General features: G+C 37.5%; 6 protein-coding genes and 1 pseudogene across 6 annotated transcripts; 3 read left to right on the forward strand and 4 right to left on the reverse strand.

Annotated features, from left to right (window-relative positions):
- Nucleotides 1-19,284: 19,284 nt before the first annotated feature.
- LOC129240278 (charged multivesicular body protein 3) lies at nt 19,285-20,843 on the reverse strand. The gene is made up of 3 exons (XM_054875980.1): nt 20,664-20,843; nt 20,282-20,522; nt 19,285-20,212 (listed from the first exon to the last, which is right to left on the reverse strand). Exons 1-3 carry the CDS (start codon nt 20,706-20,708, stop codon nt 19,818-19,820), a joined length of 681 nt encoding a protein of 226 aa, XP_054731955.1. The 5' UTR covers nt 20,709-20,843; the 3' UTR covers nt 19,285-19,817.
- A 2,024-nt stretch (nt 20,844-22,867) lies between these two features.
- LOC129240285 (ATP-dependent RNA helicase SUV3 homolog, mitochondrial) lies at nt 22,868-26,334 on the forward strand. Its single transcript, XM_054875992.1, has 9 exons — nt 22,868-23,361; nt 23,422-23,813; nt 23,869-23,980; nt 24,038-24,347; nt 24,642-24,776; nt 24,839-25,139; nt 25,211-25,390; nt 25,460-25,790; nt 25,854-26,334. The coding sequence occupies exons 1-9, from the start codon at nt 23,025-23,027 to the stop codon at nt 26,063-26,065; spliced, it is 2,310 nt and encodes a 769-aa protein (XP_054731967.1). The 5' UTR covers nt 22,868-23,024; the 3' UTR covers nt 26,066-26,334.
- Nucleotides 26,335-49,927: 23,593 nt separating this feature from the next.
- LOC129253482 (synaptotagmin-14) lies at nt 49,928-77,920 on the reverse strand. Its single transcript, XM_054891877.1, has 9 exons — nt 77,808-77,920; nt 77,130-77,260; nt 62,420-62,581; nt 61,905-62,264; nt 53,631-53,869; nt 53,376-53,570; nt 51,374-51,640; nt 50,964-51,269; nt 49,928-50,887 (listed from the first exon to the last, which is right to left on the reverse strand). The coding sequence occupies exons 2-9, from the start codon at nt 77,167-77,169 to the stop codon at nt 50,687-50,689; spliced, it is 1,770 nt and encodes a 589-aa protein (XP_054747852.1). The 5' UTR covers nt 77,170-77,260; nt 77,808-77,920; the 3' UTR covers nt 49,928-50,686.
- A 2,200-nt stretch (nt 77,921-80,120) lies between these two features.
- LOC129238407 (calcium-binding mitochondrial carrier protein SCaMC-2-like) lies at nt 80,121-94,303 on the forward strand. The gene is made up of 4 exons (XM_054873433.1): nt 80,121-80,237; nt 86,074-86,232; nt 86,308-86,881; nt 94,052-94,303. Exons 1-4 carry the CDS (start codon nt 80,121-80,123, stop codon nt 94,264-94,266), a joined length of 1,065 nt encoding a protein of 354 aa, XP_054729408.1. The 3' UTR covers nt 94,267-94,303.
- Nucleotides 94,304-101,082: 6,779 nt separating this feature from the next.
- On the forward strand, nt 101,083-102,973 carry LOC129240292 (39 kDa FK506-binding nuclear protein). The gene is made up of 5 exons (XM_054876006.1): nt 101,083-101,237; nt 101,389-101,619; nt 101,690-101,929; nt 101,993-102,037; nt 102,097-102,973. The coding sequence occupies exons 1-5, from the start codon at nt 101,228-101,230 to the stop codon at nt 102,690-102,692; spliced, it is 1,122 nt and encodes a 373-aa protein (XP_054731981.1). The 5' UTR covers nt 101,083-101,227; the 3' UTR covers nt 102,693-102,973.
- Nucleotides 102,974-103,480: 507 nt separating this feature from the next.
- LOC129240298 (39S ribosomal protein L9, mitochondrial) lies at nt 103,481-104,608 on the reverse strand. Its single transcript, XM_054876018.1, has 3 exons — nt 104,427-104,608; nt 104,033-104,359; nt 103,481-103,968 (listed from the first exon to the last, which is right to left on the reverse strand). The coding sequence occupies exons 1-3, from the start codon at nt 104,496-104,498 to the stop codon at nt 103,600-103,602; spliced, it is 768 nt and encodes a 255-aa protein (XP_054731993.1). The 5' UTR covers nt 104,499-104,608; the 3' UTR covers nt 103,481-103,599.
- Nucleotides 104,609-115,989: 11,381 nt separating this feature from the next.
- On the reverse strand, nt 115,990-121,236 carry LOC129240314 (serine protease easter-like; annotated as a pseudogene).
- Nucleotides 121,237-121,896: the final 660 nt, after the last annotated feature.

Genomic DNA, 121,896 nt, shown 5'->3' on the forward strand with positions numbered 1-121,896 from the left:
ACCGCATTCAACGGTGATACCCGACACACATTCCAGATAATTGTAAGGCAGTTCGGTGTAGTCGTGAGCAGAATATGTCACTTACTTATTTTGTTCCTTACTTCTTCTCTGCACCCTTTCGTCACCAGTGTGGGCACAGTTGTAAAGGAAGTATTGTAGAACTACTCGTCGATTGAGAAGATTCCAATTTTTGCTTGAGGGATGGTGTATGTTACCATTGTTGCTCCTCATAGCCATAAAATATCTCAGAGAAAACAAACGAATTCTCAGGATAAAGATAAATTTCACTTACGCCCTCAAAGCGTAAATAGCCTGCTATTTTATGTAAGTCCTGCTGCTCCTCAGTCCAGCCGTACATTTTCCACACACTTTGATTTGCAACATGCGTTGGTCCGCTTATTGGTAGTCAATTGTCGTAATGCAAAAGCAATAACAAGTGCAATAACACCAACAGCAATACAAATGTATCGATCACTGCTTAACAGCATATTGAAGTGTCAAGTCCAATTTGACTTAGGCGATGTTATTTGCGACACGAGCAATCATTACAGCTTAGAGCCGGCAGCAGTTTAGCTGGTGATACAGTATCGCCCTTAGCTAGTGACATGTGTTGTTGTAAACGTTGGGCAAGCACTTGCATGCATAAATCAATTATTCAAAAACATCTGGGATTGTTAAAAATAGAATTAATAAATATTATAAAATGAAGAAAGAAGTCTGTAAGAGGTCAAAAAGTTCGCAAAATGAAGGGGCATGAAATTCGATATACTGCTGTGGGCAAAAAGTAAGGTGAATTTGGTTGTAAAATGAAAAGTCTTTATTTATTCTTGTAAATCAGTTTCATCCCCTTCAAAATAATCCCCTCTCGATGAAACACACTTATGCCAACATAGTCCATTTCCGGTATAGCCATCAGCATCTTCTTCGATTCAGCTTTTATCTCCTCAATCGACTCGAAACGCGTTCCCCGGAGTGGTCTCTTGAGTTTTGGGAATAGCCAGAAGTCACACGGAGCCAAATCAGGCGAATACGGTGGTTGCGGGAATTTTTGGCGAAATGGTCTCGAAGAACGAGTGCAGTGTGAGACGGTGCATTATCGTGATGCAAAAACCAAGAGTTGTTGGCCCATAATTCTGGTCTTTTTAGACGAATCGCTTCACGTAAACGACGCATAACGCTCAAATAATATTCCTTATTAACAGTTTGGCCAGGTGGAAGTAATTCATAGTGCACCACACCACGAAAATCGAAAAAACTGTCATCATGACCTTTATTTTTGAACGACTTTGACGTGCTCTTTTCGGTCTGGCCTCGCCTTTAGCACGATATTCGCTTGATTGGTCGGTTGTTTCAGGATCGTAAGCATAAATCCATGTCTCATATCCCGTAATGATGGATTTGAGCTTGTCCTGATAGTCTGAAAGCATTGTTTCACACACATCATCGCGACGACTTTTTTCCAAGAAATTGTGAGTTTTCGGTACCAAACGAGATTTGACTTTTCGTAGGCCCAAATGGTCTTTCAAAATGGTTTTCACAGATCCTTCTGATATTCCGATCATATCAGTAAGGTCTTTAACTGTCAACCGACGATTTTTGAGCACTAACTCCTTCACTTTATTGACGTGTTGTTTTTTTTCTCTAATAGCGGTCACCCTTCGACAGTCAATGGCAAACCTCCGAGTGCATTTCTGCCATGAAAAAGCTCCTCAGAAAAACTGTCTGCCGTTCGGAGGCTTGTTTTAGTTGTAGAACTATTTGCATATAAACACAATTGATGCACGTCTAAATCCGACGTGCATACTGCAGGCCGATTTTCCACATTTCTATGGGACTATATTCCTCGCGGATTTAATTATATTTTGTTATAGCTGTAACTCGAAAAACGTGGACTATATCCATAAGTTACAAGCCTAAGGAAGATCTGGTGAAATCCGCGGGTAAGATGACCAGCTACTCAATAACGGAAGGTCGCTTCTAACCTGAAGAGTAGACGCTTTTTACAGCCGCTTGCTCCGAGACAGACGCCGTGAACTTCGGAAGGCCTTTAAATTGTATAAGTTGTCAAAGTGGCTTGCCGAAGCTTCCCCTGATTTGAGCCGTGCCTTCCATGCGGACTGGTTATCTCGTCTTCAGCTGTGGCTGCTTAGGTTACTAGGGCGTCCCTCCACTGAGACATTTTGCAGATTTTCCAGGTGTTCAAAACAATAATCGCCAAGATATTTGGCATGACTTTTTTGAGGTGCAGGACATTCACAGAGAAGGTGTTGTACCGACTCAATTTCGTCTTCAGCTCCAAAATTCTTGCAGAATTCATTGTGAGGTATACCCAGTAAGGGTGCCAATAGTACAGGGACCCCTTATAACACCTGTGAAGACGCTGGTAGTGAATCTGCTGAATCCAAGAAGACATTTTGTCCTTTTAAGACTCAGTTTAGCAACCTTCTATTGGTTTCGGCAATTTCGCTGAAGTCAATCACAGTGTACAGTTCGTTTAGAGAAATGTTTATGTCCTCTATCACTCGCGGAAGTTCAAGCTCAGAGCCTTTCCTTGCACACTCATCCGCTCTTTTATTTCCCTCCACTCCAGAGTACCCGCGGACTCAACAAAGTGTAGTTCTGTGTTGTTGGATAAGCGAGAGCGACATCCTGCATTCTTTAGCACATCTTGAATTGATGCCGCTTGAGACCAATATCTTGATCGTTGCTTCACTATCAACAAAAATGATTGGAAAGTAATGAGCCTTTCCGCGCGGAGCGTCTGCCAAGCGATCAACCGAATCGGCTGGTGGGGGAAAATGATCGTTGGACCTTCCCCTTCCACTAGAAACCGGTCCCAGCTCGCTGGCAACAGCGGTGCAGTCAACATTGCTCCGCGCGTGAAAGCTGTTTTAGGATTTTGCAGTGGCGAAAGTGCAGCTGATCATATTTTTCGACTCTCGAGGCATCGTCCACAAGGAGTTTGTACCTCCAGGAAGCACTGTAAATGCGGCATTTTACAAAGAAGGGCTCCTTCGGCTGAAAAACCACGTCGCCCAGGTTCGGCCCGACCTCGTCAACAATTGGACCCTTCATCACGACAATGCGCCGGCGCACACCGCCTTCCTCTGCACCTCCGCATTGGCCAAGTTGGGGGTTCCGGTGCTTCCCCACCCTGCCTACAGTCCAGACCTGTCCCCTCCGGACTTCTTCTTGTTCCCGCGCCTGAAAAGAAAGCTGAAGGGGAGGCGTTTCGACTCCATCAAGGCGATCCAAAAAACTGTGGCAGCCGAATTGAACGCGATTCCGGCGGATGAGTTTAAAAAATGTTTCCTGCAGTATAAGGACCGCTACCAGCGGTGTATTGACGCTCAAGGGTCCTATTTTGAAGAATGTTAGTTGTATAACCCAAAAGCTTTAATAAAACTGCTTAAAAAAAGATAAGGCTCATTCCTTTTCAATCAAACTCTGTAGTATCAATACACTTGTGAATATTGAAGGAATGTTCCATGCCGATTAATGCAATGGTAACCAAAAGACTTGAATTTTAGTATTGAAAAAAGACTGTTAATATTACGAATACCAGCAGCTTTTGTTGAAGATATTCTGAATTTTTCCCACAAGATTTACAAAAAGAATTTGGCTTTCACCCAATTCCCAGCCTGAGGTTATATCCATAAGTCGATAGAAAATAAAATTTAAGAAGGTACATGGAAGCTGAAGTCGTTACCTATAAAAGAAATATGTTAAATTACGTCCAAAGTTGAAAAAGTCTAGCCAGACCCGGGTGCCCAACGGAGAGGTAATGGAACTAGTGCCAGTCAAATGGACTAGTATTAATTACTTCTAAAACATGTAGTACAAGGCTATGAGGATCGGTTACTCCGACCATAACGAGGTAATGATCGCAGGTCATGCAATGGAACACGCATTAAAAAAGCCGTTTCACAGCATAAGAAAAGTGGCGCTAGAATCGAACCCGCAAGGAAGCAGAAATTACGGCGCAAAAAAAATTGGAAAAAAATCAACTCAACACGACCTGTTATGACACCACAATATAACGTGGGGTACTGTAAAGAAACCTGCCCGGAACTGCTGAGATGGATGAGCCTTTTAGAGCCTCTATGCTCCCAAAAGGAGAGACACAAAGAAGAATATCTCTGCATACTTATTTTTTTTTTAATTTTCACTCAGTTTGAATCTTAATAATTTATATGATGTTTGTCGGAGAATGAAATATGTTTTCATAAAAAAGTTATTAAAATTAAATGAGAAAAAAATAAATTGCCAAAACTTGTAACTGTGCCTCATAATTAGATTCACTTAGTTAATTAGAAGCATTCTATGTAATTTCTGTCAAAACAAATTTTAAACAAATATGTTTACAATACCACCTTTTGAATGATTTGCATTTTTTGCCTCAAAGTGTAGTAAACAAATTTGAATAATCTTCACTTCATTCATACGCCGCTGGTTGTCCCTCGTGGCCTTCAATAGTTTGGGACCAATTTGTTTACTTGAAAGCTAGAAAAATAAGGAACAAAACATTCACCATACCAGTTTACCTATTCCTCGTTCGCCATTTGGTGTTGCTGCCAAATTATGTCAATTAAGTGACACAAAGATGCTCACAGACCTGATATTAATTACACACACACATTGACAAATGTACACAGAGGGTGAGCAGTCGCCTACCAGGCATACCTGGTTTAAAGTTTTAAATTAATGTGATGGTGAAATCATAGAGGCGGAGAGGAATCGTAAAGGGTGACACATTAAGGACGTCTGTTTTCACACTAGACACACGGGTTGAGTTAAGGAGTAAAATTTACGTATAAGTGGAGCTCGTAGAACCACTCCCACAGAAGCACTAAACGTAAGTGGTAAGCAATTAGCTGCCAAGTCAGCCTTGAGGATCAGGGAACTTTTCCTCTTAAAAACATTCAATAAAGTTCATCCGACTGTATTATACAAATTTTTATTCCAACCACTACAAATTTTTATAATAGTGTAGAATTTAATTTTAATAAATTCTTTCCCACAATATTCCCTTCAAAAGATGACTAGGACAGTGGCACGGTAGATGATGAAAATGGAGCCAGTATATTTACTAATGGATCCATGCTTTATGAAAAGGTAGGTGGAGTAGTTTACTCTGAAAAACTAAGCATCAGTACATCCTTTCGCTTGCCTAATCGCTGTTATGTCTTTCAAGCAGAAGTTATCAGCATAAAAGATAGCTTATTGCTCTTTGAGAAGAGACGCCTAACTACGAGGGAAATAGTTGAGTCAGTAATCTAAAACCGTTAGAGTCAGTAAAACACTCGTCAAAAACTGTAGTTGAATGCCACAAATTATTATGCGAAGTATCGCTATGAATTGTGAAATAAACCTGATCCGGGTGCCAGGCCATAGAAATACAGAAGGTAATTGGAAAGCAGATGAGCTTGCAAGGAAAGATACAACACTAAAGATACGCCGAGATAATGCACTAATTCAAGATTCCCTTAGGCACGTGCAAATTATTGATAGATTGGCATTCTATCAATGCTGCTAATGTCCGTTGGAGGCAATCATCCTTTGGACAAATAAGCAGACAAACTTGGCCGGAAATGAACCACAGCTGTGCAAAATCACTACTTAGGAGGCAGGATATGAGAAATAGGATGGGAGTACTAACAGTGCATAGCCTAATTTGGGGTACCACATAATGACTTTTGTCGAAGCCGTCGAAATATTGAAGAAGAGAAAACTGTGGAACACCTCCTGGTACATGCATTGCTCTATACAGAAAAAAACTTTCCACGCTCGGATTCATCTTTCTTGACAGCATTGAAGAGGTCTCAAAAATAGGGTTGCCAAAATTAATAAAATTCATGAAATCCACAGGTTGGTTCAGAGAGACTCAGGAGTGTTAAAGACAAGCTCCAGTGGTATCATAATGGGACTATTCCGGCCTAAGTAACCTAACCTAAGAAGTAAAAAGGAAGTATAGGTACGTATGTGAAATGGTTGAAGTGCCAGTCTGGCACTCCTCAAGTAGCACGCACCATAGCACAGTTTTGGTACCATTATGAGACCTCCAACAGGCAGATATGTACAGCCAGCCAGAGCTGTTCAAATAATGGAGAATATTGATGAGATTTACGGTGGCGCATCGCCCCAGGCTGTCGAATAAAGGAGCACCCAGTAACCTTAATCGTCTAGCTATCATACCCGGATATTTACAGTGAAAATGCTCAACAGTCTCCTTCTCTGAAAGGTCCCCACAGGTTCTGCAATGGGGTCCCCACAGCTTCCGCGTGTGTGCCGATTGTCCAGTGACCGGTAAACACACCTACGAGTTTGGAAATTGAATGGCGAGGAGTCCAAAGGACTTTCTGAGTCCTTCGTATATTGTAGTTGGGCCAAAGGGTTTTCGAAATAGCACATGAACAAATGAAGCTCCATCTTTTCTGCGCTTTCCTGAGAAATAATTTGTGCAGTTCTTCTTTAATAACTGTCAAGGGGATGCCGGTGCCCGGGTAGGAGGTCTCTGAGGTCAATTCAGTCCCTTCCTGGCAAGCTCATAAGCAATTTCATTTCCCTCTATGTTCATATGCCCTGGAACCCAGATCAGAGAAATGTTACCTGCACACCCAAAAGATTTGATCTCTTCCTTACAGCAGTTTATTAGTTTCGTTCTGCACCATGGCGGCGTCGTCAGAGCATTGATCGCAGCTTGATTATCGGAAAGAATGTTAATATCTCCCTCGCTCCTACGTTCCTTAAGCATTTTGCATGCCTGCAGGATCGCTATGACTTCTACTTGAAAAACACCAGCAGTATTCGGCAGTTTAAAGGAGATAGATGAATTGGCTGATTTAGGGAAAACCCCTGCTCTGACTCCCGATTCCCTCTTGAAACCATCAGTGAAGACAGAGGTGCAAGATTCGGTGCAGATTTTTCCCTCGATCCAATCCTGCCTATTTGGAAAGTTTGCCCTAGCACGACTCTCAAACTCTAGTTTGCGAATAGAGAGATCTGTTTGAAGTTCGGAGAAATATGGTGTAAACTGCCCGAAAATGCGACCATGTCTCTTGAAAGATTGCCTCTAGAGGCCAATCTCCTTTAACCTGATTGCACTTTGAGCTGCGGTGGAAATAACGTAAAAGTCGATGGGAAGTAAGTGCAAAACGACATTCAGGGTGATACCAATTCATGCAGTCCTTTGCACCCTCTCCAGTTAAGTGATATTAAAGAGCTTCCCACCATACCAGGCATCCATACGTTAAAATTGGCAAAACCACTGCGTTGTACATCCACAGCATGACCTGTGGCTTGAGTCCCAATTTTTTACCGAACATAGATTTGCAGTTGTTTAATTTGGGAAGTTGAAAGGGTGGAGGTTGATATATTCTGTTAAATAGCACCAACTCCCTTTTGTCAGAGTTGAGCCGGAGGCCGCAACTGGCAACCCAGCGACTAAGCACAGCCATGACTGAGGGAAACGGTTCCGATACCATTAGGGCCAAGTCATCGGCGTATGCTACTACCTTAACCTCACCCTTATTTTGTATTATCAGAACTTCGCACATAGCAACTAGCTAAAGTAGGGGCGAAAGGACACCAACCTGCGGATTATTTAAATTATGCCTGCCACCACACATTAAGTGTTTGGAATCGATGTTCCGTTACTTTAGTGGCACGGATGTAGACATACGCTCCCAAATCAAAAAAGGCAGAGGGGCTTTCGGGGTGTTGTACTCTGTATGTTGTATGGCGAAACAACTACCTGAGTTCCAGTTTAAAGGCTAGGCTATGTGCAGGAGCTCTACCTAAAAAATCGCCACCAGAGAATTATATTCCGAATTTTTGGTTAAAAATAAGGCCAACAAGGAATTGCTTGAAAGAGCAAACATGGAGACGCTAGACATTTGGATTAGAAGACATAAGTGGAAGTGGATTGGTCACACTTTACGCAAAGAAGACGGTAACATAGCGATGAAAACAATGTAATGGAACCCACACACAGCGAGAGAAAGAGCGTCTGGCAGACCAAGGGAAACCTGGAAAAGAACTGTGGATCGCGAGACGTTTGGGTTAAGCTGGAAGCACGTAGAAGGCGTTAGGGATTCATGGAAACAATGATGGTGATAAATATTTGTTTAGCTAAAGAGACATATTAATTTTTAAAATAATTTGCAGAATAGTTTCCATACAAAGTCAATGTACATCTATACTAATATTATAAAGAGGAAAACTTTGTTTGTTTGTTTGTTTGTTTGTTTGTTTATTTGTTTGTTTGTAACGAATAGGCTCAAAAACTACTGGACCGATTTTAAAAATTCTTTCACCATTCGAAAACTACATTATCCAAGAGTAACATGGATTACATTTTATTTTGGAAAAAAATAGGGTTCCGTAAGATATTTGGATTTTTCGGACACAAACTGAAAAAAATCTTATATATAAAATAAAGTCAACTTTTCGTGTGTGTTCGCTAACCGGCCGTGTCTGCACCGAATTAAACCAAACTTACACACATTGCTAAGGAGGTATTGAAGATGGTTTCCGTATAGTTTGGATACCTATTGGTGGATAGGACTCCAGATATAGGTCAAAACGTGGACCCGGGTAACCTTTGGTTGTGTATGTACAATATGGGTATCAAATGAAAGCTGTTGATAAGTGCTTTAATACGGGGTAATTTTCATACCTATTGATGACTAGGGTCTCGAAATATATGCAAAAACGTGGACCCGCCGTGTCTTTGAACCGAATTAAACCAAACTTATCAAATGGAGCTGTTGGTGAATGCTTTAGTTCAGAGTATTTTTCATGCCGCTCCGTGACTAGGGCCTCGAGATAGAGACCAAAACGTGGAGCCTAGAATGTGTTTGTACAATATGGATATCAAATTGAAGCTGTTGGTGAATGCCTTAGTACCGAGTATTTTTCATGCCGCTACGTGACTGGGGTCTAGAGATATAGGTCAAAACGTGGACCCGGGTAATTTTCGGCTGTGTATGTACAATATGGGTATCAAATGAAAGCTGTTGATAAGTGCTTTAATACGGGGTAATTTTCATACCTATTGATGACTAGGGTCTCGAAATATATGCCAAAACGTGGACCCGCCGTGTCTTTGCACCGAATTAAACCAAACTTATGCACATTGTTAAGTAAGTATTGAAAATGGGTTTCGTAAAGTTTGGTTGTAATTCGGAGCACTGGCAACGGGTACAGCGTTCTTTTGAGCCAGCCACAATTTCGCTTACTTTTTTAACGCTTGGGGCGGAACTGAACTGTCATATTGACAGTGTGAGTTACAATGTGTCAATATTTCTTTCTGATTTGGATGCCATAAGGAAAAAACGTAAGTGCAACATGTAAAAATTGTTTGTGAATTTTTTTGGAGTGGATTTTGGAACAGTGAATAATTTCTTACGAAATTTGAGAATTTAATGTGAAATCCGAATGAAATTATGTGTTCGTGGAAAAAACAATTTTTTTGGTTTTTTTTTTTGAAAAATATAAATGGATAATGGTTAAAAAAGCTCCAATGCTTAATAAAACATATAAATTGAAATGAAAAATTCATGGATGATCAGGAAAAAAGACGATTGTTTATTCATATGCGTTGATTTGAAATTTAAAAACAATCTTCTTTTTAATTTTTGCACCATCCCATGAGATGTCGGCATCTGCTAGTTCGACCCTCACCAAGTGTTTTTTGGTCGACCGCGACCTCTGCTCCCCTGTGTGATTGTGTTAGAAACCAGCCATGTATCGCTTCAGTACAACAATACGAACTTCACGCAAGAGACGAATATTCGCAGTTTAGTGCGCCTGGAGATTTGCGAACTCCCTCCTGCCTTTTTTGAGCAGGGTCAGTTGGTGATGATAGGGGGGTGACGATGGTGAAGAGAAGGGGTGACAGGGAACAACCTTGCCTTACGCCTGCGTTTTTAGTGAACGGATCGCTGATATCGCCTTTGTGAAGCACTGCCAGTTCGGAGTTCTCGTAGAGGGCTTTGATGAGGCAGATTAGCTTGGCGGGAACTCCGTTTCTACTCTAGTGTCGAACGCCTTCTTAAAGTCTACGAACAGCATGTAGAGCGGGGAGCGCCACTCAACTGATTGTTCTACTATAAGTCGAAGCTGTGTTGGCTGGTGATTCTTTTAGTTCGGTCCTGGCTCTCCAAAGGGGCCCAAAGAGAGTAGTCCATAAGAACATTGTTTTTTAGCCATTCTTGGTTCACTCGAGCTTTGTGAGACGGTGCTGAGTCGTGTTGATATGAGAAGTCATCAAAGATATCGCGGAAAAAATTCTCCGGTTGAAAAAGTAGGATCTTGACGCAGGCACACAAGCACAGATCTTTTAATGAGGAAGGTGGAACGGCTCTCTGAGGTAATGCGAAAGCGGTTTCAGGTTTGGTGACGGTTCAATTTATTTTTGAGGGGAGTTTTTTAGTATACGAGCATACCATTGCTGCAACGATGATGAGGCATGTTAAACCTCCTCATCTGCTAAAACAAAACAAGTATTTAGAAGAACTTTTCCGTTAACCCTGTGCACATACAACACTAGAATAACAATACTTGCTTTATTTAACTTTAAAATAGGCAACCTTAACCGTACACCCTACACTTATAAAGGGTGGTTAAATTTTTAGGGCCGATGATGAATGGGAACGACACCTAAACGGCAAGTTTTTTTCTACATTTCATTTGACATTTTTCAATTTTAGACTAACTCAATTTGAATTATGGAGCAACGCGTTAAAGTTATTCAAGCTTATTATGAAAACGGGCGTTCAAATCAAAATACATATCGCGCACTTCGTGATTCGTGATGAGGCACTTTTTCACATCAGTGGATTCGTCAATAAGCAGAATTGCCGCATTTGGGTGAATGATAATCCAAGAGTGATTGCCGAAAAACCAATCCACTCACAAAGAGTGACTGTTTGGTGCGGTTTATGGGCCGTCGGCATCGTTGGGCCGTATTTTTGTATTTTTTCCAAAATGAGGCCGGTCAGGCAGTTACTGTAAATAGTTTTCGCTATCATGAGATGATAACGAACTGTTTATGGCCCGAATCGGAAGATATGGATGTGGTTTCAATAGGACGGTGCCACTTGTCACACAGCTAACGAAACAATGGCTCTTTTGCGCGAAAAATTTGATGGCCGAATAATCTCACGTCGCGGCGATGTCAATTGGCCGCCAAGATCATGCGATTTGACACCGTTGGACTTCTTTCTTTGGGGTTATTTGAAAGAAAAGGTGTACGTCGATAAGCCAGAGATAAAGAGCTAAAGCATGAGATAGTTCGGCACATTAGCGGAATAGAACCTCAATTATGCCTCAGCGTCATCGGAAATTTGGACCATCGGATGGAGGTGTGCCGCCGAGGCCACGGCGGCTATTAGGCCGATATTTTTTTCCATACGTAATTGAGCCATACCAATATTATCATAATAAAGCGAAATGGCAATAATTTCTTAAAAACATTGTATTTTATTGAAAATCAACACCGGCCCTTGAAACTTAACCACCCTTTGTTATTTAAAGGCGCTCATAAGAAATTATAATAATAAAGGTGCCACTTTCATGTTATTGTTGAACATCTCTCAGTTGTGTCAAAGACGAAAATAATAAAGAACGAAAAATTGTCTTCAAAAATTTTGTCAGCAGGTTGAATTGTACAAGTAAGGCGGAGGTAGTGGATATCCACAATGGCACAAATATGAGGCGAATTTTGAACAAAAAGCGCAAAATGGGTGTGAATATAATACATATAAACATATTTACTGTTAAATTTATGACAGCGGTTGGTCGCACGCGAAGACAAATGCTGAGTTCTGTGTCGCAGTGTGCAGGAAAGTGAAAAATGAAAGATGAAAAGAGAACTTAGGTAATAGAAAAGCTGGAAAGTATTTACATTAGGCGTGCGGCGCAAGCAGTTTGGAAACGGAGGAAAATACCCCCTCATACCACCAGCGAAGGTTGAGTGGAAAATGAAAATTGGTGAGGCAAAAACGTTCGCTCCCTCCTACCTTTGTTCTGACCAAGTTTATTAGAACATTGGCGACTATTGTATGCGAGCAAAAGCGGGTGACCGGGCACAGTTGAAATGTAAGTAGGCAAAGTTTTAATGACATCTTCGCGCTTTTATGTGTGCGTAGACACATTGAATACAATTACGTTGACTACAGACGCATTTTATTAAATTTATGAACACCAGCAATAAAGTGAGATACTATTGAGTTCACGCTACAAAATGATTCATTCCGTAATTGCATGAGAAATTCTGCCTAAAACAAAAGTTCCAAAAGAGGTGGCTTTGTTCCACTAATTACTTGGTACAATAGCTCTTGCTGCGCCTTCGAGAGCAAGTTGATTTCTTTCATATTTACTCTTATTTTGAAATGCGCCCACAATGCAAGTCGAGCGATGGTTTACAACCATACTTTTGTAATTATCCCTATGCAAACAGTTTTCTGTGATCTTCACTTCCTAGGCAATGATGCCAGGTTTACAATTTCTGTGATTTTATCAACAATTTTGACGATTGGCGTACCAGAATAGAATTGTTTGAATAACCGCTTTGGTATTGCATTCGATACTTTATTCGGTCCATAAACAGAAGAAATTTTTTTGACTGCCTGCTCCGATTTTAACCTTTGCCTTGCATTTTATTTTTATACAATAACTTTATTTATTGAAGCATCTTTAAATCGCCGTACTGTATGGTCAGACGCAAAAATGCTCGTCGGTAAGAAATTTTCTCTCCTTCTTCCCTTCGGCTGGTTGGTTAGAATGGTGATTCATCCAGAATCCAACTAGCGCTTCCGCACCATTTTGTTGCCACATCGTCGTTACTAACTTGTTTGACAGTTGTTTACAGCAAGACTATATCCAGTTTGTGCGGCGTAGGAACCTTATTAGGCTATTGACGTCTAAGCCAGACAGTTGCTCAAGACTCTCGAACAGCAGTTTTCCCAGGGTTAACATTCTGTCCTTCCATTGGGCAGGGCATTCGCGGAGGAAATGGAAGATTGTTTCCTTTTTCTCCGGTTGTTTACAACTGTGACAGTTGTGAGGGATGCCCATTTTGGCGGCTTGTTCTCCGATAGACGAGAAGCCAGTTATGACTGCCGTTAGTCTACAGGCGTCTGGTCGTTTCATGTTTATCAATGTCGACGATTTCTTGAGGTTGTAGGTGAGCCATAACGTCCTGCTGATTTTGCATTTCGTCTGGTCTCTCCATCTACAATCTGCGATTTGGAGGTATTTTAGGGAAATTGCATTCTTGACTACACCTAACGGTTTGAATACCGGTACTGCAAGAACGTTATTCATAGCAGATCCCCCTCTTGCCAGTTTATCGGCTTTTTCGTTACCTTCTATGTTCCGGTGTCCCGGGACCCAAATTAAGTTTACTTTATGGTTTTCACTCAAGGTGGTAAGGCTATTCCTATTTTGCTCCACCACTTTAGAGGTTGTTGTGGCCGAGTCCAGTGCTTTTATTTCAGCTTGGCTATCCGAAAAAATAGCGATAGTGCCCTTAAAAGAAAAATCTGCGATTAGTAGCCTACAGACTTCCTCAATTCCCAGTACGTCCGGCTGGAAGACACTACTGGTATTAGGGAGACGCACAGATTTTTCAATTCCAAGTCTATGAGAATATATACCAGCTCCAACACCATCTGACGTCTGTATAGATTGTGGTGTCGAAGTTGTTTACTGAGAGTCCCTTATTCCATTATTTCCTAAATGGAAAGAGAGTGGCAAAACTCCTATTGAAAGTTACCGTCGGGACGATGTAGTCAGTTCTCACCGAGATTAACTGAGTTTGTCGCAATAAAAGACTAGCGTGACCATAAGTTTTTCCTTTCCAGCGACCCGCCTCATTTAACCTAAATGCACTCATGGTTGCCGTCTTCTTTATATGTAGGTCTATTGGAATAACGTGTGTCAGTGCATTGAGAGCCTCTCTAGGACATGCTCTGATTGCTCCGACCGTTAGTGCACAGACTGATCTTTGTATTCTGCCGAGTAGTTTGGTATTGTACTCTCCCTCTCTAGAGCTTTCCACCAAACTACCGAGGCATACGATAAAATTGGTCGTATAACCTCCTTATGCAGCCATAATGTATGCTTAGGTTGAAGACCCCATCTTCTTCCAAGCATACGTTTGCAGGCATATAAAGCAATTTCTGCTTTCCTTACCCGTTCTTCGACGTTTAACTTCCAGCTAAGTTTGGAGTCCAGAATAACCCCTAAGTACTTTGCACTGGGTGAAAGTGAAGGAGTTCGTCCGTTGATATTTGGTAGGGTAAAAGTTGGTACCATGTATCTGGTGGTAAAAATCATAAGTTCTGTTTTACGTGGGTTAAAACTTAGGTCACATCCTGTGGCCCAAGAGTTAAGCTCGCCTAACGCCCTTTCGATGATTCCACTGATCGTATTGGGGACACAGTCCTGACACCATTAGCACCACATCATCAGCGTACGCCACCACTTTTACCTCACCTCCATTAAGTTTTATTAAGATTTTGCTGATCACACATAGCCAAAGAAGTGGAGATAATATTCCCCCCTGTGAGTCTTCTTGGTTATGTTGAAATTACCCATATTAGCTTTGATGATCCTAGTTTCTAGCATAGAGATGACCCAATTACTAATGCAACTGTCCACCTCAGGTCCAACGCCCGTTGAATAGCGTCTGAACTAACATTGTTAAAGGCGCCTTCTATATCCAAGAATGCCGCCATGGTATAATGTTTGTTCCCTAGAGAGCCCTCTATTGTTCGGATTACCTCGTGAAGCGCTGTCTCCGCAGATTTGCCTTTAAGGTATGCGTGTTGTGCAGTTGATATACCAGAGTCCTCCAAAGAGCTTCTGAGGTGTATATCCAAAAGTCTTTCAAAAGTTTTTAACAGTACAGGAAAGACGAAGGACTTATTGGCCTGAAGTCCTTCGCTGATTCATGTCCCCTCCTACCTACTTTTGGTATGAAGACGACCTTGACTAGATTCCAACTATCTGGAATATGGCAGACAATGGCAAATCTCTGCGTGTTTTCCTAACATGAGAAAGCTCCTCATAAAAAAACCATCTGCCGTTTGCAATAAGCATAAAACTCTAGATCCCGCCATCAGGACGCACACAACACATTGAAGGAGGTCCTCGGCCAAACACCCAAAAAATCATGTTTTTAGCTGCATGAGAATTATCGCTATCGGTAACTATGATTTGACAGCTGAGAATGGCAAACTGTGTTGTTGTTTCTGTTCAGTAAGGTTTGGCAAGTCATTATGAATCGTTTAATCGCCACAACAACGCTTCCAAATTGTGGAAATTTATTTGCGAAAATAAATCTGTTCGCGAAGTTCATAGAGCGAAGTGTGTAGGAAGATGACAAAATATCGATTCGTTGTCATTCTGAGCTTGTCGGACTTTCGACTACGTGGAAAATTTCACATATGTTGAGGAGCTTGGATTACGTGCCTATAGAATACAGCTCGAGCAAGAATTGAAGTCAATAAATATCTTTTGCGTCGCATTTTTACTGATTGGGCGCACTTCGATTTATTAATCAGATTTATTGGAAAAGTAGTCGAAAGTTGGACTGATCATTTCAAGTTCTTAAAAAACACCCGATTATGAGGTGAGCTCAGAAGATTTTATGTGAATTTACGAAAGGTAAGATTCGTTTTGAGGGGAAAATAACACTCGAAAAATAAGTTTTGTTTTTGTTGAGAAATAACATAATTCGATTTTTCGTAGTATTTTCTGAACAATGAAATAAAATTAGAAGTTTATTATTATTACTGATCGCAAATTTTATCATCTCAAAATAATTATTAAATATAAATTGTTTGTTGATTAAATTCATCAGAAAAATACAATGTAGTGTATATCATCGGTCGTCTTCGTCTAACTCATCTAAAGGTAGGCCCAGGCAACTTCCTGTTTCGACAGGTTGGGTCCAGAGGAAGAGGGGTGTTAGATGAGTGGGCTTAGAGGGGCATGTGACAAGGTGGTTAGTGTCGTGCGGTGTGCCTTCACATGCTGAACATATATTGCTGATAACGGCATTCGGGGATCGGGAGCTAAGGAAGTTGGTAAGAGTCTTTAATGTTTGTCTATATACTGTCCGATCCAGTAGTTGTAGTTGTGTTTTGTCCTGAATCTCGTCAGAGTAGTTGAAGAGATGCCTCCTGACATGTCTGGGAGGTGGCTCAAACTCTAGCAAATGTCTAATGGGGTGATAGCTTCGACAGCATCCAGAAAAAATTGCTTACTGAGCATTTTGCTGTGCTCCTTAACAGGTGCATTGATGCCGCATTGTGTAGGTATTATAAGGGGCATTTGGAGGCAATCCGGAGTTATCCTCATTGCAGTATTCTGACATGTCTGGAGCTTTTTCCACTGCGTATCACAAGTTCCAGGTGACCAGACAGGACTGGCCGGCCAATTGCTTCAGACGTCCCGAACAACATTTCTTTGTATTTGCTCCACTCGCTACTGGCAAACGATTTGAGGACTTTGTTGCGGTTGTAAGCCTTAGTAGCAATTGTAGTTGTGTGCGCTAAAAAGCAGAGCAAACTATCAAAGGTGACACCCAAGATTTTGTGGTCGTTAACTGCCGGTATTGGTGCCGTCGACTTTCACCTTAAGCTGTAGTTTTACCAACCTTCGACCTGGTGATTGTTGTTGTTATAGTAGAGGGTCGCTGTATATTTATTAGCGGAAAGTTGGAGATTCTTCGCAGTGAAAAGGTGAAAAAAGCTGGTGAGATAATACAACACGGGTCTCACGAGGCAACTGAAGTTCTTTGATAGAATCCCCTTATTTCAAAACTCCTGACTTTTTTATAATCTAAATTTTTAGTTAAATAGAAGCATAAAAACTTGTCAAGTAAGCACTCGGTTTTTTCTAAATCCCAAACTAAGCTGATTAATGGAACACCCTTTATTTGATTTAACATTCGCTCTTCCCAATACATTCTATTTAGTTCTCAACTTTAAAGCATTGATTGTTCAATATGCTGGATGCCAGACAATCGAAGTGGATACCCAAAAATTCGAAATTTACATATTTTATATTTTATATTATGAAGATAATATTCCCTTGTACAAATCCATTGGTGAACAGTGAAACGTCGAACTAGTAAAAAAAAAATATTCAAGTTCATGATCTTGTATTATATTTGATGGAAGCCGTACTAGTTCGAGAGGGACTCAAAATGGACCAGTTGTAAAATGGCTAATTGGAAGGGTATACAAAACTAATGCTCTTGGTTTAAAAAAAATAATATAATAATAACTACTTCAAGTGTTAAGGAAAACTAGTTAACAAATATTCTAGAAAGCCGGGAATGGACCAGTTGCAAAATGCCTAATTGGGGTGTATACAAAACTAATGCTCTTCGTTTACAAAAAATAATAATAACTACTTCAAATGTTAAGAAAAACTAATCAATAAATATTTTAGCTGTACTAGTTCGAGACGGACTAGTAATGGACTAGTTGCAAAATGTAAAATTGGAGTGTATGCAAATTCAATACTCTTCGTTTAAATGAAGTAATAAATATGTATTTCAAGTGTTAAAGAAAACTAGTTAACAAATATTCTAGCCGTACTAGTTCCAGACGGACTAGAAATAGACCAGTTGCAAAATGGCCAAATGGAAGGGTATACAGAACTAATGTTCTTCGTTTATAAAAAATAATAATAACTACTTCAAATGTTAAGGAAAACTAGTTATCAAATATTCTACGCCCACTAGTTCGAGACGGACTAGTAATGGACTAGTTGCAAAATGTCCAGCTGCAGTGTATGCAAATTTAATACTCTTCGTTTACATGAAGTAATAAATATGTACTTCAAGGGTAAGGAAAACTAGTTAACACATATTCTAGCCGTACTAGTTCCAGACGGACTAGAAATGGACCAGTTGCAAAATGGCTAATTGGAGGGGTATACAAAACTAATGCTCTTGGTTTACAAAAAATAATAATAACTACTTCAAATGTTAAGAAAAACTAATCAACAAATATTCTAGCTGTACTAGTTCGAGACGGACTAGTAATGGACTAGTTGCAAAATGTAAAATTGGAGTGTATGCAAATTCAATACTCTTCGTTTTCAAGATTTAATAAATATATAATTCAAGTGTTAAGGAAAACTAGTCAACAAATACTCTAGTACTTCATCTAGTATGTGATGGAACCGGAAATGGACCAGTTGCCAAATGGTCAATTGGAGGTTTATACAGTTAATTTACAAAAAATAATAATAACTACTTCAAATCTTAAGGAAAACTAGTTAACAAATATTCTAGCCGTACTAGTTCGAGTCGGTCTAGTAATGGACTAGTTGTAAAATATCCACTTGGAGTGTATGCAAATTTAATACTCTTCGTTTACATGAAGTAATAAATATGTACTTATGTAGTATTAAGGAAGACGAATCAACAAATATTCAAGTTTATGATCTAGAAGTAGACCAGTAGCAAAATGGGCAATTGGAGGTATATAGTCATATATGGGCCACTTGAGACACCTCCATAAAGACATACTTAAATACATAAACATAAAGACATACTTGCATACATAAATATATAAATACATAAATCCAAATAAACACACATACGTACATACATATGGAGACACTCTACACGCGAGTTCTAAAGACGTGTCATAAACGTAAACAAAATGCAGGTCTATGTTATTAAAGCTTCAAATTCGGCATGTGAACGGATCACAAAAAGCGTTCTCACGAAATGCCAACAAAAAACATTATTGTATTTTTATATATTTTCTAATGTTAATTTAGCTTAAAAATTGTTTTGAAGCGAAAATAAAGGAGTAAATATTAGCTTTTTTCGTCCATTGGAAACTAATTCATCAACTGGTATAACACATGAGGTATAATCTAATTAACTGATATGTATATGTATTGATTGGCAATTGAAGACCAACTACACAACTATACGTCTGTTCATGAAGCAAATTATCAAATTTTGCACAAGCACCATTTTTCACTGAAGGCATGACTTGTGTGATTAGTAATTGTAAACAATTTAAAAGTTTTTACGAGCATACGTGACGGCAGTGCGTTGCTGAAAATACAATGACGTAATTTTGTTGTTATTCTTCAACTTTGAAACGTTAAGTTGCCAAAATGCTGAAAGACCCGAATTCACATGTACACTCACTTATATTGTGTCTGTATTTGTGCAAGTCTCTGTTAAAACACAAACAGCTTTTGTTAAATTATATTCAACATAGTAAATCTTTAATAATGCAATGCATATATGTACATCTATATGAAAAGTCAGAAAGAACTTTACTTACAAATAAAACTTGTAAAATTTAAGTAAATAAGTTTTCCCTTTCTTATGAATGCATTTAGCTCTTTCATTTACAAAATCGTTAGTATTTCTTTAATACATTTAGCTCAATAAATATTTATGAATGTAATTAAATATCAGATTGAATACTTAAATTTTTAAGTTAGCCTTTACTGTTAGAATCCAACTGAAGTTACAGCGAAAGTACACTTGGTGCGCAAAATATTTGTCTACAGAAAATTGTTTTGACGTAGACTCGCCAAATGCCAATGCAATCACTTGCAAGTTATTTTTTATGTAAACTTACATATAAATTTTTTTTCGTGTGAATTTGGTTTAAGTTATGTGTGTGTAAGGTGAAACACTCTAACAAACGGGGTTTTTTTTTAGCAGCAGTGCGGGCTTAAACACACTAAAGAATATTGCGATTTGACCAGCGCTGAAATCAGCGCTATATTTCATTTATGGATCATTGCGCAGCAGTCGTCTAAGATCGCAGCGAAGCTAAGCGACTTTGCATTTCTTGCAAATCTTCCTCTTCTTCACCAGCCTCATCTTCGGATGCAGTGACAGTGGCTGCGGGCACTTCTTGCTTTTCCGCCGCCGCAATACCTTCGGGTGGTAGCGGCGCTTCGCCTAGTTTGCCATTCGTAATTTCCCACAAAACCTTATCGACTTCCTTGGCGGCTTCCTCCTCCATCTCTTCAGACTCTTCCAGCGAATCCATAGTTTCGTCCAGCATTTCTTCAATTATGCCAGCCTTCATCATTTCCTTCGACATGTCCCGCATTATACCGGCCAATTCGGGATAACGCACCAAGTTTTGCATAGCCTGCATTACTTCAGTGGACTTTTGTAAAGAACCAGCGACACGCAGGGTAGCTAAAAGAAAAATAGCCACGATAAAATTTGTCATCTTCTCTTAATGTTAATAAATTAAAAATTATTTACACAACTGATTCTTCATTTGTAACTGAATGGAGTTGAGGTGTGCCTTTGATGTGTAAATACGATTTATCGCTTTGCGGGCGCGCACAATTTCTTTCGCGAGTATGATGCAAGTGTCACGATCATTTTTTGCTGCTGCTTGCTTTAAGGAACGCTTCACTTTCTCCTCTTCGCGTTGAATGCTGCGTATCTGTCGATCCAGCTGATTACCCTCTTTGCGAATCTTATGCGTCCATTCTTGTACCTACAACAACAAGAAAATTTGCAATTAGCGCTTTTGTTTATTTGTTTTATTCATATAAATTGATGATGTAGTTCACAAAACTGGTTTGCCTTGGCCATGAAAATTTTGGTTACGTCGATATTGGGCTAACGGTGCTATTACCTGCTCTTTCGGATCTTTGGTATGTGTTTTACCGAATAAGCCCATCTTTTTTGGTCCGAATTGTTTTTTAGGTGTTTTATTTATGTTTTCCACAATTAATTTTTAACAAGTTTATCAATATGACTCATTTACGTAGCTTCTGTTCAACCAACAAAATTCGATGGGTTTGTTTGTGTCACCTACATGTCAATTGGTTTGTTTTGATTTCACTCTGCGCAACTGCGCAGTAACTGAGCGCATTGTTGCAATTATACTATTACAGTTTCGGACAAATAAATAGTTGTATGAATTAAAGCGCGAAACATTCAAAATTGTATATAAATTCTCTTAACTCAAAGAAAATCAATTTTATTATAAGTCGATATCTTCCTTTTTAATGCATATACATACATAAGTTCAATTAACAACTGTTTAATTGCCCCTTCTCTTAAAATTACATTTTCTGTCATTCCATCACAACTGTTTGGGACCACAAGTCATATGTTTGGTTGGAATGTTAAGAAATATCAAGAATCAGAGAAATTCGCCTTGATGAAGTAGGCCCTATGTTCCATATAGGAATAAAGGACCAAATATACATAAATATGGGTCTAGTTCTTGGTGAAATTGATAACTAAATAACGTTAGATCAGAAAATAAACAATATCTTTGGGTGCAAGTGCATTAATAATTGAATACAAGATTGCACCCGAATTTGTCGGAAAAATAAGAGAAAAATTGCTTGTTTGCGATGAGGAAGAGCAAGCGAAAGCTTGTGTAAGCTGCCAAATACAAAAAATTATTTATATAAACACTTTCTTGTCACAGCGTCATCAACAAGAAAAATGTAAAAAACTGTTTTGGAGCTATTGTTATAATTCGTTCTTACACAATATAACACGTCACACTTCATTTTTACAATATTGTTTAATTTAAAAATTACATATCTTAAAATTGCAATATTATGAAATCATTCACGGAATATTCACGAACAAATAGCTTCCCTTCCTTTATTTCCCGTTTATATATTCGCAGCACTGACGTCATCGGTTATCAAAGCCACGATAAATAAAATAGCGGTTTTCGGAAAGCGCCACTTTTTGTATTCTGCACACAGTGGATTCAAGCAATAGTTTTAAAGTTTATCTTGGTCATCTACCCGTCGCTTACTCATTAAATGAGTTTGGACAGAATTATGGCAGAAAGGCTTTGCATTAACTGTCGTCACAATCAAGCGATGATTGCATACCTAAAAGGGGAGAAAATTTTATAATGGCACTGAATTTAAGATAAGTGACTGCCATTTGGGAGTGCGTAGGTTGTAATTTTCGTGTGTGAAACAGCAACAAAGAGTTTTCTAATAACGGTCGCTCCTCGGCAGGCAATAGCAAATCTCCGAGTGCATTTCTGCAATGAAAGAGTTCCTCATAAAAAACTATTTGCCGTTCAGAGTCGAATTAAAACTATAGGTCCCTCCATTTGTGGAACAAAATCGAGACACACACCATAAATAAAAGGAGGAGTTCGGCCACACACCCAAAAAAAGTATTAGCGCTAATTATTTTTTTTTTTTTTTTGTTTTTATGTATGAACATAAGTTCTTTGAAGCAACACGTTTTGCTTCGACGTTGATACTATTGTGAAATGTGCGTGAAATGTCAGACAAGCCAAGTTGTAACATGATAATAATTATAGTGGTGTGATAATAATGGAAAGATTATCGCTATTGATTATTCTTCATTTGTGTTTTATTTATTTTTTTATTATGATTATTATTAATTTCTTATTTATTTTTATTATTACTTTTTTTTTTTGAAAGATTTAAACAAAACTTTTTCAACTTCATTTCACTTTTAATTTTTTATTCGTACTGTTCTTTATCCACACGTTTGTTATTTTTACAATTACTATTTATTTATTATGATTATTATTAATTTTTTAATTTTCTTTTGAAAGGTTTAAACAAAACTTCTTCAATTTCATTTCACTTTTATTTCTTATTCGTACTGTGCTTTATCCACACGTTTTTTATTTATACAAGTATTATTTATTTAATATGATTATTATTACTATTATTATTATTATTTTTCTCTTTTTCCTTGAATATTTTAAACAAAACTTTTTCATTTTAATTTCACTTTTCATTTTTTATTCGTACTGTTCTTTATCCGCACGTTTTTGACATTCGTCTTATCATAGTTGAGGTTATGTACACCATCAGCTGTTTTTAAATTTCATTCCCACGCACAAACAATTGCATCACGACTTTCCCGGCACACTAAATCGTGATGACAATTTTTTATTATTTTAATTAATATATCAATCATTTATAACTTAAAGCGGTAGCAATATTTCGTATAAGTGCACAAATTATTGTGAAGCATGCAAAATTCTCGTTATGGTAGTGGTTTACTAAACACGCTCGCGCGAAATCTGAAGCTACGTGCAACACCACCTCAATCGCCGCTGAATGTAATCACTCTATTTGCCAATAAAAATGTGCATCTTAGCAGCTACATACATGCACGCAACAGGAAAACTGGACCGCAACATGTTTCGACACTTTTCAAACCGGTGGCTGTGCCGAGAAATACAGACGAACATGACGTAGGCACCGAAATGGTGGGAAAACTGGACAAGGCTGAACTGTTGAAAATTCTTAACAAGTTCACGCAAAAGCGAGAAATTAAAATTCTGTGTGTTGAAAATGGTCTAGATTGTAAGTGCCTTTCACTAAGTATCTAAATCCACAATATTTAATGGCAATTGTGTCCACCAGCTTACCTCCAGCAACAAGCATTCGCCTCGTTTCGCCGCTATTGCATTGAAGCGGAAAACCTTCCAGTGGATTTGCACATAACCATTAGTGATATACTGCAAAATGCCGGACACGTTGATGATATCTTCCCCTATTTCCTCCGACACGCAAAAACAATTTTCCCTCATTTAGACTGTATGGACGACTTGAAGAAAATCTCGGATTTGCGTACACCCGCCAGCTGGTATCCCAGCGCACGTGCAATTACGCGCAAAATCGTATTTCATGCAGGGCCAACGAATTCGGGAAAAACATATCATGCTATGGAACGATTTCTCACTGCTAAGTCAGGGGTGTATTGCGGGCCTTTAAAACTGTTAGCCACGGAAGTGTTCAACAAAGCCAATGAAAGGGTAAGTATGGGATAGTAAACTATGTAGTTAAATAAACAAGAATTTTTCACTATAGGGTACGCCCTGCGATTTGGTTACGGGTGAGGAGCGTAAATTTGGTATCAATGAAGATACAGCAGCAAGTCATGTTGCTTGTACTGTGGAAATGACATCTGTGAATACGCCATGTGAGTTGAAGGAATTAAATTGAGCTGGCTTTTTGCGAACATTTTCTTTCACCTTAGATGAAGTCGCGGTTATCGATGAAATACAGCAGTTGCGTGACCCACAGCGAGGATGGGCTTGGACTCGTGCCTTTCTTGGTCTAATCGCCGACGAGGTGCATGTTTGCGGTGAGGCCGGTGCTTTGGAATTGTTGCAGAAAATTTGTGAGACCACAAATGAGACTGTGGAAGTGAATAATTACGAAAGACTTACGGAGCTCACCGTTGAAGACTCGGCTTTGGGAAGTTTAGACTACATCCAGCCTGGAGATTGCATCGTTTGTTTTAGTAAAAATGATATTTACTCAGTATCGCGTGAAATTGAAGCAAGGTAAGCGAGAGGTATTATGAATTGCCTTCCACGTTCCGCCGACAGTCGGTTCTACGTCACCGAAACGACTCGGATTTATATCCGGCCAAGAACTGTCACTCCAGCAGCACTCCCCAGTCATGTACGGGGAATGTTTTTGCTGCTACAACACACACGAACTGCCTTCTGAAATTCTTATGGCGAATGTTAATGATGTTACAAGAATAACAACAACAGAAGTAGTGTTAAGCAAACCTTTTTATTCACGAAAGCAAAGAAAATGCAAGCAAATTTTTAAGCAACATATTTTTTCAGGGGCAAAGAAGTTGCTGTCATCTATGGAGGATTGCCGCCAGGCACTAAATTGGCGCAAGCAGCCAAGTTTAATGATCCCGACAATAGCTGTAAAGTAATGGTGGCAACGGATGCTATCGGTATGGGACTTAATTTGTAAGTTGTGCGCTCGCTCATCGCATTCCGCATAAGCATTCAAAATTCAACTCACATTTCAGGAGCATTCGGCGCATTATTTTCTACTCCATAATTAAGCCTGCTATGAATGAAAAGGGTGAACGTGAAGTCGATACAATATCCGTGTCTTCAGCACTGCAAATTGCGGGACGCGCTGGACGCTATCGTACGCAGTGGGAGCACGGCTATGTCACCACTTTCAAATCGGACGATCTGCAAGTCTTGCGTAAGCTTTTAACACAAAAACCCGAGCCACTAAAACAAGCTGGCTTGCATCCTACCGCCGATCAAATTGAACTCTATGCTTACCATCTGCCTAATTCGACGCTCAGCAATTTAATGGTACGTGGCTAGGAAGTTATTACTTATTATAGTTATTAGTTATATTAATATTGCAATTTATTCGTTTTCAGGATATATTTGTGAATTTATGCACTGTTGACGACTCCTTGTATTTTATGTGCAACATTGAGGATTTCAAATTTTTAGCTGAGATGATAGAGCATGTGCCACTGGCCTTGCGCGCACGTTACGTATTCTGTTGTGCACCTATTAATAAGAAAATGCCGTTTGTGTGTTCTATGTTCCTAAAGGTATGCAGCAGAAATAATTCATAAGCCATAATGATCCTGTAAAACTATACCTTAACTCGTTTCATACAGATTGCCAGACAGTACAGCCGCAACGAACCGATCACCTTCGATTTCATTACACGCAATTGCGGTTGGCCTTTTGCTTTGCCTAAGACTATAATTGATCTTATGCATCTCGAATCCGTATTTGATGTAATGGATTTATATTTGTGGCTGAGCTATCGTTTCTTGGATCTATTCCCAGACGCTGCCGCCGTACGGGTGGCGCAAAAAGAACTTGATGAAATCATACAGCAGGGAGTTTTTCAAATAACGCGGCTACTTAAGAACTCCGAAGCCAGTCAGAATGCAGCCGATGGTGATATGACCTATAATATACGACGCGTCACACAAATGCGGGGTAAAACAACTTGAGATTGATTGTTGTTCAAAAACATTTCATATAATATTTTCCTTACTCTAGAACCACGCATTCCCAGCGCGTCACGCGGCCGCCTTACAGAACGCTTATTGGCTCAAGGTCTGCTAACACCGGGCATGCTTAGTGAATTGCGGAAAGAGTGGGATGCACAGCAACAGTCTCTAGCACAGCCTGCTGGTGATAATCCCTTCGAAGATGATGACGACAGCAATAACAGTGCATACAAGAAGATGCGTAGAAAACGTCGCAAGTGAGAGAGAATAAAATGATAGAAAACTATTTTGATTTATGTATATTATTTTTCGTTGCATGTAGTTAATTGCAGCAAATATTTTATAGAGTTCATTTATTACAAAATTTTGACAAATTTTTGCGCGCGGCAAAAAAGTTGTTTGTAATGGATGAAATCTGAGTGGTACATAGTTTAATCACTTGTATAAGTTAGTTAGAAACTAGCTTATATGTATGTTTATATTTGCTAATCGTTTAGAAGAGAAAGGATGAAATAAAAAATTTCAATAAAAAACTTTTATGAGTAAGTGATTAATAAAAAATTAAAATCAGCTGAATAGTTAAAGAAATAATAAAATTGTTTTAATCAAGACTTGAAAATTTAGTTCTATTGCGCAAAATCACTTTCATATTCAGCTAACGGCAAGCGCTCGCCACTTTAACCAACCAACCAATCAACATATAACGGGTATTTTTTTTTAACTGTAGTGTTGGTGTTCATGTATCCAAAAAAATTGCAAAGTAGGGGAAAGTGAGAAAGCATAATAACATTTCGTTTTGAGGGGAAGTTTCAAGTTTTTACCGGGCAAATTTTTACTTATATGAATTTGCAAGCGAGAAAAACAGCTGATCGCAAAGGAAAAATAAACTCGAATTAAAATTTGCGAATTGAGTCAAAGTTCTAAATGTAAATAAAATGGGGATTAAAGTGGAGAATGTAAGTATACACTTTAGATAAAATTTGTAGAGTTGATTTGAAATCATATACGAAATATGAATCGGCTAATGAGAGAGGTACATATGTAAGTACATATGTATTTCTGAAACACCATCTCCAGTCACCGCTGCTGCAGTTGCCGAAATACAAAACGACAGCATTGAAGGCATATTTTGTGTTTTATGCTTGTAGGTACTTTTTGGTGACTAACTAATTTTGAAGTATATATACTTATACATACATGCAATAGACGGAAGCAAGGGAAATATGAAGGAAGCTGTCTTTGCCACGACAATACAATTGCTAAAGGAATGTGCTTCATCTTGCAGCGATGATGAAATGGAACAAATTATTTTGGACAAAATAAAATCATTTGATGCTGATGCTAGGCTCGTTATTTTTTTTTTTTTTTATTTTTATTTTTTTTATTATTTTTTTCTTTATAAATTTTTTTTTGCATTTAATTTGAGTAGCTCAACTAAAAGAAATTTACCATTTGTGATTTTTTCCGCCAACAATTTAATCAGAGGTTCATCAAACTTGCAAATTAATACTGGGTTTGCGGTGAGTCCAAGAATGAAATAGGGTCTGTAGCCGGATGGTACTTAAATGGTAGTATTAACCCTCTAGTGCATAGAAAAGATATTTTATAATAAAATTATATTTTATACTAATTAGAGGCCATAAAATACAAATATAATATTATTTTTATTTGTACGACCCGAATTCGCTCTGTGGCCCTGGAAATTAGCACCCCGCCTCTGGACAGTCTTATGCAGGTAGCTTAAAAAAAAATTACTAAAAATACAATACCACTTAAACAAGTAAACAGAAAACGTTTATTTATAAAAATTTAAGTAATATATAAAATAGTATACAAATTGTTAAGTTTGGTTCGCAGTCTTCATGCGAATTTTGTAGCGACCAATTAGACTGTCCATCAAGTCCACTCCGCCCATGTGCCGGTTGTATTCTTTGACAATGTTTGGACAGCTCACATATTCATACTGTTTTCTATTGCGGTTATAGCGACGGGACAATGTGTTTCGGTCGCTCGGATTATTCGAGTTAAATGGCTGCACACCTGCATACGTTGACGCTAAACGAACTGGTTTGCTGTCCTTCCCAACAACAGTAGAAATATCTACTCCAAATGCGGTGGCAACGAATTCCTCCGAATATCCACGAGGAGCTTTTTTCACCACTAGCTGTTAATCGGTAGACAGTTTACAGTTTTTCACACGGTTGGCTCGAAAAGTTCCAAGCGAATTAATTCCACGACATCGAAGGTAAACCAATAGTCCAAGCGACGTAAAGTAATTATCGAAATACACTATGTGGTTTGTAAAGTCTGGTATGTTTCTTGACAAACGGACCACTATATTTGAAGCGGCTCCCAAATCAGGCATTCCTTCTTCACGGATGTTATCGGCAGCGCCTGTAAACAATTCAAAACTATAAGAAAAACCTTTGGTGTCACAAATGGAGAATATTTTGAAACCCCATTTATGAGGCTTTTTCGGCATATACTGCTTGATATTTATTTTAGACATTTTCGTGCCGCACATTTGTTCGTCGACGCTCAAACGCTGGGACATTGGCACAGAGGAAAATCGAACATTCATAACTCTTCAAGATTCGGGTTATGAAACGTCGACTCTTCAACATTTATTTGAAGATGATTTTTACGCCACAGTAAGTTTTGAAACTCTTTCATATTGTTTCGAAGATTAGCAACATCGATTTCAAAGTGCGCTGAAGAAGTTGGTATACCTCTTCCCGAAAATTCGTCTGTTCCTGTAATTTCAATTTCTCCTTGTGAAACCGGTACAGACATGCTTTTTAGATTTTCTTGTGGACCAGTTGGTACAGCAAGGGAAAGAGAAAGATCAGATACAGAAATGTTGTTTGCTGTTTCTTGTAGAAAGGAATCATTTTGATTGGGGACCACAAAATCTGGGTTATTCACGTCGTTGTCACTATCGAAATCATCGCCTTCAATTTCCTCATCACTGTTTTCGCGAAAGTCCATAAAGTCGTTGAACTCCTCATCTGACATCTGCGACAAGTCGTATTTGCGTTTGCGTCCCCACCGCGACATTTTTCTAGTGATAAAAAATATAAATCAGCATAATATGTGAACTTGAAGTTCAAAATAACTGAACATTTTTTTTGAACGCACTGCATACGGCCTCCTGTAGACGGTTGCAGCGTGAAGTACACAGTGGCACAATGTACATAAAAAAAAAACTTGGAGAGCACTTTATCTCACTCTACACTTCTCAATCTACTTACCAAATATTTTTTTAACTCAATATTCCAATAGGGCACTTCTTAGGAAGTCTCACAAAAACACCTTCTCAGAAAAATACTTTTTTCGGTTATTTGATCACTTCTTTTAATTCCACTTGCAAAATTTTTGTAATATGAGCACATGCAGCTTTCACGATCAAGGGTAAACTGAAGAATATGAATCGTGTAAGCTGCATGATAAACAAAAAAGCACTTCGTGTTTTTAGTTTATTTTTTTTTTGCTCTTAAGTGTTGCCCGCCTGTAGGCGGTTATATGCACTAGAGGGTTAAGTATCACTATGCTATGGGGAAAATGGCAACTGTTGTCCAAACGGAAGTTTTTGCCATCCTGAAAGTAGCCGAATGGATAATCGAGAGGAGATGGAGCGGTAAACAGATTGCAGTTTCCAGTGACAATCAGGCAGCACGAAAGTTCAAGAATGTAAGAAGAAGCTTAATTCTGCCGCAAGGCAAAACAGGCGTATACAGGACACTCCGGTGTTCAAGGAAACGAAATTGCCGATGAATTGGCCCACCGTGGATTAGCGGTTCCCTCACAAGGGCCAGAGCCAATAATCGGAATCAGTTCCGCAGAAATCACGAATCCGATGGTCCGGTCTAGAACGCTGCAGAACTGCAAAGTGTAAAAAGTCCGAACAGAAAACTGTCAAACTTTCTACTAAAACTTGGAAGGAAAGACGTTCGGTTGATGTTCGTTATTATTACAGGACACAACCCATGGGGTCAGCATATGACCACCATGGGAATCATTAAGGACTTTCTCTGTGAGTGTTCTTCCTTTGCTGGAGCAAGGCTACGAGTTTTGGGTTCCGATGTCGGGAGAATGAATAATATTTGTTCTCTAAAACTGGAGGATATTTACAGGACTAACTACCTTTGTCTCTGTCTCTATTCTTCTATCTCTTTCTCTGATACTTTTCTGCTTCCCTCCTTGACTATATCTACCCTCTTTCCAGAGCTCTAAATACAATGGGCTTTTTAGCCTGACTGTTTTAGGAGCCACCGAATCTGTTGGTGCTCCTTGGCTAGACCTATTCAAATTTCAATTTCATTGGTTTTGCGTTAATGTACCTGTTTTTTGATATTTTTGTCTTTGAGAATGAATTCTCGGTGATTAAGTCACTGGTTACGGGATAACTTTTACATAAGCAAACCTAATTTCTGCTCAGTAAGGTTTGGCAACTCATCATGAATTGTTTAACGCCAGAACAACGCATCCAAATTGTGGAAAATTACTTTGGAAAAAAAATCTGCTCCCGAAGTTCATAGAGCATTGGTGCCATCATCGGTCCTTATTTCTTTCGAAATGAGGAACAGAAGTGGTCCTGTTCACTGGTCTCCTCGCTCGTTCGATTTACTTTTTATGGGGCTACGTCAAGTCATGTAAAACTGATTCGACTTTGAAAATGACATTGAGCAATACGCCCAGCTCTGTCAAAGTACAAAAAGATCTCTCCGAGCCTTACAATACCAAGCGAGTTTTCAGATAAGGAAGGGGTACTGCGTAGAGCCAGTGTTCATCGAAATGATACTATTTTCATCAAAAATGTCCGGATCCTTGCATATGCTGATGACATTGACATCATAGAGCACTGCAAGCGAGATGTTACCGCTTGGTAATATGTAAGTGTTACTATGATCTCAGTAAACAAATGTGTAGCAGAGACCTCTCTCACGCGACAAACCTAACACTCTACAATACGCTCATCTTAGCCGTGCTACTCTATGGCGCTGAAGCATGGATTATGTTGCAGTCTGATGCAGCTGCTCTTGGGGTATTCGAAGGAAAGATGCTACCAAAAATCTTCGGTCCTCTTTGTATTGGAGATAACTACTAGTGCCGAATGCACCACGGGCTGTGTGAGCTTTACGACGTGGTGGGCATAGTGAAGCCCATCAATATTTAATGTGGCGAAGTAGGCGAAGGCCATACCTCCGATGGAAGGACCACCTTATCATCCCTTGGTGTAACAAATTGGAGAAGGGGCACGCGAAGAGACTTGTTACAGTCGGCCTTCATCCGGTAAAAGGTTATGATCCTTGGTCGGGCCATATAATATGTAAGTCATGTTAAGTCATTGGCTTATACCGATAAACCAGCAACTTTTGGAGCATTGCAAACCAATATTGAAACCACCATTGGCGCTTTACTTATTTCAAAAAGTAGGTAGACACAAATTGGACTGATCGAATGAATCATGTAACTCGTAGCCGCGGCGGGCATATGCCAGATATCATATTGCTATACATGCCATGACGATATTTATCAGATTATAATAAAAAAAAATTAGTTTCAATTTCCATATTTCTGTTCCGGCCTCGGTAGTCTAGCGTAAGTGCATTAGCCTGCCATCCTAGAGGTTGTGGGTTCGTATCCCGCATAAAGCAAAAAAAATTCTCGAATTCCATTCCTCAACCCCAAAAACTTATCCTTCCCATCCCTACTCCCGCTCAATAGTCTGCGCATTATTTGCATTGTGGCTGCTGAAGCAAGCAAAAAAACAAAAAAAAAAACCACACAGTTAAACATTGCATCAGTGACGACAACAAGAGCAAGCAGGCGACCGCGGTAATAACGCAGACACACGAAGTTTAGCGAAGTCCTCAATCATCTGTGCGATCCTTCTGGCAGAAAAATGTGAAACACAGATGGCGCTAAAAGCAGTAAAAAGGCGTTGTTTGTAAGCTACGACAGGTGGGCATTCCCACTACTTAGGACTGGTAGCGGCAGGCTAATCACCTACAGTTAGTAACATAAGTAAGTATACACCGGACACGTTTTCAGTTTTCCCCAAATCGATTCCGTCAAACAACCTAAGTTATAACAAAATTGTGTTTTATGTACATGAATGAAATACAAAAGTTATATTTAATCCAAATAATGACACAATTTTAAAAAGGAAGAAAATTATAGCATTTTATACTAAACTTTATAAAAATTCATGCCTCAGAAGTAAGTATACAGCTCATCATATTATTAATTTGTGAAATCAAAAACATAATTAAAATCAAATCTTAGTACATATTTGGTAGGATAACCATTACACTTTACAATCGCTTTAAGTCGTGATTGCATTGATTTCACCAAGTTTTCAGTTACAGCTGGTGGTATTTTATTCCATTTATCTTGAAGGACGTTTTTCAGTTGTTCCTTATTTCTAATCGGATGTTTACGTATTTGTCGCTTTAAATGTTCCCATAAATGTTCGATTGGGTTTGTATCCGGGGACTGTGGCGGTGTTGTATAACAGCCACTCTCGTACAATGTTGGATGTGTGCTTGGGGTCATTATCCTGTTGGAAGATAAGCGTTCCTCCAAGGCCAAATTTTGTAGCGCTTTCCTTTAAACTATTTTTCAAAATATTTAAATAACCATATCGGTACATAATATTTTCGAGAAATACCAAGTTTCCAACCCTGTTCGCAGCCATACCTACACCCCCAAACCATCACAGAGCCCCTCCATGCTTCACAGTGCCGGTCATATTGTTTGGATCCAATTCCACGTTAAATTTTCTCCAAACTTTGTCACGCCCATCAGATCCACAGATACTCAACTTACACTCATCAGAAAATATGACTTGGTTCCAAAACGTTTGGTCATATTTTTCATGATCTATTGCGAATGAAATCCGTTTACTCCGATTGACACTACTCACGAAGGGTTTTTTCTTAATATTGCGCCCATGATAATTAGAAATATGCAAAACCCAGCGAATAGTTTGGGTGCTAAATTGCTTTCCAGGCTTATTTTTAACTTCAGATTTCAATTTGGGGGCACTTATTTTGGGGTTTGTCCTGATTTTCCGTACGACTAAGCTTTTGACGGGATAACGTCTTATAATTCGATTTAACAGGCTGCACGCACGAAAAAATGTGTCGTTACCTTGCTCATTAGTGTTACCTTGCTCATATGTCGTTACCTTGCTCATTGCCGTTACCTTGCTCATTTGTCGTTACCTTGCTCATTGCACTGAATGAACTGCAAGCGAAAGCGCGGAACGAACTACAAAGCAAACAAAGCAAACGGCAACGTTCGACATCTTGCTCTCTCCTACTTAAGTGAGCGTATATATGTATGTATATGCGCATATGTACATATATAAATTCACGTATTTGTATTTGCATATGCCTTCTTATTGATTATTATTAATTTGATTCACTTGAAGAATTTAAAATAAAACCAAATTTGTTAATAATACCTGTTGTTTTAATGTTATTATTATTAATTTTTGATTATTATTAATTTGATTTACTTGAAGAATTTAAAATAAAACCAAGTTTGTTAATAATACCTGTTGTTTTAATGTTATTATTTTTTTTTGACGTGATAACGTCTTATAATTCTATGTAGCCGGCTGCACGCACCAAAAAATGCGTCGTTATCTTGCTCATGCGTCGTTACCTTGCTTGAACAGCATGTTATGTTATGTTATGTTATGTTATGTTATGTTATGTTATGTTATGTTATGTTATGTTATGTTATGTTATGTTATGTTATGTTATGTTATGTTATGTTATGTTATGTTATGTTATGTTATGTTATGTTATGTTATGTTATGTTATGTTATGTTATGTTATGTTATGTTATGTTATGTTATGTTATGTTATGTTATGTTATGTTATGTTATGTTATGTTATGTTATGTTATGTTATGTTATGTTATGTTATGTTATGTTATGTTATGTTATGTTATGTTATGTTATGTTATGTTATGTTATGTTATGTTATGTTATGTTATGTTATGTTATGTTATGTTATGTTATGTTATGTTATGTTATGTTATGTTATGTTATGTTATGTTATGTTATGTTATGTTATGTTATGTTATGTTATGTTATGTTATGTTATGTTATGTTATGTTATGTTATGTTATGTTATGTTATGTTATGTTATGTTATGTTATGTTATGTTATGTTATGTTATGTTATGTTATGTTATGTTATGTTATGTTATGTTATGTTATGTTATGTTATGTTATGTTATGTTATGTTATGTTATGTTATGTTATGTTATGTTATGTTGTGTTATGTTATGTTATGTTATGTTATGTTATGTTATGTTATGTTATGTTATGTTATGTTATGTTATGTTATGTTATGTTATGTTATGTTATGTTATGTTATGTTATGTTATGTTATGTTATGTTATGTTATGTTATGTTATGTTATGTTATGTTATGTTATGTTATGTTATGTTATGTTATGTTATGTTATGTTAATGTTAACTCATTCTCTATATCCGTACAAAATATCTATCAAACAAATAAAATTAAAATATCCTTTTGAAAAATGCAACCATTTAATCAGTATTTTCTTATGACGTTATCACGTTAAACTATCGTCAGTAAACCGACTTTACAGACAACCTCTTTTTTGGAGGCCCTATGCTCCCGAGAGGAGTGAACAAAGAAAAAAGAAAAACGTACGTATGTATGCCACCTAGAAAAGGTTCGACAGTAGACTTAACAGAGGCAAAATCCAAATGGCAAACAAATGGCAAATGATCTGTTAGGATGCTCTCGGCCAAACATCTCACGCATCACTGCAACCCTTACAGGCCACTGGAAAGTAGGGGATCATGCAGCAAGACTCAACCTACCGTTCAATCCTATCTGCAGAAGCTGTCAAGCAGAAGGAGCAAAAGAAAGTCTTTTCCACTACTTATGTGAATGTCCAGGGCTAGCTAGGGCACGAGTCCGCTCCTTTGGTAAGCCTTTCTTGCAGCAAATTGATGAGATCTCAGGCATCGAGATAAAGAATTTGCTGTTATACTTGACCTCACCAAATGGATCTGACTTACAACAAAAAAAAAAAAATAATCATTATACGAGGACGGTGGTAGTAAAACGGTGCTGGTCACTAATTAAGATTATTTCAAGGGAAATACTCAACCACTTCAACAACAACATGCCACCTAAAGCTGTCCTGAAAGTTTATAAAACTAGAGTATTAACTTCAACACATTTCTGTTTTCTTTTCACCTTCATTTATTATCCATTCATTGGCAAAATGATCAGTTTGTTCATTTTTTAATTTGTATCATTAGTTCATTATGTTGTTGTTGTTTTTTTTTTGTTTGTTTTTTTATAATATAATAGAATTACACAGAAATCATTTAAAAAACTTGTTTCGTTTCGTTTAAGTTGGATACAAAAAATGGGTTTCAATTGATTTTCTCTATACTAACATTTGCTCCATGTAACATCTGGTAGATCACGGACATTTTAAATACTAATAATATTTTATAAAAAAGAAAATTTCAACTTTGATTTATATCTTTTGTTTCTTTTTGTTTCTTGTTCGTGCAGAAGAATCGAAAACTGTAATTAGAAAAATTCTTAGTTTGCTATAAACTTGCTTTCATTAAACTACCGCTTCGAACTCCCTTCCATGTGGGTATGTATGTATGTATGTAGTAGGTATGTAAAAAAGCAATGCCAGCCAGCCGCTTGCACATATTTCAATTAGTTTTGAACGTTAAAAAACTTAAAGGCCTTCTTTTATGGCGGCTACAGCAGTCTGTTAAACGCTCATTATTTTTCATTTATATTTTATTTGAGAAACAAAAATACTCGTGAGTTTTTATAAAAAACATTTAGTCTAATATTGGGTATATAAAATTTAAATTGCATATTTATGTGTGTATAGAACCCAAATTACAAAAATATTGGCATATAGCACAAAGTTACAGTTATTACCCAATTACTTATATAAAAGAAATTATTATATTCGTTTCAAATTACGACAGTCTCAAGACACACTTCATACAAGTGAGCAGCAGGACAATTAGCATACCGACAAGTGTCTGTCATTATCCTGTGTAAAGCAACAATAAATACGAGCAATGCGCATGCACACACACAATTACAATAAACGATTGGTGTTTATGTGTGTCATGCAGGGTTTTCCAAATATTTGGTTTTTTTTTTTTTGTAAGAAATTTAATAATTTATTTTTTACAATAATTTTCTTGTTTAGTTTTAAGGTCTTTTCGTTTTTGACTAATTTTAGTGTTAAGTGCCTAAGCCTAAAAAGTGTTAGTTAGAGCAACATTAAAATGTGTTTCATACAAAAATTTTGTTAGGGAGGGTAGTGGTAAAGTGCTGATTTGTTTAGTACAAAGATTTTTATGTAATATATGTATGTGAATACAATTATGTACTTACATATACATATTTAAATACAAATACACATTTAAGTAGCTATGCAAGTTATTCTTATGCGCACACACACAAGTATGCATATAACAGCGATAAAACATTTAGTGTTCACTCTGGATCGTATTAAAAAACACATTTATAGTTGTGGATATAAAAATAATTTCATTTTACCAAAAATTTCCTAATAAATAATTCAACTCTACCAATTAACGGCGCTTACTGTCACTGCACTTAATGCAATTCAATTTGTTTAATGTTTTACAATATCTTTTCTTACTCTATTTTTTTTTTTTTTTTTTTTTAATATGTATTAATTTATCTTTAATTCTATTTTCTTCGAATGCACAACGCCGCAGCAACACTCAACATTGATAAGGTCATAATTTTAATTTGTATGAAGTTTTTTGTTAATTAAAGCTTTTATGTATGTTATTTTTACGCTAATAAAATATATTTTATATACTATAATTTTATTACGTCATTCGACAATTGGGATAAACTTTCAAAACAATTATATTTATTTTTGTTGATAATCTACAAAGAAGATATTCTTATAGTTTCAAAAAATATAATATTATAATAGTTTTTAAAAAGTGGGTGCAATGAGATCATTGAGCTCGGTATTAATACTTTCCATTCACTTAAAGACGGAATCGCAAGCCTAGTTTGGCTTTCATCTTATCAAATATCAACAAATTTCTTGTGGTTACTTTTAATCCGCAAGCAATACATCGACAAAGTGATATTAAACACAGTTGGTGTAGAAAAAAAAAACATTTCTGAAAATATTTTTTCACGCAAAATAAATACTTTCTACTAAAATTTTATGTCACACTATTATACATCTTCAATAAAAACGGTTGCTCATATGCATGAAATAGTTCCGAGCCAATTTACAGGATGTCATTTCGCCCTGGGTGGAAAGTTATAGTTTTCAGCCTGTGTGGAAAGTTATTGTATTCACCCCTAATTTTTAATTTTAATTAAATTAGAGAAAAATTTTATTTTAAAAATTATGATTTTTTTAATTTTTGTATGTAAAAGAAGTTAAATAAAAAGCCTAAAAAATGTAAATATTGTTTTTAATTTTTTTATTGTAAAAAAAAATCCTGAAAATACCCTAAGTTTTCGAGCTTTGGGCCACCGGGAGCCCTTAAACGTCAAAATCACGCAAGGAAAGCCGCAAGCAAAAAGTCATCGTAACTTTTAAACGGCGACCTCCTTAAACGAGAATGTTCAAAAGACACAGGTGAAATGTCATATTGTAAATTGGCTCTTACTAAAAATCTCATTATTAATTATGTATGTATTATACTTATCAAAAAACCAATATGCACAACTATAATATTTTTAAGGATTTACCGACAAAAAAAAAATAGAACAAAAATTGTAATACTTTTAAAAATCACGTGGCAACACTTTTAAAAAATTTTTTCTTTTTAATTTCTAAAAATTTTCAATTTCATTTTAAATTTTCTTTGGTTAAAAGAATTTAGTGGCGATAAAACTTCATAACAAAAAAAATTGAAAAGGTACATATTCATGTACATATGCATAATCAGAAATGATCAACAATAGCATGTTATTTTACTAAAAATCCAATTGATTTTTATTGATCATGTATTGAAAATTTGCTCACTAGATACCAAAAAGGTATTGCCAAGCAGGGTGATTACATCATTTAGTAAAAAGAGAAACTTGTAAGAAATTTATTTACTCGAATTTACTGCAGAAAACGGCATTATTTTCCTGTCCTTCTACAGGGTGGGCCATTTTGAACCACCTATTTTTTTGAGAACGGTAACACAAACGACATGTCAAATGTGTTCATAATTTACTTAAAGGTTTGACATTTACGAAATGGGACGCTATACGCTTGACCAAAATTGGGAAATATTGAAAACCTATTTCCGAAGGGGTGAGTCTTCTTCTTCTTCCGCGGTTACAGTAAATAGCGAGCGTTACCGTGACATGCTCAACAAGTTTTTGTTTCCAAAATTGAAGAGGATGACATGGACGACATTTGATTTCAACAGGACGGTGCAACTTGTCACACTGCCAAAGTTACAATCGAACTTTTGGCTACCGTTTTTGAAAACCGAATAATCAGCCGAAATTCCGATATCAATTGGTCGCCTCGGAGCTGTGACTTAAGCCCGTTGGATTATTTTTTGTGGGGAGGCGTTAAGGACAAATGCTATGCGAACCATCCAGAGACGATTGATGCTTTAAAACACGAAATCGAAGTTGCCATTCATGAAATTAGAGCCGAAACAATCGAAAATGTGCTTAAAAACTGAGTTGATCGAATGGCCTACTGTAAAGCCAGTCGTGGCAGTCATTCTTAAAACACAATGTTCAATCTTCAAAATAAAAAAAAAAGTTTGAAAAAAAATATTGATTAGTTTTTTTTTATAGCCAATTCAAAAAGCAAATTTTACATGGCCCACCCCATACTATTCCAGCACTTATGTGGGTAAAAGAATCAAAAGATAAAATTCAGAGAATGTATTGAAGAGAAATGATAAAAGGTAATATTTGCTGGGACAGCCAGTTTAACAGATATTTCCCCCGAAACTCGATGTATGAAAAAACTCCCTTGGTTACAGTCCGGTTCAATTGATTAAAGGCAATCATTTGTATGGAGGAAAAAGGTTATTAAAGCAACCATATTTGATATATTGTAGTAACACAAAGGTTTTTGATAATTCAACTGAATACTGTACTTTGCTCAAATAATACAAGGTGAAGTCCAAACCAAACAAGACTGGCGTCATAAAAATGTTTTTGATGGCGCCATCTTTTTACTGAGTTACTGTGTTGGAAGTTACATCCCTAGTTGACTTCCAGTGAAAGCTTGGTGATATACTTCTACATGTGTAGAAGTCCACGCAAGTGGGGAAAGTTACTGATCGTCATTCACTTGGGAATGGCCAGGACGATTCTTCTACATATGGTCCAAGCAGCTCACAACGGCCGGGATTAGCCCACGTATCCTCTGGGTAGCTTCCGAACACCCGTTCGGGAGTGAGCTAAAGTGAGAAGGCGAAACATTCCAGGATAGCTGGTTGTGCGTTGGGTTTGGGACCCGCCACTTAAAAATCCCCCCCAATGAAAACTTTAAAAAAGCCTCGGATGAGACCTCCCTATACTGATGACGACCCCTGCAAACGAAATAAGGACTATGATTTGAGGGCATGCACCTGGAATGTCCGGTCCCTTAATGGGGAAGGTGCCTCTGCCCGGCTGGTTGATGTCCTCGTGAGAGTAAAGGCTGGCATCACTGCCATCCATAGATGCGATGGACGGGGCAAGGAAAGAAAACCGTAGGACCTTGCGACGTCTACTACAGCTGCCATGTAAAGGAGCGCAAATTCGGTGTCGGATTTGTTGTGGGAGAGAGACTTCGTCGCCAAGTACTGCCGTTCACTCCGGTGGACGAGCGTCTCGCAACAATCCGCATCAAAGCCCGTTTTTTTAACATATCGCTAATTTGCGCCCACGCCCCGACGGAAGAGAAGGACGATGCGGCCAAAGATTCTTTCTATGAGCGCCTGGAACGTTCCTATGAGCGCTGCCCCCGCCACGACATAAAAATCGTGCTTGGCGACTTCAACGCCAGGTTGGGCAAGGAGGGAGTTTTTGGTCCCACAGTCGGAAAATTCAGCCTGCACAACGAAACATCCGGTAACGGACAGAGGCTGATCGACTTCGCCGGGGCCCGCAACATGGTAGTCTGCAGCACCAGATTCCAGCATAAGAAGATTCACCAAGCCACCTGGCTGTCTCCTGATCGAAAAACACGAAACCAAATCGATCATGTTGTGATAGATGGAAGACACGCTTCTAGTGTATTAGATGTACGTACGATCCGAGGACCCAACATTGACTCGGATCACTACCTTGTTGCAGCCAAACTGCGCACACGCCTCTGTGCAGCAAAAAACGTACATCTACCTACGCAAAGAATGTTCGACATCGAAAAGCTGCAATCACAACAGACAGCCAGAAGATTCGCCACTCGACTCTCACTCCTGCTCTCCGAAAGCACTGCCCAACAAATCGGCATACGCGAGCAATGGAGCAACATTTCTCGTTCCCTACGTACCGCCGCCGAAGAAGAAATCGGATTCCGGCGAGCCCGAAAAAACAATTGGTACGACGAGGAATGTCATGCTGCCGCAGAAAGAAAGGATGCCGCCTATAGAGCCACGCTGCGATCGGGCGAACGCGAGCCATGTGGGATCGCTACAGAGAGCTGAAAAAGAAAGAGAGACGTATTATCCGACAGAAGAAACGAGAGGTCGAAATACGTGAGTGCGAGGAGCTTGAGATGCTGGCCAATAGGAACAACGCCCGAAAATTTTACCAGAAAGTTCGGCGGCTTACAGAAGGTTTTAAGACCGGGGCGTTGTCCTGTAAGAACAAAGACGGCGATCTGGTGACTGACGTACAGAGCAATCTTAAATTATGGAGGGGACACTTCTCGAACCTGTTAAACGGTGACAGCTGCGCATGTCATAGAGAATGTGAAGATCCCGATACCCCAATCGTTGACGACGGAATTGTCGTTCCGTTACCCGATCATGACGAGGTGAGAATAGCAATATCACGGCTAAAGAACAACAAAGCTGCGGGCGCCGACGGACTGCCGGCTGAGCTATTCAAACATGGCAGCGAGGAGCTATTAAGGTGCATGCATCAGCTTCTATTCAAAATAGGGTCGGATGAAAGCATGCCTGCCGATTGGAATTTAAGTGTGCTCTGCCCAATCCATAAGAAGGGCGATCCTGCAATTTGTGCCAATTACCGCGGGATTAGTCTTCTAAATATCGCCTATAAGGTTCTAGCGAGCGTATTGTGTGAAAGGCTGAAGCCCACCGTCAACCAACTGATTGGACCTTATCAGTGTGGCTTCAGACCTGGAAAGTCCACCATCGACCAAATATTCTCAATACGCCAAATCTTGGAAAAGACCCATGAAAGGAGAATCGACACACACCATCTTTTCGTCGACTTCAAAGCTGCATTCGACAGTACGGAAAGGAGTTACCTGTATGCCGCGATGTCTGAATTTGGTATCCCCGCAAAACTAATACGGCTATGTAAGATGACGTTGCTCAACACCAGCAGCGTACCATTGGTGGCGTATGCCGATGATATTGATATCATCGGCCTTAACAACCGCGCTGTTAGTTCTGCCTTCTCCAAACTGGATAAATAGGCAAAGCGAATGGGTCTGGTGGTGAACGAGGACAAAACGAAGTACCTCCTGTCTTCAAACAAACAGTCGGCGCACTCGAGTATCGGCACCCACGTCACTGTAGACAGTTATAATTTCGAGGTTGTAAAAGACTTCGTCTATTTAGGAACCAGCATTAACACCGATAACAATGTCAGCCTTGAAATCCAACGTAGAATCTATCTTACCAACAAGTGCTACTTTGGACTAAGCAGGCAACTGAGCAGTAAAGTCCTCTCTCGACGAACAAAACTAACACTCTACAAGACTCTCATCATGCCCGTCCTGACGTATGGCGCAGAAGCTTAGACGATGGCAACATCCGATGAAGCGGCGCTTGGAGTGTTCGAGAGAAAGATTCTGCGTAAGATTTTTGGACCTTTGCACGTTGGCAACGGCGAATATCGCAGACGATGGAACGATGAGCTGTATGAGCTTTACGACGACATAGACATAGCGCAGCGAATAAAGATCCAGCATCTACGTTGGCTGGGTCATGTCGTCCGAATGGATACAAACGCTCCGGCTTTGAAAGTATTCGATGCGGTACCAGCTGGTGGTAGCAGAGGAAGAGGAAGGCCTCCTCTGCGTTGGAAAGATCAGGTGGAGAAGGACTTGGCTTCACTTGGTGTGTCCAATTGGCGCCGGTTAGCACGAGAAAGAAACGACTGGCGCGCTTTGTTAAACTCGGCCAAAATCGCGTAAGCGGTTACCGCGCCAATTAAGAAGAAGAAGAAGAAGGAAGCGAAGTTATTGCGTCTAAAGTGTCAGTATGTTTGTGTCATCGGTACAAAAATGAATTTCGAACAAAGAGGTAATATCAAATTTTGTTTTAAAATCGGTAAAACGTTTACCGAAACATTTGAATTGATGAAAAAGTTTATGGCGTTGATTGTCTATCTCGTGCCAGAGTTCATGAGTGGTTTACACGTTTCAGAGATGGTTGGGAGGACATAAACGACAATGAACATACGGGCCGCTCAAAAACAGTAATCACCGAAAATTTCATCGAAATTGTTCGTAAATTTATCAAAAGTGAACCGAAATCATCACTGAAATTCAGGGAATCGAAGTTGAATATCTCCAAAGTATCGATTTATCGCATTTTAACTGATCATTTGGGCATACGAAAGGACTGTTCACGTTTCATTCCGCAAAAGTTAACTGAGGACCAAAAATTGCTCAGAAGTCAACATTCGAAAGACCTCATTAAAGGGGCGAGAAACCACTTCTTTTACAATATTGTAACGGGTGATGAAACGTGGTGTGCCCAACATGAACCTGAAAATAAGCGTGAAAGTGTCGAATGGAAGACCCCAGACGAGCCACCACCCAAAAAATCGCGTTTGGAGAAGTCAAAAATCAAGTCGATGCTCATTTGTTTTTACGATTCCAAGGGAATTGTCCACAAGGAGTTCGTGCCAACGGACCAAACCGTAAATACAATTTTCTATCGTGGCGTTTTGAAGTGTTTGTTGCATCGCATTCGTCGAATTCGCAATGAATACCGCGAAGGAGGAAACTGGCGCTTATTGCATGATAATGCACCATCTCATCGATCCACTCTTGTGACTGATTTTTTGACTATAAATCGCATTTTAACCATCAATCACTCACCATATTCGCCTGATATGGCTCGGAAAATTGCATTTGGCCATGAAAGGAAAATGGTTTGCGTCCGTAGAGGCCATCCAAAAGGCTTGTACCGACATTCTGAAGAACATCTCGGTCAACGACCTGAAACGTTCTTTCGAAAAGCTTTTAGATCGCGCAAAACAGTGTGTGGAAGGGACTATTTTGAATAAATAAACTCGAAATTATCAGCACAAAGCTCCTGTCGTTTCTATTTTAGCTTAGTCTTGTTTATTTTGGACTTCACCTTGTAAAATGGTTAAAAATTAAAACTTCTTCCATAAAAAGTATTGCCTTTAATCAAGTGAATCGGATTGTATTTATTGTAGTATTGAAATGAGCACAGTTTCCAGCGGATTTTGTTCTCGCAAGCGCTTGCCCGTGACTGCCATTCTGTTTATTTTGGAATATCAAAAGATAAAATCAAATTTTGTGTAGAAGTCATCGCCCCTCAGCAAGCAGTAGCAGTAGAGTGTAATGCTGTCATGAAGAAGCCTCTTATGAAAAACCTTCTACCATTCAGAGGTGGCATAAAATTGTAGGCCATTTTAGGTTACCTTTTTTTTAAGGTTCGGCCGAGCTCCCACTCTTACATATCTGCGGTGTGTATCTTGATGTTATTCTAAAAATAGTTGGCCTACAATTTTATATATCCATATAGTTTAAGGTACATTTTAAACAGTATTCTATTTAATTGAAAAATTTTATATTTTTCATTCTTTAAGCTTCTATTTTCTGTTCTTCAACAATCAAGCTCCAAATTATTAGTCGTTTCTTGACTTGATCAAAGCAATTTTTTCTTCTTCGTACATTCTTGTTCGTTTTAAAAATGTCTTCATAGATTTAGAAAATGTAATTTCCTCAACTTAATACTTAAAAAGCTTTCACGGAGCATGAATAAAAATATTTTTAAATTTTCATACAAATTTCAAAAATTGTGTAATAATGGCGAAATCTTCCACTTTTTTTTAATTGCCCGTCAAAATTCAAAACCAACTCATTCATCACTGAAAAAGTGCTATTTGTTCATGCTTTGGGGAATGAGCTTTTTGGCGCATTTAAGCTTGTTAATCAAACTTTCATGTATTTTTCGTAAAGCTTTCACCTACGTCACAATCGAAACTAAAATTTTACGAATCGATATTGTGAATGAAGTTTACTCTTCTTATTTTGTTTTATTATTTTAATAATACTTTCCCATATTTGTTAGAAAAAATTTCAAATTTTCATTTTACACTTTTTTTAACTTTGCCATTTATGTTCTGTGCCTTTTTCTGTAAATAACACTTTGTGAGCCTTGGCTTGTTTTCAAAACTTTACTAATTGGTCAAGCTTTTAATTCCGACACATTTTTAGTTTTGCAATTATATTCTACCCCTTTTTCTGGTATTGTAAAAAACACTTTGTATCTCTTTACTTGTGTTTAAAATCCATTCGAATTATAAAATAATTACCCAAATGTGTTTCAGGTTTGTTGCACACCTTTGCATTTTCAAAACGTAGATGTTTTCCAAATAACTGGTTAAATTTTTCTTATTTTTCTATTTTGTTTTTAATTTTTTTTTAATTTCAATCTCATAAACTCATGCAATACTTTATAGATATATAATATATACATGTATATATGTATTCATATATTTTCAATCCTTCAAGTACAATTTTGTGCGTATCCTGTCGATTTCTTAACATTCCTCCTTTGCATATTCATATTTGTTTACCTACGTACTAACGTTATCAACATTGCAAGGTACTAAGTTCCAATAATACTTAGGAAAATTTCATTATTTTGATGATAAGTAAAAAATCACCTGACCTAATAAGGAGCAGAAATCAAAGGTCGACTTTGTTTAACCTAACCTAAAATTCGAAAAGAGATATGACTCCAATCGAATGAAAGGTGGCTTGAAGAAAATTTCTGAAGGTTATCATTGTTTGTAAAAAATATCCATATCCGTTCCAAATCATTCGTTTCAACTCTGTTGGGTGTGATTCGGCGTCTTAAAGCGAATCAAAGTTTCAAGTAAAAATTCGGTTTTCGGGCTACTTTGTCGGTTATTGTTTCCGTTCCTGCTATTACAAGTAACAGATTTTTAACATAGTACTGTTAGGCCTCTGCTATTCGCCGCTTCTCTGTTCGCTATCTCTCTGCTCCGTTCATTTGACGAAAAATTTGCATGTGAAAGCAACAACAAAAGGTCTCTTCTATGTGCCACTTCTCTGCTCGGTTCAAATTTGCATGTGAAAGCAACATCAAAGTTATAGAGCAAGACTCAGCGCTAACGATGGTTATACCGAAGGCGGATGTATTAAAGGTGGTATCGTTTAATCAGCTGATTTGTTTGTTTTTTTCTTTTAACATATCCATGTGGCTGTCAATACTTTGCCGTGACAATCAAACGTACAAAACGTTGTTGTTGATCTAGTGCCACCACCTTTAACGAATATGCCTTCATTATTACCTCATAAACTGGTATAACTCACTATTTTGCAAATAAATGTAATTTAAAGCAGCTCTTTTCCAGCATTGCCAAGATATGTTTATTTATATCAGTTGCTTCATCTATTCGCCGCTTGTTAACGCTTGACGAAAAGAACAGGCCTGTTATCATCGACTGAGAGCATTTTTTTCTGTTTTCAATGAAAAAAAAGGGTGCGTAACTTACATCAGTCAATAATCAAGGATTCATACTGAGAAGATTTTCAAAAAACTAAAGGTGGTTAAATTTCAAGGGCTGATGTTGAATGTGAACCACACCTAAACGTCAAGTTTTTTTTTTCAATTTCAGACTAACTCAATGTGAACGATGGCAAAATACACAATCGAGCAACGCGTTAAAGTTATTCAGGCTTATTATGAAATCGGGCGTTCAAATCAAAATGCATATCGCGCACTTCGTGAAGAAAATCATCTTCAGTGATGAGGCCCATTTTCATCTCAGTTGATTCGTCAATAAGCAGAATTGCCGCATTTGGGCGAATGATAATCCAAGTGTGATTGCCGAAAAACCAATGCACCCACAAAGAGTGACTGTTTGGTGCGGTTTATGGGCCGGCGGCATCATTGGGCCGTATTTTTTCTAAAATGAGGCCGGTCAGGCAGTTACTGTGAATAGTGTTCGCTATCGTGAGATGATAATGAACTTTTTATGGCCCGAGCTGGAAGATGTGGATGTGGACGATATGTGGTTTCAACAGGACGATGCCACTTGTCACACAGCTAACGAAACAATGGCTCTTTTGCGCGAAAAAATATGATGGCCGAATAATCTCACGTCGCGGCGATGTCAATTGGCCGCCAAGATCATGTGATTTTACACCGTTGAGTGTTTCTTTGAGGTTATTTGAAAGAAAAGGTGTACATCGATAAGCCAGCAATAATTCAAGAGCTAAAGGATGAGATAATTCGGCACATTAACGGCATAGATCCTCAATTATGTCTCAGCGTCATCGAAAATTTGGACCATCGGATGGAGGTGTGCCGCCGAGGCCGCGGCAGCCATTTGGCCGATATTTTGATTCATACGTAATTGAGCCATACTAATATTATCATAATAAAGAGAAATGACAATAATTTCTTAAAAAAAATGTATTTTATTCCAAATCAACACCGGCTCTTGAAACTTAACCACTCTTTACTAAGTCCTTAAACATTCGAAATTTCTAAGTAATCAAGAGCGTTCAAATGAAGCACCCGATTTATAGGTGTATTTTTATTCACTGACAATTTCACAGGCAAAAGATTTAATTTTTTTTTTTTTCAATATATTTATTTGCAATTTGATATAGAAAGTCAGAAACAAAATTTTAATTTCTCGAACTTTTGGCATTTCTTCTCCCCTTTCGATGACCGATGATCCCTACAACCGGTAATAGTTTCTCATTACATTTGAGTGCTGCTTATTCTTACCAAATCTGAGGTACCAAAGAAATATTTTCTATCGCTTGCCTTAACTAACAGTTGCCCCGTTAGTTTATTAGCCCAATTTTTTAAAGCTATTGAAAGCAGCTATTATTTAGAAAATTTCACGCCCTTTTCGCTCAGTATCCCAATCACATTCTAATAAAAGTGAAGACAATTTGTAATTTTTTTTTCAATTTCCTCACTTTGCTCTGTTAATTTTTTTCCCCCTCTAGGGAGACATTTTTTTTTTAGAAAAAAAGCGCTTTTCTTTCTGAACGCTTCCAAATTGAGTAATACACATATTATAGAAAAAATAAAATTTTAATGAGTTTAGTTTACCGTTAACTGACACTTCGCAACTCCTTTACTAACAGTTATCAAACAGAATTTACTGCTAGAAAGAGCGTCAGAGTGGCTCATCTCACTCTTGCTAAAGTTGGCGGTTAACGCATCCTAACTGTTGTTTAATTTTAACTGCTTTTTTCCTAAAATAAATAAAATATTCGTAACAATAAAATGAGAGAATTTGTTTTGCCTTTGTTTTCAAATAAAATGAGAGAATTTGTTTTGCCTTTGTTGCAAAAATCGAAACGTTTTTCAATATTCCCAACCGTTTTCACACCTAAAAATGTTATATTAAAAGTTTATAAAAAGTACCACATAAAGATGTTCAACTTATACATACACAAGTTTACGTATGTAAATATATATAAGTATAAACAGAGGCAAGTACTACGATTACTATGCTCTTAATTCTAATTTGATATTTATGTTTTTATCATGCAGTAATATGTAATTCTCAATTTTTTTTTTCATTAATGTATATATTTTTTTATTTCGTATAAAAAAGATATTAAACTAACCATTTCTTTTTTTAATTTTGTTTTAAAGTCTCTTGGGAATATACTCGTATGTATGTGTTTATGTTTTGTTTTTAATAAATAAAATGAATGCATTACAGTAATTATTTTTATTTTTGCTTTTTACTCTTAACGCGTGGTTTTATAAAAATAAAATCAGTTATGAGAAATCGGTTTTAGAAATGAGATTTAAAAATGCTGTTAGGTTTCACTTTAAGCAATTTTCGTTTTGTTTTTAATTTGGCTATTTTTATATTGCACACATATGTACATATTAAAGTTTGTGTGTATGCGAGTAGATTATTTAAGTAAATTTTAAACTTTTTATTTCACGAATTCATGCTTTTTATTTGAAGTAAAATATGTTGCTTCACTTTTTCGAGCTTAACCTCCTAAATGTTCTTTACCACGTGGGTTAAAAAGATACTCTGCAAGAAACTTTCACTTCGTTTAACGTAAAGCCATGCGCCATACTTTTTCTAGTGCTTTTATGATTTTTCAAGCAAAGCTATTATTGTAAAAAAACCAAACAGTAATAATGTTATTAAAAGCTATATGCAACGTAAATACCAAATGGTTATTTATAAAATCTTTCCTTCGCAATTTTACAGAAATTTTTTATTTAAAAAAAAAAAAAGTTCATCAAGAACTAAAAATTGATATTTTAAAATTTAAAAGTGAAAATGATCAGTAATTTCAGAGCTGATATACGTTGAATGGGCGCTGTTTCTTAACATAGTGTTAAGCGCATACAAGAACAAGCGTAACAGCCAGATGCTAGGATGCTAAGTTATTACAATTAAGTAAATTGGAAAGATTTAAAATATTGTAAAATGCTTGTAATATGTGAAATATTGAGGAAATTTATTACAACGAAATATGAATTTTTCATCATAATTGGTTATCACTTATAAAATGGCTGTTACTAGAAAAATAACTCGCCTTAGCTGTTTCACAAATTTAACAGCTAACAGAAAACGAGTAAGCATGATTCGGCTTGGCTGTTACACAAGAATAATTGCTTAAAGAAAACGAGTAACATGACTCGGCTTGGCTGTTATATAAAATAAACTGCTAACAGAAAGCGAGTAAACATGACTCGGTTTTGCTGTTACACAAAATTAACTGCTAATAGAAAACGAGTAAATATGACTCGGCTTGGCTGTTACACAAGAATAACTGCTAACAGAAAACGAGTAACATGACTCGGCTTGGCTGTTATACAAAACGAACTGCTAACAGAAGGCGAGTAAACATGACTCGGTTTTGCTGTTACACAAAATTAACTGCTAACAGAAAACAAGTAACATGACTCGACTTGGCTGCTATACAAAACGAACTGCTAACAGTAGACGAGTAACATGATTCGACTTGGCTGTTACACAAGAATAACTGCTAACAGTAGACGAGTAAATATCACTCGGCTTGGCTGTTACACAAGATTAACTGCAAACAGACTGGCATGCTTCGGCTAAAATCTGCACTTCTGTTGTTGTGTTTAAAAGTTCACTGTACAGACATCAATTGCAATCGTACTAATTCAAATATTTTTAGATTTTCACAGATTTTGCAATTTTACTCTTTCAGTTATTAGTTCACATGAGAAGGTACTCGAAGCAAATGGCAACAAAAGCATTTTTTAATCAAAATATATACTTATGTGGCATGTATTTGTGAGTAGTACGAGATTTTTTAAGGCAATTTAAATAATAATCGCCACCATTCATAAGGTAGCAAGTAAAAGAAAAATGTGTAATATGCTGATATGATATTTTTTATTTTATTTTAATTCTTTGAAAATCTTTTCATATTTTTTCAAGTATGTATTATGTTTGATTATGCATATATACTTACAACTCATGGAGTTCAATACAAAAAACTTACTAGAATTTATGAGTAATCAAAAAATCAAAGCTTAAACATATAATTCGAATATCGCAAGGCTAAATACTTTTTGAAAATGCGAAGTTAGCAAATAGTGTAATTAACTTGTCGAAAATTAAGTATAATTTTAGCAATAATCGCTTCAAATATTTTTACTTAACCCCATTATTTTAGTTTAGCACAAATGCATAGACTGGCTTCTAAATTAATACTCATTCGCATATCACAAAATTCAAAACTCATTTTACTTATCAATCCATCAAAATCCTTCACGTATTACTTACAAAACAACACATTTTTGTTTTTTGTTCCGTTCATAAACATCTTTCTTCATTAAAAGCATTTGTATGAAATTCCAGTTTAAATTCAATTAATTTTTTATATCAGGTTACTAGTTTATCGTTTCATGCTTTGTTTTGTTTTTGTCGTTTAGTTATTTTTCTACCAAAATATGTAATGTGCGTAATTTGTTTACTAGTTAAGTGACATATTTGATATTCAATATATGTATGTATGTTTGTTTCCTTTTGATTTTTTCCATTTTGGTAATTTAAAGTGACAATACTAAGGTTAAATTCTCGTTTTAGCGTTGTTCGGTTTCTGTCGCTGTGGTACAGAAAACTACTTTGCTATACAAATTTGTTTTTGTTTTTGGTTTTGGTTTATGCTTCGTAAACACACAAAAATGTTGCTCTTGTTTGTTGTTGCTCACATTACAACAGAGTCATTTGGTTAATCCCAATACTCTAAACAAAGTCGAGCTCCAAGCCAGCCTCAATATTAACTGCGACCGCTTTATCCGTCGCAATACTAACATCCACATCGCCTTCCTCCTCTTCCTTCAGCTTTTTCGATTTGGACTTATCTTTCGTCGCAAAGCCCAAAATGCCTAGGGCACTGCCGCGTCGAGAAGATTGGCCCAACTGCTCGAATCAGGAATCCACAAGCACATGCCACCGCGCTAGTAGCTCGCCTTTGGCTAAATCGCGCACATCCGCCCAATGCGCCACCTCCTCAGGTCCGGACGAGTTTAGTCCCAAACTAAACCAGCCGACCATTTCATTCTTTTTCATATTACGTTTCGCATAAACGGAAACCATCAGCGTCACATCGTTCAACTGGAAAAGTGCCACCTGCAGCAAAAGGTACAGAAAGTACAGAAATATTTTACGTTTTATACATTTTAAAATTTATGCATGCGCCACATACTTGAAAGACGAAGGTCTCCTTGAATAGCGGATGTGGTTGGCCACGCCTTGTTGATGTTTTCGCTCGCGATATCTCCTGTCCTATACTGCTGACTAAGCATAGCTTCACATACGTGTCGGGTGCCTTATTCATTGATAAACTGCGAAAATGACTGCCCTTGACAATTTCCACCGTCAAACGACCCGTAACACCGTTATAACCTAAGCCTAAGAGTAATTCTGGCACTCCACCGTGTTGCATCGAGGTGGTCGAACCAGCGCTGTCTGATCGCGCCAGACTTAACAAATCACTATTGGAGCCCAAAACCTATGAAGGAGAGTTAAGCAGATTCAAATAATTTATTTAATTGCATTAAAATGGTAAATTTTAAATAAATGCTTTTTATTTATTATACTTGTATGTAAACTTACAGAAGATGTGCTCCTAGGCTCCAATGGTAACCACAAATTCGTCTCCAACTCCAGATCTATTGTGGCAAAACTAACGTACGCCTCCCCGATGAGACGTTCTTTGCGCAAGCGTTCGCAGCCGTATATTCGTACGCGCAGACCCATGTTGTTGACTTCTTCCGGATTGACCCGGTGCAGTAAAAAACTTTCCATGTATTGAGGATTTTCGCCCGAACGTATTTTAGTCTTATGCTTTTGCTTCTTATTTGGCAACATAAGAAGGCGGACCTGAAGGGCAATTTTTGTTATGAAAATTTATTTAAAGCTATTAGAAAATTTTGCTTTTTTTTTACATTTAACTATAACAGAGTGGCACATACGTAGATGAATAGAAGTAGAACGGAAGTTTGTAATCGAAAACCCAAGCGCTCACTAATATTTATATAGTAGGCCCATTGTACTTGAAACAAGCTTAACTCCATTTCAAACTTCCCAGATTCCGTAATGAATCTGAAAAATTTTTTGCGAATAGAGAGTTCCAGCCAGTCTCAACGCATCAGAGCCAAAAGTGTTTCTCCTTAGACTAAAGAATAACTGAGGTAAACTAAGAAAGTTTTCGGTATTGTCATGGCCAACAAGAAACACATATTGAGTAGTCAATGATGCCTTGTGAGCAAAGTATGATACATAGTTTATTCATCTTCAGCTTAATAAGAAGTTCCACACTCATCTGTTTGGCGCTTTAAAAGTCGTTTAGTTGTTATGCAGATGTTGGAGACAGTAGCTTCTGCGTCTTTTCTACGCCTTTCTGCAAAACCTAGACTGATAGTTGGGTTTGGTTTCTTTAGGTGAGCCAAAGACTCGCAATTCACCAACTGACCAGCCAGTTCGTTGCCCTGTACACACAAGTATCCTAGGGTGAACGTAAGTGCGACAGTGTCCCTACCCGCCACGGAATTTCACTCAACCTACATTCCTCGATAATTTGTGAGGAAGTCCAACATACAGTAAGGCCGAATACGGCGGAAGGAATAGTCAATCGACTAATTCGCTAGGACTAACTGCAGTAGTTATTAATGGAAGTGCTCATCGCGCGCTCAGGACAACTTATGGCGCTCAGCGATGAGTCCCATTTTGGCTTAATGGCTACGTAGATCAACAAAATTGCCATATTTGCGATGAAGAGTAAGCCGAAGCCATTCAAGAATAGCCATTAAATCCATTTCAGATAACCGTTTGGTCCGTCGTATGGGTTGGAGGAATCATCAGGCCATATTGCTTCAAAGACGAGGCTGGCGCCAATGCAACAGTGAATGGCGAATGCTATCACGACTTTTGGATGCCGGAAATTGGAGCCCGTGATCTCAACAAAATTTGGTTCCAACAAGACGGGGACGACGCTACTTGCCATACAGCCTGTGAAGCAATGGATTTACTGGGTCGTCATTTAGGTGAACAATTTATCTCTCGTCTCGAACCAGTGGGACAGTGGATTGGCCACCGAGATCGTGTAATATCACACCTTTGGACTTTTATTTGTGGGGGTAGGTAAAGTCTTAATGCTTGATGGATAAGCCAGCTTCGATTAAGGCATTAGAAGCCAACATTACTAAAGTTATTTACAAGAAACCGACCAAAGTCCTCCAGTGAGTCATTCAAAATTGGTGTTTACGGATGGCCGAAGTACGGCGCAGTTGCGGCCAATATTTGAAAAGGATTATATTTCTAGGTATTTCTTAGGTTCTATACAAAAATAAGAAAGATTACCCAATCAATTTGAATGTTGTTTTATTTCAATTAAAAATTTGATACCTCTAAATTGACCATCCTTTATATAGAAAAGGTGGCAAACGTACTCGACTATGGAACTAAGAGGATTAATATATAGTCCAAGGAGACCAAAAAAAAAATGGATAAGCTTGCAGCTTTCTTTGCGAGAAAGGCATTCGGTATACACTGCATTATGCCGATTTAAATCATTTAGAAAACTCTTCACTGTCATTTCTTCCAAATCGAAGCTTACCTGCGTATGCGTCGTCTGTCCATTGCCCAGAGTAGGTAAACCTCGAGCTTGCATCACATGCACTGTCATTTTACGCATCGGTGCATCGTAAAGCAACGAGATCTCGATGCTACCACTTTTGCCATAGAATTGGTTCTGTACGGAAGTATCATCCGATTTGATGGACCGCAAATCACTCGTGTCGAAAAGTGGCTCCTAGAAAATAAGAAGAGATTTAAAGTAACTCGTTTCAGCATCAGGTCTAAGCGTACTTACATCTTCATTATTATTATTACTGTTGTTATTATTATTATTATTATTGCTATGCAAATCAGGCACATCGTCTAAACTGTCTTGACGCACAGACGCAGTCGAAATTTTCTGATATCTGCTGCTGCTGCTATTACTGCTGGATTTTAACAAATCAGCCCGATTGTCAATGCGCGACTCTTTCAGCGAAGATGAAACACTGCACTCGCTCGATTTGTTCGTACCGCCATTGCTCTGGAAACGTTCTGCGATTTCCACAGAAGAGAAAATAAATTTTTTGGTATTTAAGTATCTCTACAGCAATACTAAGCTTTAAAAAATTTAAATCACCAGGTCCTGACAACATCATTCCAGCAGAACCTCAAGAAGGACTGGAAATTCTACTGCCTTGGTTAACAAGGATCTTTAACAAGTGTTTAAATCTCTCTTACCTTCCGACAATTTGGAAGAAATCGAAGGTAGTATTCATTCCGAAAACGGGGAAGCCTTCACATTGCAAACCAAACGACTTCAGGCCCATTAGCCTAACCTCTTTTTGCTTAAAGGCTTTTGAAAAAGTCTTATATGAGCAAATCAAAACCCAATTTGATACTAAGTTGATCTCTGAGGCCCAACATGCCTACACTAAAGGGAAATCGACTGAAACGGCACTTCATTCACTGGTGCAAACAGTGGAAACTTCCCTTCACAATAAGGAGTACTCTCTTGTCGCATTTATGGACATAGAAGGTGCTTTTAATAATATTGAACCCAACGCTATTTTGTCTGAAATTGCCAAATTGGGTATTAATTACTCCATCCGAAAGATGATCGAACAAATGCTCCAAAATAGAATAATCACTTCAGAGCTTGGGTTAAGCCGCATAAGAATGTACGCCGTCAAAGGCACTCCTCAAGGCGGTGTACTTTCACCCCTTCTCTGGAATCTCGCTGTAAACAGTTTGCTTCGAAATCTCGAAAAAGCAGGCTGCAAGGTTGTAGCCTATGCAGATGATATTGTTCTCTGCGTGTCAGGCAAACACCTGAATACACTCACTGAGCTCATGCAACGCTCAATCAATATTCTGCCAAAATGGTGCACCGAATGCGGACTAAATGCGAATCCAGCAAAGACAGATCTTGTTCTCTTCAATAGGAAACAACAATCTCCTCCACTGCAAACAATAACCTTAAAAGGGGAATCATTACTCCTATCTGATTCAGCTAAAAATCTAGGAGTTATTCTAGATAGGAAGTTGAGTTGGAAATTGAACATCGAAAACAGATGTAAAAAAGCTTTCATAGCTCTTTATACTTGTAAGAAAGCTATAGGCAAAACCTGGGGTTTTTCACCTCGGATCATTTATTGGATATATACCTCGATCATCAAACCGATACTCTTCTACGGTGTGGTTGTATGGTGGACAGCACTCGAAAAACGGTGCAGAGTAGCCTCAATTGATCGAGTCCAAAGAACAACCTGCCTCCTGATAACAGGATGCTTAAGTACAACACCTACTAAGGCTTTAAATACGTTGCTTCACTTGTTCCCTATCGATCTGGCTGGCAAAGCGATTGCAGCGAAAGCAGCGACACGCATGAATGCTATATCGAAATGGAATAAGTATCTTGGCCATTCGGCCATACTGAACACGAACACAGTTATCTCTTCCGACATAGACTATCATGTAAGTCTTCCATCACCACCCTTGCTATTCTCCTGTTCACTCCCAACTAGGGAAGAATGGAAGACAAATCTTACCGAAATCGATGGCCCTCTGACTATATATACAGATGGTTCAAAACAAGACGGAAAAGTGGGATTTGGAATCTTTTCCAATTCCCCTCACATCAATCTATCATTTAGATTACCCGACTACTGTAGCGTATTCCAAGCGGAAGTATGCGCTATCTGGTATGCTGCGAAAACTCTCTTAGAAAATAGAATATCACTAGAGGATATCCGCTTTTTCACCGACAGTCAAGCGGCCGTTCGAGCACTCAGCTCCTCTTATACCCACTCAGATGTGGTTCGATCCTGTCTCTTATCTCTTAACGAGATAAGTGTTCAGAATTCTGTCCAAGTTATCTGGATACCAGGTCACAGTGGATTCGAAGGTAACTGCAAAGCTGATGAGCTCGCAAGAGCTGAAGCTGCGCAATCAAATGTTAGTAACTTACCCACAATCCACATTCCGCTCTCAACATGTAAATTGCTCATTGATCGAGAATTTCACAGCATTGCTGATCGGAGGTGGCGAGTGGAAACTACTTGCGTTACGACCAGACAAATCTGGCCATCCTACAATCTGAAACAGACAAAAACCCTTATAAGTCTTTCGAAACACGAACTAAGGCATATAATATCTCTCATCACCGGCCACTGCCTTTTGGGCACTCACGCACGTCGGCTCGGGGTTAATCAAAACGACCTGTGCAGATACTGCGAGGACGAAGATGAGGACGTATCGAGCAGACATTTGCTGTGCAGTTGTCCCGGTCTAGCCAGAAGTCGACTCGCTCTTCTTGGCTCTCCAACAATTGACAATCTTTCAGTACTCTCGAACCTGAAAATCGAATCTCTCATCAAATTCTCGAAACGAATTAATATCTTTGACCAAAATCTACAATAAAAATCTCGGTTAGGTGGGGAAATCATATAACATAATGAGCTCTAGGGCAACACAACGGACCCAACTTGCGGTCTATGTGGCACTCCGATGCGGGGTCACCCTTAAACCAACCAACCAACCAAGTAAATAAGTTATGGTGGCAGCAATTGCACAATGAGGAACACGAAAGTAAACCCATTGTGGCAACATAGTTTAAAATTATTTGCCCAATCTCTGACCCAACAGGTCGTTCTTTGACTCCAACTTTCGCCAGCCTCTATGGAAAAGAAAGCATTGATATGTCAATTGAACTTGCAACTTTATAAATTTTCTGACTTTGCAAGTTTAATTGACATATCAATGCTTTCTTTTCCAAAAGGAACCAGCTGTTGGTACCTTTCTTTGCAAATGGTATTTAAGTAGAACAGACAGCTAATTACACCAGAGCTCAAATAATAATCTATTTTCAGTGAATAAGGCGAGATTTCAAAGTCCTGCTACTCAACCTCACAGTGATGAGGTAAACGAGAAAGGAGGCACTGGGATAAGCTTCGTACAGAAAAATGAAACAAAAAGTGTTTTCTAATAGCGGTCGCCCCTCGGCAGGCAATGGCGAACCTCCGAGTGTATTTCTGCCATGAAACCGTTATAAAAAACCGTCTGTCGTTCGGAGTCGGCGTAAAACTGTAAGTCCTTCCATTTGTGGAACACCATCGAGACGCACGCCACAAGTAGTAGAAGAGCTCGACCAAACACCTAACAGAAGTGGACGCGCCAATTATTTATTTATTTTATTTTACTCGAAGGAGTGTGGTGATTGGCCTTCCTCTCCGCACTATTAGCCTTACTCTATGCAAGCCACTTTATACAGAGGAATAAATGTTGCGACTACTAGACTATATTTTACTTTATGCTTAGCTTCTGATTCATAATAATGCACTAAAAGAGTTTGTTTACTAAGCCTAAACGGACGTCTCGATTACATATTGAGAAGGGGAGGTTCCTTGTGTACTCGCCTTAACATTTAGATCGTAACAAGTAGACCATCTTAACACATCTCGAAACACCCTCTGCTTTAAATCATATACCAGAGCCTTTGCGGAAACTTGCCTATTCGTGTTATCGAGATATTATCGGCTTAGCTAACAATCTTATCACTTCCTATTCCGTCTCTTGCAGAAACCACAAGAAGTTAACGCCATTTCACGAAATTCTGTTTGTAATACAGTCAGCGTCTCCATTACCAGTGTTGGGTGAAATTTTATTTGTAGGCACAATTAATCAATTATGAATTGTGAGTTTCTGCAATTAGCAACTAATTAAATTTTCGAAGAAAGGCGCACCCAGGCGCACCCTTACCCTACCGGACCCAGCTCACACAATTTCTGCAATGGGGTTTAAATGTAAACCTAGCTTTTCCGCGTGTGTGCCGATCATCCAATGGCTGGTAAACACAGCTACGAGTTTGGAAAGCGAATGGTGTGGAGTCCCCAGGACCTTCTGAGTCCTCCGTCTATGGTACTGGGGTCAAAGGGTTTTCGAAATAGCACATGAAGTCTGGAGGGTTATGCCAATATTAGTACACAATTAGGATCTCGAGATTTCGGAATATTTTTTAAAGTAATCCTGGTATTCTGAGATTGATGCATGTCGGTCCCGGAATTTTGTGAGCACGAAAAATACCGGGGTTTTGGGATCCCGATATTGGCAAATCTATTGGGTACCCGCTTTATAAAATATCATTTGATTTAACTTTTTTTTGATTTTTTTGATAGGTGGCAACCCTATTCGAAAATATTTCTAAATCAATTTGTTCTATCTTTATATTATAATACCGTTTTTTTGGCGAAAAATATAGTTTTTAGGCCCTCCAAGGCCGTGTTTTTACCTATATTTTAACTGGTACTGACACTAAAGGGGGGAAGTACCTTTAGACGTTTCAAAAAATCGATTTTTTTTATTGTCTTAACCGATAGGTATATGCTCTAAGAATATTATTGCAAAATTTCAAAAGCCGATCTTGAAAATTATAGAAGATATGCCACTTGAAAAAGGCGCGCGCCGAGCCGACCGAGCGTTTCTTTTTCCTTGACCGCGAACTTTAAACGGCGTTTTCTCGAAACCATGTTTTTCAAATTGGCGTAAGTGATTACGGAAAAAGTATTGAACCAATTTTCTTCATCAAGGTTTCATTTTAAAGGGCATAAAAAGCTACTCTAGGTAGGCTACGGACGAAACGAAAAAATAATTTTTAGATACTTTTTAACACAAAAATGTTTGAAAATTTTTGCAAAAAAAACCAAAAGTTTTTTTGAAGCCTCATTTTAACGGTTAATCTTCGAATTTGCTAGAGATTGTAGTCTATCTAGGATAAAAAACCCTCCTGAGTAAAATAATGTTTGATTTTATGATTTCAGACGAAAGTTGCGGTCAGGATCGCTTTCGCCGAATTCGATGTCAGCGGCGACACGATTTACGTGAACCGCCATAACTCAATTAATTGCTTATTTATAATAATGTTAAATACGCTTTTTTCTTCTTGGAGCATTGCCCTAAATATATATCATATTAATTTCATGTGCACTGTTTTCATATTCCCAAAAATAAATCACGAAAAACTGGTTTTTTTCGGCCCTCTAAAGGTACTTCCCCCCTAAAATGATGTAGGTGGATGGTTTCATATGTAGAATTCCACGCAAGTGGGGAAAGTCTCTAATTGGCATTCACTTGAGAGTGGCCAGGAGGATTCTTCTACATATGGTTGAAGCAGTTCACAACTTCCGGGCTTATCCCAAGCATCCTCTAGTATCCCATTCGGGAGCGAAGCAACGTGAGAAGGCGAAGCATCCCAGGATAGCTGGTGGTTGTGCGCTGGGTTTGGGACCCGCCACGTAAAAATTCCCCCCAATGAAAAGACGAATAAAGCCTCGGACAACTCTAGCCATTCCTCTCTAAACAGTAACAATTGTATCCAAGGATGAAAAAAATTACTAAGAACTTTTAATTAAGGAGATTCATTGTTATTTTTAATTATTTCATGGATTAATATAATTGCAATTGATTTTTAAACAATTAAAAAGTTGCTTGAAAAATTAATTGATTAATGTTCAACACTACCTACTACTTCATAACTGAGAAGTGGTAAACTTTACCAGCGAATCGTCCACTGCTAACCCTGGCGAGACGTTTGGTAGGTTAGGTTAGGTTGCCTAGTTGTCACGCAAAAACCGCTACATACCGATACCAGATGGAGTTCATTAGTTATGAGTTTTGAAATAGTCCACCCGCTTGGTGCCTGTTTCTATTCCGAGTTAAAGGAGACATTTTCAACCCACTACTGAGACGTCTTCCAATCCGTCAAACTGTGGTGCATCCAAATATTTTAAGGGTGTTTTGAATAAATAGTATATCCGCAGTATATCCGCAAAGCAGATGCTCTACAGTTTCGCTTGGGCCCTGCACCCTACATTTCCGCATTCCTCGCTGCCCGAGATTCCTATCTCATAAGCAAACGCTGCTATTGGGCTATGTTCCGTCAGCATGCCTACCATAGTTCTACAATTTCTTAATGTCTTGTTTACACATCTTTGCATTCCTGGAAGTGGACAGACTGTCCCATCTTGTTCTAAAATTTCCGATCAAGTTCTCGTCTAGTTCGTTGTATAATGTTCGTATAGACTTTGGTATTTCATTAAGAAGATCCGAAGATAGAGAAACCTCGTTTTTCGACTACTTCGTTCCCTTCAATGCGCTGGAACCCAATAGAAATTAAGTCAACAATTCGCTGCCAAGCTTTCTACTGCCTCTCTGCTCTTAAGAACGATCTTGGACATCATATTAAAAGATGCAATTGCTTTAATGGCTGCCTGACTATCTACGAGTATGTAAAAATTAACCTTGGAGTCGGTCCCAATAGTAACACAACCTATTTCTACTGCCTTCCTGACTGCGAAGACCTCAACCTGGAATACACATCAGTAATCTAGAAGCTTATTCCATTTCCTTGGGTCTAGCACTAGAGAGACGTTTGTTATGTAGTCTTGAATTATATTGTTGAAGACGTCTTCAATATTCAGAAAAGCTGTAAGATAAAATTTCTATACAATAAAGGAATTACTCAAATAATCTGGCCAAGATAACGAGGGTCTTCTTTAATTTACCTCTTAAAGTTGGCTGTTAGAATGAAGTTGTCTGGCAATTGTATGGACAAGACGTATGCTCCCTCGGAGTAGTGTTTGTGACCTTACTAAATAATTGGCGCTTACATCCTTAATGGGTGCTTAGCCGAGCTCCTCCTGCTATTTGTGGTAAGCGTCTTGATGTTGCTCCACAAATAGAGGGATCTACAGTTTTAAAACGACTCCTGCAGATGGCTCATGGAAAAAATTCACTTAAAGGTTTGCCATTGCCTGTCGAGGGCACTATTAGAAAAAACTGTTTCTATCATTTTGATGTTTCACCAACTCATTCGGCTCAGGCGACCGCCTTGTAACCTTACTGGTTTTAGAAATAAAAAAGAACGCAAATATTTCTGCAACCTCACAATGTGTTAATCAGCTGCGCCGGTATTTTGTTTGTTAGGTTACGTTGGGTTGAAGCGGTTGTCCACTGTGGGACACACTCAGGCTCATGGCCCCTTGTGATGCCGCGTGGGGGAATACCCCTTATCTCTCCTAAAACCAATGTGTACTATATATTTAAAAATTGTGTAAGATTCCTAGTTTCGATAGAGCCGAGATCTTTCAATTCATTGTCTACCCAAAATGGCAAATCTAAGTCTGGAAAGAGCAGGGCAGTGACACAGAAGGTGCGATATCGTCTCTTCCTCGTCTAGATATCTTCTGCAGAAGTCATGTGTTTGCTCACCCATGCTCTGGGTGGGGCTACCAATTATACAGTGCCCCGTAATAACTGAAATCAGTGTGTTAAGACTGTGCTTCTCTCTTCTTAGTAGAAGTTCCGTGCGTTTAGCATTTAGAGTCGGCCACAGCTGTCGGGCGATTTTGCAAGTGGCATCGTTACGCCATCTTTCATTCGCTACTCTTACAATTTCCTCGCTAATACATAGTCTACATGTTTGCAAGGGTATACATATATAACTGTCTATATACTCTTCAGTCAATTTGGTGCCGATTTTTACTAGTTCATCGGCTCTGCAGTTCTCTCAGTGTCACAATGGCCAGGAACCCATATTATCCTATAAGCGAAATGACTCAGATATCTCGTTAAGAGATGCGCGGCATTTCATGGCTACCTTGGAGGTTGTCGACTGTTTTGTGAGGGATTTTATCGCCGCCTGGCTATCAGTGAAAATATCTACATTTTCATCTCCAGGTATCGCATCACACTGTATCAGTGCCGCGGCTTTCATTATTGCCATCAATTTAGCCTGAAAGACATTACAGTAGTCGGGAAGCCGAAAACTGAAGAAGATCTCCAGATGCTCGCAATATATACTTCCGCCCACCTTGCTCTCGAGCTTTAAGCCATCTGTGTATACATGGATGGACTCGCCCTGTCTTACATCGTCCCGTTCCCACTCTTTCCTCGAGGGTAGGAGGGTCGTAGACTAATGACAAGCATAGGCGAGACTGTATTGTCCACCTATCCGGAAAGCCCCAAAGTGCCATCCAGGATTTTTGTTTGTTTAGATGAAAATATTTTTTCTTAACTTAATTTGCTCTTTTACCTTTCCTGTCACCAGTCAATATACCCGTATGACTATCGACGGACGCTTTCTCCGAATCATTTGAACTGCACTCACTATGCGAGGACGGAATACCAACTTTACCACGCTCCGCTATGGCCAATGGATCGCGGGATGAATCAAAGCGTGGCGTTATCGTTACGCGTTGCAATTCATTTGGTGTATAATTGAAGCTCTGTTGCGGATTTGGCGGTGACGGTGGCTGATACGAAGACTGCTGATGGACACCGTAGTTATTGAAGTGGCCATTTGTTGAAAAATTACGTGACTGCTGCAAGCGTAAACGGCGCAATATGTCTTCCTCGGAATCGGAACTGGTATTGTCATAGCGGCGTTTGCGAGCTAAAATAAGGAAATAAATGTACAGATATGTATGTAAGTATGTGCATTAGCACCAAATTGAAATTAAAAATCTTTTTCTGTATGAAATACCTTTCTGAATTCATGCGAGTAATTAAATTTTCTTCATAATTTTTACTACGTATACTCACACTTACACATCTTTTGTGTATATTTTGATGCGATTATCTTCTCATCGCAACAATTTAGACTGTGACGAGCATGAAAGCACCATTTGCGATGTACGTAAAGAAAAAATAAAAACATCAAAGCAACGACGCCAAAAAGCGCACCCAATACGGTTGTTAACTCAACGGATCCTTAAGTGAAATATAAGAAAAGTGAAAAGAAAGAAAACATAAATTACAAATTGTAGGCATATTTAATGGGGCTGAAATAAAAAATGGTGTCATTAAACACGAAAGTCCTTCAGCAGATATATATACCTATACATATACATATATATATATATAGATATATACATATATAATACAAACTCTGCGTGTATATGTGTGTGTATGTCCTTATATGCAGCTTGTATGTGTAGTATTGGCCTATTACTCACTCTCAAATTGCCTGGCTAGCATAACAAACAAAATATTAACCAGACAATACCGCGAAACGAAGAAAGTGTCGACACTCCAAATGCCAACAATTAACTGTTCAACTGTTCAATTGTTGGGCTGTTCACCACTTTCAACTGTGCACCTTTTTTCGATAAAACTCAAAACACTGCAATAATGGAAATTCCTATAAATAATACCAACGAAGAGGACGAAGCGTTCAATTACCCTCATATATACATACAGTGTCTCATAAAAGTATTCGGAAATCTAATTCCTAGTAGAATCCTTCGGAATCCTAATCCTAGTAGAAAGTCCCAAAAAAGATTATTATTTAATCTTGGGTTCACATTCAAAAACTCATATACAGTTAGAAGGCCGAAAAAAAGCGAATTTTCCACAATTCTTTCTGAGAAAACTTTTAAATTGATTGATATAAACATTTGTGTACACATTATAATATCTTTTAACTGTATTTTAAGACTTTGTATTAGTAAAAATATTTATTTGAAAAGAAGCTCCGGGAGCTCCTCTCAAAAAACACGTTTTGCGGTGACTACTATATCTCTGAACTGGATCCTCTGAAATTAAAAAACCAAACAGATTTCGTTAAGGTAGTGTTAAATCTAGTAATGAATCGAAGGAATTAGTTGTTTTTTGACAAAATGGCGATTTTTCAAAAACAAAATCGAGATTTGACCAAAATTTCGGCCTTAAATAGTTTATAAAAAAAAAAAATAATATTTATCGGTGAGAAAAAATCTACCACCAGGGGGTACCGCATCGAATACTTTCAGAGCCGGTGCGTTTGTATCCGTTCGGACGACATGACCCAGCCAACGTAGCCGCTGGATATTTATTCGCTGCACTATGTCTATGTCGTCGTAAAGTTCATACAGCTCATCGTTCCATCGCCTGCAATACTCGCCGTTGCCAACGTGCAAAGGTCCAAAAATCTTACGCAGAATCTTTCTCTCAAACACTCCAAGCGTCGCTTCATCGGATGTTGTCATCTTCAAAGCTTCTGCGCCCTACGTTAAGACGTGCATGATGAGAGCCTTGTAGAGTGTTAGTTTTGTTTGTTGATAGAGGACTTTACTGCTCAGTTGCCTACTTAGTCCAAAGTAGCACTTGTTGGCAAGAGAGATCTACGTTGGATTTCTAGGCTGGCATTGTTATAGGTGTCATAACTGTCATCAGTGACGTGGGTGCCGATACGCGAGTGCGCCGACTGTTTGTTTGAAGACAGGAGGTACTTCGTTTTGTCCTCGTTCACCACCAGACCCATTCGCTTTGCCTCTTTATCCAGTTTGGAGAAGGCAGAACTAACAGCGCGGTTGTTAAGGCCGATGATGCCGACATCATCGGCATACGCCAACAATTGTACGCTCTTATAAAAAATTGATTAAGTTCTGCGGCTCGTACGATCCTCTTCAACATGAGGTTAAAGAAGTCACACGACAGCGAGTCACCCTGTCTGAAACCTCGTTTGGTATCAAACGGCTCGGAGAGGTCCTTCCCAATTCTAATAGCGCTGCTGGTGTTCAGCAACGTCATCTTGCAAAGCCGTATTAGTTTTGCGGGGATACCAAATTCAGACATCGCGGCATACAGGTAACTCCTTTCCGTACTGTCGAATGCAGCTTTGAAGTCGACGAAAAGATGGTGTGTGTCGATTCTCCTTTCAAGGGTCTTTTCCAAGATTTGGCGTATTGTAAATATTTGGTCGATGGTATGATGGATGGTCTAAAGCCACACTTATAAGGTCCAATCAGTTGGTTGACGGTGGGCTTCAGCCTTTCACACAATACGCTCGCTAGAACCTTATACGCGATATTTAGAAGGCTAATCCTGCGGTAATTGACGCGGATCGCAGAATCACCCTTCTTACGGATTGGTCTGAGCACACTTAAATTCCAATCGGCAGGCATGCTTTCATGCGACCACATTTTGCATAGAAGCTGTTGCATGCACCTTACGAGCCCCTCGCTGCCATGTTTGAATAGCTCAGCCGGCAGTCCATCGGCTCCCGCGGCTTTGTTGTTTTTTAGTCTCTCACGTCGTCATGGTCAGGTGGCGGAACAACAATTCCATCATCAACGATTGGGGTATCGGGATCTTCACTTTCTCTGTGACATGCGCAGCTGCCACTGTTTAATAAGTTCGAGAAGTGTTCCCTCTATACTTTAAGCCTGCTTTGGATGTCAGTCACCGTATTTATGCTTACAGGAAAACGCAAACTACATGAAGGAGAAACATTAAAAACGATATCAAATTCCACAAAAAGAAGCATTTCAAACATCCTCAGCATTTTGCAGAGAAATTCGTTAAACTTAGGGCAGCGAACAGGAAGGCCGAAAAAATTGACGACTTGACCGTTATTATTTGAAAAATCAAGTGCGCGCCACGCACTTCTGCCCCAGAAATTAATAGGAATCCCGCTGAGGTTAGCAGAAAAACGTTAGCAATGAAGCTGTGCACACTGCCCTTAGAGCTGCTGGGTACAATGGGCCAACTCTACGCATTAAGCCGCTTGTAAGTGAAGAAAACCAAAAAAAGCGTTTGGAATTTGCAAAAAGGTGCATTGATCGTAACAAAGAGTTTTGGTCAAAAATAATATTTAGTTACAAGACTAAATTTAAAGTTTTTGGACCAGTTTGTCGTAATAAAGTATGGCGAAAAGTGAATTCCGGTGGGTGATTGCAAACGGTGTCAGGCATATGCAACTTATTAGTGATAAAATGGACCATCGACTTTATACTAAAATATTAAAGGAAACTTTGTTTGCTAGAGCCAATAAACTCGGGCCTTAGGATGATTATATCTTCCAGCAAGAGAACGACCCATAGCATACAGCTCACAATACGCAGCTTTGGATAATATTATGTATTGGGTTATTAGGAAAGTAATTTCGTTTTTTTTTTGTGATGAAAAAAATGAAAGACGGCCTTAAACCCAGGCCTTTCAGGTGGTTATAAACAGTTGAATTTAATAAATTTAACCTCTCACCGATCTCACGTGTTGTTATTCGCCAGTTTGCATCAACTAATGCCTTTATCGCGTCTTTATCAGCTTCAACTGGCCTTCCAGAACGTGGTGCATCTTCGACATCAAAAATGCCGGATCGAAATTTTGCAAACCAGTTCTGGCACTGGTGTGCTGTCAACACATCTTCTCCATACACATCGGCTAATTTCTTTCTGGCTTGAACAGCATTTTTACCTTTTCTATAGTAAAAAAGTAAAATATGACGAAAAATGCTGCTTATTGCTGTCCATATTTTAAAGGGTACCGACCAAAAACTACTGCGTAAAATCAATTGAACTTATTCACACACAAGCCTTACTATATCAGCTGTCAAAACATATAATGGCAATGCGACTTAAGTGTGAAATTAGCTGTGAAAAAATACAATTAAATCCTCTGCCGGGAAAAAACGAAATTACTTTCCGAAAAACCCAATACAACACCCTGAATGTTTCGAAAACACCATCTCAGTTGCCGGTTCTAAATCAGTTCCGAGCACGTGTGGGCAGATTTGGAGCATACCATTTGGAGACACGAAATTACGTCAAGGTACAATCTTAAAGCAGCAATACTCAAAAGATGGAATATCAGAGATATAAACTGTGGGAACGCGCAACTTGGTTTTCTCAATGCAGAATAGATTAAGAGAATTTATTAAAATGTAAGGATACGCTACCAGATATTAGTTAAAAATGCCATGCATTCTATGCATGTCTCGAATTGGTTTTCCAAATACTACTGTGGGCAAAAAGTAAGGTTAATTTATTTGTCAAACTTCGCGGGATTAAAATTTCGCTGTAGTTATTTTTTTCATGAGTTGGCAGCACTGTTAATAACATCTGGGCCAACTTTCATGTGAATGTCATTATCAGTAATATATTTACGCTTGTGTTTACCAAACGACCAAGAGTGCATTTTTCGATTTTTACAATGTGTGATTTGATTAAGCTGAGAAGTGCCATTAAATTTTGTTTGCGGAATGAAATTTCGGCTGGGGAAACGTTTAGCATGCAGAAGGCATTTGGTGATTCGACCATGTCGTTGAAAAATGTTTATAAGTGGTGCAAAGACTTCAAAGAGGGTCGAGAACGTGTTGATGACTTGAAGCGCTCCGGACGACCATCGACTTCAACAGATGACCAACACGTCAATAAAGTGAAGGAGTTAATGCTCAAAAATCGTCGGTTGACTGTTAAAGACCTTACTGATATGATCGGAATATCAGAAGGATCTGTGAAAACCATTTTGAAAGACCATTTGGGCCTACGAAAAGTCAAATCTCGTTTGGTACCGAAACTCTCAATTTCTTGGAAAAAAGTCGTCGCGTTGATGTGTGTGAAACAATGCTTTCAGACTATCAGGACAAGCTCAAATGCATCATTACGGGAGATGAGACATGGATTTATGCTTACGACCCTGAAACAACCGACCAATCAAGCGAATATCGTGCTAAAGGCGAGGCCAGACCGAAAAGAGCACGTCAAAGTCGTTCAAAAATAAAGGTCATGATGACAGTTTTTTCAATTTTCGTGGTGTGGTGCACTATGAATTCCTTTCACCTGGCCAAACTGTTAATAAGAAATATTATTTGAGCGTTATGCGTCGTTTACGTGAAGCAATTCGTCTAAAAAGACCAGAATTATGGGCCAACAACTCTTGGTTTTTGCATCATGATAATGCACCGTCTCACACTGCACTCATTCTTCGTGACCATTTCGCCAAAAATTCCACGCATTCGTTCCGAAACCACCGTATTCGCCTGATTTGGCTCCGTGTGACTTCTGGCTATTCCCAAAACTCAAGAGGCCACTCCGGGGAACGCGTTTCGAGTCGATTGAGGAGATAAAAGTTGAATCGAAGAAGGTGCTGATGGCTATACCGGAAATGGACTATTTGGCATGTTTCGGGTATTGGAAAGTCGTTGGCATAAGTGTATTTCATCGAGAGGGGATTATTTTGAAGGGGATGAAATTGATTTACAAGGATAAATAAAGATTTTTCATTTTACAACCAAATGCACCTTACTTTTTGCCCACAGTAGTACTTTTGTGACATGAATTCACATACTTTTTAAGTTAATGCATTACTTACTTATGTACGCTTTTGCTTGAAAAAAATATTTATTTTATATTTAAATTAAAACTTTGACCACAATGAAAGGACTTAATTATTTTATAGGTGATATACCATAAACAAAATACCCCTGACTACTGGTCCTTCAGTGCTTGACTGAATTAGTCTTTGAGTAATAAATAAAAAGTGCAAGGATTTTCTGATATTTTATAACCGAGAAAAAATATTTCCGAATACTTTTGTGAGGCACTGTATGTGGGCATATAACCTACGTGGGAATATATTGTACATATGTATGTATGCGAGTATATGCAATATAATAATGACGATACACAAAAAATCGAATTTACTATTTAATAGTTTTAACGGCGTGTTGGCAGCGTCGATTCAAGTGTCCACTAAACACCATTTACAAGTATATCGAAAGGGATTAAGGTAAAAGTTTTAGTAGAAGTTTTATGCCACATGTGGCACATTTTTAATATTTCTAATCTATTCTTATTCCCAACCCACTAGACTATTACATCCTCGTGCCCTTAACAGTTGTTTGTAAAAGCTTAATGAAATTAGTCTCTTGTGTTTGTTATGCATTCGCTGTGAGCTAAGAAGAAAAGCAAGTAAGGAAGGATAAACTCGGTCCGAAATGAACTAAATATCATTTTTATTTTATTTAGTGATTTAATCCTAACACTGCAGGAGTGAACCTTATAATTATTAGTGCTAGCCACATTTACTAGCGCACATTTTAGTAAAATTTTATGTCGGTCTGCCTGTTAATTTTTGGAATCAACCAAACTCATAGACAATAAGAGTTATGACATGTACCATCAGAGGGGCATACGGTGATTTAATCTTAACATGCAAAAAGTGGGCGTGGTTTTTAAATGATCTCAATGAATTTAAGTCAAATCTAAATGATGGGGTTTACCGCTTATACCAAATATCATTAAAATTCATTTGATGTTGATTTACGTGGATTATTGGCCAATTTGTCCGCTTCCAATAGCAGCCTACTTAGAAAAAGCGCAATGTGTGTACCAAGTTTCATTGAAATATACGGATTTTTGTTCGAGTATCGTGCGTTTGTGGACATTGAAGGAGCTTTTGAGAGTGCTACCTTGGACTCTATGTGCTCTTCTATCAAAAGTTATGGAGTAGAAGAAGTCATTGTCAGACGGATTCACTATATGCTATCCAAAAGACTGCTTAACATGGATAGAGAAAGCGATGAAGGAGTCAAGGTTGAGTTTAGAAGGGTTTGCTCACAAGCCGGTGTACTCTCTCCCCTACTTTGGTGCTTTGTTCTGGACTCTCTTCTTAATGATCTGCAGGAAATTGGACACATCCTAGCCTACACGGACGATGTGTGCGTATTAATCTCAGGACAATCACTTGAAGCTATATGCAATAAAATGCAGGTAACTCTAAATAAGATTGATCATTGGTGCGAATTGCATGGTCTTTCGGTGAATCCTATAAAAAGTACCTTAGTGCTTTTCACTAGGAAACGCAATATGCAAGGCCGGTTACTATTCACATTGAAAGGGGTAACACTGCAACTGTCTTCTGAGGTTAAATACTTAGGAGAAATCCTGGATAGTAAGCTTACCTCGACGAAGCACGTCGAGTAGAAGGTCTCTCGAACACTAAAAGTCTTCTGGTAGTGTAAGAGAACCTTTGGCAAGACCGGCCATAGTACCCTGGTTGTATGCCACCCTAATTAGACCCATTATTACATACGCCTCTGTAGTATGGTGGAAAGCCTCAATGGTTAATTCCAGAGTACAACCCCTAAACAGGCTGCAGAGAAGTGTGTGCTTGGGTATCACAGGTGCCATGAGTACGACGTCTGGCGATGCCCTTAATGCCCCTAATTCTGAACTTGCAACCTCTAGATCTTCAAATTCGTAAGGAAGCGATGAAGCCGGCGTATAGGCTCAAGTTAAACGGAGTCTGGGGAAGTGAAGAAAGCACTGGCCACTGTCAGATATACCACCGGTTGTCGGAGCGGTGCACACTGTTTTCGATGCCAGTGGACAATCGGGTGCCCGTCGTTGGCTACGGTAGGAAGTATTATGTTTGATCCCAGATAGAGATCAATGGTTAAGTCCAGAGAACCTATTAACGGGATATCAGCACACTTTCTACACCGACGGATACAAAACCAGTGATGGTAGCGGATCTGGATGGTACTTAGACGAAGACACTAAGTACTCCTATGCCACAGAACAGATGGTCACGGTATTCCTTACGGAAGTCTATGCTATATGGAAAGTGGCGGGGTAGCAGTATTGGAATTTGTAGTGACAGTCAAGCTGAACTGAAAGCCCTTGCTAACCCACGCTGCTCTTCGAAGATATTCGGTGAATGTAAGACAAAACTGAATAGTGTTGCAAAGCACAGCAAAGTTAATCTTATTTGGGTGCGTGGACATTGTGGTATTACAGGGAACGAGTTAGCTGATAAATTGGCTAATGAAGACTCTGCAAGTATGCCACTAAGCCCTGAATCCATTCGAGGTGTTAATTCTGTAACGATTCAACTATGGATTGACGACTTCATGAGGTCTACCCATAGAGGACGTTGGTTTGGGTTGAACTCGGGCAGAGTAGCCAAGTACTTTGTGAAAGAACCAAACAGAAAAATAACGACCTTTCTCCTAAAACTCAGCAGAAAGTACCTGAGAGTAGTGGTGGGTGTAATCACAGGGTACAACGCCTGTGGTCAGCATATGGCTGCCACGGGGGGCTCGTCGACAGCCCGATATGCCTGACACTGCAGAGCATTTTCTCTGCAGCTGTCCTGCATTTTCCAGAATCAGACTTAGGATTTTGGATTGCGATATACTGAGTATGGATAAAGTTCATACTCTTCCTCTTCCGGATCTCTTAAAATTTATCAATGAATCCAAGAGATTTGTGGAAGAGTGACCTTAAACTAATTCATCCGTCTTAGCACCCACTCTTTATCTTTCCTATCTCTAATCCTTCTACTAAAATCTATCCGGCTGTAGTACAATGGTCTCCTGACTGAGTGCTTGGACTTGTCCCACCCCCCTCAAATCTAATCTAATCTAATAGTGCGCATGGACGGACTGACGGGCGGATATGGCAAAAACAACTCCTCTCGCCATTTTTGTATATGGTATGTATATAACGGGTGATTTTTTAGCTATTATCTTTTTAAACAGTTGGTTTAAACAGTTGACGCACGTTTCGTGTCTTGTTTCACTGTCAAACATCTTCAGTTTGGTCTATAATTTAACCATGAATCGTCTTACAAATGAACAACGCTTGCAAATCATTGAATTTTATTATAAAAATGCGTGTTCTGTTAAGAAAGTTTATCGCCGCTTCTTCCATTTTATGGTCAGTTTAATCGACCCACTGAAGCGGCTATTCGAAATTTACATTATTGGACATCAAACCACCAACACGCGAACTGAAGAAAATATCGCCGATACAGCGTCAGTGTTAATGATGATCATCAATTATCGCCGTTCGCAGCAATAGCGCCTCTGTTACTCAACAACGTGAAAAAGGATTGAGTTGTGAAGCCTTTCAAATACAGCTGGTGCCAGAATTGAAGCCGAACGACCTACCGCAACGCAGAATTTTTGGTGAATCGGCTGGGCTCTTGGAAAGTTGGCCGAAGATCCACTTTTTTATCGAAAAATTGTGTTCAGCGACGAAACTCATTTTTGGATCAATGGGCACGTAAATAAGCAGAATTGTCGATTTTGGAGTGAAGATCAGCCAAGAGCTGCCAATGTATCCAGAAAAGGTCACAGTTTGGTACGGTTTATGGGCTGGATGTATCAATGGACCGTACTTCTTCAAAGATGCTGCAAATCGTAACGTAACTGTGAATGGTGAGCGCTGCCGTGAAATGATATCCAACTTTTTTTGCCCAAAATGCAAGAGCTTGACTTGCATGACATGTGGTTTCAGCAAGACGGTGACACATGCCACACACCACGCGTAACAATGGACTTGTTGAGAGGCGAGTTCGGTGAACATTTTATTTCACGTTCGGGACCTGTCAATTGGCCACAAAGATCGTGCGATATAACGCCTTTAGATCATTTTTTGTGAGGCTATGTTAAAGCTCATGTCTATTCAGCATCAATTAACGCATTGGAAGGCAACATTAAGCATTTATATGTGAGATACCGGCCGAAACATTGGAAAGAGTATGCCAAAATTGGACTAAGCGGATGGACCATTTGAAGCGCAGTTGCGGTCAACATTTGCATTAAATAATCTTCAAACATTAAATTATATAGACTGTACTATCGATTTAAATAAAAATTTCATGCATTTTTCTGAATTTTACGTGTTTTTTTTTTTTTGAAAAAAAATCACCCTTTACATACCTGCATACCAAAAATGTCAATTAAAAAAACAAAAAATAATAATTGACGCATATTTCCATTAAGTGTTTTGCCGAACTCCTCCTCCTATTTGTGGCATGTGTCTTGATGTTGTTTCACAAATGGAGGAACCTACAGTTTTAAGGGGCTAGGGGTAGTCAGAGACGCAAAAAAATATTGATTAGCATTAATACATCAAGTTTCAACTTGATTTAAGCAAAATTTAAAAAGAAAAAATGAATAATTGTAAAAGCCATCGCTCTTTGTGTGGAGCTCGTTTCTCCAGAAGCCCCTTGCGGCGATCATCACAAGTCCTTGGAGATTCATCTAAAACCAATCGGACAAGAGAAATTAGTTTTATTAATAGATAATCTTGTGCCTGATCGTCTTGCGTTTTTTTCAAAACTAACAATATGGCGGCCTCTGGAAATATTTTTCAGATTTTCGAGAAAGAAACCGACAATTAATTGTTTAAAACAAAAATCGAAATTTTTGAAAAAAAATTCTTCGATCAGGCACGATTTTTTTATGTTTTTCAAAAGCAGTATAAATTTTATTGAAATCGACCAAGCAGTTTTTTACTGTGATCACCAGTTCAAAAAACATAGTTTTGCGAAAAACGCATTTAACCCATCTTCGGCCGCTACAAGAATTCGACATAATTTTTCCATTTCCTTTTTAGTCAGTGCTTATAGGACCATAATCAAGAAAAATTAAAAAAAAAAAAAATTCTGACCATCGGTGTTTTAGATATGGACTGGTCGAAAAATCGACCGCTGGCCAAAAACCGTCAAATATATTAAAAAAAAATACAACATTTATGAAAAAAGTTTAACACACGAAGTCAATTTATTTCATTTTATTTCAAATACAAATATTTTGTTGTTCTTTTATTGATAGAAAAGTCAGCTTACAAATTTTTATGATAATCATCAAAACATTTAGTATGTAAATGAATATTGCATATTTTGCAAGTAAAAATAGTATTTTTCTTGCAAAATTTACACCCCCGAAATTTGTTTTCAATGCTTCTCATGACGGCGTGTACCCTTTCATTGATCCGAGGAAGGTTCGATGGACCTTCATCTCCATGTTCGTTTTCATACTCGTCCTTGTCGTAATTCAATAATTCTGTTGTGACTTTGGAACGAAAATCAATTTGTGACAGGGGTTTTATCTTTTCAATTTTTGCCATCATACAATGAAGTTTCCTTGCATTGACCATTGCGTTACCAAGAGCATTTGTCCATATTGGCCACCACCATTTTTTTCCTCTCATACATATTCTATAATTCGCCACCGCATTATCATGGAGATCGACACCACCCATGCCATGATTATACTCTTGAATAACTTTTGGCTGCGGGATAGTGATAGTTTGTTTTTTCTTCCGACAATATCTTTTAGTGCTAATAATTGGATTGACTGTGGAGTTATTAGTTATAACATTAACTACAGCATTATCATTCCACCGAACAGTCAATATTTCTTGCTGATGATCAAGTAGTTGATCAAATGTTCCTCGTATTTCTTTTTTTAAATTTCTCAAAGGAGAATCGCCCATTCTATTTTCGCGTATAGTACCAGTTGCAAAAAATCAACGTTCGTCGAAGGCACATTAGATGGTATGAAAAAATTATTAAAGAGAATGATGTGGCACTCAGGGTCAGATACGTTGGCAAGCAAGTCTAAGACTGTTTGTGCGCCTAGACCAATCGTTTTATCGTGAGGGGTTGCTGCTCCCCCGTACATTGAACTACAAAATAGGTACCCACTTTCAGAGCATAAGCACCATGTTTTAAAACCAAACCGGATTGGCTTTCCCTTGATAAACATTTTCAGGAGTGGTGTCCATCTATGGAATCATCTGTTCGTCTATAGAGAGATTATGGCTAAAGACTCCAAACTGCATAAACTTTTTGTTGAGAGCGTCAGTAATAGGACGAATCTTCGCAAAACGGTCTGCTGCGTTTAAATTCGTGTTGTCAGCGAGATGGAAAAACTGCTTAATTTTTTAAACCGATTACGACTCATAGCCTGCTTCACAATTGGAACCCCCATGTCCGGTCCAACAGACCAGTAGTGGTCAATGTGTGGCAAAGTATGGTACCCCGATAGGTACAATATTCCAATAAACCCTTTTAGGATAGTTCCGCCCTAGTTCGATATTAGACGAATGAGAACTAGTTCGATTTGTAGGTATTTTTTAATAGTCCCGTACCATCCAATATAGGACAGGTTCGATTTTGGAGGTGAGGTACTAGTGCTGAACTAGAACTTTGATTCACTAGTAGTGATTTTCCCTGCAGGGGTAGTACCTTTCCTATACCACAAAGATACTTACTTCCATCTCTTTCAATAAGAAAAAAATGTTGCTAGATTTTGTTCTATCCTACATGACAGCTCCTGGCCAGCGGTCGATTTCTCGACCACTAAAGTTTACGTCCATGAAACAGTAAAAATTATTGCAATATCGATATGTTACTTTTTTGATTCTGTTAATTTCATATTTTCTCTTCACAATAAATTAGTAACAATTATTTGTTTTTTTGTTTTTCATTATTTTTTCATCTGCACAAAAAACACGTAAAAATAGTGATAATTTCATTCTTTTACAAAATCTGTCCTGAACCTTTTTTTCTTAAAAAATTACGCTCTAGAAATTAACTAAATTCCAAATTTAAAACTCGTGAAAACTGATCAATAAATTTACATTTAGTTTCTGAGATATTGGAGTCCGAAGTTGGTGGTCGAAAAATCGACCAGCTGCCGAAAATGGGTTAAAGTTTTCACTACTACTCCGAAGCGCCCGAGCGCCCTTTGTTAATTGTTGAATAACTCGAAAAGTATTTGTCGGATTCACTTCAAATTTTCACACAATCCTTTTAAGATATTACTTTAAGAAAATGCAAAAAAAGAATCCATTTTTTGAAAATTCTGACTACACCTAACCCCTTACCTACTAACACTTATGACTTATGCAATCGATAAAAACAAGCCTTGAATCTACAGCCCTCGGCAAAAAAAAAAGTACAACAAAATTAAGACCAATCACCGTCAAGGAAAAAAAATATATAAGAGATACTTTTGCAACTTCAAACTTGCACTTTTTATTAAAATAAAATTTTATAAATTACATACTTTCATACCAAAAATCTTAATTAAAAAAAGAATAATAATAATTGACGCGTATTTGCATTAGGTGTTTGGGCGAACTTTTCCTCCTATTTGCGGCATGCGTCTTGATGTTCTTCCACAACTGGAGGAACGTACAGTTTTAAGCCGGCTCCGAACGGCAAATGGTTTTTTATGAGGAGCTTTTTCGTGGCAGAAATACACTCGAAGGTTTGCAATTGCCTGCTCCGAGGGGCGACTGTTATTAGAAAAAACTTTTTCTATCATTTTACTGTTTCATGCACCGTAAAATCTTAATTTTCGAATTGCAATGAAAAGTTTATGGAGTTTTTCTAATTTTTGCATACAATTTAAAAATTAGATTTATATTTTATTATTTGCTTATTTTGTACAAAAATAATAAACATTCAAAAAAACAAAAACTAATTCGTAAAAATTTGATGTGAACAGTTTTGTATCAATTTATGCGTTTAATGCGTTTAGACTACCGCACTCAGCCATGGAATTTCCTTATTACTCAAAATTCCCCAGAGATTTGCCACTGCATGCCGAGTGGTAATCGTTACAGGAAAAATCAACTTATGTTAATAATTTAATAAGTATGTTTGTATGTAATGCCACCGTCTACGGCTTGCCTAAGCCATAAATTAAACTTTAATTACATGTCTGTTTACCACCTAACCCCAGCAACCCCCGTAGCCACTAATTTCCGTAGTAACCGAACCTTAATACAAATATATAATACTTAAATTCTTGAAACAAGGACGTGGAGCTTAATTATTAGCTGTATTTTAATGTATGTAACATAGTTTGTTTTCTCTTTTGCAACAAACGAACGCAAAGGATGATTACTCACGCAGTAGACACAAAAATCCACTATTCATTATGAGTCAGTTAAGGTAAATTGAATTTCTGCATGGATGTATTTAGTAGAATGCTGATGCACGAGAAGGAAAAGGAAAAACACACACACATATATACACTCACACGCGCGCTTGTAAAGTATCGCATCCAGTTTCAATGTCAAATGCGACACCACTTGGGCCGGCCCACCTCCATTGTCTTCTAAAGTGCGTGCACACTGCCATACTTTATGAGTTTACTGAACTGTAATTGCACGCAACAAAAGTGTGGCACAGAAATGGTGCCTAACTGATTGGAAGGAAGGGTGGTCAATGTGGCTCCCGGCGACGACTGCGTGACTACGAGTAAATGCAGGTCTGCAGTATTGAAGACAGTTAGTGAGCAGCTAACTCGTCGTAAATTTTTAAGGTTACTGTGATGGCATTAACGGACTTTGTCTATGTATGTATGTACATAGATAGGTACATTTACGTATGTACATACATATGTATGTGTTTGTTTAAGTATAAAGTTCTTTTGTACTTTGTTTGTCAACGCGCATGAAGTTCTCAAAAACCAGGTCAAAACTATGCAAGACAAAGCGAAGCACGCAAGAAACTACATAGAAGTGGAATTTCATATTCACAAGCAAAATACATACATATATATGTATATATATTCATATTCATAGTTGTATGTGTGTATGTGTGCATACGATGAAAGCCTACTTTCGGGTGAGTATAAAATGGTAGGTATCTATGCATGTATGCATATGTAATAATATACAAAAATATATGCTTTAAAATCGTTTTTAAAAACTAAAAATTATAGATTTTTTTTCGCATTTCCACTTACCATTTAAAGAATACGATTCCACACCGGAAATTACTATCATCTTAGTTCACTTCCAACTTCCGGCGTTTTTTCTTTTCTTTTATCCCAAAGCTACTTTAAAGCGGCCTGCACAAAAATTGCGCTCTGCACAACTGTAAAAAAAAATATACCAACTATTTTTGTGAAATACCAAACTTAAGCTCATGACACACAATTATATTCTAAAATACACCAAATGTGCATAGACAACAAACAAAAATATGGATAGCCATTTTAATAACTGTTTGCACAGCACGAAGACTAGCGTCTAGGCGGCTGGCGGTGGGGAAGTGTTTACATTTTTCTTTTGCGTATCGGCACAAATGATAACAAACAAGCCACTAACTCCGCGCTCTCCCTCTCTGTCTCTCACTCTCTCCATCTCTGTTGACATCTTCACACATCCAGCAGCAAAGACCAAATCAACATTCCATTGGAAATGCATTCAATAGCTTTTTGGCACTGGAATAGTGTGTGAAAGCTTCGTACTGTGCGTTTGCGCTAGGAAGGGAAATCCTTTGGGTCGTAAAATACAAAGGATACTAAAATGCACGTAATCGATTTTTCCGAGAAGGCATTTTTAATAACAACTAAATAAATTCCTTTGGTAAATCAAGTATTTTGTTCGCAAACACAAGCAAATCATATTTTAACTCGCACCTTTTGTCCTTATTTATGCACAAACACAACAAAAATGATATATTAATCCGGTTCAGGCTGCTGCTTCACGATGTACTTTTCACGTAACATTTGTCCACTTTGCAGGCGTTTTCTTCGTTCTGCACGAAATATTTAATGTACGCGAATTTTGTACGTCGCCAATTTGTGCACGAATTCAGTAATTTTTTGTTCGGTGTATTCCAATTTCACTTAATTTTATTTAATTTGGCCTTTCAATCACTAGTTCACAATGTACAACGAATTCGTGTCCGTATAAAAGAAGCAGTGACTCAGATATGTGATTAGCAGCATATGGTGTTGCTGCTTATTCCGCTCATATGACGAACAAAAGCTCTGAAATATTTCCAGTAAGCACTGCCATTTGACGTATGTCACGAAAGGACAACAGTTGCTCACGGAATGGCAAAACAACTGTTGATTTGAAATGTAAATATGTTACATATGCACATATTCTTGACTGCTTCCAATGCCCACCCTCTTCGCTTTATTACCCAAGTAAGAACTTATGGTAAATAGAGGAGATCCCAACAAAAGGATTTATTTGAAATGAAATGAAGTGTTTTGACACACTCTACATATACACTCAAATCTTTTTTTTGCCAGGCCTTTTTTATGGTAGAAGTCTGGTCAAATACTCATTTTTTATAGATATTTTTTCGGATTTTTTTTTTAAGAAAATAAACTGCGATCGTTTTGATTTTATATGTAGTACTAGCTTTAACCCGCGGCCTCGCTCCCGTAGGAGTAGTTTTGAGGGATTTAGGGTATGTAAAGGGTGTTTTTTAGAGGTTAGGTTTTCAAGATGAAATAAAACGTATATAATTTAATGTTATGGCCAAGAATTTAGCTTTATTATAAAGATAAGGGTTTGCCATTATGTTTTAAAAATGATTTCGGGCAAGTGGCCGCCGCGGCTGGCTCGAATAAATTCCAATGCCGAGAGGCCCAATTTTCGACCACTTTTTGCAGCAATTGGGCCCGTATATCAGCAATAACGCGCCGAATATTCTCTTCCAAGACGTCAATCGTCTCGGGCTTATCTGCGTAGACAAGCGACTTTACATAGCCCCACAAGAAATAGTCCAGCGGTGTTATATCACACGATCTTGGAGGCCACGCCACAGGTCCACGGCGCGAGATAATGCGCTCACCAAAAGTTTCCTTCAATAAATCGATTGTTGCGTTGGCTGTATGGCATGTAGCGCCGTCTTGTTGGAACCAAAGGTCGTCCACATCAGCATCGTCCAATTCAGGCACGAAAAAGTCATTAATCATGGCTCTATAGCGCTCTCCATTGACTGTAACATTATGGCCGGCTTCATTTTTAAAGAAATATGGACCAATGATTCCCTCTGCCCATAGAGCACACCAAACAGTGACTTTTTGAGGATGTAACGGCGTCTCAGCAATGGCTTGTGGATTATGTTCACTCCAAATGCGACAATTTTGCTTATTGACATACCCATTCAACCAAAAGTGAGCTTCATCGCTGAACAAAATTTTCTTGTGAAAATCGGGATCGGTGGCCATCTCGTTTTGAGCCCAAATTTGCACGATTTGCAAACGTTGTTCAGGTGTAAGTCTATTCATTATGAAATGGCAAACCAAACTGAGCATAAATCAAGTGACAGCTGTCAAAAAGACCATCTATGAAAAAAGTAGTGCCAACTTGAAAACCTAACCTCTAAAAAAACACCCTTTATATAAGAGAATTACAAACAATAATTTCATAGAAAATAGTTTTTTATTAATAACCATAATATTACAATACCCGGCATCCGTTGCTATGCCTCGTTGAATAAAATCAAAACAACCAATCAGAAAAATATTAAGCAAAATTATTTTTATTAGTTTTCTATCTCAAACCGTTTTTGAACTTTGCATTTGGGTCATAATTGAACAGCTTATGCGGATTATGAAGTTTAGAGTGCGCTATAAATAGTGGGAAATAGGAAAAACTAAGATTTTTTAGATTAAATTTAAACAAATATTTCATTATTAGTGACGAATGAGAGTGGTGGCGCGGCCCGGGGGCTGTGGGAAGGGAGTTCCATCATTCCCCTTCATTGGGGGAAAATATGAATGTATAAAAATTTTTACGTCATTTGGTGTTGTCGTTTCGTAGTGATGCGCGGACAACGTACAGACATTCACCTTTATAGTATAGATGTATTTATAAAGAACAAAATAGTTACTTCCTCTTGAGATATTTAGCACCTGAGGTAGATCCAAAACTTTCTCACCAAAACACTTTACACGATTAGTTGAATAAATAGGACACACACCGATAAAATGGAACGCGTCTTCAAAAACATTTCAATTGCAAACACCTTCTTGCAATTTATGGGCATTGTGCTAAAACACACCTCGCGCTACTTCAAGCACCTTATTACACAGCAGCAAGAAGATGTATTCGTGGAGATGTAGGAAACTCCAACTAAAACAGTGTTAACCGAAGCAGACCTACCAGACACACCACAGAACAACACACAACACAATGATGCTTACTAATAACATCCTTCAATGTAAAAACAAACTCTTATTTGATGTATTGAAAGCACCACAGCAATGGCATTTATTAACCAACTCGACATAATATGAACTCCACAGCTAATAAAAGATATTATAGCTCTCATTCGCAGTGGCTGACGCTAAAATCCTCAATCGTAGATAGTCTCTACAAACGTCAAAACCAACACTGAACAATACGTTCAGCTGTTTAACGACGCTATTGAGCCATATAAACCAGACGATCAAAATCAGACACCCACACAACGTTTGCAGTGACAAATGATCAAGGTGTCACAATAACTGTCGGTGCCTTACCACAGTACTACTCTGTACTTACAGCCGAAGCGGCTGCGCTACATGAAGTAGTGCGTTTTGCCTTACAAACAGGAGAGAAGTACATAATATGCACGGATAGTAAGTGGACAATTGCCGCATTATTGCACACAAACAATAATACAGAGTTGGGAAATCGTATAAAGTAAATTTTATATCGACATAGAAACACAATCATTTGGATCCCTGGTCATGCTAGTATAAAAGGCAACGAATTGCAGATGCACGCGCAAAAGAAGCAGGAAGGAAATCAAAAATATTGTAACCGCATTTCACTAAAGCAGACATACGCAACTTAGTGAAAAGAGCTGTTAACTCGTCAATTGCTAAAGAGTGGACAAATTGCCACTATCACTACAAAGATCAAAATCCCACCGGTATGAAGCCAAATTACCCACCAGTTTGCTCTAGTCAAGACCTTAAAAAGTTCGTGCGCCTTAGAATAGGCCACACCTTAAGAACACACCCCCACCTCCTGAAAAATTCCGACAAACCAAGCTGTGCACATTGTAATTCAGCCAACCTGTCCGTCATTCATATACTTACTTTACACCTAAACAGGGAAATCACATTTGGTAACATGAAGCTGACTAACCTACTTTAGACACCGAACATTGCTAACAACAGTGCTAGTAACAAATTCTTAAAAATGTCTAATATCTTAGACATATAAATACATTCAGTAACATACAAAAATAAACTATATAGATTTAAGATAGTTTGTAGTAACACTTTACATAAGTATCTTTAAATTTGTAGTAACATGAGCCGAAGGCCCTAGTAGCCAGCGCTTATCTTTAGTGGATTAATTATTTAAAATTAGTTCTCATGTAAGTAATAATAATAATAATAATAATAAATAAATTGCAAACAGTACGAGATTTCTCAATAGTACCCACAAGTGAGTGCAGAGCAGTATCGGTTGGCCTACCATTTTTCAAGCAACCATTTATGTGAAGATCGATCAAACATTCCAAAGTTTCTAGAAAGAACGATAACAAGCTGGTTAGTGGGAAACCCTTTGGAAGGACATGTGAAATCTCTCCTGCTTTGGGAATAAACACCACGTTGGTTTCTCTCCACTTATCGGGAATATAAACCGGAAACCTGAAGCAACTTTTAAAAACGACCAGCAGCCACCGTATCGCCGGATCAAGCATTCATTGAAGCTCTGGAGCTATACCGTCGATACCAAGTAAATTATAAAGTCTGAGACTATTAACCGCCCATCGAATCTTAGTTTTAGAGACGGAAAGTGAGTATATCATAGGAGATCCAGGGATTCCCTACTAGACATAGTCTGGTCGAACCGTCCGACTTTTTTACAAAACCTGGGGACAAAGATGTCGAGCGCAATACTTTCCTGATCCTAGAAGTTTCCGTGCACCCATCAACAGAGCTACAAAAATTTCACCACATAGTTTGTTGTTTTGCTCTTTTAAGATCCCTTGATAGATTCTGAGGCTATCTTTATAATGTTCCGAATCGTCTACCATCGCAGTGGCTTTAGCATGGTTAAATAATATGTTACAGTCTTTCCTAAGCGTATTTAGTTCTTGCGACCACCAAAGTGGTTTTTGCTTCCCTCTGCTCTTGATTAGGCGGCAGGCCGCACCAATCGCCTTGTTGTAGCTACTGGTGAGTTTTTCTACTACTTGATCGAGGCTAGTGCCTGCATCTACACTCTGCATAGGCGCCTCATCAAATGATTTCATACAAGTAGTTCTGTACAATGCCCAATTGGCCTTCCTAATATTCCTACAAAATGTCGGAACTGGTGGAGAGTCTAAAAAATTAAACTCAATATACCTGTAATCTGAGAACCAGTTCTCCTTACTAACTCTCCAGCAATCTATAACATAGTAGTCCGGTGTAACGACCGAAATTTCGACGTTTTTTCATGAATCTTTTTTAAAAAGAAAATAAAATGCGATCGTTTTAAAGTTTTTACATGTTTTTATTGGTGTTTTGCAGTATATAAAAAAAATGTTTACAGTTAATTTATTTATTAATTTGTTTAAAATTTTTGACGTCAAAGTGGAGTCCTTAAAAAAAAGATGAGTTGGTTCGGGGAAACACACAGCCTTCCAAAGTCAACTGAAATAAAAAATTGAAAGAGATTATTATTCTGTAGATTTTATTTTAGGTCCCGAACCTAAAATATACATAAAAATAAAAAAACAAAAACAAAATGGCGGACTTGTGAAAAAAGTAACATAACATAACATAACTAACATAACATAACTAACATAACATAACATAACATAACATAACATAACATAACATAACATAACATAACATAACATAACATAACATAACATAACATAACATAACATAACATAACATAACATAACATAACATAACATAACATAACATAACATAACATAACATAACATAACATAACATAACATAACATATCATAACATAACATAACATAACATAACATAACATAACATAACATAACATAACATAACATAACATAACATAGCATAACATAACATAACATAACATAACATAACATAACATAACATAACATAACATAACATAACATAACATAACATAACATAACATAACATAACATAACATAACATAACATAACATAACATAACATAACATAACATAACATAACATAACATAACATAACATAACATAACATAACATAACATAACATAACATAACATAACATAACATAACATAACATAACATAACATAACATAACATAACATAACATAACATAACATAACATAACATAACATAACATAACATAACATAACATAACATAACATAACATAACATAACATAACATAACATAACATAACATAACATAACATAACATAACATAACATAACATAACATAACATATCATAACATAACATAACATAACATAACATAACATAACATAACATAACATAACATAACATAGCATAACATAACATAACATAACATAACATAACATAACATAACATAACATAACATAACATAACATAACATAACATAACATAACATAACATAACATAACATAACATAACATAACATAACATAACATAACATAACATAACATAACATAACATAACATAACATAGCATAACATAACATAACATAACATAACATAACATAACATAACATAACATAACATAACATAACATAACATAACATAACATAACATAACATAACATAACATATCATAAAGCATTCACCAACAGCTTTCACCAACAGCTTTCATTTGATACCCATATTGTACATACACATCCGAAGGTTACCCGGGTCCACGTTTTGACCTATATCTCGAGACCCTATCTACCAATAGGTATCCAAACTATACGGAAACCATCTTCAATACCTCCTTAACAATGTGTGTAAGTTTGATTTAATTCGGTGCAAAGACACGGCGGGTCCACGTTTTGGCATATATTTCCAGACCCTAGTCATCAATAGGTATGAAAATTACCTTGTATTAAAGCACTTATCAACAGCTTTCATTTGATACCCATATTGTACATACACAACCAAAGGTTACCCGGGTCCACGTTTTGACCTATATCTCGAGACCCCAGTCACGGAGCGGCATGAAAAATACTCTGTACTAAAGCATTCACCAACAGCTTCAATTTGATATCCATATTGTACATACACATCCGAAGGTTACCCGGGTCCACGTTCTAACCTATATCTCGAGCCCTATTTCCAAAATAAAATATAATCCATGTTACTCGTGGATGATGTAGCTTTCGAATGGTGAAAGAATTTTTAAAATCGGTCCAGTAGTTTTGAGCCTATTCATTACATACAAACAAAGTTTTCCTCTTTATAATATTAGTATAGACAACATATCTTATAAGGTATATGGTAAATATTAAAATACATTTTTTCCTTCATATATAATAAAAAAATTAATAATTATAACATTAAAACAACAGGTATTATTAACAAACTAGAATCAACACCCTAACGTCTGTATCATATCCAAAATAGTTTTACACATTTCGTTTTCTAGTTTGCTATCTCTTTCTTTATTCCGAGTAATAAAGAGTAACAAGGGAGTACAGAACCAAAAAGCAAGCAATAAACAGGCTCCAAAATCATCATGTCAAAAGAACTACTATTTTTTTCCTCTTTCAAAATCTCACTTCTGATTCTACTGCATGATTCAATAATAAAAGGTTTGCTCAGTAAGCAGCTTTCTCATTTCCTCTTGACAAATCGGCTCCCTTAGCAAGACACTGGGTTGCTAACTCTAGAAATTTTTAGCAAAAGCGGAACAAAAGTAAAATTTGTTGGAAAAACATTTCTTTTTCAAAAGGGTGTGTAAGCACTTGCTCGGTATGTGAATGACCAAAACGATATGGAAAACATACTGACATACAGCTTAAATCAGGATATCATAAAGTATCTTTTTAGGGTAATGAACATGAAGGATGGACGTTTTGACTATTTGAGTCCGATGCCTTTAAAGATACATAAGTTACCAACAAGAGCTCATTTAGCAATATGTAACTAATCATAGCCTCCTGATGGCAGATGGCTTTTTATGAGGAGTTTTTTCATGGCAGAAATACACTCGGAGGTGTGCCATTGTCTGTCGAGCAGCCTCTGCTATTACAAACAACATTTTCTATCATTTCGTGTTTCATGCCCGGGGTAGTTTGTCAAGTAGTTAGTAATGTAAGAATAATCTCGACTTGGGGGTCAAAACTCCAAACTTACGTGGGCATAGCATAGTAAAGCAAGGCATGAGTATGTTCACAGCTTGTTGTTAGTCAATTAAATTTATGATGAGTTCGCTTCTTCTCTGAAAGGTTTCCTTAGGGCCATAATGTTTAGGTAAAATTATAGCGTCATATTAGCAAAACTTCCCAACTTCGTGATCAGTTTCCAATTTAAAAATTAATTCACAAAATATAATCTGGGTTTAACTTAATAACCTCTTTTCCTAATATTATTTCTGGCCATTTCTGCTTGTACCGTTTATAATTTAAGTAAAAACAAAACATTTTTTTTCTACCATTTTTACCAAAAAGGTATTTAATTTTTCCGCTTTCTTCGCCCTTCTTAAATGCGAACTTTTGTAAGGGAGTCTCAAAATTCGAATGTCACAAGTGAGCAAACCTTTAATAATTGAATCATGATTCTACTGGGAAATAATAAAAAATTGAATATGTATCTAAACATTTTCCTTTTCCGAAAAGTATCGAATTATATTTTCCAACAAATCACAATAATTTTGAAAATTGAATTTTCAAAAAACAAACAAAAATTAATATCAACATCAAATTCCCAATTTTGTCTCACCTAAAGCCTTCACAATTATTCGTAAAAACGTATGCAAATAAATGTTAAATATTTTGGTCGTCGCTTTTTTGTAAAATGTTCATTCACTACATTTCATTGGCCATATTTTCAGCATCCCACAATTGCTGAAAACTTACAAATACCAGATGAATTTGCGAAGCAACAAAAGCAAGAGGGCGCATGGTGGCGTCATTCCATTTCTGGTGGATTTGCTGGTGCCATTTCGCGTACATGCACAGCACCAGTAGATAGGATAAAATTATATATGCAGGCAAGTGAATGGATAGTAAATGCACAACTACAATATTCTATATACCTACGTACATATGTATGTATGTATTTGTAGGTCCAAAACCAGAAGACTTCCATATACGATGGTGTAAGTTATTTGATTAGAGAGGGAGGCGTACGAAGTATGTGGCGCGGCAATGGTGTTAATGTATTAAAAATTAGTTCAGATTCGGCAATAAAGTTTACCATCTACGAGAAACTGAAACATTACATAAGAACGGAAAGAGACTCACGTCAAGGGGAAATGAGTATTGGTGAACGATTCGTTGCCGGCGCTCTTGCGGGTACCATTTCACAAAGTGCGGTTTATCCATTTGATGTCATGAAAACACGCTTCGCACTGCATGAACCCCATCAATATCGCGGCTTAATAGGTGCGGTTAAAAAAATCTACTTGACCGAAGGTATACTGAGCTTTTACAATGGCTACGCTATAAATATAGTAGGTGTCATACCATATGCCGGTATTGATCTCGCCGTATACGAAACTTTAAAAAAGCATTTGAAATGCGAAAAAGCAAATCAATCGCATTCCTTAAATTTATTACTCTGTGGTACCATATCCAGCATACTGGGACAGGTGATTACCTATCCATGTTCACTGATTCGAACACGAATACAAGCGCAAGGTAAGAATTTAGTTAAAACCAAAACTTTTATATAAATATTAAATCGCTAAGGATGAAATTTGTAAAAAACAACATTGGAAGAAGGTTTTGCAACTAAAATATCGTAGTTGTTATTGTTCGACGATATGTCATAGGCACTCTGAGATGAGTCAGACTCAATGGAACAGATCCATAAGTAAAAGCACTCTCAGTAAAAAATGTCAAAAAATGCCCATAGCTGAGATCACCTGAGTGAAAAGTGTTTTGGAACTCTTTTTTATGTATTGGGTTGGCAACTACGTAATTGCGAATTTTGTTTAGAAAATCAAACACATCTTAATAACTTTATTCTGTAACTAGCAAACCCGGCCCCCTTCGCTGGGCACACTAAAATAGAATAGATATGGTTTAGAACAGAAAATATATGATTTTCAGATTATTTATTTCTTTATTCTTTATTCATATTCAAGCGCTTAGGCATAAACAATATTTTTTGTTTTTCTATTTGTTTTTGAGTAAATATAAAATATAAATTGAAAATCAGGAAAAAAGAAAATTGTTTTTAAATTTCAAATCAACGCATATAATAAACAATCGTCTTTTTTCCTGATCATCCATGAATTTTTCGTTTCAATTTATATGTTTTATTAAGCATTGGAGCTTTTTTAACCATTGTCCATTTATATTTTTCAAAAAAAAAACGAAAAAAAATTTTTTTTCCACGAACACATAATTTCATTCGGATTTCACATTAAATTCTCAAATTTCGTAAGAAATTATTCACTGTTCCAAAATCCACTCCAAAAAAATTCACAAACATTTTTTTTTGCACTTACGTTTTTTCCTTATGGCATCCAAATCAGAAAGAAATATTGACACATTGTAACTCACACTGTCAATTTGACAGTTCAGTTCCGCCCCAAGCGTTAAAAAAGTAAGCGACATTATGGCTGGTTCAAAAGAATGCTGTACCCGTTGCCAGTGCTCCGAATTACAACCAAACTTTACGAAACCCATTTTCAATACTTACTTAACAATGTGCGTAAGTTTGGTTTAATTCGGTGCAAAGACACGGCGGGTCCACGTTTTGGCATATATTTCGAGACCCTAGTCATCAATAGGTATGAAAATTACATACACAACCAAAGGTTACCCGGGTCCACGTTTTGACCTATATCTCGAGACCCCAGTCACGGAGCGGCATGAAAAATACTCTGTACTAAAGCATTCACCAACAGCTTCAATTTTATACCCATATTGTACAAACACATTCTAGGGTCCACGTTTTGGTCTCTATCTCGAGACCCCAGTCACGGAGCGGCATGAAAAATACTCTGTACTAAAGCATTCCCCAACAGCTTCAATTTGATATCCATATTGTACAAACACATTCGAAGGTTACCCGGGTCCACGTTTTAACCTATATCTCGAGCCCTATTGCCAAAATAAAATATAATCCATGTTACTCATGGATGATGTAGCTTTCGAATGGTGAAAGAATTTTTAAAATCGGTCCAGTAGTTTTTGAGCCTATTCATTACAAACAAACAAAGTTTTCCTCTTTATAATATTAGTATAGATGTACTGCCCATTTTGATCAATGACCTTTTGCCATCTTTCAAGCAGCATCGTAATCATCATAATCCCAAACTTCTGTTTTTTATTAGCAAAAAACTGAATCAGGTACGACTTGAAATCATCATAATTATTGTAATGTTTACCATTCAAGGAGTTTTGTAAAAATCGAAACAAAAAGTAATCAGATGGTGCAAGGTCAGGACTATGTGGTTAATGTGACAAAACCACACAACCAAGCTCCAATAATTTTTGCGGATTGTGCAAAGATGTGTGTGGCCTTACATTGTCATGATGGAATACAATACTTTTTCGATTTTTGAGAATTCAGGCCGCTCTTCTTCAACTGCATTGTTTAATTTCGTTAGTTGTTCAATGTAGACATCAGAATTGATCGTTCGGTTTGGTGGTCAGAGTTCAAAGTAGACAATTTCTTTGTAATCCCACCAAACTGATATGTTAGGTTAGGTTGAAGCGTGTGCTTTTCAAAAATTTTAGAATATCTCTGATTTCTGTAGAACTGAGATCTTCCAACTCATTAAAAAATTGTATATCCAGAATAGTAAACTTTCGTCTGGATAGAGCAGGAAATTGGCACAGTAGGTGCGAAATTGTCTCTTCCTCGTCCTCATCTAGACAACCTCTACAAAAGTCATGTGTTTGCACACCCATCCTCTGGGCGTGTCTACTAAATATTATTATATATTAGGCAGTGCCCCGTTATGTGTTTATTTTGGTTGACGGCCGATTTTGCAGGTAGCTTAATTACGCCATCTTTCGTTTGCTTTCCTTACAATTTATTCAAGGATGAGTAGCTTATATGTTTGTAAGGGTATCCCTATGTCATAATCTATGCACTCATCAGTCAATTTGGTGCCGAGTCTCGCTAGTTCATCGGCTCTACAGTTACCCTTAATATCGCGATGGCTAGGAACCCATGTTACCTTTAGGTGAAATAACTCAGCCATGTCGTTAAGAGATGTGCGGCATTTCATGGCTACCTTGGAGGTTGTCGACTGTTTTTTGAGGGATTTTATCGCCGCCTGGCTATTAGTGAAAAATGTAGATATCATTTCCGGATATCACATCACACTGTTCAGTGCCGCGGCTTTTATTATTGCCATCAGTTCTACCTGAAAGCCACTACAATAGTCGGGGACCCTGAAACTGAAGGAGATCCCCAGATGTTCGTAATATACACCTCCGCCCAGCCTGCCCTCGAGCTTTGAGCCATCTGTGTATACATGGATGGACTCGCCTTGTCTTACATCGTCCCGTTCCCACTGTTCTCTTGAAGGTAGGAAGGTCGTAAACGCTGTAATCGCAAGTATAGGCGGGAGTGCATAGTCTACCAATCCGGGAAGCTCCGAAGTGCCAGTATGATTTTACCGTAACCATAATCCGTGTTTGACCACAGAGTGTTCAGCCTTATTGCCTTATAATACCACTTTTATCTACTTCTGCGCATAAGACGTATCGCTGCCTCAAAAATTAAGGTGAGTGTAGGTGCAATCATATTTTCTGTGTGTTGCAAATCAGCGTGGATGATTCCATCAGGTCCCGGTGACTTATAAGGTTTGAAGCTGCCAATAGCAAGTTCTATGTTATCCTCCGTTATAAAATGTATTGGGGGATTATCGTAGTGAACTATAGGGTGGATTCTACTGTCTTCGTTGCAGAGACAACCTGGAAAGTGCGTCTGCATTAGTAATTCTAGTGTTTCGTCACTGTTGGTTGTCCAATTGTCATTATCTTTTATGAGGTAGCTAGGGTTGCTGGGACTTGTTGATACTACTTTCCGGAGTATTGGTTGGTTGGTTAGAGTGGTGATTCAGCCAGAATCCAACTAGCGCTTCCGCACCATTTTGTTGCCACATCCTCGTTACCAAATTGTTTAACAGTTATTTGCAGCAGGACTATATCCAGTCTGTGCGGTTTAGGAACCTTATTAGGTTGTTGACGTCTAAGCCAGACAGTTGCTCGAGACTCTCGAACAGCGGTTTGCCCAGGGTTAACATTCTGTCCCTCCATAGGGCAGGGCATTCACAGAGGAAATGGAAGATTGTTTCTTTTTTCTCCGGTTGTTTACAACTGTGACAGTATGTGTTGTGAGGTATGCCCGTTTTGGCGGCTTGTTCTCGGATAGATCAAAAGCCAGTTATGACTGCCGTTAGTCTACAAGCGTCCCGTTGTTTCATGTTTATCAATGTCGACGTCTGCTTGAGGTTGTAGGTGGGCCATAACGTTCTGCTGATTTTGCATTTCGTCTGGTCCCTCCATCTACAATCTGCGATTTGGAGGTATTTTAGGGAAATTGCATTCTTGACTACACCTAATGGTTTGAATACCGGTACTGCAAGAACGTTATTCATAGCAGATCCCCCTCTTGCCAGTTCATCGGCTTTTTCGTTACCTTCTATGTTGCAGTGTCCCGGGACCCAAATTAAGTTTACTTTATGGTTTTCACTCAAGGTGGTAAGGCTATTCCTATTTTGCTCCACCACTTTAGAGGTTGTTGTGGCCGAGTCCAGTGCTTTTATTTCAGCTTGGCTATCCGAAAGAATAGCAATAGTGCCCTTAAAAGAGAAATCTGCGATTAGTAACCTACAGGCTTCCCCAATTGCTAGTACTTCCGCATGGAAGACGATGCTGGAAGACGCACAAATTTCTCAATTTTAAGTCTGTGAGAATATATATCAGCTCAAACACCACAATCCATTTTACTACCATCTGTATAGACTGTGGTATCGAAGTTGTTTAGAGAGAATCCCTTATTCCATTCTTTTTTAGATGGAAAGAGTGTGGCAAAATTCCTATTGAACGTTACCATCGGGACGATGTAGTCAGTCCTCACCGAGGTTAACTGAGTTTGTCGCGATAATAGACTAGCGTGACCATAAGTTTTTCCTTTCCAGCGACCCGCTTCATTTAACCTAAATGCACTCATGGTTGCCGTCTTCTTTATTTGTAGGTCTATTGGAATAACGTGTGTCAGTGCATTGAGAGCGTCTCTAGGACATGATCTGATTGCTCCGACCGTTTTTGCACAGACTGATCTTGGTATTCTGCCGAGTAATTTGGTATTTCACTCTCTCCCTAGAGCTTTCCACCAAACTACCGAGGCATACGATAAAATTGGTCATATAACCGCCTTATACAGCCATAATGTATGCTTAGGTTGAAGACCCCATCTTCTTCCAAGCATACGTTTACAGGCATATAAAGCAATTTCTGCTTTCCTTACCCGTTCTTCGACGTTTAACTTCCAGCTAAGTTTGGAGTCCAAAATTACCCCTAAGTACTTTGCGCTGGTTGATAAAGACAGAGTTTGTCCGTTGATATTTGGTAGGGTAAAAGTTGGTACCTTGTATCTGGTGGTAAAAAGCATAAGTTCTGTTTTACACGGGTTTAAACTTAGGCCACATCCTGTGGCCCAAGAGTTAAGCTCGCCTAACGCCCTTTGGATGATCCCACTGATCGTATTTGGACACAGTCCTGACACCATTAACACCACATCATCAGCGTACGCCACCACTGGTCTCCGAAACACTTTCTATCTTTTGACAGAAGTCTCTCCAAGACGCTGTTTTTGCTACCCTTATGGCATAGTTAAACGTACGCTGGCATTCTTTGTATCTATCCCACGAGTTGGTTCTCCAAACTGATGTTTTTTGAGTTGGTTCACCTGGCCTGCTTCATAATCTTTTCCGCTTGATATTTTTGTAAATAACCCATTTTGCATCGCCAGTTATCAGTCGTTTTAAAAATGGATCATTTTCATTACGTTTCTTTAGCAAATCCCAGCTGTTAATGCGTTGCGTTAAATGCGTTTCTTAAGGTTCTGTACCCCTGTATCGAGTTTTTGAGCATAGCCAAGTTCTTTTAAGTGATTTTCAATGCATGTGTGTGATGCATGAAGCTTATCTGCAATCTCACGTGTTGTACTGTGACGATCCGAATCGATTATTGCTTTGATTAGAAAATCATCAACTTAAATTGTACGACCAGAGCGTTTTTCATCTTTGAGTGAAAAATCGCCAGAACGAAATTTGGCAAACCAATTTTGACACTGCCGTTCTTTAAAGGCTTCGTCACCATAAACAGCACATAACTTTTTATGAGCTTGCTATAACGTTCTCCCTTTGCGGAAAGAAAAAAGGAATATAAGATGAAAATGTTCCCTTTGATTCTCCATTTTTCAACGAACGCCAAACGAAAACTACGCAACCGATCAAAAAACTTTGTTTACTGATTGACAGCTGAATTGCCAACTATCAAATAACAAAATGTGTTTTACATTTATGATACGTCTACATATGTATATATAATTGGCGGGTACACCCTTTTTGGGTGTTTGGCCGAGCTCCTGCTCCTATTTGTGGTGTGCGCGTCTTGATGTTGTTCCACAAATGGAGGGACCTACAGTTTCAAGTCGACTCCGAACGGCAGACATTTTTTATGAGGAGCTTTTTCAAGGCAGAAATACACTCGGAGGTTTGCCATTACCTGCCGAGGGGCGACCGCTATTAGAAAAATGTTTTCCTTAATTTTGGAGTTTTCACCGAGATTCGAACCGACGTTCTCTCTGTGAATTCCGAATGGTAGTCACGCACCAACCCATTCAGCTACGGCGGCCGCGTCTGCAAATCCTAAAATTCAACTGAAGCCATTTATGAGTGAAATCCGAAATTACTTAAATGCCAACCCATAACAGGGTCGCATAAAAACATAGAAAATCGTGTCAAAAAGTTTAAAAAATACTTGTACTTGCCACTACAGCCATCATTTCTAAGATTACTCAATTACTTACTTACTCATGAGCTGCATTTAAATTAAGAATCGGTCCAAAATATTATATAGGGTTTTCCAATAAGAGGTGTTATTTTAATATTCAAAGAAAAATGCTATTTTTTAATATAAATGATCCGATATTTATTTCATTCTAAAGAGGAAGGTATGCCGTTAATAGTGAAAAATAACATCAGGCAAATGACCACCACGACCACGCTTACAGGACAATATCCTTTTCATGAAATTTTCCATAACCGAAGTTATGCAAAGTGGCTGCCCTATGCCCTCGATAGCCTCACGAATTTCATCTTTGAGGCCTTGAATCGACCATGGGCTGTTGGCCTAGACCTTCTCTTTCACGTGACCCCAAAGAAAAAAGTCACAAGATCTCGGTGGCCAATTGTGATCACCTCTTCGAGAGATAACACGTTCCGGAAACTTTTCCCGTAAAAGATCAATGGTTTCGTTGCTTGTGTGCCACGTAGCGCCGTCTTGTTGAAAATAAACGTTGTCCAGATCAATACCATCCAATTCCGGCCATAAGAAAACGTTAATCATCTCTCGATAGCGCAATCCATTTACCAATAACACCTGTTATTGGAAAACCACCTTATTTTATCACTATTCAAATTAAGTAAGTGAACTGTGTGCAAAAGTTTTTCCATAAGAAAGAATGCGAAATAAAGTACAAACTTAACTTAAAATAACTTTCTCGATTCCTTCCATATAATCATCCTATAAATTTGATATTCATTAATATATTATATGTATTGTAATTGTATGAATATTATAACAGCACATTTACTTGTATACTTTCTTTCACAGTTATTTTGAGAGATGTACCACGCACTGGCCTATCACGCAGACCTGTAAACAGAAAGACTTCGTATCAGTTATTTCGAACGATTATCGTAAACGAAGGTTTAACTGGATTGTATCGCGGCTTAATTTTAAATTTAGTAAAAGTTGTGCCTGCTGTCTGCATTAGTTATATTGTCTACGAGTATTCCATTCGGACTTTGGGCGTAACCATGAGTTGATTAGAGTCTACCAATAAATAAATACTCGCAAAGTGATTGTGGCTTGTGTAACTTAATTTTAAAATAAAAAAGACAGATAACGTTACTAATTATTACTATAAATAATCATTTTTGGAAAAAAAGGGCATAAAATACCCTTAAAGTACGTTCACATATGCAGTAATTAGCAGTAAGTCCAGGAAAATTAATCTACCCGTTCACGTATGACATTTTAGCTGCAAAATTGGCAATCAGCTGGTTTAAAAGTTTTTACTTCTTCAAGACTGTTTTGAAAGGTGTTTATACTACTGTGGACAAAAAGTAAGGTGAATTTGGTTGTAAAATGAAAAATCTTTATTTATTCTTGTAAATCAATTTCATCCCTTTCAAAATAATCCCATCTCGATGAAATACACTTATGCCAACGATTTTTCCAATCCCCGAAACATGCCAAATAGTCCATTTCCGGTATAGCCATCAGCACCTTCTTCGATTCAGCTTTTATCTCCTCAATCGACTCGAAACGCGTTCCCCGGAGTGGTCTCTTGAGTTTTGGGAATAGCCATAAGTCACACGGAGCCAAATCAGGCGAATACGGTGGTTGCGGAACGATATGCGTGGAACTTTTGGCGAAATGGTCACGAAGAACGAGTGCAGTGTGAGACGGTGCATTATCGTGATGCAAAAACCAAGAGTTGTTGGCCCATAATTCTGGTCTTTTTAGACCAATTGCTTCACGTAAACGGCGCATAACGCTCAAATAATATTCCTTATTAACAGTTTGGCTAGAGGGAAGGAATTCATAGTGCACCACACCACGAAAATCGAAAAAACTGTCATCATGACCTCTATTTTTGAACGACTTTGACGTGCTCTTTTCGGTCTGGCCTCGCCTTTAGCACGATATTCGCTTGATTGGTCGGTTGTTTCAGGGTCGTAAGCATAAATCCATGTCTCATCTCCCGTAATGATGCATTTGAGCTTGTCCTGATAGTCTGAAAGCATTGTTTCACACACATCAACGCGACGACTTTTTTCCAAGAAATTGAGAGTTTCGGTACCAAACGTGATTTGACTTTTCGTAGGCCCAAATGGTCTTTCAAAATGGTTTTCACAGATCCTTCTGATATTCCGATCATATCAGTAAGGTCTTTAACAGTCAACCGACGATTTTTGAGCACTAACTCCTTCACTTTATTGACGTGTTGGTCATCTGTTGACGTCGATGGTCGTCCGGAGCGCTCCAAGTCATCAACACGTTCTCGACCCTCTTTGAAGTCTTTGCACCACTTATAAACATTTTTCTGCGACATGGTCGAATCACCAAATGCCTTCTGCAACATGCTAAATGTTTCCGCAGCCGAAATTTCATTCCGCAAACAAAATTTAATGGCACTTCTCTGCTCAATCAAATCAGACATTGTAAAAATCGAGAAATGCACTCTTGGTCGTTTGGTAAACACAAGCGTAAATATACTACTGATAATGACATTCACATGAAAGTTGGCCCAGATGTTATTAACAGTGCTGCCAACTCATGAAAAAAAGAACTAGAGCGAAATTTTAATCCCGCGAAGTTTGACAAATAAATTCACCTTACTTTTTGCCCACAGTAGTATATATGTATATATATTTAGCGCGTACACCCTTTTTGGGTGTTCGGCCGCGCTCCTCCTCCTATTTGTGGTGTGCGTCTTGATGTTGTTCCACAAATGGAGGGACCTTTCAAGCCGACACAGAACGGCAGATATTTTTATTAGGAGCTTTTTCATGGCAGAAATACACTCGGAGGTTTGCCATTGCCTGCCGAGGGGCGACCGCTATTAGAAAAATGTTTTTATTAATTTTGCTTTCTCCGAGATTCGAACCAACGTTCTCTCTGTGAACTCCGAATGGTAATCACGCCCCAACCCATTCGGCTACGGCGGCCGCAGCTGTTGAAAGGTGTTTACTTAATAGAAATTGGTTTGGTACAATATTTTAATGTTTTTGGTTGTTTAATTATTATTAAAGCTATGAACAAAAGGCAAATAGAAGCTACATTTGATTGGGTAAATTGTTGTTAGTAAGAAACAGTTGAAGGAAATCCATAACGACGACGTCTACTGAGGATAATAAACCTACTTTTGTCATAAGTAATAGACAGAAAGTTTTAGACGCTACTTTAGCTTTTAACTCCGTTATTAACAGAATTGAGAGCTGGAAAGTTTTGAAAGAACATTCCTTCTCTGATCATATATCACGATTGAGGTTAGTAAAAATCTACCGAAACCTAAGACTGGTAGAAATTTCAGGGAAACAGAATGGGAAAAGTATGTATCGGGGTTACGCTAAGAACATGTCCATCTGTTGTACCACTAAGCATAGAAGGACTGTCAAGATTTGGTTGACAAGACCTACCTACAACATGAATACTGCCTTAGCTGAAGCCTGTCCCATAAGAAGACTGACAGGTAAACCCAAGCCTCAGTGGTGGGCGGTTGAACTAAGCAAGCTTCAAAAAACAAGCAGAAGCGCTTTTAATGAGGCAAAGAAAACACGTATCGCAGAAGATTGGAAAGACCATAAAGATGCTCTGAGAATCTATAAGAAGGAAATCCGAAATGCCTAAAGGCAATCTTGGAAATCCTTTTGCGAAGAGGTTGAGTTGATTCCTGAGATTTCCAGACTTCGTAAGATATTAGCGCGAAGTCTTAAAAATTGGCAACTGCTACAGAAATGTGATAGTACCAGTAAAAAGCCTTTAGAACTTATTTACTTAACACACATTTTCCAGGCTGTTCAGACATTACTGGACATGACATGGAAGATACAGTACACTGTCGTGAAGTCAGAATAGACGCTATATCTGAGGACCGACTCTTATGGGCGATTGAAAGTTTCAGACCTTTTAAATCACCAGGTCCAGATGGTGTTTATCCAGTGGAACTGCAGAAAGTCACTGGATATTTAACACACTGGCTACTAGCAATCTTCAGAGGTTGCTTTCTGTACGGTCATATACCTCTTATGAGGAGACAAGACAAAATTGTTTGCATTCCAAAAGCTGGTAGAAACTCACATAGCCACCTAAAAGACTTAAGACCGATATCTCTTTCTTCAACCATCTTAGACTCCTAGACGGATGTACCCAGTGATTGTCTTAATGAAAATCCCTTCTAGAATGGCTTGAAGAAGATCCATCCCCCAACACACCCGTGAAGATCTACACGTTCGATTATAAAAAGGACATCGGTGTAGGATCAGGGTTATATTGCGAAGAGTTTTTTAGCAGTGAATTCTTTAAACTACCGAATCATTGAAGTGTTTTTCAAGCGGAAATAAACGCTATTCAAGAAGCCTTAAGATGGTTAGAGATAAACAGAATACCATCAAAAGATATCTGCATTCTATCAGACAGTCAAGCTTCCCTATGGGCTCTGGATGCATTCCAAATAACATAAAGGAGTGTTTTACATTGTCGCCAATCCCTTAATGAGATGGCTAAGCAGCATCGTATTATCTTATGCTGGGTTCCAGGCTACAGAGATATATCAGAGAACTGTAGGGCTGACCAACTTGCAAGAGAAGATACCTGTATGCTAAAAATAAATCATTTTATAGGGGCACCTCTCGCAACCTGTAAGCTTCTTGTTATGGACGCACTAATCAATTCTGTAAATCAAAAATGGATTAGCGCCAATACCTGTGAAATTGTTAGGCAAACCTGGTTAAGCCTAAATTGTTGTATATCCAGGAATATTATAAAATTTAGTAAATTTCAAATTAGGACCTTAGTAGCGGCCCTCACGGGACGTTGTATCACACACGAGATCACGCAAAGAGATTAGGCGCTTACATTTATGATTTCTGTCGTAGCTGTAGGAATGAGGAGGAGTTGGAAAGAATTCAACACCTTTTTTGCACATGACCGGCTCTAGCCAGAAGCAGGAGCCGATATTTAAGATCCGACTTCTTAATGAATATAGATAATCTATACACTTTAGGTATCAACAACCTTTTACGCTTTGTCCAAAAGTCAGGATGGCTCATTATGGAAAGGGAAATGTAGCCCAGCCCCTGCGGCTCACAACGGGCTAATTCGTGGCCAAGTGGCATCGCTGTCTCTATGTGCGAGGCAGCTGCCAAAATAACCCAACCTAGTATGAGACTATTTTGTAATTCTAGGATTTTGGGAGAGAAATTTTGTATGGGTAATCTCGCTTTTGCGGATAAAGTAGGTAATCTCGTTATATGTGAACCTATTATTAGAGACAGAAATTATAAAATTTACTTTTCGCCACTACTGCGAGCTAAAATGGCATTTGAACAAATAAGTTTCTGATTGATTTCAAGGACATTACAAGGATATTACAAACTGACATCAGAATCACGAGATCCTTCTTTGTATACTACAAGCGAAAGCGCGGAACGAACGACAAAGCAAACGAACGGCAACGTTCGACATCTTGCTCTCTCCTACTTAAGTGAGCGTACATATATGTGTATGTATATGCGCATATGTACATATATAAATTCACGTATTTGTATTTGCATATGCCTTCTTATTGATTATTATTAATTTGATTTACTTGAAGAATTTAAAATAAAACCAAGTTTGTTAATAATACCTGTTATTTTAACGTTATTATTATTTTTTGACGTGATTATGTTATGTTATGTTATGTTATGTTATGTTATGTTATGTTATGTTATGTTATGTTATGTTATGTTATGTTATGTTATGTTATGTTATGTTATGTTATGTTATGTTAAAGTATATTATGTTATGTTAATGTTAACTCATTCTCTATATCCATACAAAATATCTATCAAACAAATAAAATTAAAATTTTCTTTTGAAAAATGCAACCATTCAATCAATATTTTCTTATGACGTTATCACGTTAAACTATCGTCAGTAAACCGACTTTACAGACATCCTCTTTTTGTTTTATAAACTATTTAAGGCCGAAATTTTGGTCAAAAATCGATTTTGTTTTTTATTTTTTGAGAAACCGCCATTTTGTCAAAAAAAAAAATTATTTTGTTTATTCCTTCGGTTAATTACTAGATTTGACATTTCTTTAACAAAATTTGTTTGGTTTTTTTATATTCAAAGGATACAGTTCAGAGATATATTAGTCACCGCAAAACGTCTTTTTTGAGCGGAGCTCCCGGAGATCAGCTGTAGCTTCTTTCCAAATAAATATTTTTACTAATACGAAGTCTTAAAATACAGTTAAAAGATAACAAATAAGTGTGTAAATTTTTAGATCAATAAATTTAAAAGTTTTCTCAGAAAAAATTCTGGAAAATTCGCTTTTTTCGGCCTTCTAACTGTATATAACCCCTTAAAATCGACTTCACCCAGTTATATCCTTGCCACCATTTTTAAATCTATAAGAAACCAACACATTTATTATATTAAGCAAACCCCCGGCAGGCAATGGCAAACCTCCGAGTGTTTTCTGCCATGAAAAAGCTCCTCATAAAAATATCTGCCGTTCGGAATCGGCTTGAAACTGTAGGTCCCTCCATTTGTGGAACAACATCAAGACGCACACCACAAATAGGAGGAGGAGCTCGGCCAAACACCTAACAGAAGTGTACGCGCCAATTATTTATTTTTAAACCCCCGTATAACGTCAAAATAAAGCCTAAATAAAACAGTCGCCGGCAAAGAAAGCAGGTTTGTGGACAAAATTCTAATAAAATTTTTGTTAAATACCTACATATTATTAATAATGCATTCATTTAACAAAAAAAGCAATGGCTCTTTTACACAGAAGCAGTCGAATCTCTTTTGGAATTGTGGGAAGAGAAGCTATTATTGTTTTACAGAGATGAGAAGAAGGTTGTTGAGCCTTCAGGCGGAAGTACTTCAATAAAATACAACATATCTTTTGCGTCCATCAGCGTGGAAGTACTTCTTTGGCGTTTATTTTATTTTTTAAGTGAAACTTCTTAGGCGTCGTTGGACGAGATAGAGTGGAGAAAAAAATTTCAAGGCCATGCAACGTTTTGGGAATTTTCGTTCCGTGAGAGAGAAAAAGGATATAACGTAGAGGAAAAGGAGAGAGAGCGCTATACTTTATATATATCTTAGATACAATTTAGGCTATTTTTCCTGAGGTTTTCCTTGTGGTAGCTAATTTCTAGTGAGAAATAACACTGCCTAATTTTTGCCGCTTGTTTGTTGGTGCAAAGTTGTGAGAAATATATTTTTAGTAGGAAGTTTTAATTTTATTGTTAATTTATGTAATCCAGGATTTAAATATATACAATAATATATTCTTCAGGTCAATAAAAAACTAAAAAAGTACAAATAAAACAATATGTAAGGAAGTTTGTCGTACAAAATATTGATTATTGCCTAATTTTAAATTAATTTAATTTTATTATATCCTATTTTATTTTATTATTCGTTTTATTTCAATTGATTTATTTTTTAAATTTTTTTTTCAATTGATTTTTTGATATTTTTTTATTGATGTTTTTTAATTTTAATTTTTTTTTTGTTTTTCTTTTAATTTTACTTTATTTTATTTTATTCTATTTTTTTATAAATTAATACATGTACCACATTACTATATAATTTATTTCATATACGTTTTCCTTTCCTTTTTAAATTTATTCAAGCTGCTACATTTTCTTATTTTGTTTTACTTCTTCATTTGATTTTTTCGTAATTTTAATATATTTTACAATTTTATACAATAATTTCTTTGTTGTTATTGAATTTGAACACTTACATTGAGTCACTCTGTAGTGAATTTACGTTCTCTGGTCAAAACTGGTCAAAGTGCAATCTTCTAAGCAACTCTGTCTCTCCACTGTCAATTTCACGCGGCACATATTCGCGTTCGTTTCTTTGGCATTCATCTGCGAAGGAATTTTATTGTCTCCTCGTTACCGGCATCGTTAAAGTATTTTTGGTGAATCTTGAAAATTTTTAGTACAGTTAATTTAGCAGAGTGTTACTTCATTAAATAATAACAAAATGTTTTGGGGTAAGTTTCTTTTAATCAATTTGAAGGTGGGGTGTGGAAATTGAGTGAGTGCAATTTTACCACGTGTTTTTTTTTAGCGCGGTTCAGTTGAGCCCAACGCCATCTTTGGAGAATATCAATATTAAAACAAGTTTATTTACCCCAATTCTAGGATTAAATTTGAAGCCCAACCGTAAATATACGCAAACAACAAGCAAACCGTTCCACATTTCCTTAGCGTCATTGGAATCGGACAATGTGGCAGATGATGGGCCCAACCAAATATTCATCAATCATGATAATCAAAAGTTCTTGATTTGCACGTTGCGCAAAGGAAGTTGCGAACAAGTCATGCTGGATCTTAATTTCGGCGAAGGGGATGAAATTTGCTTTCAGTGTATTGGTACGTTGGGAGCAGGCAGCATTAAATTATGAAATTTTCTCAAAATATGTCTTTTTACATATGCATACAGGCAGTGGTAATGTGAGTCTCACTGGCTACCTCATTGATAAATTCAATTTCATGGATGACGTAGAAGATGAAGATGAGTCGGAGTTAGAAGAAGAAGATATTCAAGATCTTCGCCAGGCTCTGAATAAGAAAGCAAATGCCAAAAAGGGGGTCAATGGCAAGAAGCAAAAAATTAACAATGCAGAGGAAGATGAAGACGATGACGATGAGGATGATAGTGATTTCAACGCCGAAGGTTTAGGTAAACTTGAAAAAAAAAATTTTGGAAAATTATTTAGTTTTTAAATATACTTATTAACAATAGATCAAGTCGAGGAAGGCTCGGACGGGGAAGATGATGACGATGAAGGTATAAATTACTACGCTTAATTAATTAAATTTTAGTTAATTCTTAACTCTATTAAACAGATGATGATGAGGATGATGACGACGACGACGACGATGGCGACGATGATGATGATGAGGATGAAGAAGAAGAGGAGAGTGAAGATGAGGAAGTTCAGCAACCGAAAGCAAAACAGCCAAAGTTGGAGAAGCCTCAGAAACAACAAAATGGTATTGCAAAGGAAAGCGCAGCCAACAAGAAAGGCAAAAAAGATAAGAAGCCTAATAAGAATGAGCAACAGCCGCAAAAACAGCAACAACAACAACCGAAAGCTGGTGGCGAACGCGTAATCACTGGAGGTGTCAAAATTGAGGATATACGTGTAGGCAATGGGCAAGAAGCTAAACAAGGCAAACGTGCAGTGGTATACTACGAAGGTCGTCTTAAGTCCAATAACAAAGTATTCGACAGTTTGAAAACCGGTGCTGGATTCAAATTTGGGCTTGGACGAGGTGAAGTCATTAAGGGTTGGGATGTTGGTGTAGTAGGAATGAAGGTTGGAGGCAAGCGTCGCATTTTATGCCCACCACATATGGCATACGGAGCACGTGGTTCACCACCCACAATTCCGCCAAACAGCACACTCGTCTTCGAGGTGGAGTTGAAAGGCGTTCATTAGATATATATAATTCTTAATTTTGTTTCTAATAATTAAGCATTTATCTGTTTGCAGTAGTTCGCATTCAAATATTTCGATGTGTTGTTGTGAGCTTCATTTAATTTTAATACCACTTGTTTATGAGTATTGCATAAATGTAAGGGTATTGTGCGGCACGGCAAGCTAAAACGTAAACTTTTTATAACATCTGGAAACGTGCCTAGATAATTGTTCTGTTATCTGCTCATGCATAATTTAACAAGTTATTAAATACATTCGAAGTACTTTTTTGTAATAATAAACTTGTTGTTTTGAGTTTATTAGAAAAGGAGAATTCACCTATATTTTGGTTGAAAGATATCTCACTTTTATGTAGTATTTATTAAAAAAAATTTTAAATGGCGCTTGCACACGCTTTGATGTTCCACAAATGCAGAGACCTACACTTTCAAGCTTTTTCCGATCGGTAGATAGTTTTTCTTTTTTTATGAGAAGCTTTTTCATGGCAGAAATACACTTGGAGGTTTGCCATTACGTGTCGAGGTGAGATGGCCATTAAAAAAATTTTTGTGTTTCACAGAGATTCGAACCTACGCACTCCGAATGATAGTTACGCACTAAGCCATTCGGTTATGGCGGCCACCAATTAAAAATTAGTGCCCAATATATGAAGGGATGTCTACATTAATAACGGTCAACAGTTTTTTCGCAACTGGCAATTCACTGTTTAGAACTGAAATTGAAAACGCATCATTGGAGTCACCTTGTACGCGCTATGTTTATATCCTACAAATAATTAGTTCAATGCATTTTGTTTTTTTGATATTGTAATCTATTTTTACTCTTCATTTCCATTCCGATATATGTATACTCGAATGAACCCAGAGACAAAATATTTCAACATTTATTAAATATCCCTATCTCAAGTCTACTTTTCTTCCACTTTTGCCACATTATCTGCTTTGGAGTTTTCACTGCCGAATAGAGGTTCCGTCGGCAGTTTCCAATATTCCGGCACATACGGGAGCCGTTCGCTGGGATCAGTACTCCAGTGATGGATGCGACAGCTCAGACGTGCCTTTTCCATATTATTCACTGTTATAGTGCAATAAAACACCTTACCCTCCTTATTCATATCTGGTCCTTCGATTACGGCATCGGGCATTGTAATGCATTCTTCGGGGCAATGGATACCTGCCTTGCGCAGTGATGCTTTTATATGCCATTTCTCAACAACCCACGGATGATCTTTATTCATCACTACGGCAAGTGAAAACCGTTCAATGTTGTTGATCGTCTGCAATTAGGAAGCATGAAATAGCTTTTCTATATGACATTTAATAATTTATACGGTTACATACGCGCTGTGCAAATGCTGAGCTGTGGGTTATTGTTTGCTTATCTTCCTCCGTTTTGGAATATAATTTTATATTCTCTTCTGTTTTGTACACGGCCAAGCCTGGCAATAATAGTTTGTTGTAGGCAAAATTTGGTCTCACCGAGACCACATCGCCCTTTTCTCCGACTCCTTCCACATAGGTTTTCAGCACCAGCTCTAAATTTGGTCGACGTTTAACATTTGTATCCTCCACCAGCTCGTAAATAAAATGTTTTGCACGCAATTTCTTAGGTTTTGCGTTAGTTTTATGAAGTAACGGATCATATTTGCGCTTTAGCACAAAGGTGGTCTGAAAAACAAATGCCGTTGAAGTACGTAGGCAATGGCATAAATTAAAGATGGCCAAAGACACTCACCCGCACTTGCTGCTGCAATGTCGCTGAACTCTTGAGTAAGTTGATGGAATTGAAACACCAGGTCTTCAACATTTTTACTCGAGTCTTTAATACAAAATTATAGTAGCAAACTTAACCAAAGTAAAAATATGGTGGAGAATTATCGCACAACCGGCGAACAGCTGATCAATGTGACAATTCTTATGTAATGAGAATGCCAGACTTACAGTTTTGAGTGGCAGTAAAAAATTTCATCAGCTCGACTGACGAGTGTATTACTCGTATATGACCGGCACATATACGGCAATACCAGAGAACATAAATTCTCTGGCAATACTTGCATTGTGGTACGGGAAATATTTAGTGTAATGTCTATTGCTTTGAAAAAAAGGTTAAAATGTTAAGCTAAATACACACCAGGCAACCGTTGCAGCAACACGGCCATGTTGAAGCAACCGTTGCCTCGTGTGTAGCTGTGTTGCCAATTGATTTTCGTGTTGCTGCAACCGTTGCCTGAAATATCAAATAAATTTGATTTTTGGGATAGGTTGCTGCAACCGTTGCTTCGTGTGTATCATTGTTTACTGCTTTTACTCGTTCAGTTCGTTGAAAACAAGCGAGGAAGAAGGTTCGTGCGGAGTAAAATAAAGTGAAAAAGGAAAAAATGGCAATTGAAAATAATGAAAATTATGTTAATTTTATTAACGAATATAAAAATTTTAGAGAGCTGTGGGATATAAGTAGTGAAAAATATAAAAATAAAAATTTTAGAAAAAAAGCATACGAACAATTAAAAAATGAATACAATAAAATTGATAAAAATTTCAAGTCCGCAAAAGCGTTTCCTGTTGCAAGATACCGCAAAGTTATTGCCAGTCTAATTTCTGCTGATATTGCCTCTCTCATTATGGTATCTTGTTTCATTATTTTGGCCTTTACGAAGTCCAACAATTTTCTAAACAGGGCTTCGTCCATCCTCATGTAATTTTTATAGTCCGCTGGCTCATTTTCCTTTTGTTCTTTCAGCAGCCTCTCGTTCGAAAATTCGATTTTTTTAAAAGCCAATTTTTGGACCAGATTTTTTTTCTCTTCTTTTGTTGCATCTCTTCTTCCTCATTTTTGTACAAAAGTTCGTCAATTATAATAAGAGAAGTAATTTTACGCATTTCGTCGATCATTTAAAAAATTTAATTTTACGTATCTTCCGCTTGTACCTTTCCTGCACCACAGTTATACACAATACTGAGATTGAAGCAACGGTCGCAACGTGTTTCTTAAACAAAGGCAACACGTTGCTGCAACCGTTGCTTCAACGGTTGCCTGGTGTGTATTTAGCTTTATAGTTCTGTAATTTAGCGAAAAGTTGGTGTTGCCATACACCTGAAATAAAAACGAAGTCCATATGCAGAGGTGTTCAGTGGAGGGTTGATTGTAAACTTGCAGTATTTTTTGCTGTAATTTAAAATTGAGAAATATTTTTGAAAACAAAAACATGCAACTCATCGAAACTTAAAAACAATGATATTAAGCGTATCACAAAAAATAATAAAGTAATTAAAAGCCAAAAATTACTGTTTATAAGTGTATTGCATTGCTTCGATCAGTTTTACATACTGCCTTTTATAAACAAATTTTCTCCACAAAAATTCCACGGTAAAACTTTCCTTTACTACCACGATATATTTGAATGGGGGGCGGAGAGGGAGGGGGCGTGGCACCACCCACCATGCCCATTAGAAAGAGCAAGATCACACCATTATAACTGTGAAAGTCCCAACCTCCTACTGTCCCTATGGAACCCCCAGGAGAAGTTTAAAAATTAGGTTTTTTCCGACCGCATTTGCAGTTTGTACTGAAATACAGTTGAAGAGAAGTGTATACAGCAGTCGTCAACCCAGCAAGCACTTAAATTAGGTTTTATATTTCATAGCACTTATTAAAATGCGTTTACGCCCGAAAACACCCGCCCGAATCCACACGCCCGAATGTATATTTCCCCGAATTGACAGTTTCCCGAATTTTTTTGCCCGAACGTCTTCGCCCGAACCCATTTGCCCGAATCCTTTTACCCGAAAAGAAAAAAAAATTTAAAATAATTAAGAATTAGTACACACTTGAAGTACATGCAAGAAAAGAACAAAAGAGTGCTATTCCTTTATTTATTCATAACAAATGTTGTCAAAATTCTTGTGTCAAATTCATCAGTCAGTCATTCGTTCTTAATTATTCATAAAAATGGAAGAAATTGAGGAAGTGGGACAACTTGTCGGAAAAAAATTAATAATCGGAGGATACATTTATGTCAGATCCAAACCGTCGAAAAATAATCAATTCTATTGGGACTGTCAATTGGTTCGAAGAAAAGAATGCAAAGCGCGGGCAATTACATTGCAGACAGTTTCTGAGTTAATAGTTTTAAAAGGCCCTAAAAAATCTCCTCATGAACATCCGCCCAATCAGGATACAGCGAAAGCGGAATTAGTGAAGGTTAATTTAAAACGAGTCGCGGAAGATCACTCCAAAAACGATTACGCACAATAACGGAAGAATACCAAAGATATAAAGAAGAAAACAAAATTTTGGAATACTTAACTAATTTAGCATACAACATTCAAATATCCTAAATTCACACAATTCAATTTCTTTCACACCATGCCATATAATTAAAACTTGTTTACAAAATTTTGAATTTTAATTATTTATTAACATTTTTATATAAAATTTATTTTTATTTTTTCGGGCATTTTTCGGGCATTTTTCGGGAAAATTAATAAGATTCGGGTATTCGTATTCGGGCAAATTTATTCGGGTAAATTATTTTCGGGTGATTGGGTTTCGGGTGAATGTCCATTCGGGCATGTGTTTTCGGGATTTTGACCTGGAATCATTAAAATGTGGTTTTATCGTAAAAGTAATGAGTGTCGATGGCGACAATTTAGGTCAAAAATTGTCCGATTTTGTATTATTTCACTATTTATAATTTTTTTTTTTTATAAAAATATTTGTTTTTGTAATATACCTACATGTATATTTGAAATCAGAAAAGCGCCGCAGGCTAAAATTTGGACTAAAAATCGCGCTATTTTTATTCCAAATTTTCAGTATTTGTAAAAATATTTGTTTTTGTAATATATATGTATATTTGAAATCAAAAAGCGCCGCAGGCAAAAATTTGGACTACAAATCGCGCGATTTTTATTCCAAATTTTCAATACTTGTGAAGAGATTCGTTTTTGTAATATATAATTATGTATATTTGAAATCAAAAAAGCGCCCCTATAAATAATAATAAAAGAATTGTTCCCTTTTGGTTGACTGGGTTTTTCTTATTTCGCTTTGTTCTTCTCTCTCTCATCGTTCGTTTGACAGTTCGCTCCTCAAATTTATTCTGCACGGTATTACAAACGGTTAGAAGAACATTTGTAATAATAGAATTTTAATAGAATTTGGACTATTATTTAGTAAAAATAGCTTTAAATCGAATATTAATGTAATAAAGAATGTTTATAAGTAATTTTGTTACTTTTCTGTGTTTGTATTTAAGTGAAATAAGCGTCTGTAATAGGGAATTTTTTCAAGCTAATGCAAAAAAGAAGTATTTTTAACGTTAAACATTGCTATTAATTCTTAATTTTAATTTATAAAAAGTAATATAAATCAAAAGGCTGATATAGTGACTACATTTCCGTGTTATATTTTTTAAATTCGGTCCACGCACTTAGACATTATAAGCAAATATATCGTGGTAGAAAAGGAAAGCACAGCCAATTCCACAAATAGGGTGGTCGTAGTTGGCTTTGTTAAAAAACTCGTTTCCTTTCAAAAAACTAACCCTCATCAGTCCAACTCCAGCTACGCAATCCACAATATTTTTGCGTAGAACTCCTTTCCGTGTTAAAACCATCGAACCCAAGATTAAAACGGTATATGCGTGTGTGTAGTAAGGAGGCACAATAACACCGAGCCCCATCATTAACACAAAACTCAAATACTTCATTTTTGTTTTCATTTGCAGGCATCCGGCAACACCATACTGTTGTCATTCCAATCTTCTTCTTATTCGCGTTTAAAATTGGAAAGTGACTGCATGGACAAATGCATTTGCATTTTATTTTAATAAAAATAATTCGAATATAAGTATAAAAAAAAGTAAAAACACGCGTGTGAGTGTATATTTGGTGAATTTTAGTGAAGTGTTAAAAAATATATAGTGTAATGTGCCTAACTATAGTGAAGTTCCCGAGGACACCTTGAAGGCAAATAAATACGAAATTATTATTTCCCAAATAACTTGGAATTATAAAGATTGTTCCTTAATACCTCCCTAACATCTTTACCAAGTTTCATTAATAAAGAAATTATAGTGTGCCAAAAATTGCCAAATATACATTATTGTGAATCCCAGTCACGTCAGTCAAATGCATTGCCGTAACGGACACAAAGGACTCATTGTGACAGCTCTATTAGTCAGACGGGATGGCTTTGCATTGCTACCACAATAAAGTAGTTTATAATGTCGAAGTGAGTTAATCGAATTTAAAAATTATAACACACAAATGTAGTCACTATATCAGTCTTTGGATTTATAGTACTGTTTATATATTTACATCAAGAATTAATAGAAATATTTAACGTTAAAAATGCTAAATTTTTGCATTAGCTTGAAAAAATGCCCTATTACAGACGCTTATTTTACTTAAATACAAACACATAAAAGTAACAATATTCACTTATAAACATTCTTTATTAATTCAAGATTTGATTTAAAGCTATTTTTACTCGATAATACCACGAACTGTATTAAAATTCTATTATTACAAATGCTCTTCAAAACGTTTGTAATACCGTGCAAAATAAATGTGCGGGACGAATTGTCAAAGGAACGATAATGCGAAGAGAATAAAGCGAAACCGAAAAACCCAGTCAACCCACAATGAGGTTCGATAGAACATTTGTAGTTTTTCAAAGAGTTAAATTATCCTTTGGCCTTCGATAAATCATTATTTAAAAAATAGTGAGAATTTGAACTAAAAAATCGTGATAAAATAATATTTTCAAAAAAAGTGAACATTTGGAGTAAAAAATCATGTTAGAAAAAGAAGTTTTTTACAAAAAGGCGCTTTTTTAATTTGAAATATATACATATATATTTTTTTTGTTTTAAAATATGCATATATACAGTGCACTCTCGATAACGTGAACTAATTCAAACCAAGGCAGCTCACGTTAACAAAAGTGTTCACGTTTTGGAATGCCCAAAAAGACTAAGTAAATATATATTTTTTTCATTTAAATTCACATTTTATTCTTATTTTCGTTACATATTAATTGAAAATTAAGTCAGTTTTATTTAAAAAAAAATCAGTCATCTTATTTTGTATCTTCGGTTTTTCTAAAACTTGAAGCACAGCTTTCTCTCTTAAACGTCTTAGCACACTTATATCATTTTGATCGACGTCTTCATGACCAGCCCATATTAACGCCTTGATGAAAATTTCAACTGCTTCAGTCGGCTTTATTTTCTCCAGTTGCTCATCATCGGATTCGTCCTCTTGTTGATGATCGTTGAGCATATCTGCGAACACGAACGAACCTCAGGACTTAAACTGCTAAAGAGATCGACGGTGTTGCTCATCAAGGTGCGAAGTTCACCTTCCCATTTTTCTTTTAAAACCGCCAACGGATCTTCGGGATCATTATTGTTTGCCGCAAAATTTAAAATACTGTTCAAGCACTTAGCTAATGTTGCTTCACCAACACGAAACCAAGCCGCATTCATACCACTTACTCAATCTCGTAATACCCCTCAAACAAGGACATAAAACTTAGGGGAGCCATGACATACTCTGAGCTCCTTATGCTCCGGAGACAACGCATTTCGTAACAAACTATGAACTCTTCCAAAAAATCATCGATAAAGTGATCTGGACATACAACATAAGTAACGGTTGCATAAACAAACAAACTGCCGCAAACAAACTTGGCAAAAAGTGAAATCCATTGGTTTGTTAAAAGTAAAGTGAAAAATTGTCAAAGCTTGGTAGATTTTGACTCTATAAATGAAAGATTTGCAAACATTTCGGCACCTCGAATCACGAACACTAACATCCATTTTTCTAGCCCTCTACCAAAGGATGTAAAATTTGGCTTTTCGTGTATTGATCAGTCCGACGTCCTTGAATGTTTTCTCACTATCATTTCAAATGCCACTGGGTTAGATGGTATACTAAAAGCTCTTTTGGTTCCTCTCAAAGCTGCCGATTTTGCTTCCATACATATATTACTCACTGTTTTAACACGATACTAACAATGACCGTTTTTGCAAAATGTTGGAAAAGCGGCTAAAATTTTGCCCATACCTAAAGCCGACGGTGAACTCAAACCAATCGCAATTTTACCCTATCTTTCAAAGGTACTCTAAATAGTCATACATAGAGAGTTGAGCGCTTTTCTTTCTAGGAACTCTCTTTTACACAAACGGAAGTCCGGTTTTCGAAAACGGGCATAACTGTATAACTGCACTGATTGACGTTATCGGTGATATTCGTGTGGCTATTGACGAAGAAAAAGTGACTTTTACCCTTTACTCTTTCCCTACTTGACAGTATCTTATTTGCAAAACTCGACAAATTTTTTGCGCTTTTCCCTACTTTTACGCAGTTAATTGCCTCTTTTCTAAAAAAATCTCCGGAGAGCCCCACGACACTTCAACTTTTCCAAAAGGCTAAAAATCTGTGAATTATTGTCAATCAAAGATTAACCTGGGATAGTCACGCAACACCTTACTCCTCCACGCACTCGCATCTTAATTGTTCAAACATGTTATGCCATCGTTATTATATATTCGCGAAATTTATTATATATAATATTTTGGATATGTGTGCAAACGCAAACTTAATACACTGTTTAATAATAAAGGGGTTTCCAATAACAAGTGTTACAGGTGAATGGATTGCGCTATCGAGAGATGATGAATGATTTTTCATTACCGGAATTGGATGGTATTAATCTGGAACACGTTTATTTTCAACAAGATCGCGGTACGTGCCACACAAGCAACGAAACCATTGATCTTTTACGGGAAAAGTTTCCGGACCGTGTTATCTCTTGAAGAGGCGATCACAACAGCCGAGGTCGATTCAAGACCTCAAAGATAGAAATCGTAAGGCTATCGAGGACTTAGGGCAGCCACTTCGCAATTCGGTTATGGAAAATTTCATGAAAAGGGTATTGTCCTGTAAGCTTGGCCGTGGTGGTCATTTGCCTGATGTTATTCTCCACTATTAACGGCACACCTTCCTCTTTATAATGAAATAAACATCCGATCATTTATATTAAAAAATAACATTTTTCTTTGAATATCAAAATAAGACCTCTTATAAGAAAATCCTTTATAACAAAAATTAAAAGAAACTTACTGATTATGAAATGTATTCACGATGATTTTCACAAAATAAACTTGTAAGACAAAAAATACAAGCATAGTAATTCTTCAACTTTAAAAGTTTTTGAATATATTTTTCTGAAAACTTTTTAACAAAATTATTTAAATACTTTAAAAGTTGGTGGTGTAATTCTGACGACTTCTTTACTGTGAATGACGAGACAAATATAAAAATCCAAAAACTCTTTCAAAATTTAATTTTGGAAAATCCTCCTTTTATAAATAAAAAAGCGTGTATAAATGTTAGAAAAAAATTTCGTTTGTAACTTTGCCGTTAATTTGAAAAGGAAATTTTTCTCATTTTGTGAACTGCGTTGTAGCGAAACCGCGCTATAGAAGTACCGCGTTATATGAGGGTTACCTGTACTTACTTTTATTTTGTTGTGCTCCCTTTACCAATTCCCGATCACTTTTTGGCAGCATCAAGCCATTGCTATTGAATGGTTTCGAAATCATATAATATTTTAAAATTGGTTTGTATGAGAGGTGCTACGCCTTCTTTATCAATACCGTCCACTTTTCATATCAAGGCATTGATATGTTATGCATCTGTACCGAATCCCATTAAAAATAAGTAAATAATTGGCGCGCACACTTCTTTTAGGCCGAGCTTCTACTCCTATTTGTGGTATGGGTCTTGATGTTGACGGAGGGACGTACAGTTTTAAGCCGACTCCGAACGACAGAGGTTTTTTATGAGGGACTATTTCATGGCAAAAATACCATACACTCGTAGGTTTGCCATTGCCTGCCGAGAGGCGACCGCTATTAGAAACAACTTTTTCTATCATTTTGCTGTTTCGTGCACGAAGATACGAACCCACGTATTCCCAGCGTAAGGAAAAAAGACGGGTTAGCATAATTGAGTGGCAAAATCGCTGGGACCTAGCGACAAAGGGAGGTGGACGCACAAGCTTATCAGGGGCGCACAGGCTGGGGTTGAGAGGGGACATGGTGACACGGATTACTACCTGACACAGTTCTTGACGGGACATGGATGCTATAGTATCTTCAAAGACTCCGTCACGAGGACGCAGCAGACTGCTCGTTCTGCGGCAACGGTAGTGAGAACGCGGAACATGTCTTCTTCTCCTGCCCGAGATACACATCTGAAAGAATGTCCATTGAAGAATTGATAGAGGAAAGAATAACCCCAGGCAACATTGTAAATCACATGCTGCAATCGAAGTTGGTGTGGGCCAAGATGAGAGAATGATCCGCAAAGGCGCTACAGGAACTGCGGAAAGAGGAATGGGAACGCAATAAACAAAGAAGAAAAGCCATTAATGAAGGGTAGACAAAGAAAGAAACAAATATGAAGAACCATACTGGCCAACTTGGCCCTGCGATGCAATGCTTAAACGGCGGCAAATTAAAGCTATAGAGGTCGGAGTTAGGGTTTAGTACGTAGGTGTACTGTTTCGCAAGTCCAGTTTAGTAGCAATACTGGCTGTGCGTGGTCCCGAATGAGGTGCACCTTTAGCGTTCAGCATGAATCGAGCATGCCGTCTATGCTGACGGTATCTATGAAAGATTCCTCCTTCGAAAAAAAAAGTACTCCCAAATGGTAGTCACGCATGAACCCATTCGGTTACGGCGGCCGCATAAACACATAAAAATGATTATTTTATATTTTCAGTAGCAGTAAAAAATTGAAATCATTAGTATAAATTTGAGGAACATAAAAATGCAATGCTTCTTTCGAAACGTGTAATTTAACTCAACAGAATATTTTTATTTACACCTTTGGTATTACAGGCACATTTGAGTAGATACATACACACATACTCATGTATGATACATGTATATCTTACGAACTTAATTACTGAGAAAATAAATAATATACACTTAGTAACTACCTAAACTTAGAAATGCCTACATACATTCATATATACATACATACATACAAACTTAACAATGCAGTCTTTGAAAAGCAATAAATATAAAAATCTAAGTAGTCAGAAAGGCTCACCTTCACGCTACAGGAAACATGATTAATGTGCTCAAACTATTTGGCGTCGTCATTAACAAATTAAAAAAAAGTAATGGATTAGCAAATACCTCTATTTCACGCACAAAGCATTATTTTATAGTTCTGCTAAATTCTTTATTACAAAGGGACGAGTAGCACGAAAGATGGGTAGCGTTTGTCCTAAATAATTAAAGAGAAAATAAATCCCGCTACCTGTGCTGGAATTTTCGCAAAAATCGCTAAACGAACTAAAAGTCGTTGGACTGGTACCCTGTAGTGAAACACGAAACTGGCCAGAAAAAATAATGGTTTACAAGTGGAATTTCCCGAATGAAATTGAACTAGTCCGAAAAGGACCAGACTTGTACCGATTGCAAAGTGATGTATTCATGCAAGTTTTATTTGAATTAAAACTTTTAATTAAATTAATTTTTTAAAATATTGGTTTACAAGTAGAATTTCTTGAATGGATTCGGACTAGTCCGAAAAAGACCAGACTTGCACCGATTGCAAAGTGATTTATTCATGCCTGTTTTACTTGAATTCAACATTTTATTTGATTTTTTTTTTGGTGTGCTGTGAACCATTAAAGCGCGTACATATTCGCTTCGCCAACAAAATCAAATTTAATAAATTTTATTTAAAATTTGATAAAATTTTATTTATTTTACTTGAAAAATGCTTTCAATTAATCTTTGGAGCGATACCAATTTTGAAATATTAGTTTGAGGAAAAAGAATTTTGTAAATCGATGAAACCAAGGCGAATCTATTAAAGGTGGTGTTGGTAAATCAGCTGAGTTGTTGAGCCGAATTCATTATTTGTTTGCTAATGTCTCAATACTTTGCTTTTACAATCAAACGTACGGAACAGTGTTGTTGGTCTAGTGCCACCACCTTCAATGAATGCGGCTTGGATCAAACAATTTATGCTCGTTTGCCAAGGTGACATTTCACACTTAAAAAATTCGTTTCTGTGTTTTGTTTGTTCCATTCAGTTGTGTGAGTTACAGGGTGTTAACGCTGGAAGTCAACAAAGAGATATTTACAGTTTTTCTTTAATAAAGGCGAAAATGCAAGCCAGGCCGCTGAATTTCTGAATGTAACAGCTAATTGCGTACAATTTTGGGTTCGTCGATTCTGTTCAGGCGGATGTTAAAGAGAACGTCGAAAATGTAAAAAATCTCGATACAATCACAGAAATAATCGAAGTTGACCAGCGTATTAATAGTCGTGGTATCGCCCAGGAGCTGAAGATCGACCGTAAAATAGTTCTAAACCATTTGCGCAAAAATAATAGATTTATTTTTCCCTAAACTAATATTTATGTATTTATTTTTCTTTTCTATCAAAACTAAGAAAAGATGAGGCTAATATTATTAGCAAATCTAAGTCTGCTAAATAAAAATGTATGACTTTTTAAATTATCCTTATTAGAAAGATTTTAATTGTGTATTTATGTATTTATTTTACTTTTCAATTCCCGTTTTTAATTTCAATTTAGTGATTTTGTTCTATAATTGTAATACGATTTTTTTTTCAATTTTGTACTAGTATGAGACTGGTATATTTCTGATCGAAATCTAACAACTGGCATCCCATAGGACATCCTCATGCTAAAAATACCAGTTGATTTTATGGAAAAAGGTATTTGGCCTGAGTAGTTAGGCCTGCGTCCGTTACCAAGGATGGTAGAATACAAGGTAGCGTCTTCCGAATTCGCTGCGTTGTCAGGCTTCACGAATAAACAAGCCAAATGAAGTTGAATTACTTGTATGTGAAGAGGAAGAAGTTAAAGGCACACATGCACACACTTTCTTGCCACGGCGTCTTCAACACGTGCCACGTAAAAACCTGCATTTGGAAGTATTACATTAATTTGTGCTTTCAAAATTTCTTTAACAGGTGGCACCTCGTTTAATTCTAATCTCACCAATCGCCATTTTACCAGCTATTCACTAAATTTTCACAAACATTTCATTTCTACTTCTTTTGGTTGTGTTGTATTCGAAAGGGACCTGACGTCAGACTTGTTAAAATCGCGCAAAACTAAGTAACTGTTTTGGGAAGGCGCCACCTTCAGTAATCAATTCGCCTTGGTCAATTACTAGTTTTGAGGTAGCCTTCAACTAGTACATTCCTACAGGGTGTCAATATCACATCCATACGCACACACACATAAGTTGCCAATATTATATAAATTTACTAAATCACTTATTTACTAGTCACACAAACTTAAGTTCGAATTGTCGCCTGTATCCAGTCCACAAAGTTGCTTACTCTGGTGTAAACACCTGGCCAACCTTCCATGCCGCATGTAGCTGGTCCAAAGGAAACGATTCCAATCAAAAAGAAATAAGTGTGTCCCTTGCTTGTCGTGCCCAGTCCGATGAGTGGTCCACCCGAATCACCTCGGCACGAATCTACTCCTCGTTTACCACCAGCGCACATTTGTGTGTCTTTCAGCAAAATGCCTTGCGGTCGATAGACATTTCGGCAATCCTTTAACGGCACAACATCGAGTTCAGCTTTCAATTTAATATTACTGTTGGTTTGTGACTCTGTTTTGCCCCAGCCCGCGACGTCCAAGATGGTATCGTCGAAACTAGCGCCATGTAAATTGCTATTCAATGGTAGGCAAATCGGTCGTACAAAGTCTGTGAAAATTACTTTCTCTTTCAAACGCAGCAACGCTATGTCGTTAATTTGATTTATTGAAAGCGGATCATATTTGGGATGTGGTATGGCAAGTTCAACGGGCACGTCAATGTGAGGTGGTGCGCAATCTTTCGCACCAGTCGAATCAATTTCACAATCGGGATTTGTTGTTGTGTCCCATTCTCCCAAACGTACAGTGGATATCTTCCAGTCAGTAGGCAAAGCTCTACCGTTGACGCAATGCGAAGCAGTTACGACGTAACGGGCATTGATCAGCGAACCACCGCAGTGATATCCAGATTGACCGAGTTCTGGAAAGATTGAAAGTGGTTAAATTGAAAGATGGGGTAAAATAGTAAGAAAGCTTGAAAAATACAATAAAAGAGAAATATTTGTTTATTTTAAGTGTTTTTCAAGTGAAAACTTCTTTAGAATCGTTGGGAGTGATTTGAGACTCGATGAAACGAAAAAGCGACACTCTTGGCTACGAAGCGTTATATGTATGTTGATATACGTACAGTGGCTCACAGCTTCGTGTGGCTGTATGTTAAACTAAAGAATTGCAAAATAATTTTTATTTGATTTACTTTAAAAAAAATTTAAATGCACAATCAAAGATAAATTATTTCTAATTACAAACATGTATAAATGCATTCAAATTTTTTCTGCTTTAGTAGAATATTTACAACAAAAACAGAATACTAGGTAAATTGACGTCACAGCTTATTTCGTGTGTTCACTTTTACCGTTATCGGCGCGAGTAAACCGGTTAGCAATTATAGGTAATTTGTTTTGCATAGTATATTAGATTATATCCTCATTTAGTTTACACATTGAAAGTAGTTGGTTGTCCAGCTTAATTTAAAAATACCGTGATGGGTCGTCGTACGTCGATTGAAAGGCGCGAATTAGTGATTACGCATTACAAAAATGGAAAGTCGCAGAAAAAAATTGCTGAAATTGTAAATTTAAGTACTTCCACAGTACAGTACATTATTCAATGCTTTTCTCGTGAAAAAAGAGTGGTTGACAAAGGCCGCCAAGCTCCAAACAAAATGTTTACAGAAGCTGATGAAAGGTCGATATTAAGAAAAATTAAAAAAGACCCACGAATTAGTGCGCCAGCTTTGACAAAAGAGGTTGAAAAAGTACTTAATAAGTCATGTAATCCTGAAACAATAAGAAGAATTCTGCGCAAAGCTTATTTCCATTGGCGTACAGCTCGAAACAAACCGTTTGTTAATGAGCGTAACAAAAGGTTAAGGGTGGAGTTTGCAGAAAACCATGGTAATAAAGACCAAACATTTTGGAATGACATTATTTTCGCCTACGAAAGCAAATTGAACCTCTTTGGTTCCAATGGAAAGTATTTCGTTTGGCGTAAGCCCAACGCGGAGCTGGACCCGAAGAATCTGCGTGGTACAGTAAAACACGGTGGGGGCGATGTAATGGTTTGGGGCTGCATGTCAACAGCTGGTGTCGGAAACTTGGTTTTTATCGACGAAATTATGGATAAAACAGTTTATTTGAATTTATTAAAAAATAATTTACTACAAAGTGCTGAAAAATTAGGCATTCGGAACAGGTTCAGGTTCTGTCAGGACAATGATCCGAAGCATAAGTCGGAATTAGTGCAACGGTGGCTTATATGGAATTGCCCTCATGTGGTAAAAACCCCAGCACAATCACCTGATCTCAATGTAATTGAGAATTTATGGAATATTCTGGATCAAAAAATTAGAAAACATAACATAAGCAACAAACAAGATCTAAAAACAGCATTGCAAGTGGAGTGGGAGAAAATATCTCCTGAATACACTGGAAAACTTGTTAGCTCCATGCAATCCCGATTAAAAGCTGTATGAAAACAAAAAGGCTACCCTATAAAATATTAGATTAGTAAAAACTTAATAAATTAAAAAAAAAAAAGTTATGTTTTTTCTAGTTTGGTTAAGCACACGAAATAAGGTGTGACGTGGACTTACTTATAATTTTGATTTTGCTGTAAATATATTACTTAAGAAGAAATGATTTAAGTTTATTTATTTATGTTTGTAACAAGAAATAATTTATCTTTGTTTATAGTTTAAAGTTTATACAAAAATATTAAACTCTTTTATTCTGATAAACGGGCACACGAAATAAGCTGTGAGCCACTGTATATGTGTGTGGCTGCGAACTGCTGAGCCACGCAAGTATAGTGAGTATTGTTGTATGTATACTACACTGCCTATTACTTGCTTTGGTGTTTAGTTCAAGCGTCATACGTATGTATGTTTGTATGTATGCTAGTACGTATGTGTGCGCGCCTGCGTATTACGGAGCCACGGTGAACGAGAAGGCATTATGTATACCTACACTACACTACCTAATACTTGCTTAGACCAAGCGTCCTACGAATGTTTGTGTGTATGTTAGTACGTCTGTGTAATATACGCGTTACGACGCTCATAATAGCAACCGCGTGTGCTGTATTGCGTCCGTATTTTTATATTCGTAAATATTTTCATTTTTAAATATTTACCGCAATTATGCCGAAAAATAATGCAGAAAAGTGTCGTGAATATCGACAGAAAAAAATACAAAAAAAAAATAAAACTAAAAACCAGATTGAGCAATGGAAAAACAGTTTTAATTGTGGCAATTTATATTTCACCGAATCAATCAATAAATAGCATCACGGAATTTATTCACGAAAATTTAATAAAGTATACACCAGAAGTATCGCGGATACTTAGAAAAGATTACGATAAAGTTCCAATGATTTTAAGTGGCGATTTTAACGTAAATTTTGCATTGGACACAGCGGTTCCTTCAATTGACTTTCTCAATACAACATTCAATTTAAAAATGTGTAACAATCGCACTGAATCGACAACACGATCAAAAACAACAATTGACGCGGTATTTCAAAGACATGTTGACAACATCGAAACCAAAGCATTTGTATCATATTTTAGCTATCATAAGCCACTCGTATCATTTGTTGAAATTGAAAACATTGAGGATGAATAATAATAAAATGAAGAAAATAAAATATGAACTTTATAGCAATATTATAATGAACCTATAATTATCCCGCTCCTAATGCTGCCTTCGTCTCATTCTCTCTCAGTTTGTTTTACGGAAGGTTTCACTTCTATCGCGTCTAACCGTTAGACTGGTATTTTTTTTTTAATTGCTGGAGCTGGTGCTGTTAAAATCAAGGCAAATTCAATAGGCTGTAGTAATCAAGGCGCATTTATTAAAGATGATGGTACTAGACCAACAACAATGTTTTGTACGTTTGATTATCAAAGCAAAGTATTGGGAAAGTAGAAAACAAAAAATGTATTCGCCTTGTTTTATTCTGTGCTGACAGTCACATGGACACAGCGAAAGAAACCAAAGCAAAAAAAAAATCAGCTGATTTCCCAACACCACCGTTAATAGATTCGCCTTGGTGGTAATAGAGCAGCTGATTTGTTAACTATAAACTGTCAATCTTTGATTTTAGATTTTGACACTCACGATTTGGACCGAAACAAAAACAAAAGACATTGCTTTTAGTGGTTTTGTTTGCCTGTTTTTGGCGGCCTTCTACCGTATCTTATCATAGTATGATACATTTTTGCTCGATGTAAAATTTATGGCTATTACTGTAGTGAAGACTAATTATTGAAAAACCACCTTGATCAAAAAAGTACCCGGATTATATTCCGAAAATTCTAAATTCAAGTTTATCCCTCAAAAGTGATATTATCGCCCTCAAAGTATTGTACTACCCCACAACTGCAACGCATTTCTACCAGCTCTAGAAACATTTCTGGAACTCTATTTTCGGTATAGCCATCCGAGCCGTCTTCAATTTTTCCATTACTCTCTTTTGGCAGCCACAACGCTCGATCAAACAGAAAAAACGCAAGGAGCCATATCAGGTGAATTCGATGGCTGTTGGATGCTATTCGTTTTGTTCTTGCTCAAAAAATCGTGGATAATGATGGCATCCTGCGACGGTTCTCAAGCTGCAAAAATCCACGAGTTGTTTTCCCACAAATACTTTCTTTTCTGGCGAATTGCTTCACGTAAACGCCTCATAACGCCCAAATAATAGTCCTTATTAACTGTCTGACCTTCTGGCAAAAATTCGTGGTGTAAAATACCTTGCACGTCAGGTTTTTGAGAAAAGTACAAGTAATAAAACCGAAGGTCACGTTTTTATTTGTGTTTATCCCTACTTTTCCGAAAACCTTAATACGATGTGCTCTTTTGGACACCAGCATCGTGTTCAGCGCACAAAAATGCATCAGAAACCAGTCTCTTACAAAAACAAAAAAAACAGGTACAATTGTTAGCTGAGAGCGTGGGGCGTCTTTGACGCTCTATTGCAATTTTACTGCTATGCTGCTATAGAGGGGAAATCAGTATATGTTCGTTCGTTTATGTACATAAGTGTTTGTAAAACAACAATATGACCCTATACGTGTACTTCGTCTCAGTTCGGAAATTTCTTCAACATCTCTTGACTTTCTGTTACTTTTCTATATAATTTTTCTCTGCTTTATGCAACTTACGTTTTTTGTATCCTATTAAGGCCATCCAGGGATATTCATCGATCTTTGTGGCGTTACCACCATAAATACGACTGGTTGTCATTTGCCCACATTGGCCGGGAAGTGGCACTTTGCGCATATTTATAGACTCAGTGGGAGAGTTTTTCAGTAATATTGCTTTTTTAGTAGCTTTACGTGATTGTATGGGTTTAAGATCAATTTTAGGCTGTATTGGAGGTGTAGCATTTTGAATTGGGCAGCATATCTGAAAATGAGAAAGAAAGCATGCATTTGCATACAAAAACGTCTTAATATTTATTTTAAGCTAAATTCATAATTTTATTTGGAAATAAAGATCGCTTTAACGGAGGCGGTTCGATAGTATTAGATTAATTTTTTTTTTTTTTGATTTTCGTAAATAATTTGAAATAGTAAACTCACCAGAATCTTCCCATTCCAATAACCGCATTGGCTCTGACTCAAATAAAATTTGTTCACATGACTTATTGGTTTGATTAATAGCAATTTGTAAAGCTTTTTACAATTTTGCAAAATTATACAGGAACCTGGCAAACCATGCGGCGTTTTGCAATGTCCAAAGTTAGGTGTTGCCGTCAAAGCACGAGGATGGTTGACTTCTGAAAAATAGGAAAAAAATTAAAAATGCATCCACACGTATTTACATATTTTTTTTTTTTTTTACAAATTACTCGTACCACTAGATGAGCCGACTTCGATCGGTTAGAGAAAAAGAAAATATTAAAATTACACTGACGATAAAGGTACGACAGTCAAACTTTTAATGAAAAAATGATAATAAATAAATAAATTATGAAAAAGTATTATAAAAAAAAAAATTTAATTCAAGTTTTCGCAAAGGAATTTT

This window comes from Anastrepha obliqua, chromosome 1 (assembly GCF_027943255.1).
Source record: "Anastrepha obliqua isolate idAnaObli1 chromosome 1, idAnaObli1_1.0, whole genome shotgun sequence".
NCBI lineage: Eukaryota > Metazoa > Arthropoda > Insecta > Diptera > Tephritidae > Anastrepha > Anastrepha obliqua.

Excerpts from the sequence above, each read along its gene's own strand:
- LOC129240292 (XM_054876006.1), top strand. Across the intron at positions 101,620-101,689 it reads AATTTGCTTTCAGTGTATTG|GCAGTGGTAATGTGAGTCTC; the intron begins GTACGTTGGGAG and ends ATATGCATACAG. Across the intron at positions 101,930-101,992 it reads TTTCAACGCCGAAGGTTTAG|ATCAAGTCGAGGAAGGCTCG; the intron begins GTAAACTTGAAA and ends TATTAACAATAG.
- LOC129238407 (XM_054873433.1), top strand. The coding sequence starts at position 80,121 with ATGGAACGCGTCTTCAAAAACATTTCAATTGCAAACACCTTCTTGCAA. Across the intron at positions 86,233-86,307 it reads GGATAAAATTATATATGCAG|GTCCAAAACCAGAAGACTTC; the intron begins GCAAGTGAATGG and ends ATGTATTTGTAG. Across the intron at positions 86,882-94,051 it reads AACACGAATACAAGCGCAAG|TTATTTTGAGAGATGTACCA; the intron begins GTAAGAATTTAG and ends TTTCTTTCACAG.
- LOC129253482 (XM_054891877.1), bottom strand. The coding sequence starts at position 77,169 with ATGATAGTAATTTCCGGTGTGGAATCGTATTCTTTAAATG. Across the intron at positions 62,265-62,419 it reads AAAATATACACAAAAGATGT|CTCGCAAACGCCGCTATGAC; the intron begins GTAAGTGTGAGT and ends TCCTTATTTTAG. Across the intron at positions 50,888-50,963 it reads AGGAGACCTTCGTCTTTCAA|GTGGCACTTTTCCAGTTGAA; the intron begins GTATGTGGCGCA and ends CTTTTGCTGCAG.
- LOC129240278 (XM_054875980.1), bottom strand. The coding sequence starts at position 20,708 with ATGGGCTTATTCGGTAAAACACATACCAAAGATCCGAAAGAGCAG. Across the intron at positions 20,523-20,663 it reads CCAAAGATCCGAAAGAGCAG|GTACAAGAATGGACGCATAA; the intron begins GTAATAGCACCG and ends TTGTTGTTGTAG. Across the intron at positions 20,213-20,281 it reads ACAAATGAAGAATCAGTTGT|CTACCCTGCGTGTCGCTGGT; the intron begins GTAAATAATTTT and ends TTTTTCTTTTAG.
- LOC129240298 (XM_054876018.1), bottom strand. The coding sequence starts at position 104,498 with ATGTTGAAGACCTGGTGTTTCAATTCCATCAACTTACTCAAGAGTTCA. Across the intron at positions 104,360-104,426 it reads CATTGCAGCAGCAAGTGCGG|ACCACCTTTGTGCTAAAGCG; the intron begins GTGAGTGTCTTT and ends TTTGTTTTTCAG. Across the intron at positions 103,969-104,032 it reads GCTCAGCATTTGCACAGCGC|ACGATCAACAACATTGAACG; the intron begins GTATGTAACCGT and ends TCCTAATTGCAG.
- LOC129240285 (XM_054875992.1), top strand. The coding sequence starts at position 23,025 with ATGCAAAATTCTCGTTATGGTAGTGGTTTACTAAACACGCTCGCGCGA. Across the intron at positions 23,362-23,421 it reads TGTTGAAAATGGTCTAGATT|CTTACCTCCAGCAACAAGCA; the intron begins GTAAGTGCCTTT and ends TGTGTCCACCAG. Across the intron at positions 23,981-24,037 it reads GACATCTGTGAATACGCCAT|ATGAAGTCGCGGTTATCGAT; the intron begins GTGAGTTGAAGG and ends CTTTCACCTTAG.